General features: G+C 44.6%; 1 protein-coding gene across 5 annotated transcripts; it reads right to left on the bottom strand.

Moving 5' to 3' along the window:
* Positions 1-41,731: 41,731 nt before the first annotated feature.
* Positions 41,732-134,357, bottom strand: ADARB1 (adenosine deaminase RNA specific B1). Of its 5 annotated transcripts, none has more exons than XM_075934164.1 (11): positions 134,158-134,357; positions 91,341-91,469; positions 83,346-83,420; positions 73,569-74,497; positions 61,484-61,598; positions 59,037-59,205; positions 58,358-58,506; positions 55,572-55,740; positions 51,054-51,235; positions 49,827-50,005; positions 41,732-45,479 (listed from the first exon to the last, which is right to left on the bottom strand). In XM_075934164.1, exons 3-11 carry the CDS (start codon positions 83,371-83,373, stop codon positions 45,303-45,305), a joined length of 2,097 nt encoding a protein of 698 aa, XP_075790279.1. In that variant the 5' UTR covers positions 83,374-83,420; positions 91,341-91,469; positions 134,158-134,357; the 3' UTR covers positions 41,732-45,302. The 5 variants fall into 5 exon arrangements, with proteins under 5 accessions (XP_075790279.1, XP_075790278.1, XP_075790277.1 ...); XM_075934163.1 differs by having other exon boundaries at positions 91,341-91,424; XM_075934162.1 differs by lacking the exon at positions 91,341-91,469 and having other exon boundaries at positions 134,158-134,356.
* Between the last annotated feature and the right edge of the window lie 9,822 nt (positions 134,358-144,179).

The raw sequence follows: 144,179 nt of genomic DNA, 5'->3' as shown, positions 1-144,179 counted from the left end.
TTTTTACTGTGCACAGATGGCGGCTTTATATCTGACTAGAGCCAAATTATAAGATCAACACCAGGCTTTAAACAGTGTCATTGGTGTGTTGTATAGAAGAACTGCCAGCTTAGAGTCAAACAGCTGGCATTTGAACGCTAAACTTTAGCGGAAGTTAAACATCTTCATGCCAATCTGCATTTTCTGTGATAGAGGCAGTTCCACCCCCCTAGATAACCAATAGCCACGGGAAACCTTCCAAAGAGTTGCCAACCTAGGCATTGGCAAACTTACCCCTGCCCCTCTGACATGGATGTACTGCAAGGTCTCATTTCCATAATCGAGTGGAACATTGGGCTGTACATCAGTAGAAAGCTGGGGCATAAGGAGGTCTGTCACTGGGCTCACCTGTGAATAGATGCATCGGTGATGGGAAAATTTCAAGAGTTAGGTTCAATTCCAATAAAAACCCAAATTTGTATGCTTATCCAAACCTCTTTGGTCACAGATCCACTGCCTGGCACCTTGTGGAGTCCTCTGTGCAAAGTAGTATCTAGTTAAGATAATAGCATCTGTTTTGCACTCCTGTTATACAGGTGTAAGCGACCGCACACATTGCAGGGCAACAGAAATTCTGGCCCAAGGAGCTCCTTGCACCCACAAAATGGAATGGCTATTTTGGGAGTGTTCTGGCACCTTTGTGACCTTATCATCACTGCATCTGTGCAAGATGGGTGTAAAATGCAGCCCTACAGACTGGGAGGCAGAGGAGAATCAGGTTCTTTCTCACTGGGCTGCAAATGCAGCACCACCAATTCCTTCTGGCACATGAGCAAGCCTGCTCTTGATACCAATACTGTGGGGGAAAGATGGTAAGTGCTATCTGAAAGCTGACTGAACTTTTTGTGAAACTTTTACGGTCTGTTTGGATTTCTTTTCAAGTGGTGGGAAAAGGAGGAGCTCCGTTCTTTTGTCTGAAAGCATTTGGCTGCTCTACTTTGGAATTGCCTTGTGTGGGACCCTTTACTGTTCATGTCCGAGGACTTGGGGAGGGGTTGCAGCGATGTCAGAGGTGCTGTCTGGCAGACTAGGCCCAATGGAGTGGACTTGAAAGTTTGTCCACATGGAAACTGTAAAGTATTGTAAAGCATAAACCCAACCAATGTACAAGAGAAAAAGCCAGAAGAGGTGCACAGGGCTATCTAAATGTGAACATAGATTCAGATGTGTAGGACTGGAAGGGGACTCAGTAGGTCACCTAGTCCAATCAACTGCATTGAAAGCAGGGCTATGTAATAACCATTCCATTGCTGACAGAAGTTTCTCTCACCTCCAATGACATGTGGGTGTACAGTGTCTGCAGAGTGACCCTGTTAAAATAGCTTTGTGGAGCACACAATGGTTCTCTACTTCCAGGTGAGAGACTGTTCCAGGTGCCAGCCCTGCACATGACCCCGGGCATCTTCCCTTCTTAGATGTGCTCTCCAGCAACTAGGTTTCTGCAGTCAGTCCTTTGCCTGTAGGGACTTGCTGCGCAGCCCTGTGCACCTCTTCTGGCCTTTTCTCTACTGCCTTGGCTGGTTTCTGCCCTACAATACATCAGTTTCCATGCTGACAAACTTTCAAGCCCATTCCACTGGGCCTTGTCTGTGAGACAGCCCCTGTGAAATTGCCATGACCCCTCCTCAAGTCCTTCTACATCAATAGTAAAGGGTAAGTTTTTAATGTTAGGCTTGCGCTTACAATGACCAAAGCTGATAGCACCATCTTCTGAGCCACAATGACATAGCATCTGAATACCGGGGCTTCAAAAAAGCATGCAGCTCATCTCTGCTCCTCAAATACACCTAGAGCAGGTGGACTCACCCTCTGTCAACAGCTTGGAGAGAACACAAGGTCTTACAATGCAGCTGCATCTTACAGAAAGTTCTGCAGGGGTTGCATACTATTTAGGTGCTCCCGTCCCTCTCAGTTTTGTGGAGACCACAGCATCCTTAATTGGACATGTCAGACTCCAATCTGATTTTTTGACTTTCTTTTATCTGTCAAGAGCTGAGTCTACTTTTGGGGCAAGGATACAGATATCGATTACCAAAGCAAAACCAGGATAAAAGCTCCACGTACCCCCATACACAGAGGTCTTTTTCCTTTTCTTAAGAAAACATCTTCCTATTCATGTTGACAAGGTCAGGGCAGTGAACCAAGATTCCTGTCATCCAGATTGCTGTCAGCACATCAGACATCTCTTCCAATTACATGCAGGTTGACATGAAGAAGACGCAGGGAGCTGCACGGAGTGCTGCTCTGCAGAATGTGCTGTATGAAAGCATTACGTTTCACCTCAGAAAAACAACACATTATTGCTTTTGCCAGCCAAGAACACACAGGACCTGGGGTGAGAGGCAGGAACAGGCTGCCGCACTGAACCAGAGATGGCTCACTATGCAGTGACGAGCTTCCTCTTCTAGGAGCCTGACCTCCATTAGAATCTGGGTATCAATAGAGCTGCATGTAGGACCAAGTGGGCCTCTTTAGCATGGGCTCCCAAAGGCATTGAGCTAGCACCACTGCACAAGTCGACATTAACCTTTTTTATTCTTTCTCCTTCCCCCCATCCCGTTTGAGGAAGGGAACAAAGGAAGGGCCAGTAACAGGAATGTTGAAAGATATTTCCTTTCCTTATATTTTATTGGTATTAAAAACTCTTATTGGCTCTGACCACCTTTCCAAAAGTAGCTGGTGATGGGGGGGTGAGGGGCAGGAGCTTAGATTTGGGGTTTCCTGCTGGAGATGCCTTAGGGGGCCAATTTTCAAAAACTTCTGAAGACCCACCTTCTGAATATCTGGTCCGTTTAAGATTTCTGCAAGTGGACACCCAAAATCAGAAGTCCTATTTTAAACTCTTGTCCTTAAGCCACAACAGTTACCAGCGTCTCAATGTGTGTTATAGAGTCCTAGGTATTCTAGCCAGAATGGAACATTGTGATCCCCTCACAGGCCACAGACCGTAACCCATCCACTCTTCTAATAAACTCCTGACCTCTAATAGAGTTACTGATTACTCAAATCATAGTTTAAAGGTGTCAATTAGCAGAGAATCCAGCACTGATGCTCGTCTAAATCTACAAGTGACCCATGCCTCACACTGCAGAGAAAGGGGGGGAAACTCATGGTGTCTGCATATCCCATCTGGGAGAAAAATCTTTCCTGATCCAAATGGAGAAATCAGCTAGACCCTGAGCATGTGGTCAAGACCCAGCATGGGTGGCACGTATGCTAGTCAGCAGAAGGCACAGCCTTCCCAAACCTCCACACTGGCCCCACCCACACTCCGCCCCCCAGAACACCTCCAGTAGGCGTTCAGAGGGCAGTGTTTTTAACCCCAAAGCTCCCCTTGGAAGATTTTCCAGAACTTCATTGTTATGTTTACAAACAGTCGTTTAAATTGAAGAGTAACGTTGCTGATTGTGATGGGGTGGACCAGCCCCGCACTGTGAAGGCTGAGCCTCATCAGGCCACCTGGCTGAAGAAGCCCTGTGCCCACAACCCTGCTGGGCATGCTCAGACTGTAGCCCAGATTTAAAAGCCTGGAGGGAGGCTCAGTCTGGGCTGACCTCAGAGGGGAGCTCCTGACCAGCAGCAGGCAGCCAATCGGAGGGAAGACAGCAGAGACTCGAGCGCCAGCTGGGACGTCTCCCCTGCAGCCTGCGAGGGAGAAGCAGGAAAGGAGTGGACCCTGCAAGCACGTGGGACGTTATGCCACCGGATCAGGTAGGAAGTGGCCCAGGGAGGGTGCAGGAGCAGCCTCTCCCGCCCTGGAATCCTCCTGCCACTCACAGGGCCCTGGGCTGGGACCCGATGGAGTTGGGTTGCCCGGGTCCCCCTACCAAGGGCGTAGCCCCTACCTGTGACTTGCCATCACAGGTCCATGGATCCTGCCTTAAAGGGCCAGCTCTTGACTGTCTAGTGACTCAGGCCAGTGGGCCAGCGGACCTTGCCATAAAGGGCCAGTTATTGACTTTGTATAGGGACTCAGGCCTGTGGACCACCAAGCCTGGGTTTATAGGGCCAGCAAGCATTCCTATGTAACTAGTTCTGGTTGAGCAGCTGGTCAGCCCCTAGGGTAGAGGCCAGGCTACAGCCTGGGGCGGAGCCGACAGTAGACCTGGGAGGGGGAAAGAGAAGCCTCCCCACAACACTCCTGTCGCTAACTCAAGACTCAAAATGCTTTAACTTGACTGAATATGCAGCGCAGGGAAGTTGGCTGTGGGAAGAACATAACGATGTTCTAACAAGCTCAAAGAGCAACAGAGATGGGTTTCTCAGAGCCAACGCTTTGTGCAGCTCAGGGTTGCTGTGTGGGAGCCAGGTAGTCAACGTGCCCCATGCAGTGTGAGGCTCTGGCAAGAAGCAAGCACTGGCCAGCTCCCAGGGACTCGGCAGGAAGTGAGCACAGCACCTGGGTATCCGAGAAAGCACTCAGGACTCTTATCTTTGACCACAGCAGCTGGGCAACAGGCCCATTATCTGGGCCTGAGACCCAGACCTAGAGTTCTGTGCTCCACTCTGGGCACAAGGATTTGGTTGAAGAGGATAACTGAAGAGCCACTAAACAGGGCAGATCTAGTGGTAGGCCAGGGGAGTTCAGCTGTTTACAGCCTACAGCGCTGACTTGTTCCTATGCCAAAAACGTGCTCCTTAGGTCTAGCGTCAGCTTTCCACCATGGGATCTCATCTTGCCTTTCCCTGGCAGCTGGCAATGCAGTGGCTAAGGGGGCCGGCAGGTCACCCTACACTGGTCCAGTCATTTACTGTGCACTAGCTCATCCCCATCCTCAGCTGAACACCCTCCCACCTCTGCATAGTCTTACCTGAAACATCTTGGAGCCACTTTAATGCCCCCTCCTGGAGCAAGGGACTGTTTTCATATCCCCATGAGCACTAAGAGACCCACAGCAGGCTCTGCTGATATGTCACCTCTCCTGTCGTTTGAGACTCTCTGTCTTTCGATTTCATCTGTTTCTGATACCACAGGTCACAACTGCAAGGCATTCATCAGAAATTACTTTCTCTGGGCTAAATTATGGTTTGACCACAAGATCTGAGCTAGGGGCAGCCTGAACTTCTGCTGCCCCATGAGCTGACCAAGAGCCAGATTGCGAGGTGGGCACGTATACACTGCATTGCCTCTTTAGGCACCCAAGTCCCGTATGTTGGAACCACTGATGTTCCCCACCCCACTCAGCTGTCACCTAACCCAATGCAGGCCCAGGCATTTCCATCTATTGCCAGCGCAGTGGGAGTTAGGCACCTAAATCACTTTGCGTATCTAGGCCTAAGCTCACACAGGCTAGCCCCGGCATCAGGCTGGCTTTTTCTTTCTCAAAACGGGATGAGGAGCCTGGGTACCTCCCATGGGGACATGGCTTACACTCCGTTCAGAACACAGAGGTCAGGCAAGGCAATGGTCAGAGCTGGACACACCCAGCAATTACTGTGCCAGCCCTTTTCGGTAGTGCTGGGCAGTGCTCGGAGAGGCAGAAGGGGAAGCAAGACCCTGCTGTCTCCCTGCAAACCCACATGTGCTGGGGGTTGTGTCCCATGGGCTGCTCGCTACGTGGCCTGCAGTTCACGTAACGAGTGCAGGGGAGTAAAATGCAAATGTCAGAACCACAGGATCCCTGATGCTTCCCTTCCCCTTGCCTTCAAACAGTCTCTTAGAGGTCCCAGAAGTGTATATGGCCCTCCCCCCCAAGGGCTCCCACTTCCCTTGAAGGGCAGGCTAGACAGCTCAGCAGGGCACCAACCCTCCTGCTTCAAGCGTGAGCTCTGCCAACCAAGACAGCTGTCTGATGGAGATTTTTACTCTCTGCAGGGACCAAGCCATCTCAGCAAGGACCTGCGGTAACACCCAGCAGCCGGGTTTCTAATCCCCGGGAATGCTCCCTCAGGAAGCCCTTGGGCCAGCACAGATGCAAGGATAACATACAGACTGTAGTGGATGCTGCCTAAGAACCATCTTGGTTTCCTTTCACACTGTCCCAGGCAAACCCTGTGGCTCAGCTGTTAACCCAACCACCTAACACCTTTTTCCTTTGTTTTCCAGCTTGGGGGCCCCCTTGTTCTGCTTCCCTGCAGAGAGGTGTGTCAGCACATCAGACATGTGTGGGGGGGTGGGAAATCTCCTTCCTGTTACCTCTCAGTCACGATTGGAACATCCCATCTATGGGGCTTTCCATTCTCCATTCCTGAACCTCCATGAATCTATCTAGCTCTTTTTTGAACCCTGTTGAAGTCCTAGCCTTCACTGCATCCTCTGGCAAGGAGTTCCAGAGGTTGATTGTGCTCTAAGAAGAAAAATTTCTTTTTGTTTTAAACCTGCTGCCTATTAATTTCATCTGGTGACCCCTAGTTCTTATATTGTGGGAGTAAGTAAATAACTTTTCCTCATTCACTTTTTCCACACCAGCCATGCTTTTCTAGACTGCTATCATATCCCCCTAGTCTCCTCTTTTCTAAGGTGAAAAGTCCAAGTCTTTCAAATCATTCTTCATACGAGACTCGTTCCAAACCCCTAATAATTTTTGTTGCCCTTCTCTGAACTTTTTCCAATGCCAATATATCTTTTTTGAGATGAGACCACATCTGTACACAGTATTCAAGATGTGAGCGTACCATGGTTTTATATAGAGACAATAATAAATTTTCTGTCTTATCCTAACCTCTTTTTTGGATTCGTGCTCCACTTAGGTGGGTCCCTGAGCATTTACACAAAGAAGGTGGCAAAGCAGCAAACTCCTAAAATAAGCAGATGAGCATCAGTATCTGGATCGCTCCACTGCTACCAACAGCTAGAGCATGTGTTGTGCTAATCTGCATTCAAAGGAGGTTCATGGTTTGATTTTCATTTAAGCAATAATTTTATTGCAGAGTTATGGAGAAGAACCCAACCGAGGCTGGGCTCCTGACTAGAGCTACAAACACAGAGTTGGTAATGGGGTGTATTAAGCAGGCTGCAGGCTGCATTGACATTATCAGTAACAAAACTCCTGTGCTCCCATGTGGCCATGGTGACAGTGGGGAAGGTCACGTTTCTGTGCCTTATAGTCTGCCAGAAAGGTGGAAGAGTCTTGCAGATGCACACGTCCAAAGCTGTAAGAACTTCTGTCCAGTTCTTAGGCTGTCTGACAATCCTGTCATCTCTGGTTTGCAAGTTAGTAGCGAAGGCTGCTGCGTGAGCCTGCCTCAGTGAGATTATCCCTTTCTAGTTTTGTTCCTCTGGGGTTTTGTTCTCTCTATGCACTTTGTGAATATTTTGAAAGCAATTGTTGATAGAATGTTACAGCAACCTGGCAATGCTGCATTAATCAGTATCACAGCTTATTGTGAAATCCTGTTTTTGTGAGGTTGGTCCTGGCCATCCAGGCAATCAAAGGCTTTTAAAATATATTTGTTAAATTTACCTTGCAAGGTGCTGGAATTTGGAGCTGGAAAACTGGGGGAGTGCACCCACCAAATACCTTCGGCAATCCATATTTTTCCTCAAACATAAAAGGCAAGCAGAGACCCAGCTGTGAACTTTGGAGGAGCCTAGCCAAGACTATTTCTGGTGCCAGGGCTCCATGGGTCCAAATAACTTGCATCCTATGCCCAAGTAAACACCAATAGGGCCCCGCTTTTAGCCATTGCCTACTCAGGTGGTATTTGAACCAGTCAGTCCCATGGTCTGCTGGGAGGTTGGAATTTATGCAATAGAGACATAAAACCACTAATAAGGCTGCCTGAGGTGGAACACGTTTATTCCCGGGGGGGAAGGAGAGGGACGACTATAGACGAAACCAGCTAATTTCTCCTTTTCAACCGTTGGCGCTTCCTGTGCTGACATGTTTAAACTGCTCCCCCAGCCCTGGTTCCCCAAAGATATGTGGGAAAATGCTTTGTGGGGGGGGGGAAGGATCTGGATGGTCATGATGCAAATTGGGCCTGTCTAATATTTTGGCTCATGAATAGAGATAGCAGTTTCATGTTCTAATTAGTCTGTCAACTACAAAGGCCACTGGCAGGCTTCAGCAAGGGAAGGGAGGCCTGACCTCTAAGCAGGGGCGGAGGAGAGTTTTGCGCAGCCCAGGGCAGCACAATTTCGCGCATGTGCCACGGCCACAGCCGACAGGAATTAGTGCATGCACGGGGCCTATTGAAGTGCAGGGCCCGGGGCAGCCACCCTGCTCGCCCTGCCCTATATCCCCCACTGCCTCTAAGATAAAGGTTTTCATTTTCCTACAGCTCCTGCAGAGAAAGTTTTGCCTTTCAGCACAAGAGTGTGTCCAACTTAGGGTAGGTAATTAAATTGGGTCATTTGTTCAGGGATAGAATGACACAACCAATTAACTTACAACACACCAGTTTTAAGACGGGTGTATGAGAATAATAATAGTAGCAGGGGCTTTTATTTTTGGAGAATGACCAGAAAAGGCAAAGAATTTAATTTGATATGACTGAATTCATGGTATCTCTCTGTCCCACCTTCCCTGTGACTCTTTTCCAGGCCTTGGGGCACTGATACCATTCATGGCAGCTCTGTGCATCCAACTGAGGCTTGTGCATACTCAGCTGGTAGTGCTAAGAGAAGACTAAATAGAAGGTTCAGCTCAATAACAAAAGGGCACATCTCCCGCTGCCTCCCTATCATAGGGTACCGCAATCCACTGTGCACATGGCACACACTTGCTTTTCCAGCCCTCTTGTGGCCAGTCAGATTCAGACTCAGAGTTGGAAAAGATCTCAGGTCGTCATCCAGTCCAGCCCCCTGCCCAAAGCAGGACCCATCCCAACTAAATCATCCCAGCCAGGGCTTTGTCAAGTCTGGACTTAAACACCTCTAGGGATGGAGACTCCATTGCCTCCCTAGGTAAGCCATTCCAGTACTTAACTGCCCTCCTCCTGCAATAGTTTTTCCCTAATATCCAATCTAGAACTCCCCCACTACAACTTGAGACCATTGCTCGTTCTGACACCCATCACTACTGAAAACAGCCTCACTGTGCCGTCTTTGGAACCCCCTTTCAGGTAGTCAAAGGCTGCTATCAAATCCCCCCTCACTCTTCTGCACAATAAACAAGCCCAAATTCCTCAGCCTCTCCTTTAAGTTACTCCAATGCTCCAGCATTTTTGTTGCCCTCCACTGGATCCTCTCCAATGCTTCCATGTCCTTTTTGTAGTGGGGGGCCTAGAATTGGACACAATACTCCAGATGTGGCCTCATCAGTGCCCGAATAAAGGGGAATAATCACTTCTCTAGATCTGCTGGAAATGCTCCTTCCAATGCACGTTAATATGCCATTAGCCTTCTTGGCTACAAGGACCCACTGTTGACTCAAATCCAGCTTCTCATCCACTGTAATCCCAGGTCCTTTTCTGCAGAACTGCTGCTTAGCCAGTCAGTCCCAGGCCTGTAACAATGCTTGGGATTCTTCCATCCCCAGTGCAGGACTCTGCACTTGTCCTTGTTGAACCTCATTGGATTTCTTTTGGCCCAATCCTCCAATTTGTCTAGGTAACTCTAGACCCGATCCCTGCCTTCCAACATATCTCTCTCCCCCTAGCTTACTGTCATTTGTGAACTTGCTGAGGGTGCAATCCATCCCCTCATCCAGGTCATTAATAAAGATTCTGAACAAAACTGGCCCTAGAATCAATCGTTGGGGCCCTCTGCTTGAAACCAACCTCCAACCAGACATTGAGCCATTGATCACTACCCGTTGAGCCTGACAATCTAGCCAGCTTTTTATCCACCGTACAGTCCATTTATCCAATCTATGCTTCCTTAACTTGCTGGCTAGAATATTGTGGGAGACCGTATCAAAAGCTTTGCTGAAGTCAAGGTACATCATGTCCACCGCTTTTCCCCATATCCACAGAGCCACTTACATGGTCATAGAAGGCAATAAGGCTCGTCAGGCATGGCCAACCTTCTTGAATCCGTGTTGACTATTCCTAATCACTTTCCTCTCTTCCAAGTGCTTCAAAATTGATTCCTTGAAGATCCCCTGCATGATTTTTCTGGGGACTGAGCTGATGCTGACTGGTTCATAGTTCCTTAGATTGTCCTTCCTCCCTTTTTTAAAGATGGGCACTACATTTTTTCCCCCAATTGTCCGGGACCTCCTCTGAGCATCACAAGTTTTCAAAGACAATAGCCAATATATCTGCAATCACATCTACCAACTCCCTCAGTGCCCTCGGATGCATTAGACCCGGTCCCATGGGTCTGTGTCTGTTCCACTATTCTAAATAGTTCTTAAAGTTTTTTTTCTTCACCGAGGACTGCCAACCTCCTTCCCATACTGTGTTGTTTAGGGCAGTAGTCTGGAAGCTGACCTTGTCTCTGAAGACAGAGGCAAAAAAGCACTGAGTACAAATTTTCCCACATCATCTGTCACTAGTTTACTTCCCTCATCCAATAAGGGCCCCGCACCTTTCCTGACCATCCTCTTATTGCTAACATGCCCATAGAAACCTTTCACTACCCTTCATATCCTTTGCCAGCTGCAATTCCAATTGTGCTTTCACCTTCTGTTTACTACTCTGCATAGTTGAGCAATATATTTATACTCCTCCCTTGTCATCTGTCCAAGTTTCCTCTTCTTGTAAGCTTCCTTTTTGTGTTTAAGTTCACCAAGGATATCACTGCTAAGCCAAGCTGGTAGCCTGTCATATTTGCTTTTCTTACTGTGCATTGGGATGGTTTGTTCCTGTGCCTTGAATAAGGCTTCTTTAAAATACTGCCAGCTCTCCTGGACTCCTTTCCCCTTCATGATAGCATCACAGGGGATCCTGCCCATCTGTTCTCTGAGGGAGTCAGTCTGCTTGTCTGAAGTCCAGGGTTTGTATTTTGCTGCTCTACTTTCTTTCTTTTGGTCAGGATCCTGAAATAGACCAACTCTTGATCACTGCTGCCCAGGTTGACACCCACATCTACCTTCCCCTACTAATTCCTCCTTGTGAGCAGCAGGTCAAGCTGCACATGGCCCCTGATGTCGGGGTGATTAAAGACCCCCATGAGAAACTGGGCCTGTGATCTGGAAGCTTCTGTTAGTTGTCTGAAGAAAGCTTCATCTACCTCCTCCACCTCATCTGGTGGTCTATGGCAGACACTGACCACCACATAACCCCTGTTGCTCCTACCTCTAAGCTGAACCCAAAGACTCTCAACAGACTTTTCCTGTCACGTTATCCTGAAGCTCTGAGCAATCATGCTGCTCTCTGACATACTGTGCAACTCCACCACCTTTTCTTCCCCGCGTGTCCTTCCTCAACAGTACTTCCTATATTCTTCTATGTCAGTGCTCCAGTCACATGGGTCATCTCTGTTATTCCTATCAAATCAGAATTTTGACTGTGCCAGGATTTCTTATTCTTTCTACTTGTTTCCCAGGCTTCTAGCATTTGTGTACAGACACCTTAGATAACGAGCTGATTGGAACAGAAGGTAGGGCAATCAGGGGTCCTCCTCTGCTGTACCTTCTTCTTTGGGTTTTTCCTGGTATCCCACATCCCCATTTAACCCAGCACTTACCTTACCATCGCCCAGCGAACATAGTTTGAAGCTCTCCCCTCAGCGCTGATCTGAACTGCAGCATTCCAAGTACAGAACCATAGTACCATAAAAACCAGGCACGGGCTGAATCCCTGGTCACTGGTTTGCTGCAGCACTGGGGCACTTGGAGGCTTCACTGAAGCTAATTAGTCCGTTAGGGATCACTGCACATGGGTGCAGTTGTGGGCTAAGAAGGTGATTGGCTTAGTAACTGGGAGGCAGGACTGGGCCGTAAAAGGGGGCTCAAAGAAAGCAAGGGGGAGCAGTAAGAAAGCTGTGGGAAGTCTCCTGCTGTGTTCTGTCTGATCCGCTCTGGGGATATTCAAGGCACACAATGAAAGGGAAAGAGCCTGGGTGTGCATGTGGCTAAGCAACCACATGAAGAAGCCACGTTGGGCTCACAGGGGGGTGCCAGGATACCTTTAACCGTGGGTAAGTATCAGGGAACGAGACCAGCTACTGAAGGGAATGGAAACATTAGCACAAGAACAAATGGGCATTACCTGGCCATGAACAAATTCTGGCTGGAAATGAGAAAGAGGTTTCTAATCACCACAGGTGGGAAAGGCTGGAATAGTCCCCTGAGGAGCTGTTGAGGCAAATCATTTCATTAGTTGGATGAGTACGATGGACAGAGTTGTGAACATGCTTGTCCGATGAGGCCTCTTGTGAGCGTGGGGGGCTCTGCAGCCTGGAGCTCACTTCTGGATCATTTAAAATTCATGTGTTAAGAAGGTATTTCCTTCCCCTCTGTCTCCCATCCAAAGTATTGGGGGAGGGAGGATTTGTTTTTCATCTCCTTCGTCTGCAGCATCTGGGATGGCCATGGATGAAGATGGAACACTGGATAGGGAGGGCCCAGGCTCCGAGGTGGCCCCAAGTTTGCTCTGTCCCATGTGGTGGCTGGTTCTTGCTCAGAGGCTGATAGGTGGGGCTAGGAAGGGATTTCACCATGTCAGATTTGCAGGGGCCTTGCAAAGAAGGTGCCTCCCTCTGCAGCATGTGGGTGACAAGCACAGGTGCACCTCTGCCTGAGACAGAGCACAGGCTACTCACTTGTAGGCTAATTGCTCTTGTTGGGCTCAGTGTGCAAGTAATGTTGTTGGCCTGTGATTTTGTGACTGGGTTCTTAGGGTGCAACCTGGACCGTGGGACTCCGGAGTCCTCCAAAAGCACCAGCATGGGCTGCAACTCACACTGTGGTGCAGTGTCAAGCTACAAACCTCTGGCAGGCACTGCACTTACAGGCACCTGCAGGAAGGGACACACCCGAGTTACAGAAATCATCTCCCAGCGTTGCTCTCAGCACAATTAGCTACTCCCCTCGGGGAGGTGGTTTTCTGACAGTGCTGGGAGAGCTCTCGCCCCGTGCTCACACTGCAACCACACCGCCGTGTTCTGAAGTGCTGCTGCAGCAGAGCTTTCTACTCAGCAAGGGAGACAAAGCCTAAGTTCTAAACTAGGGGTGGAGAACCTTTTTTGGGGCAGGGCCACTGAACCACAGAAAAATCAGTCGGAGGCCACTGGCGTGGCCCCCAATTGAGGAGAAAGACACTCTGCATTCTCCTCCCACACCTGAGTCTAGGGGGTTCAGTCTAGTAGATTTTGTGTACTCCAGCCCCACGGTGGAGCAGTGAAGGGTCTGGCATACCAACACTAGCCCCCAATGGTGGAGGGGGACCTGAGCCTGGATCCAGGCAAGCCAGAGGCTGCATCTGACCCCTGGGCCTGAGGGTCTCCAACCCTGTTCTAAACTAAGCCAGAGTTGAATCAAGCAGTGTCTCACTATCCGATAACATAAAGAGGCAAGTGATAATTGATCTGTACACAGACAGGACCCAGCTTCCAGCCTAGGACCACTCACCCACGGTTCAAAGTCTTTTTCTTCCAGATGTGCTGCCAGATATTGAGGAGTGGCGGGGAGGAGAGAGGCATGTGAGCCTGCTGGGGAAGGTGAGGGTGCCTTATGGAAATTTCCATTTTTCTGCCCAAGGGAAACAATTGGTTGACACCTGGAATGTCATCTTGCAAACTAATACAATGCTGATTCCAGTATTCAGAATACTAAGGGAGACTTCCCACAAGCTTTTCAATAGTGTCAATTGTTCACTAAAAAGTTTTGTTTTTTGAACCAAGAGGACATTTTTTCATGACTAAAATTTCAATCCACTCTGGAGTCATTTCTAACGTTCTGATGTGTCCCAGTCGTGACTGGAAAGCAGAAGACACAGGGCTAGAAAGCGGTAACGCTAGAAAGGAAAGAGGGATCTTTGCTGTCAGCCACCAGCCTCTGTGTTCCCAGTGCACAGCTGTGGCTAGGAGGGCTAATGCATGTCTCAAATATACATGCAAGGGAACAAGCAGTAGCAGGGAAGAGGTGCTGTTACATTGGCTATGGCATTGGTGATGGTTACGGTCTCGGCATAAGCATAGCCAGTTGGGCCTGCACACGTGGGATGTTGAAAAATTGGAATGGTCTCAGAGAAGAGCTACAAGAATGAGTCAGCATCTGAAAACCCTGCCCTACAGTGCAAGGCTCAAGGAGCTCAGCCTAGTTAGTTTCCATTAAGAGAGGACATGACCATGCTCTATAAGAACATGAACAGTGAAAGGGCCCTTTAATCTAGCAGTCAGGAGTTTTACAAGAGCCGGTGTCTGGAAGCTTAAGGCAGCAAAGTTCGAACAGGAAATGGAACAATGAAGATAATAAACCCTTGCAACATCCCACAAAGGGAGGCAGTAGATTCACACCACTGGAGACTTTGAACAAGATCAGATGCTTGCTAGCTCACCCACATGCAGGAAGCTTGGAGCAGGAATCACCAGTGGCCGGGGTCTGTGTCAGGTGGCATGCCAGTGACTCGTCACAGTGGTCATGTCTAGCCTGAAAAACGAATTCAAACCTGCTGACGCTGCCCTGCGGTGAGATTGGAACCCCACAGGTGTGTGGCCCCAGCACTATGCCCCGCAGCAAAGAAGCCAGCTAATGCACCTCATGCCAGGTTTCCAGCTAGCAGCATTGGCATAGCTACACTGATGTTGTAGTGCTACGCAGCAGGTGCAGCCTGCATGTCACAATGTGCAGCAGCCTTCCTAGCAGAAATTTTATCTTCCAGCTGGGCCTTCCCTCTGCTTTTTACCTCTGATTAAAGCATAAAGAACAGCTCAGATCAGTCTGAGCCTAAACTTATTTCAGCAAAACTGTTCTCATTGGCAATTGCAGGGAGGAGGGGGCAGGACTTGCTGCACATCTGGTGACCTTAGGTGCAGCCAAGGGCCACCTGGCTTATCAGTTGAAGCCCAAATGCCCTAGACTGTGCTTGTCAGCGCTGCATATTCTCCAGGCTTTTAACTACCCTGTGTGGCATTTCTTCATTTTCATCAGCCCTCTGCGCCAGGCAGTTTTATAGCTGCGGCCCCTCGTCCATCAGCCGCCACACAAGGTTTGCGGATCCTTTCAGAGTACTGCAGCAGTCAACAGAGCATTAGCTATAGTGGCAATTTTGGCAAAATTCCACCTGGAAAGCTGTCAGCTGTTCGGCCAAGTATGAGGTCAGGCTTGACTAGTCCTGCAGCACACACCTTCCAGTCCAGGCTCTCGGATGGGGCAAGCAGTTGTGCTGAGCCAGCATTTTAATGAGGCGAAAAGACTGGTGCTTTACTCCTGAATTAAGAATGCCAGGTAATAAAGCCTAAGTCCCAGTCAGCGGAAGCTGAGGGTTAACATCAAATCCAACATTTTCTGCAATACAGAACTAAAGTGTTGAGACCGAATGGAAGTATTTGAAGGAGGGACAGTTTCCCAGCTATGCAAGCTCCCTTTCCTGCCCCCATCCTATGTACAAACATCCAACTCTTCTTGCTCTGATTCTAAGGACAAGGACTCCTTACTTCAAAAGTTTGCCATGGCTTTTCTTGCCCCTCATATCCTCTCTCCTTTCTCTCTTGTCTCAGATCAGTTTTTCCTCTCAGCCTGGGCACTATGGTTCTCAACACTCAAAGAAATAAACTGATCTCATGGGCCAGTGATTTATTCTACAGTAAGAAAGAACAAAAATAAAGCCTGTATTAGAAAGCAAATAGTGCATGCATCTCCTCTGACAGCAGCACTGAACTGCATGCGAAATATCAACCAGCAGACTGCTAGATATTTAGAGAGACGTGCTATGGAGAAGATTAACGACATTGCAGCCACATATCTCTTAGATTGCTGATGGGCATCATTATTTCTAGCAGCTGGAATGGCACACACGCTGTGAGCACTGAAACCCAAACCCAGTATCTTCCGTTAGCCGAGTTGTCTGTAGTTTATGTCGTGTTACAACACCACTTGTGTAGTTAAGTTTTTGTAAAAGTTTGAGTAACTAGTCCTGACAGAGGCTGGTCTGCTGTCACCTTGCACTAGAAGACCGTTCATTTCTCCTGTCAGAATGTCGGGCCAAATCACAAGGCATCACTCAGCTGAACAAGTCCAGTGCCTTGCTGAGCTTACCATGGCAGTGAAATACAAGGGCTGCTCTCCCAACGGGCCTGCAATGTCAATGAAGTTGTACCCATTAAGCGAATGATTTGCCCTGACCTAGACATGCACTGAGCCCTGTGTGACCAACATTTGGTCCAAGCCCTAGGTAATGCATTTTGGCTTCAGATATGTTTTCTGCAGGTTTGGTCATTATACTTCATTTTCCAACCTAACTGTCACCTCCGGGTGGTCTATGGCCAGTGTTTGCCAGTAGGGGAGTGACCAAGCTAGTCACAAGGTGCTGTTTCTATTCCTTGGTTGGATAATAGTAACTGTAATACAGTGCAAATGGACAAGCCATTGGATTCTCTTACCGAGGGTCAGGCAGCACAGATGCCACCCTAGCACCGGTGCTAACCACCAGCAGAATTGGCTGGCTCCTGTCTTTGTTGCACTAGGACACAAGCCAGTTGTTTCAGTCTTCATCTTTGACTACACATCAGATTTGCTCACATGTTGGACAATCAGCCTGTTTGATAATATATTTACATCTGCCTTTGATGGTCTAACTTACAACACTTGCGAGCTATAGTGCGGAATTGCTGTGCTTTCCCTTGGACTCCACTATCTAAAAGAGCAGCATATTTCATTAGCCAATCATGCCAGGCCACATTGGAACTGCTCCTAAGTAGAACCAGCTGCATCATACTGTGCATGTGAAGAGGAGGATGCGGCTTAACAGAGGGCTATGCGTCACTTGATGCCTGGTTTAGCTTTGACATTCCATTCTTTGGTCTGCAGCTCCCACTTCCAGCTGAAACCAAGCTATTTGGTAGTGACACGACAAACTGGCCCTGAGCATCTTAGGACTGCTTCCCATAGCTCGTTGGGCTGGTGACAGCTTCTTACAATCACATGGCACATCCAGTTTCCTACACCTGTGATAGAAATGTAGCCGTGTTAGTCTGGTGTAGCTGAAACAAAATACAGGACTATGTAGCACTTTAAAGACTAACAAGATGGTTTATTAGATGATGAGCTTCTTCTTCGGGTAGTCCCCATGGGTGCTCCACGTTTGGTTTGGTGTCAGGCTGGTCCCAGCGCCGCGAATCAGAGCTGGCCAGAGCTGTTATAGACCGGGTCGCGCGTGTGCGAGCAGCTTTTGCGCCTTTGAACAGCTGCGCGCGATCTGGTCCCCGCCAGTTCCTTCTCATCCGCCCCGGTCGCAGACGGAGCTCTCCTCATCTCCTCATTTACCTCACAATAAGTTAAAGAAAGACTTACAGAATAACATCTTACCCTCTGCAGTTTACTACCTTGTTCTTCAAAAGAAAGAGAAAACAAAACAACTCTGATATATATTTAATTTTAAGAGTTACAGTTGGAAGCGCAGCTCTCCGATACTTCTGCCACAGCAGCCCTTAGCCCCGCAGGCTCATCCCTTCAAAAAACAAAAACAAAACAAAACAAAAAAAGACATTTTAATAGCATTAGAAAGTTAAACAGTTACAATTTGTATATAGTTAGTTTTTCTAGCCCTTTGTGGCTACTGTTTGTTACATTTAAGTCCGTTCTTCAAAAAAAAAAAAAAAAAAAAAAAAAAAAAAGAGAGAAACGGGGAACAAGAGAACAACCCAGCATAGAGAGGCGCGAAATAAACCCCTCTCAATCTGTTAAAATGCCGGGTTCCCCTGGCTTCAAGAAATGTTGCATGTGCAGAGAGTATAAGCCGCTCTCTGACGGTCACTCTGCCTGTGTTCACTGCCTCGGGGATGCACATATCCCTCAAAAATGTGCCCATTGTGAGAAGCTTACAACTAGAGCTCGCAAAGAGCGAGAACGGCGACTTAAGGAAATCCTGTTTGATAAGGTACTGATGCCTTCTACTTCAACAGGCTCCTCTGCTTCAGACCCCACTCTGGAAAAACGGAGGGCTCCTTCCCCGACTGCGCCTTAGCAGGAGAGGCTCTCTTCCTCTTTGGGTAAGTCCCTTCCAATAGCCCCACAGTCGCGCAGGAGATAAGCCGGGTGCCTCTGGTTCCAGGGCAGCCCGCGCACCGGTAGCAAAAAAGCCGGCCGGCACATCCAAGCCTCGGCCGCCACCAGCACCGCAAGCACCTGAGGAGCCTCTTAAAGGGCCAGCTCCATCGGCACCTATGCTCCTGGTGCGGACCCCACCAGCCTCTGCAGTCACTCCTCCTCACAAGGAGCTGTCCTCAGCACTGTGCACACCGGGAATGCATGTTACAGAGCAGATGCGTGCCTCATTGCACTCAACAGAGCTTACAACCCTGCAGCCTTCATGCCATGAGCAGCTACCACCACAGCCCCCTAAAGCAGCATCCAGATCGGATGTTCAGGCGCTCTCTCTTTCACCCTCTCCAGAGGCATCCCCTCACCCGTCCACTCATGCTGACCACAGCGCGGGACGCAGAGAGCATTGCAATCGCAATGCATCATCTCGTCATCATTACCATAGGGAGCATAGCTGTTCGCATCACAGGTGCTCCATATCTCAATCGCCTTCCAGACATTCCATGATGCACTCACCACGGCACACGTACTATGTCACGCACAGCAGCGCTAGGTCTTCTAGACACTCGTCACCTACAGCCTCTGACCGACATTACTCGCACTATCATAGTCACTATTATGGCGAATTCTCTCGCTCTAGCCGGTTGCGATCTCGCCGTAGGTCACCATGCTCCTGCCGGTCGATCAGCCCGCGTTCCATACACTCCAGACCGCAAGGGCAGTCCTCACTCAGGCCTGCACTACCTCCACGATCCCCGACCCTTCGATCGCAGCAATCAGACCCGGAGGAGGGACAACTATCTGAGACAGAACCAGACATGTCCCCTAATGCTCACTCCTCCATGCCCTTGCCAGATGAAGCTGTAACTCCGGCCGAAACGTCACTCCCTGATGATCTCAAGGAGTTCCAAGACCTTTTTAGACGGGTAGCACAATCCCAAGAGGTACAATTTACTGAGACCCAGGGGAAGCAATATAAACTGTTCAAAAATTTACACCCGAAGCAGCAGCGAAGATTGCCCTACCGATAGATGAAGCTATTATGGAGGTAGCTGAAGAGATTTGGCAAATGCCAACATCAGTACCACCTACTAACAAAAGAGTGGACAAGAAGTACTTCGTACCATCTAAAGGACTAGACTTTCTTTTTAATCACCCCCAGCCTAACTCGCTGATCATTGACGCAGTCTGCCATAAGGCAAAGACTCCTCACTTCAAGAACTCCCTGCCTGATAGGGATTCTAAGAAGCTAGATTCATTCGGGCGTAAGATCTATTCTTCCTCCGAATTGCCAACTACGCTGCACTCCTATCAAACCATAATTTTGACAACTATTCCAAGCTCCCCGAACTCATGCATCACCTTCCGGACAGCAAGAGACCCCTTCTAAAAGCTGTAGTTCAGGAAGGATTCGCGGTGTGCAGGACATCCCTTCAAATCGCTGCTGATGTAGCGGACACCGCGGGGCGAGCCATGCCAACAGGTGTCGCCATGCGCAGAGCCTCATAGCTGTTGTCGGCAGGAGCTCCTAAGGAACTACAGGCCAAAGTTGAGGATTTGCCCTTCGATTGGCAAAAGCTATTCGCCTCCACGACCGACGAGATTCTTCTCTCAGGGAAGGACTCACGTACTACCCTCAGAACTTTGGGTTTGTACACGCCGCCCTTCAGGCAAAGGAAATACTACCCGTTCCAAAGGAGGTATGATTATTCGTCATATAAGCAACAGCAACACGGACCTGACCAGCCCAAATTTCGACAGCGTCCACAACACAAACGCCAACAACAGAATCGCCCACCAGCCCGGCCTGCTTCTAGGCAGCAGGTTTGACTCCCGTGCCAAGGACTCAAACACGCCTCCAGTGGTCATCACACAAAAGCCTGTTTCCAGCATATTCAATCATCAGCTGAAGCCCTACCTACATCAATGGGCCAGCATTACGTTGGACTAATGGGTCTTAGAGCTGATAGCATCAGGCCTCTCGATTCTGTTTACTTCAGTTCCCCCCACTAACTCTCCCACCCCGGCCCTTGTTGTGGACCCATCTCACAGGACCGTTCTTCGAGAAGAAGTCCTCCACTTTCTAAGCATAGATGCCATAGAACGAGTCCCAAGGGAGTTTCGGGGAAAAGGTTTTTACTTCAGGTACTTTCTGGTTCCCAAAAAGTCGGGGGGCTGGAGGCCGATTCTCGACCTAAGACGTCTAAATCGTTTCATTTGCAAGCAGCACTTCAAAATGACCACGCTGGTCAAGATCATACCAGCACTAAACAAAGGAGACTGGTTCGCAGTCCTAGATTTATAGGACGCATACTTTCATATCTCAATACATGTAGCACACAGGCAATTTCTACGCTTTGTGGTAGGGGACGACCATTTCCAGTTCAAAGTACTCCCATTCGGCCTGGTCTCGGCACCAAGAGTTTTCTCCAAAATGCTGGTGGTCGTAGCGGCCCACCTACGCAGAACAGGAGTCGCAATTTTCCCCTACCTAGACGACTGCCTGATCAAGGGCCACACTCACGCAGACACCTCCCACATGGTGACGGCCACTCGGGCTCTATTCAAATCCCTCGGCCTTGTTGTAAACATGGAAAAATCCCGACTACAACTGACACAAACCCTTACTTTTATAGGAGCTCGGCTGAACTCCCTCGAGGAGCGAGCGCATCTGCCGGTCGAGCGTTTCCAAGCCATAAAAAACTTAGTGAGAACGATCTTGCAGTCCCCAATACTACCAGTCCGTGTATACCTACAGCTCTTGGGTCATATAGCGGCTACTACGATCATCGTGCGGCACGCAAGACTACATTTGCGATGCCACAGCATTGGCTGACCACAGTATACAATCCCATCAGACACAGTATTCGCAAAGCCGTGGCGCTTCCCGCGCGGCTCAAGGAGTCCTTGCACTGGTGGACCGACCCTAGCAACATGCTATCAGGAGTCCTGTTTCACGCGGCGCAACCATTAAGAGAGATAATCACAGACGTGTCTCTCATGGGCTGGGGTGCTCACATGGGCACCGAAAAGGCCCAAGGTCACTGGTCCTTGCTGGAGATGATGTTGCACATTAACCTCCTCGAGCTGCGGGCGGTGTTTCATGCATGCAGGCAGTTCAAGAGGCACATAAAAGGCACAACGACAAGAATCCTCACAGACAACATCGTTACGATGTACTATGTGAATAGTCAAGGCGGTGCTCACTCCCGGTCCCTTTGTGCAGAGGCGGTTCGCTTGTGGAAGTGGTGCATTCAAAACATCTTTCTCGTGGCTTCATATTTACCCGGTGCGAACAACACCATCGCCGATGCGCTGAGCAGACATTTTTATCAAGACCACGAGTGGGTAATTCGCACAGACGTCCTTCTACCTCTTTTTCACTGCTGGGGTCACCCAGGGGTAGATCTCTTTGCCCCGCAAATCAATGTGAAATGCAGAGCTTACTGTTCCAGAGCAGAAGCGGGCACTCACTTCCTGGGAGATGCGTCTCTTCTTCACTGGGGAACATCACTGTTATATGCATTCCCCCTGTTGTGCTCATTCCCAGGGTACTAGAGAAGATTGTCATAGACAAGGCACGAGTACTACTCATAGCCCCTGCTTGGCCCAGGCAGCCGTGGTATTCAACCCTCCTGCAGCTGTCGACGCGTATACCGCACCGATTTCCTCACTTACCGGACCTGCTGTCGCAACAGGACGGCTTCCTTCTTCATCTGAAGCTGGACACCCTACACCTAACAGCCTGGATGGTAGATGGTTCAGCACGTCCAAGATGCTTTGCTCAGACCAGGTAAAGCGCATCTTGCTATATAGCAGGAAAGACTCTACCAGAAAGACCTATCTATCTAAATGGTCGAGATTCACACGCTGGTGCGCTCCTAAGGACCTGGATCCTCTTATCTCACCACTGAATGTCATATTGGAATATATGACTCGGTCCTAACCAAGTGAGTTATAAGATCAAGAATACATATTCCTGTGCATCCAGAAATATAATTTATGCTATCATGTGCCGAATGTGTCCGTCTGCTTTGTATATTGGACAAACGTCTCAGACACTTCACCAAAGGATCAATGCCCACAAAACAGATATTAGACAGGATCACAAAAAACAGTTTCTTGCCATTTCAACCAGAAAGGACACTGTCTCAACGACTTAATTACCTGCATCCTGCTGCAGAAGCCTTTTAAATCTGCACTTGAAAGGGAATCCTCTGAACTGTCATTCATGCTAAAATTCGACACTCTACGCGTCGGTCTAAACAAAGACGCCAACTATCTTACCCATTACAAAGATAGCTTCCCCAATTATCACCTCTAATACCATTAGCTCACAGACATTTACCTTCCCTCCCCCTCCTGCATCCCCCTTCTGTTCTGAAATGTGATTTGTCCTTTTCATGTGTGCATTTTTTAAATTGTATCCTTTGGTATATATGATTGTGACTATTTTCTTCCACTATTTGATCTGAGGAAGTGGGTCTGGCCCACGAAAGCTCATCATCTAATAAACCATCTTGTTAGTCTTTCAAGTGCTACATAGTCCTGTATTTTGTTTTCCTACACCTAATTCACCCCTGTATCCTTAAAAAGGGAGGCACCACCCCAGCAAACTAGGAGGCCTCGGCACAGCACAGAACATAGGGGCACCACATCATACTCCAAGCCACAGCTCACATTGAGGAGAGGAGTCATATGACCAAAGAGCAAGGAAAGGGAAAAACACGCCAGACAATGTCTCCTCCAAGGTTGCACTCATGTCTTCTGCGAGAAAATCCACACAGCAAATTTGTTCAACTAAGTAAAAACTCACCAGTAAGTTCCTGGCCAGACATCATTCTTGCTTCAAGGGATAGCTGAAGATGGTCGTCTCAATACAGTACAGTGTGAAGGTAGTGCCACCCCCTGAGAGGGACATGCACAAGGCCCCCACAGCAATTCTCTGAAAATTACCTGCGTCAAACCTATCCAGGCTCCATTTGCACGCAGCAAGGTGGTGCTGAATGTGTACTGGGCTCTGCCAGCCATCAGAGAGACTGGCTGCCCAGGCAATCCAGAGCACATCTGTCCATTTCAGGGCACTGGCTTGTAACAGACCTCTAGAGGTGAAAGCCCAGCTCCCCCCTTCCATTGAAGTCAATCCTGTATTCCTACCATTTCCTGTAGGAATATAACTGAACCGGGGACTCAGATCCCCACATCACACCCCTGCCCAGGTACTGTGCCAGGGAGCTTCAGAGGACTAGAAAGGCATCACTGACAACCATCGGGCTGCATTCACTATCTGCAGCCTCACTCCTATTCAGGGGTACCCTGGAGCCAAGCTGTGCCCTCCCGCACAGGTGCTGGGCAGCAGCAGCCGTCAGCGAGGCTCCTGCTGAATTTTTACCCAAACCTAGAGCTGCAGCGCCTTTGTGCTCTTGTGCCACTGCTGCCTAATGCCCACTGCGGGCTTCCTACTGCTGGTCCAGAGCTGTCACTGTGAAGCCTGCCTGGGCATTTAGAACTTTCCCTACTGTGCTCATCTACATGGAAAAGGTTTCAAATGTTGCCCAAGGCAGCACAAAATCAATTTACTTCCAAGCCATTATAGCATAAAACTAGCGTGTTGTATTTGATCCACCACCATTATTGCAATGAAGCCACTGATCAGAGGCCAGGGCTGAATAGGAAGTTACTAAAGATGGTGTAGTAGGAACAAAGCCTTCTTCCTGAGTTCAATATGTGGAACAGACGAACAATGAAAGCTTCTCATTTCAGCCTGCAGATTCTCAGTGCCATCATCGTCATCGTTAAAGTTCTGCACTGAGAGGTGAGGAAATGAGCTAATCGATTTTTTTAATTCTCTGATCTGAATTCTCTACAAGAGACTTGACTCACCTCCTTCTTCAGAGATGCATGTACAAGCAGAAGTGCCCCTGTGGACCCATGGAGCGCATGCTGGCAGAGCTAGGTGGGGGATCACAGCAGTCAAGGCATTCTAAGCACAGGAAGAGAGATTCCTCAGGTCTTGGACAGAGTGTTTTAAAACAGAATTGTGATTGGCACAGAGCCAGTCCCTTCCCCCCATTAGAGCAGGGCTCAGCTCTTCCTCTGGGATGGCATTTCCAGAGCTGGAAGAAACCATGGTCAGTTTCCAAAACAGATTCCCAGAATGCCCAACAAGCCTAGATTTGAATATGGATGCCAAGCTGTGGACAATCAGGGGCTTAGCAGACCATCAGCCTGTCAAAAACCATCCAAATCACACAAAACGGGCCATCCTAGAGCAAGGTTCCTCTTGTTATATTGGCACCTGTGACAGATCATGCCAGGGGCCTCACATCAATGTGTGCGCTTGCTTGCTTAGGTTTGTTCACCACACCTGCCAATGCTGTAATCCTGCAGTGAAACCCAGCAGTGCTGTCCTCAGCCTACCAGTGCCTGGGATTTCACAAAGGAAACAGGCAGTGTTACAAGGCAGGTTCTGGTAACGCATCATCTTGTCAAGTACTTTGCTGGAATATACATCGTGCCTGCTTGTTCATGGGTACCAAAGCTCTTCATATCACAATCACCTAGCTCTGTCCATCTTCACTTTCCAACCAGCTACCTTGCACTGCAAAGGCCGTGCAGCCCAAGGGAACCAAATCTGGGACCTCTGGAGCTTAGCGCAGGAGCCTCTACTGCTTGAGCTTCTTAGAAGCCAGCTGGCTTTCAGCTGAGGCTGTAGAGCACACTCAGGGTATGTCTACACTACCCTCCTAATTCGAACTAGGAGGGTAATGTAGACATACCACACTTGCAAATGAAGCCCGGGATTTGAATTTCCCGGGCTTCATTTGAATGAAGCCGGCCGGCACCATTTTTAAATGCCGGCAGTTCGAACCCCGTGCCGCGCGGCTACACGCGGCATGGAGTAGCTAGTTCGGATTAGGCTTCCTAATCCGAACTAGCTGTACTCCTCACATTCCACGAGTTCCGCGAACTGTATGATTGGCGATGTCGGAAGCAAAGTGTGCGCAAGCGTTCCTTACTGCTCTTAATTTGAGAAGGTTGATGTGCAGGAGTGTCTCGTTTGGGGACCACCTGCCCTGAACTTCACGGCTGTCCATATGTGCACCCCAGCCGAGGAGGGAAGCATCCGTGGTAATTTGGATAGTGGGTTCGGTTTGTTGGAATGGGACCCCCACCAGCACATTTGGTGGGATAGTAATTCTCTTGCTTCGAGGATGTCGTGATGGGGTGTAAACGGTCGCCATCCAGAGCTGGAAGCATCGAAAGTGTAGGCGAGCATGGTGGACTACGTAGGTGGTGGAAGCCATGTGTTCCATTAGTCGGAGGCATGTAAGTACTGTGGTAGTAGGCATTGTGAGCATCCCGGTTATAATTTCCTGTATAGTTGCAAAACGTTGCTGAGATAGGTATGCTCGGGCTGTAACAGAGTCCAATCGTGCGCCAATGAACTCTAGATCTTGGACCGGGTGCAGCGTTGATTTGTCTTTGTTGATCAGGAGGCCTAGACGATTGACGAGGGCCGTGGTCGTATGAATCATAGAGGTGGTTTCGGCGTACCACCTTTAGAAGGCAGTCGTCCAGGTAGGGGAATATGGTAACGTTCTGCTGTCTGAGGTATGCAGCTACAACTGCTAGTACCTTCGAGAACACCCTCGGAGCTGATGAGAGGCCGAAGGGAAGAACGTTGTATTGGAAGTGGTCTGGACTGAGCGCAAAGCGTAGGTAGCATCTGTCGGAGGAGTGGATGGTTATATGGAAATAGGCATCTTGGAGGTCGAGGGCTGCGAACCAGTCCCCTTGATCTAGCGCAGGAATGATTGCGGAGAGGGTGACCATCTTGAAACGCTGTTTCTTGAGAAATTTGTTCAGTTTGCGGAGATCCAATATAGGTCTCCAACCCCCAGTTCTTTTCTCAGTCAAGAAATAGTTCGAGTAAAACCCTCTCCCGTGGAACTCTCGGGGTACCCTATCTATAGCTCCAATGACAAGGAGCTGACTGGATTTCTTGTTTTAGAAGGGTTTCGTGAGAGTGGTCCCTGAAAAGGGATGGGATAGGGGGAAGGGTAGGGGAGATAGAAATAATTCGAGTGGGCTATACCATCCCTTTTATTTCTAGGACCCAGCGGTCCGATGTTATGGATTCCCACTGTGGGAGGAAGGCGCGCAAGCGGTGGTTGAATAGATGGCCATGTTGAGGTGGTGTTAGATCGTGAGGGAGGTCTTGCAGGCCCTCGACCAAATGTTCAAATTTGCTGCTTAGATCGTTGGGTAGGCAGTGGGCGGGCTTGGTTGGGTCGCCTTCTGGGACCTCGCTGTCTTGGTCTGGTGTTTTCATAAGGCCTCTGTGGTCGATTGTATTGTCCATACCAGTATCGATTATATGAATTATATGGGGTGTATCGCCTGCGTTTATAGGGTGGCGTGCACATACCTAACGTGCGAAGTGTGGACTTAGAATTTTTGCTGTTGTGGAGCATTTCGTCCGTAGTGGCTGCAAATAACTTTTGCTTGTCAAATGGCAAGACTTCCACTTTGGGCTGGAGTTCGCGGGGAACTCCAGACGACTGGAGCCAAGAAGCTCTACGCATCACTACCGCTGTAGCTGTAACTCGGGCTACAGTGTCGGCTACATCCATTGCCATTTGGAGAGCGGTGCGGGCGATCATATGGCCCTCATGAACTATTGATTTTAAGATGGGTCTTTTGGAGTCGGGGAGGTGTGTCATTAGTTCTCCCAGTTTTGAGTAGTTGTCAAAGTAGTGATTTGCTAAGAAAGCAGAGCAATTTGATATTCTGAGTTGTAGAGTGAAAGAAGTTATTTTCTTGCCAAAGGAGTCCAACTTTTTGTGGTCCTTGTTTGCATTGCCCAATTGTCCTATATTGTGGAAGCTTCGCTTGTTGTTGTGCTGAGTCCACGACTAGTGAGTTAGGTTGTGGGTGAGTGAAGAGAAAGGCATCGTCTTTTGAGGGGACAAAGTACTTTCTGTCAATTTTCCTGTTAGTTGGTTGGATGGATGCAGGCGTCTTCCACAGGTCTTCTGTGGTCTCCATGATTGCCCCGTCTATGGGTAGGGCAATCTTGCCATGTAGTGTCGGATGTAGATTCTTTAGCAGTTGGTATTGTTTCTTCTGCACCTCTTGCAGGGAGACATTCTGGCTTGTCACTACTCTCTTGAATAGTTCTTGGAACTGTTTTAGATCATCAATTGTTCCAGTGTCTGATGGTACTACGGCGTCCTCTGGTTGCGCATCAAGGGCATCAGAGTGTGTGACGTTTACTGACTGAGTATCTGAGTCATTGTCTGAGATTCGTTCCGCCTCGTCCTCCAAAAGACTTGCTGGGGGTAGGGGTTGTGGCCGAGGCTAGCTTCTCCGGGATGCGGTGGAGCGAGGTGGAGAGCGGTGTCCATATGGCTCCCAGTGTTCCCACGGTCCCCATTGCGGTGGATAAGGTGGAGGTGGGTAAGGCCAGTATGGGTGCCATGGGCTATGTTGTGGCAGTGCCCTATAATGGTGGGAGCAAGCCTTTCCAGGTGACGTATGTCATCATCAGGAAGGGGAGCGTCCTGAAGAGACAACGGTGATATTGACCTGGGAGGGGATTGCCTTGATGGAGACCTCCCAGGAGAATAAGAAGTAGAGGTTAGGCACAGATAATGATGCCTGCTGTGTGGATCAGTCTCTTGCTGGGGCTGATCCCTAGCAGCCTTGTCTGGCTGTGGCAGGACCAGCGGAGCATCAGTTGGTGTCAGTGGCTTCGGAGGCTACCCATCCTTTTGCTGCGGTGCCGTGACTTTAAGAGGCACTGCAGCTTTAAGCCGTGCTGTAGCTTTCGGCGCCGCAGAGGTTTGAAGCGGCGCCGGAGCTGGAAGCGGTGCTGCGCTTTCAAGCGGCACCACGGTTTGAAGCGGCACCGGCTTTTCCTGCCTTGCCGGCTGCTTAGAGCGCTCCAGGGGCCGCTCACAGCTGTTGCACGCCCTGATGCCTGTGTGGAGTGGGAGGATCGCCCCGAAGCCTTAGTGGCAGGGGACTTCCCAGCCTCGTGTGCCTCTTCTCTGTGATTGGGAGAGGAAGAGGCTGGAAGGGAGCGGGATGGAGAGGGTCTCGCTCTCAGGATATTCCTGGAAGGCGGGGGAGGCTCTTGCCGCGCTATAGATTGTTCCCCCGCAGGCTGTAAAGCTTTTTCAAATAAAATCATTCTGAGGCGGAGCTCACAGTCTTTTCTGGCTCTTGCCATTAGGGAATTAAAATGGGTACAGTTGTGGGGAGAGTGAGTCTCCCCCAAACAGCATATGCAGTCCGAGTGACCATCTGAAGCCGGCATTAGGTCCTGGCGTTGACCACATTTTTTAAACCCTGAGGAGCCGGACATGGCGAACTCTCTCTTCCTTCAGATTATTATATTTATCTTCTATACTGTTATTGTAGTATATGTTTGTGTGGTTTTTCTTCTTTTTTTTTTTAAATGTCTTTGTCACTTGCTTTGACAGCTGGGAGAACGCTGGTTCACCGGAGTCCCGGTTTGAGGTGAGTTCAAGCCCCGAGTGGGGATTTTAATTAAGTCTATTTTTCCTATTTCTAGTGTTTTTTTAAGAAAACAAGGAGAGACTAACTTGGATAGAACAGGGGAAGGTAACTATGCCTAAATAACTAAAGGGAAAGTAGTCAGTCTGACAGGGAGCTCCTGGCTGCTCCATCCGCTGACGAGGGCGGTTAAAGAGGAACAGGGAACACCTAGAGTGGAGGGGGTTGAGCCGCAATCCTCAGGAGGCGGGAAAGGCTCGAGATGCCTCCTGGGCATGCGTGGCTCAACAGGGGAAACTGCAATACAAAGCTCCGATCTGCGGCTCAGGGCGACCCTTCACCTAGAGTGGAGCACCTATGGGGACACTACTCGAAGAAGAACTGCCAGTTAAGAGGTTTATTTAAAATAGTAAATATTTCCACAAGAGAAGCCAGACTAGCTCCTCTGCCTCAGTGGGGTGATTAGCAGGCAATGTGCAGAGAAAGCTCTAGGCTGACATTCTAGTACAAGCTTCCTGGGGAGATGTTGCAGGGCCAGATGGACCCAACAGGTCAGTGTTCACAGGACCTCCTGGGAGCTGGATGGAGTTCTTGAAAAATTTCAGATTTACTGACTTAATTATAAACCACAACAAAAAGCGAAACGCAGCCTAATCTAATATCTGGTTAGTGAAATGTGAAGCCTTCACAGCATGAGCCAGACGTCCCTTGAACAGTGCTAGAGACTACACAGCTGAAAGTCCAGGGCAGAGCTGGCTATCAGTACTGTAACAAACAAACATTTGCTGAGCCTCAGAATGTCAGTTGCTAACATCAAAGCAGCTACATGTTTTGTTCACTGTGACCCCAATCCTGTGGAGTCTGCATGGTCTTCGTGGAACCCAAGCTGCCATAGAAACTACAATTTTCTCTGACTCATAAGAGTCAGTTTGAGGGGTTTTTCTGGACCTCTGATCACCCATTGAATTGCTCCCATTTGCATATAGCTTCCTGTGTGACACTGTTGTCAAGGGAAAGTGTGAAGAGGTGGGGATTTTTTCGTCATACTTTGGCGCCTCTAGGTACCTTTGGTTCCCCTAGCAGGAGAAAAAGGGAGTAGGTTTACCTGCAAGGCAGACTTTCCCGGTAGGCAGGACGGTAGCTGTTACCTAATTCAGCACCAGACTCCCATGCCAGGAACCTGGCCCAAGCAGGAACTTTCCACTCACTCTCCTTTGTGTGTCATACCTGTGGGTCACCTCCAGCTCCTGAAATTGTGCCCTTCAGGACTTTGCCCCGCCTCTTTTCCCTTGTCTGTTCCATTTGATAGAGAAATTATATTTTAATCCTTCCCAACATCTGTCTAGAGCCCCTTCTCCTAGAAACATGCCTGAAATCAGACACAGACCAAACTAAAAAGTTTGATTATTTGGTCCAGTCCAAAGTCTGAGAAAATTAACATAGCGACAATGTAGGGCCAAATGCTACCCTCTCTTATGCTGGAGTAACCCTGCACTCACACTGGTATTCCTGGAGCAGCATCTGGCCCTGCACAAAGGGGAAATTCAATCAGGGAACAGCTGGAGTGCATCATTTCATGCGTGTCAGCACCAGGGAAGCCCTGCAATTGGGTTCGAGTAGAAAACAGACAGCAAGTGGCCACGACTACAGGCAGCATTGGAAGGGCAGCTAGGTGACACTCGCATTTATCCAGCTGTTTCCAGCCCTGCGAGGTCTGGTGGAGGGCCACGGAGTTCCCTGCCAAAGAAGAGCAGGTAAGAAGCGGGTTTGAGGCGGCACATGAGGGAGTTGTTGGGGAAGTTGGAGCCTCTCCTCTGGGCAGGGGAGCACAACAGGAAATGATAGGCTGGGAAGCGCTGGACCTCGGAGATGAGACTAAGAGCTGCGCAAGAACTGCAGGAAAGAAAGCTGCACAGTGTGGCCAGGGAACAGTAGCCCAGCCAAAGCTGATCTCAAAAGGCGAGTCACTTCTCCTGTGTGACGTGCCTTGGCTATCTGCTGCTGAGCAGGTAGCTGCTGTTTGGTAGCACAGGAGAAGCGCAGAGCTGGTCATGTGCTCAGCCTGAGACCACCTAACCCTGGTATTAGTTTGGCCCAGGTGGTGTAGTCCTGAGCCTCTCTGTATGCACAGAGAAAAGAATAACATGAAAATTTCAAACGTTGAGAAAACAATTAAAAATGAAAAACCATTCCTGTGAAATGGAAACAGCGTCAACTGAGGATGTTAAGGACTACTCGAGTAGTAAGTTAACTGATATTTAACATCCTTAGTGTCAACACTGTGACTTTTCCCCACAGTTCTTTTCCCTTTTCTGACCAGTCTGACCCTTTCTGTGTGTGTGTGGGGGGGGAGATAATCTCTTTTGCCATAGCAATTCCTTCCTTTTTAGATCGTTAATTGTGGCTTCTCTTCTGGAAATCTCTGAAGTTGTTCCAGATGATGAAAACAAAACAAAACAATAAGCGAGTCACCTCCCTTTCCTCCCACTATGTTGTGACTTACCTCTCCCAGGACCCCCCAGTTGTGTCTAGATTGCATCCCGTTTCCGTAAAAGGGATGCAAATTAGACACATCGCAATTGCAAATGAAGCGGGGATTTAAATCTTCCCCGCTTCATTTGCATAAACATGGCTGCCGCTTTTTTCCGGCTCGGGGTTTTTACAGCAAAAAGCGCCAGTCTAGACGGGGATCTTTCGGAAAATAAAGCCGTTTCCGAAAGATCCCCGTCTAGACTGGCGCTTTTTGCCGGCAAAGCCCCGAGCCGGAAAAAAAGCGGCAGCCATGTTTATGCAAATGAAGCGGGGAAGATTTAAATCCCCGCTTCATTTGCAATTGCGATGTGTCTAATTTGCATCCCTTTTACGGAAACGGGATGCAATCTAGACACAGCCCCCATGTTACTATTTCCCAAGTCTTTTCCATGGCAAGCTGTGTGCATAGCTGTGTGAGAGCATTACATCTCACGGCACTCAGGGGCCTAAGGTGGGGGATTGTTCTGGATACTTGAAATCAAAACTGTACCTTTAAGGGCTAGATCTCTAACTGCTTTTTCCAAAACACAGCTGGGGAAATGGAAGGATAAACATGAAAGCCATGGAACACGGGAGTGAATGCGTCAGAGAGCCAGGGTTCTTTTATTTAGCAGAACATTGCTATGGTATCATTTGCACTAGATTCTGAATAATGCAGGGCAGTTGTGTTTGCTGAGGGCAGCAGCTAGAATGTAGAAGAAAAAGTTACACTAAAAGCTAATGAAATCCATGTCTGAGAAATTTTTTGACAGGCTAGTAAATTCAAGTCTCCTGTTTGAAAAAAGAAATAACTAAAAAGCACAATTGTGGAACTGGTCCTACCCCTTCATATTTATGCTAAGATAATAAAATACCCATCTGTTTTCACAGAGGCCAGTCCATTACGTCTCACCTCCAAATTAACTAGCTAATGAACTTTGGATACTGAAAGAAACTGTGACAAATTTCATCTCCTGTTTCTATTCAGGGCTACTGAAGAATGAACCAGTATGGCTCCACCTCCCATCTGTTTGCCAAGTCCCTCCAAAATATGCTGCTAGATTATTGTTTTAAAAACAATAATTTCCTATTCATCCTGCGCAGAGACTCAATTATGACATAAGACGCAGGGTTTCTCTGTGTGCAGGAATTTCACTTGAAATAGCCTCCAAACTCTTGTTTGTTTTATATGCATTAATAAAGGCCAAAGCAATGGAGGGAAAATAACTAAGCCACTTCCCTGCCTTGATCAATTAAACTGACTGACAAAACTATTCTTGTGCCAGCCAAAGTCAGATGTGCTGGAAATCCGATGCTGTGCATGCAAAGTTTTTCCTATCAGCCCCAGGATTAGCAACCCCAGCCCTTCCAAATTTGAGGTCTACCCACAGAAAAAATGAGTTTCTCTCATGTAACTTTCTTCCATATTTTTCTTGGTTATCAATTTTCTTATTTTGGACCTGATCAAGCATGCTGTCAGAACCTCTTTATGACTAGGGGCAGCGTAATGGGGAAACAACTTGTTTGGCATGATGTATACATTTCACAATAAACTGCCACAAATTCTTTATACTGCCTCTACCATGTGTGTTTATATCACCACCAGTGTCAAATATTTCCTATTACCACCCTATTTTCAGTGAAGTACAATTTTGTCAAACTTCAATTGTGTAGGATGACATTTTCCATGCTTGTTCTCTGCCACAAATTGGCACTGTAGTTTGTACAAGAGCCATACAGCCTTTTGTGAGATCAGGTTAGAGAAAAAACAGGATGTTCTCTGTACAGTGGCAATATAATCTCTCTTTTTGTGAATGCCTCAGGAGTTTGGAGCAGAAGCATGAAATCTGGCGGAGGAGACAGTCCTGGGGTCAAGGAGGTGCCTTTTACTGGTCTTATCAGCATTTGTTCAAGTTATAAGACACAAGGACCTGCCACCATTTTCACATACTCAGTAAAACTTCTTAGCTACATGCTCAAAGTCTCTGAAAATTCCAATTGCATGTTGAATGCTCTCAAACCTCATGGACCTGCTGATTTTGCCGCCAAACAGCTGTACAGAATTATAGCCCCATAGGGCTGTACACCCTCTGGCCTGTGGGAAAAGGCACTGAGCTGAGAGTCTGCTAGGGAAAAAGCATCTAATAAACATTTTAATATAATTTCATATTTTTTTAAACCAGACCATTAGATATAATGCCCCAGGAGCTATCAGCTTGTGGCACCAACACAGTATGATAGCTTCACCAGTAGATTTTCTACCCTCCCTCTGAACAATCCACCACACACTAGCTAACAGCACAGAGCATCTATATTTCTGTTATCCTGAGCTAGTGACAGTTCCTACTGCAAAAGCTCAATAAACCATTATCAAATACGCCTCAACTGATTAAATCCAAACCCTATTTTTCTACCCAAGCAGAGGGGCCACTCATTCTCATGGGCTAGATTTCAAATTCCAAGGTTTGGTGAGAGCAGTTTCTAGGGGAAAAAGCATGGACTTGGAAACATTTCAAATCTGAGAAGTACATTTATGTTTGTTACTTTCCCCTAACAAAATACTGAGCAGCCTTTTGCCTTTTCCTTCTGGTTTAAGGTTGCTCAGCATTACACACAGCAAGCCTGCCTATTCTAGCAGCTTGCTCCTACCCACTCATGTAGGTCAAAAAATGCCATAACTTTTGTCCTTAATCTGCAAAACTATTTCCGCTCTCGATTCAATATAAACAAACTGTCAGTTTAAATGAATTCTGGCAGCAGAGGAGCTTAGTTAAATGATGTGTCTCAGCTAATCCAGTTTGCTCCACTCCCTGCACAATACCTCTGAGCCATTTCAGAATGTTTCACTTTTTTGAAAGGGAGGGAAAAAAGAACAGACAGTACAAATATGGAGAGGAAAAGTGACCAAAAGAATTTTCTTAGTTGGCTTCTTCTCTACATACTTGTCGACTCACTATTAATAAGCACTAGCTTAAATTACATTCTTTGTCACACAGAACAATCATTTATTCATGACGTTTTTGCCAGTCTCCAATATACATACAGACAGGTAATCCTGGAGAGATTACTTTCTGTCTCATTTATGTAGCACAGGTGCCTGGTGCTGATATGACACAGAGTCATTTCCCCCAACGTGCCAAGTGTCGATTGCCATGTGGATGGAGCAGATAAGAATTATTAAGGTGCTGGGGAACATAGTAGATGGCCGTTGACAATATCCAACTTCTAATCAACAGTTCTCCTCAGAAATATTCCAAATATTCTAATTTTGATGGTGTTTGCTTTTGCATGGTTTGAAACCTGGCACGTGCCTGGCCTTAGATTTCCCTGTATTAACGCTGCCTGTTTGAGAGGAAGGCTCAGAGTGACAGTAAGGGCCTCTCATAAAAAGTCTATTTTTAAAGGTGCATTACCAATACAGAGATCCCCTATCTCTCTTTTTCATCCAGCCAAGAGCTAAGATGATTAGCTTCCAGTCTGAAGGAAAAACAAACAGTGGATTGAAGCTCATCTTTCTCCAGCTTTGGTTAAATGTGACTGTCAACTCTCTAAATGTCATCATCTCCCTCTGCTTGGAGCTATTCTTCACCTCTTTTGTCATCAACATAAAAACCATCAACTTCAGTTAAAATCCTGACCCTTTATGGAACATGCCCCATTCAGGAAGGTGAAACGCATATCTGCATCCTTAAAAACCAGACATGGCAACAAAGTGAACCCTTTCATTGCACATCATCTTCACTGATGTCTCTTCATCTAGGTCACCTCATAGGCCTGATCAGGAGCCTTAGGCAACTGATCTAGCATGGTAGCAGGCAGAATCTGCCAGTCCCAGAACAACCAGAGAGGGTAACAAAGGTAGCTATCTGGTCTCTGGAGCTTCCCTGTTGACTGCCCCAGAGGCACTTGAGGCTGCTGTCCAGTGTGGCTGCTAAGCACCTTATGCACGTGCTAAGGCTTTTTACGAAGCTAGATATATGAAGTTGTCGTGTGTGGAGCAGGTAAGGTGCACCTGTGCAAAGACAAGTGAGAAAGAGAGCTACGATATCCACCTGGATCTCCTGACACCCCTGAAGCCTCATTTTGTCTCCTGGCACTCTGGACATAGGTGTGGTACAGACACCAATTCTCACATATTTGACTCGGTGACCTTCCTGGCACTGCACTTCCTGGATCCCTCTCTGCCCTTTGGGAAGGCCTAACCTCCATGCAATTGTTTACCCTCAGCCCTCTAGCTAGTGCACAAGCGGACTCTTCCTGGGCTTGTAGAGTGTTAATAGAGATGTAGCTGTGTTAGTCTGATCTTGCTCAAACAAGAGAGGACTATGCAGCACTTTAAAGACTAACAAGATGGTTTATTAGGTGATGAGGAAGTGGGCTGGCCCATGAAAGCTCATCACTTAATAAAGCATCTTGTTAGTCTTTACAGTGCTGCATAGTCCTCTCTCTTGTTTCTTCCCGGGCATGTACTCTCTGGCAAGGAAGAGAAGGAACCTCTCAGCAGGGGATCCAGCTTAGGGGAGAGGCATCAGTCAAAACAATACAGGCCGACACCTCCAAGAGGTGGCTGAGGGAGGGAATGCATTGTACCTCTTCAGGAGCCCCAGATGCTTTCACTGCTCAAGTCAAGCATCTAAGAGAAAACCTGGAAATACTAATAAGGACTGGCCAGTAGCAGAACTATGCCATGCTGTGTGAAGACTCGGTCTCCTGCCTCCCCCTCCATGAGCTGTGAGTGGAGCAGAGACTGTGAATCCAGCTTCTGGGGGAACTATAAGACCCATCACAAGCAGAACTCAAAGTTAGCAAAAAAGCTTTGCCCAGTCCTGAGAAAAGAAAGACCATTGTGATACCTGCAGGAAGTGGCCTACGCAAAGCAAGTGCATCTCATCCATCCTAGAAGATTAGGCCTTTGTTTGCAGCTTATTGGGAGGAAAATAGAGTTAAGAGCAATAACCTGCCTGCTCATATTTGGGTTTGAAGCATCAGAGGAGAAACCTGACTCTGCTCTAGGAAGCTAGTTCATACACTATCCCTCTCTAACAGTAAAACAGAAGAGAGGTGAGGCTTTGCGGAGTCTAGGACTGGGGCAAAGAACAATCAGTGATAGGAAATCCTTAGACACAAAAAACAGTGTCACAATTCTGTGTTGTTTAAACCTTGGCTTAAACCCATAATGTAGCTCCGAGCAGGCATCTTGCAGAGCTCCATGAAGATGTTTATGTGAGAAGGAAAGCTCCCACAGGGCCTATGGAGTCATGAAATGTGTGTGGACGCAGCAATAGCTGGCCAGCCAGCAGAAAGAAAAGAAAAGGAAAGGAAAAGAGAAAATAAAGAAAAACAAGCAGAGAAGCCACAGGGATCATTCCCATGCAGGACAACTCTCCTTCCCACATGATTGCATGTTGATCAATTAATTTCTGGTCTCTTAGGGTGCATCTCCACTACAGCGTTTTTTCGAAAAAAAAGTGGCCTTTTTTCGAAAAAAAATTGCCCTGCATCTAGATTGCCACCACATTCTTTCAAAATTAAATCGAAAGAATGCAGCAGTTTTTTCGTCCACGGCAAACCTCATTTTATAAGGAACAACACTTATTTCAAAAGTGTTCTTAAGAAAAAAGGTGTTCTTGAATGCAAACAGGGCTTTTTCGAAAGAGAGCATCCCAACTGCCTGGGTGCTCTCTCTTGAAAAAGCGTGCGGTTTTTCGAAAGAAGTGACTGCAGTCTAGACGCTCTCTTTTGAAAAAGCCTCTTTCAAAAGAGGCTTGTAGTCTAGACGTACCTTTAGTGGATTGTTCTAGTCTGAAATACTCCTGTTATTTAATATTTGCATTGTGGAAGTGCCCCAGCTGAGTGTGATCCAGTCAAAACGCAAGGAGTCATGTCTCTGACACACCTTATTATATAAGGAGAGAACACAGACATGGGGTACACTCAGCTGTCTTATCAGGCCCTCACAAGATGTTGTGCTGGAGGGTATGGACCAGGGCAGTGTGTAGATTAACTATTCTGAAGTAGATAATAGTACCTCTGCTCTGAGATCAATCCCGGGTTCCCAGCACTCAGGTCCCGAGACAGGTATCCTGTCCACTTCTCTCTGCTCAGCTTATGTCCGTGGAACTGGCAGGAAAATGGGGGGATGTTTGAGTACAGTAGAGGTGTGGGCTGCACTGCACATCTGAATAATCAGTAGCACCGCTTTTCTCTTGGACAAAGGGGTGGCTCGTAGGGCCCTGAGGGATTGTAGGGTGCTCTTTGGGATTGACTGCTTCTGAAACATCTTTGTTCAGGGTGACCCCTAGCTGGACTCCCTGAGTTTCACAGCAATGGTATATTGCCTGCAAAGATGTGCGGTCCCATCCAGGAAAGAGTGTACCTGCTAGGGTGCTAGCCAAAATTCCTACCAGCCAGTATCACTGGTGCCTGAAAAACAAAGGAAGTGTACATACAAATAACGGTAGCAGTAGCCCCCTGAATTCTATGACTTGTGGTGCCAACCTCAGTTCCCAGTGTAAGTTGACTATGGAACAAGCAGTAAGTCCCAAGGACCAGACAGTATCAAGCAAGAGTTCTGGAGAAACTGAAATATGGCCCAACGCCTGATTGATAGGTAACCTGTCAGCTAAATCAACCTACAGACCAGGTGATTGATCAATAGATAGTAAGAGAATAAATTTAATAATACCATAATATAAATCCATGACACACCCACCACACCATGCAGTTCTGGTGGTGCCATCTCAAAAATATCATATTCAAATTGGAAAAATAACAGAGAAGGGCAACAAAAATGAGTAAGGGAATGGAACAACTTCCATATGAGGCAAAGATTAGAAAAACTGAGGCTGTTTATTTTAGACAACAAACAACTAAGGGGAGAACAGAGATCTCTAAAATCATGAATGATGTTGAGAAAGTAAATAAGGAAGTGTTTTCTACTTCTCTACATAATGTAAGAACAAGGGGTAACCCAATGAGATTAACAGAAAGACGTAAAACAATAAAAATGAAATATTTCTACACACAATGCACAGTCAACCTGTGGAATTTGTTGCCAGGGGATGTTGTGAATGCAAAAAAATATACATCTGGACTTAGAACTAGATAAATGAATAGGTGATAGGTCCATCAATAACTATTACCCTGGATCATTTCAAATATGACTCCATGCTCTAGATATGTGGGTGCCCAGAGAAGAGCAATAAAAATGATTACAAGTTTAGAGAACATGACTGATGAGGGAAGACTGAAAGAACTGCATTTGTTTAGTTTGGAAAAGAGAAGACCGAGAGGGGACATGATAGCAGTTTTCAAATACCTAAAAGGGTGTTACAAGAGGAGTGAGAAAAATTGTTCTCCTTAACTTCTGATGATAGGACAAGGAGCAATGGGTTTAAACTGTAGCAAGGGAGGGTTTGGCTGGATATTAGGAAAAACTTCCTAATTCTCAGGGTGGTGAAACACTGGAATAAATTGCTTAGAGAGGTTGTGGAATCTCCATCATTGGACATACTTAAGAGCAGGTTAGATAGACATCTAGCAGGGATGATCTAGATGGTGCTTGGTCCTGCTGTGGGACTTTATGACATCTCAAAGACCTTTCCAGTTATAGTATTCTATGATTCTATGTCACTAAGTCTCTGACTGCCAGATGCTGAGACTGGGTGACAGTTACTCTGTTCTGTTCTGTTCATTGCCATGTTGGAAGACAGGCTACTGGGCTAGATGTGCAGATCTGTGTGTGAGTTTCTCCCTCTCTCAGAAATGCTGATAACTTATCTTCTTGTAATAAGGCATTTTGTGTCAGCATGCCATTTGGGTGCAGGGGCAGTTCACACTTCTTACAGCTATTGCTTAAGTTCTCTACAGATTATGGCTGTATAAATCAAGGATACTGGTGTGTACCTGGTTCACATTTTCTGCTGTTCCTTGAAATCAGGTAAGAGACATAGGGGTTATCCACATTTGAAAATTAACTGAAGTAGCACTATGAGGACACACTGATTTTGGACTAAGAGTGCCCATTTCTCGTGTAGTGATGGATTTGGACTTGGTTTAATATAAATCAGAAAAAAGGCACTCTTACTCCAGAATTATGGGGCGCTGCTCTGGCATAAATATTTCAGTACATTTCCAACTTTAAATATTCCCGTACTGTTTAGGGGATTTTGTTGTTGTTGTTGTTGTTGTAAATGATAGCTGAGATTACAGAGACCAAGATGGTACCCTCAAAAAAAAGTATCATGAGCCAGACTAACTTGCACCCTTGAATTGATATGGAGTATTTATTCTTCATGATGTACCTAACATGAAAAATAGGCATTGGAAGGACGTACACAATGATAAGACACACAGCTCCCTAAGATAGATATATGTTTATAATATTGATTATTCTGATGTAACAATAATAATTCTTAGTATTTATATAACTTCATATTTTCAAATCTCTAGAGCATTAAAGAAAGCAAGGTTGTAGGCAAAGTAATTCATTAGGATAATCAGTAGCAGTAGGGGTGGAGTGGGGAGGGTTTGTGCCCCAAGGAAAATAACATTTCTAGAGACACTGTTAGGGTGAATGTTCTAAGAAGGTATTAGGAAGGATGGAGAGGACAACCAAAAATAAACAGTATCATGAAAATATTTGACAGTGCTCTTTTAATATGCTCTTTATCAGTTTGTCAAGGTAGGTGTATTGTCTTTACATGTGAACGTCAGAAATAGGGAAAGAGTAACTGCTTCATGCAAATAATGTACAGCAATTTATGTACAATGTATTTTAATCTGCTAAACGCACATCTACTGACTCAACTACACTGGTTTAGTAATAATATTCAAAACATTTTAAAAAGCAACGTGATGACATTTTGAGCCTCCTAGACTCAAGACTGTCGCTCAAAGATAAAAATTCTTTAAAATGTCACTTCTGCGGTCTCCAAATGGGTTAGACTGTTATGTACATATATAATGTTCCTTATATTTTTAATAGTTTCAGTAAAGAAAACAAAAACAAAACATGACCACTCACAAAAGCCTTCTGCTATATTATTTGCATGATTACCAGAAAGAGGACAAAAACGTCAGTATAGGGATTTCAAAATCAGTGCAACTTTTGGTATTTAAATGATTTTGTTTTGCTTCATTAAAAAATTATTGATATTTAAATGTATAGAATGAAATCCTCGACTCATTGAACTCAGTGGGAGTCCTGCCATTAAATTAATTGCTCACCCACCAATTTCCTCTAGTTCACAGTGTTGTTAGTACAGGTTAGTCAGCCATTACATAAGCAGTGGAGGGGGGAAATTTTACACAATTTATAAAAGACATAGGGCCAGATTTTAAAAAGAAATGTTTTACATTAACAACACTTGTTTCCTTGGATTCATTTTGGAAGCTGCAAGTGCATGCAGGAATGGAATGTCACATCCCAGAGGACGATTTGTGCTTCTTCCATTAGGAAGAAACACAAGGGCTACGTCTACACTGGCCCCTTTTCCGGAAGGGGCATGTTAATTTCAGCTATTGTAGTAGGGAAATCCGCGGGGGATTTAAATATCCCCCACGGCATTTAAATAAAAATGTCCGCCGCTTTTTTCCGGCTTTTAGAAAAGCCGGAAAAGAGCGTCTACACTGGCCCCGATCCTCCGGAAAAAGCGCCCTTTTCCGGAGGCTCTTATTCCTACTTTGAAGCTGAAATTCCCTACTACGATAGCTGAAATTAACATGCCCCTTCCGGAAAAGGGGCCAGTGTAGACGAGCCCAAGAAGTTCCTTTTATTTTGTCTGTTTCAGCCAGAAAGTGACTGCGCAACAAATCTAGCGTTTGAAATTGAAACACCTTTCTCTAACAGTCTTTGCACTTGTCAAAAAAAGACTTCTGCCCAATGATAATCTGGTCTAATGCAATATCAATTCTATGCAGAAGCTTAAAATGACAACTTATTTTAAATTATTACATTCTTAAAAGTATATGGTAAAACTGTGTAATATAATTGTACAAAATAAGCCCACGGGGCCATCCAAATATAAACATGCCTGGCATATAACTATGAAACCACCTCTGGTTCCTTTTGGGTGGAAGCCTGCTGAGATGCGTGCTATAATATTAAGATGAGTGACACAGAAGGCTCAATTTCTATTTCGGACAAATTAATTCCAAAATCAAGTTCCAGAGTTCTAATCTCTGTTTTGTGGCTTCTGAACTCCCAGAAGCATAGGACACAGGCACTACAGGCTGGGTCCATCTAGTCCAGTATCCTGTCTCAGACAATGGGGAGTACTAGGAAGGTGTAAGAACCCTGAATAGCTCATATGGGGTAATCTGCCCCCTGAGCATTTTAGGATTCACCCTAATCTGTAATTGGTTTACGATCTGAAGGATGAGATTTGATATCCCTGTCAAAACTGCTTCATTAATTATGACAATTCTGGATATTCTTAATGTGTATATAAATAATAATCATACCATACTCTTACACAGCACTTTTCATCACGTCCAGTGTCTATTTGATTGGAACTGTAGTCAAGTATTACTGTAAACTGCACCAAACACTCTCAGTTCAACTGATATCATATGGTATTTTATAAGGCTGCCTAGCTTTAACAAAACAAAACCAACACACAGCAATTTAGAGACAGGATAATATATTTTATACATTTTGTATACATTTTATTTCTGTTGGCTCACTTTCATTTTAAGTAACTTTAAACATTTTGATTCCCATAACATACCTGAATCTCAGCTCACCTTTCCATTTGAAAAGCTTCAGGATGATTTTCATAACAGACACTTGATTAAGATAAAAATGCAAAGACTTGAAAGTATCCCCTCTGAGTGGAAAAGCTTGCTTTAGCAAAAGGCAAAAAGATAATTTTCAATATATGGAGAACCTTTAGCATATCATTTTTTTAAAAAAGTTCCACTTCAGTTATGTGGCAACCTCAACACAAAATGTCCAAGACTCAAATATTTTTCCCTAGTGAAAAAAATTATTGCTAGTTGTCTTTGGGAGAGATGGGAAAGAAAACAGGTTTCATGATGTCACCTTTACTCTTTCATTATGGACATACAAATTGAGTGCACAACACCGTATGAGCTGGGATCAGCAGCCTACAGCTAATAATTTTACTCCCTCTTCAACAGAAAGTATTATTATCTGTACATGCAAGGTATCTAGTTGAAAGACTGTTTATATTTTTGGTGAATAAAATACTTAAAAACAAAGATGCATACTGATAAAAAATACCAGTGATGCAGCTCTATGGTGCCTGAAATTTCAGCTGCGAGTTGTTCTAGATTTTAAATGTGGACACGGGAGTGGCACCATATAAATATCTAATGGTTTTTTTTCACCCATTAACTATTTTCTACCCTACAACAGTGTGATCTATACTATCTAGCATGAGGAAGATAATGAAACTATCACCTGTGCAAAGAGCCCATTGTTGTACATGTGTTAACTGTACACTGTTTAACCATCATAATTCTTATAACTAGCTGTACTAAAGTTTTGGGAACCCTGTCAGGGGCTAGGAAAAGCTAGCATATTAATGTGAAGACAGTTTTTAACTTAAAGAACTCTGTATTGTATGATTCATCAGCAAGTGGCAGCAAACGGTCTATGGTTATTAAATCCTGAGCATAGATATAAACAAATGATTCAAGTTTCACCTCTACGTCCAAGTTCCTTTCCATATTCCTACAGAATATTTTTTTAAATTCCTACATTTACAATGTTCTGTTTTACTAACCTATTATCTTTTATTACAGCTAGAATGTCATTGGAAAAAATCTTAAATTATATTTCTTCAAGTATTTATTAACTTTAAAGTTGTTACTCATTTAAATTTTGTAAAGAACCTGAGATACATACTTATTATCAACTTTAAAAAAAAGAATTTCCGGGATCCCATTACAAATCCTTGGTAAGATTAGCAACTACCACTTTGTACTAAACTGCACAATGAAGATATTCAAAAAGATCACTGAACTTTCAAAACAAATGCCAAGCTAAATGCACATTAGAGAAAGGTCAATCCCAAAGTTTAACAGCTGTTGGAAGCCATATTGTCTTTATCTTCTGTACTCATTTAAGTAAATGCATAAAAAGTCATCCATGCTTGATGACTGTGATATATAAAGAATACAGGAGTATTATGAAGAATACAAACGGACACAAGATAACAAAAAAGGGACATGGCTGAAGTTAGCAGAATATGACAATCTTTTAAAGGAACATTTTTTCTACAACTTCTGATTTTCACATATTATGGAACAAAAATAAGAAGCTGTGCAGAAAGCCATTGGCTCCCAGATCACAGATACTAGTTGCACATGATCCTGGAGAACAATTTTTAAACCCTACAACTATGAGAAGTCATTCCTCATATCAACTAAATGTTACTCTTTTATCAAAAAGAATTCTGTAGGTACTCTCACTTACAGTTTCCATATATTCATAGTAAATTAGAATGTCTTAACATTTATGCCTACAATAATACATAAATATATTACATTCAGGACTTCACCCCCAAAAAATTAATCTAATAACTCCCTGAACTTAAAATAAAATCTCAGGAGCGCTCAACTTCTAAATGAGAAATTTAAAGATAGGTAAAAACAGGTTAAGTTTGCAAAGTGAAATTATTTATCAGTAGACAGAGTCCCTCAACAGAGAATTAGCTTAGTAGTAATACTAATTCCAAGATAATCCACCCAGTTAGACCTACTAGAACGTTCACAAGTTATTCTAATTTATTGCTTGCCACATTTTGGCTTCCATCCTGCAAATTTATGCACACAGTTGATTTTGAGCAGTTCCATAGATCTAGTTGTGCTTAACTGTAAGCAACTGCAATACTGTTTGTGGGGGCAGGGCCAAAGATATATATACTGTAATATAAATATTTTGTTTTGAAAGAGCATGTTCTTTACTTGCTTTCACACATTCTGAATGTTTTTTCCCTACAAGAGTTTATTTTACACATGAATGTACTAAAGACTCTAATTAGGAGGTTTAATAAAATCTTCAGGCAACTTCTAGTCTTGATAACTTTTTTCATTTTGATTTGTAATTGAGCAATAATGATTGCCAGGACAGATCATTTCCAGCACATTCATAACCGGCCGGAAATATTTTTTTTCCATCACTTGCCGTAACACACATGGAGTTACTCCTCCCCAGGAAATGTCCTGTGCTGAGGTAGTTACTGCTATTCTAAACTAATTGAAAAAACAGGACTTAAGTGTCTGAAAACCACAAGAACGAAGTCTTACAGTTCCTTCATTCTTAGTAGGCTTCATTTCTTTGAAAATTTTTTAATTAATATTCTATTAATAGGTTATTTTGGACAAATCAGAATTAATTCCCCAAAATTAAAAACTGTTTTTTTGAAGTTGCCACATTACTGTTAATGTATGATAGTGTTCACATGAGCTCCTGGGATATACAAATTGCCTACTTCTAAATAGGTTTGTGCACTACAGACTACATTTCTTAACTTACTAATACTTATTTTTTTCCAGTTTCCAGAGGTAAAAAAACGATGACTTTACAGTGTAAATGGGAGGTAAAGGTATTTTTAAAAACAGAATAAAAAGCTATATGTTAAAAACCAGGTCACAGACTAATAAATACATACATCAAAGACATGAAGTTTTCAGCAGCTGGTTTTAAAGAGAAGGAAGGAAAAAGCTAGCTGTCCAAAATCCATTCTGGCTTTGTCACCCATATGCTCTGCAATTAAACCTCTGCAAATAAAAGAAACAAAACAAGCTAACAGAAAAGCAGAAATTAAATTTTTAGCTTTTTAAAAATTAAGCTACTAAGAAAAATGCAGTGTAAAACCCAATGCAATCTACATCGTTTTCATGCACTTGCTTACATTGCATAAAAAAGGGAATTATTTCTAGCCCAGAAAAATGAGTTCTGGTACTGTTAAATAAAGCCTTCCTGAATTTTTTCTACAGTAAAAGGATTTTCTAGAGAAGTAAACCAAAACAATGTTTATAACAAAATATAGAATTATTGTTGCAACTTATCATCAACTTCCAATATTTGAGCAAAACAAAACATCAATTTGCTAGTTAGTCTCAAAATGTTAAAAAGATGCTTTGGCAGCTAATGCCAGAAAATGATGCCGGAAGCCAGGATTTCCAGAACGACCCCCCGTTCCAAAGTGATGTTCAGTCCATGAATTAGACAGAGAGAGAAAACTGATCCTGCTCTATTGGTTTCTCCACCCAGGCTCCAAGCCCTGCCTTCAGGAATGCTTTAAACAAACACTCTTTGGCAGTTTGATACTTAGTGGCCACCTGCTTAGTGTCATGGTACAGGTTCGGTTTGAGGATCTTTGAGCGCAGGCTAGAGGAAAGCTGCACAAATAAAAAGAGAAAGAAAACAAACTATTATACAAGCAATTCCAGGAACCAGAATAAAGAAAAATGAGAGCATGAGGGCTGCAATTTGAAAGAATGACAAACACTGTATTCTATCCTTTCCGGATAGAACGATACAGTTGATTTGTATCCAACTATATATCACTTCACAGCTCACAGCAGAATTACTGGTCCATTGGAACACTGAGGATCTACTCATTTCCCCAGATACTTTGAAGGTGACATTGAAACCACCAACATATTGTTTGATAGCCACTAGCTGGAATTTTCTTTGCAATCCATCCTTCTGCTCTTCATGGGATAGTGCTCACACACCTGTGTGGTTACAAAGGCTCCCCTGACAGCAGACGAGAGGGTGATGGGTATGAAGTAGTATTCCAGTCCTTAAGTAGGAGATACACACACCCTATGTATAACCTCCTGCTATCCTCCCTGCCCCCTTAAAGGAGGATGGATTGCAGCAGTATGATGGAATCATCTCTCAACTTTACAGGACAGATTAATATGCAGACTACTGCACTGAAGCTCCCAAAGCCATGTAGAATTTCTGCAGAAATGGAACTTCAGTTAGTGTCATCTCAGGGAAATTCTCTAGTATTTGGTGAATCTGGAGTATCTCCAACTGTTGCTCAGAAAAAATCAAAGTTGTAATAATCTCAGGGAGTTTTAGATCAGAAGGGACCACGAGATCATCCTAATCTGCTCAGTCTTTCTGAAACCTCTGTCAATGGCCCTCATACACTGATGCATCTCTGTAGCTCTTCACTGTATAAAATAGCTGGCTGCAATGCAGACTTCCGGAGAATGCTCCCCTGGGGATGCTAGCGTGCCAATCCTCCTCCTTCAAACAAGTAACTACAAAGCTGATGATGGTTACAGGAACTTTTTCCCTTACACACTCTTCTTTAGGTCTGTTCATTATTACGTCTCTCTCAAAGAGGTTTAAGTAGTTCTTTGAAAACTTGTGCATCTGATATTGGCGATAACTGGACCTGAGAGTCTCTACATTTTTTCATTTTATTTTTATTACTATGAGAGACAATGGCAACTCTTTTCTGCACTACAGGATGATATCTGCAGCAGTTTGGAAAAGGTATTCTGCATTTTTTTCCCCCTCGTTGTAGAATTAATACCATTAAAGCATGGATAAGGAAGCATTTTCCCCTGAATTGATGCTGGAAGCTATCAGTTTGTTTCTCATGTTCAACCAACTAACCCATCTTTCATGAATGTCTTTTTGTTTTCCCTTTAATTTTTTTGTGTTTCTTCACTTGCGTCATGCAGCTGTGAATTCACGAGAATTTGTTTTTCATTTGGAAGAGAACATTGAGACACCAATGTTCTACAGAACCATAGAAGCACAGGAACGGACGGAACTTTGAGAAATCATCTAATCCAGTTCCCTGCACTCATGGGAGGACTAAGTTTTATCTAGCTTACCCAACAGGCGTTTGTCTAACCTGCTCTTAAACCTCTCCAAAGATGTAAGATTGTATAATTTCCCTCAGCAATTTATTCCAGTGCTTAACCACCATGACAAGAAGTTTTTCCTAATGTCCAACCCTTGCTGCAATTGAAGCCCATTATTTCTTGTCCTATTCTTAGAGGTTACAAAGAACATTTGCTCTCCCTCTCCCTACATTTTGTAGGATTCTTTTTTGAATTTTAGGTAATAGAAGATCTTCTGGTTAAGCCAGGACAGTCTCTTGCCATACTTCTAGCCAGGGTGACGTGTTTTAATCATTTCTTAAGCTGTTCATGTTCTATTACACCCAAGGTTAAGCTATGAGCGTAAATGAAGGTTGCAACTTTCTTAACAAGCCCAAAACTTCATTTCTTTCAGTTGTTCTATAGCAAATCCACTTTGCTATAGTTTACTTTGGGATATGCTGTGAGCTAATCTTCTGTGATTCTATGACAGAGATTACAGCTGAACAAGACTTATATTAAAAAGCTGCCAAAAACATTGCAAGGTATATTTAAATTATCAGTAAGACTATGTGTAGATGGTGATGATATCAGATTTCATACCTGTACAATCAGTGAACTCATACATGTTATGCTATTTTAAAATATTTGCCTTCAAAGACACATTTAATCCTAAAGAATCCAGAGAAAACTATTTTTTGCATTGTCTGAGATAAGCACAAATCCTTTTTACCTTGCTATTTTATACATTTGGCAATGTTTACCTTTTACTTTGGAAGAATTATGTTTATTCAATTGCTTGTTTCCTACCATTTCCCTCAGCATTTAAATTACTGTACTGAAGTTTACTGATCTCTAAATACTAATCAGCCCTTTGCAGTACTGACATTTAGAACTTTCACATTTACTACAGTATGATGGAGAAACAGTTAGCTAGGCAGTTCAGCACTTTGAAGACTGAAAGCTAAGATGTTATTAGGGATCCTGACTATCTACCAGAAGATTCTAGATTCTGGTGTACTAATACCACATAATGTTGCAAAACTTCTCCCAATCTACTCTCACCAACACCAAATCATAGTGGAGTCGACCCACCAAGAAGCACCCTGTTGTCAAGCCATCAGTGACCCCACTATTCTACAGTTTTACAGCTTTCTTATTGTTTCCTAATAGGTATAAACAAAAAACATGATGTATTCGTGACCCCTTTCACTTTTTAAAGCCACTTATAGATTGAAATTAGAACATCTACATCAAAAGCGTTCATGTACTGGTATATTCATGAAAATATTTCAGAGTGAAATGTTAATTAAGTTGGGGGAAGGGAAGAAGAAAAATATTTAAAACTAATTGGTTATTTTTCTGAATAAATCTTAGTTTCTTTTACACAGCCCTGCCTGTTCTGCTGCCTTAAAAAGACAGAGATGTCTTCCTTTCACATATGCTTGTGAGAAGCGTCTCTGAACAATGACAGAGGACTAAGAAGATGCCAGGGGGCGAAAGTGAACGACAAGTTCAAGTCACAATCTCAGCACCCAGCTGTCTATACAGCTGTACTTCAATGCCTTGCTGCACTGTAATGAGAAAGGGACTGCTGTAGGAATACTGATTCTGCTGAAATAGCTGGCTCAAGTTGCTATCGATCCAACTGCTTTGGATAGAGGACTCTGAAAATCTGAAGGATTGCCATCTACTGCTGGTACCTTTCAGCTTTTCCAGAGTATCATCTATCATAAGGCAAAGCTATCCAAACTCTCAAAAACAATTCTTTGACTTTTACCTCCACTTCCTCGGGAAGACCAGGGGAGCCCAAGCGCAGCGACTACCTTTAACCTCAGTAGGGGTAGGATTTTACCTCACACATTCTCAAATAGGAACGCCTCATTACACTAAACTACAGACTCCCCCCAGGGGGTGGCTTCTTTGTCATAGGTTGGCTCGGGGTATGATCTGGCAAATCTTAGTCATCCTGATGTGTAACCTCAGTATTCCACATGCTAGGCTCCAGAGGAGCTACCACTGGTTGAACCTTTCTAGTCCAGCACCTTCAGGAGCTACCCAGTGCCAAACCAGAGAAACTGCCAAACCATGGGAGTTCAGTATTGTAACAAGTGGGTCTCTCTTTACTTATATTCTGCCAAGGTAAAGAAACAGAACATTTCTTGAAATGTTACTTTATATATAACTGTACTGATACTCCCTACATAAGCCCACGCCCAGGCAAGGCTTATCAGCTCTCTCCATAACTATGTTTTAGTATTATAAAATGTTATTGTACTGGCACAAGGATATAAGTAGCAGAAAACACAAGCTTACACTTAGCAGCATTACTAACACTTCGAATGCTCTTGGGCTATTAAGAGACATTTGGGGTAAATTAGAGCTAAATAACAGCACAGAACATTGAGAGCCAGGACTGGTGGTTGTAAACAAACTTTACGGGACAGTGGGAAAGTTGGCCACACCCACAATAAGTGGCCATTCAGGTAACTAAAATCATGCTTGACTATGGATGTTGCTGAACTAGAATGGTTCAACCTGAAAAAGTCCAGCACCTTGCAATTATTAGCAAAGCTTAAAGGGGTTATCATTTTTACTTTACTTATTTTAGAGGCAGTTAATTAGCTCATCACAAACATTTATGCCAGAAATGAGCATATTAAAGAAAATGTGGAATGAAGACATCTCTCCCCCATTTTTATCTATAGTTCAGTAACACACAAATTAGGAACTTCAAAAACATTTTAGAAAAGGCTTTTTATATCCACGCAACTGCTACAACACAGGAAGCCAGCATAACTTATTAGAAAGGTGGTTATTAGACTGAGCAAAACAGAAACCCAGCACTAAAAAATGAACACAGACAGACAGCTCCTTCTATCCTTAGATACATACCTTTGCATGAATACGCATCCAGCGACTGTACAAAGCGTGCTTACAAAGGCGAGATGCACGACCCATCTCATCCTTTCCAGTTGTGGCATTAATAATTTCAAGAGCAGTATCGCCTACTGTCCAGTTTACACTGAAATTAGGTGCTTTTCCTGGTTGTCGGGCTTCTGCATTGCTAATACCTGAAAGGGAAGAGATACACAATAAAAATGTGCAATTCTTATAAAGTTGTCAACAGATGAAGGCGTGATTGGACAGCCGACACATATCATTTCATTAGGTATTTTTATAGCTGTGGCTCTAAAATACCTTCATGATTTTCAACTGCTACTTGAGGCTTTAGCCATGTACATTCCATTACTATTTATGAGGACTGTGCAGCTAAGGTGTACTCTCCTGTTATCACTCTCACTACTGCATATCTGCTTTATGAGAAATCTGAAAATACACACTTGTGCTGGTGACTGTAGGCAAGGTAAAAAGATTATAGAGCTCTGTAACAAGGATCACATCAAACAGTACTACTGGAGCATCACAGTATACATCACATCTTGGGTTGATCTTAGGTTAGCTCATAAACTAACCAACAGCTTAATACAGAAATGCCCAGGTTCCCTAGTCTTGTTAGTAGCCCTGCACTATATGTGTCTAAGTACTCTTAAGTAGAAATAGTGCCCTTAATCAGTTCTCACTCATGGTACAAAGAATATAAAAATAGCACATACATACAGCCACATGAAATGGCTCAGAGAAGATTTCACAAAAACTCCGGCTAGAGTCTCGTAATACAGAAAAGGGATCTATCTATAATAGCTGGTAATAGCTTAATGTCAGGTTTAGGACAACTTCCTTGCTGTAGTCACAAACAACTTGCTTACAGTACATAGTTTGCAAACGTTTGAGAACTTCAAAATTATGTCAAGTATCAGAGAACATCAAAATTATGTCAAGTATTCGTGTTAGTCCGAATCTACAAAAGCAAAAGCGGCGAGGAGTCCTGTGGCACCTTATAGACTAACTGAAGTGTTGGAGCATAAGCTTTCGTGGGCAAAGACCCACTTCGTCAGACGCATCTGACGAAGTGGGTCTTTGCCCACGAAAGCTTATGCTCCAACACTTCAGTTAGTCTATAAGGTGCCACAGGACTCCTCGCCGCTTTTGCTTTTTCAAAGTTATGTTACTGTTGGAACACATTCAGTTACTATGCAGCCTTCTCCATTAGATACTTGCCACTAAGTAAAGGTCTGTTGAGCGTATACAGAGGAGGTAGATCTTCTATCTCTGCTATCCGCTGGTATACTGCTCTGGACAGATGGTCCCCATGATATAAACTCCCCAAGATGATACTAGAGAAGTAAATTGGCTCCACAAAGAGGCTAAGTAAGGATCCTTGAATACCCAACACATTCCACCTAGGGAGAAGAGGAAAAAAAATCTTTTTAACAGAATAAAAGGAGACCATCTCAATGGACTAGAGATTCAGACTCTTCTATTGTCCAGAGTCTGACCTTATTATAGCCAATTATCCAGCCAGAGGCTCACAGCACAGCTCTTCACCATGCCCGGGGCACACACATTGTAACCCTGAATGTCAAAAGGTGCCGCCAATCTGCCACGTGGCAGCCAAACCACCATTTCAGAGGCAAAGTCCATGACTCTAGCTCCCAACTGCCATAACTGGTGAGGCCTATTCAAATATCTTAGTGTATGGAGAGGGATGAAATCTTGCCAGCTGAAGGAATGCCAGTCACTCTTTAGCATGAAGGGGACACTCATGACTTCAAAAGAGATCCAGTCAGGGAGAAAGTCCCTTTCCTAGGGTCAGAATGCAGGAGACAGGGAATTTCCAAAGATTGTCCACCTCCCCCTAAGAAACAATCTTGTCCCCTTCACCCACAAGTTGCCTTGCCCCTCTTACTACTTCATATGGAAAAGTGCAACTCTATAGCTACTGCGGTATCTATGGCTCTGCATAGGGCAACATTTACATCCATGTTCAAAAGCATCAGGATTAAGATGACTGCCAAGCATTTAAAAGACTTTAAAAACCACAATCCCCATGCTGGGGTATTTGAACCAGTCTCTGTCTTGCAGTATTCTGCAGGGACACTTTGGCTGAATTCCTGTATCAAATGCAACCATAATGGTGTCCAAGTGAATGAAAAAACAGGGGAGGTACAATTAGGTTTCCTCTGGTGCCCTTGCATAGCAACTAACTACAATTGCAGTTTTTGTGCTCCTCTGAGCATAGGGCTTGTGGTACCACTCTTAGTAAGGTGCCAGGAACAACTGAGACAGCCAAGAGAAGCACAGACTGGAGGTACAGTACTACTTTGAGCTCCTGAGGGGTGGCACAGCTCCATCAGCACAGACCAGAGGCTATCAGGTAGAACTTAAGACATGGCTAAAAAGTGCAAAAGAAATAATCAACTCTATAAGAGCTTTGTAAAATTATTAAAAGCTCAAAGCAACTATTTACTCTCATAACCTTACTATCATGAGGATGGAAATGAAATCACCATATATTAGTTTACCTACCTGTCATTAAAAATGTTTGTCCCAGGTTATGGGGAGAGCAAGTAGTATATTGCAGTAATGCAAAACATGCAAGGGAAAGATTAAGGCACATTTTATATTATACTATCATTAGATTTGCCAATAAAATATTGCAATATAAAAATAAAGAAGTTGTAAGAAAATCTATTTCATTCGTTTTAAAGCTATACAAGGATTACTCCACACATATGTAAAAGACTATATTGATGATCATCTTTATATGTGAGAAGCCAGTAACAATTTTAGAATCAGACCCACTGAGAACATTTGTAGACTTTACCAGAAGGAGCAAGCAGATATTTATATGGCATTTTAAAGCAGCAGCACATGTGGAGCCCGGGTTCAGCTGGACCCCAGGCTCCATGAGGGTGCTTCCTCTTTGAAATGCACAAGAGCGCCTGCTGGGGCACTCCCGCCAAGATGGCACACCCGCGTGCAGCCCAGAGTCAGTGGGACTTCCCACTGGCCCCGGGCTGCACATGATGTTCCGCATTCCTCCTTTGAAATGTGAGAGAGCCCCAACGGGGGCTCTTGTACATTTCAAAGGAGGAATGCAGAAGTGTATATTGACTAGTCGAGTAATGGATGGAAATTCCATCGACTCCTCAACTAGTAAATTAATCGTTAGTTAACATCCCTAGCCTGGGGATTATAGTGGATGAGAAACTGAATACGAGTCAACTTCTCGTAGTTGCATTAAGAGGAGCACTAAAGTGACTGTTCCTATCTATTCAGCACTGGGGAGGCCACATCTGTAGACATGTGTCCACTTTTTGGGGCCCTCTAAAAAAAAAAAAAGTTGTTGACAAATTGGAGCAAGCCCAGCGGAGGGCAACAAAAATTATTAGGATGCTGGGGCGCATGACTTATGAGGTGAGGCTGAGGGAACCACTCTTATTTAGTCTGCAGAAAAATGAGGGGGGGGGAGAGATTGATAGCCGCCTTCAACTACTTTAAGTGGGGGGTCCAAAGAGGATGGAGAGAGGCTGTTCTCAGTGCTGACAGATGACAGAACAAGAAGCAGTTGTCTCAAGTTGGAGTGTGGGAGGTCTAGATAAGATATTAAAAAAAACTATTTCACTAAGAGGGTGCTGAAGCACTGGAATGGCTTACCTAGGGAAGTGGTGGAATCTCCGTCCTTAGAGGTTTTTAAAGGCCTGGACTGAGAAAGCCCTGGCTGAGATGATTTAGTTGGGTATGATCTCTCTTTGAGCAAGGGGTTGGACTAGCTGACCTCCTATGGTGTCTTCCAACCCTAATTTTCTATGACTCCCTATCACCACTCCCATTAAGATTTTATCATTGTTCATCTCATTATTATGTTTATTCGCTACTGCTGCTTCTCTGAGAAAATATAAACACAAATGATGCCATTTTATTTAGAATTTCATATAGATACTGAATAGATCCAACAATTATGAGTTTGCATGCACAAGGCATAGATTACGGTAATTTGCTGGTGTGATTCAAGCTTGTAAATTAGCTTTTAAAACTACAGAAAGGCTGATCCTACAATTCCTAGTGATGCAAGCAGGCCCACTGATTAACTGGGCTACTTCAACTGAACAAGGAAATGCCAGATTAGATTTTAGATCCAGTGATTAGTTCTGGTCTATCATAGGACATACACCTTTATTATTAATGAAGTCCCATCAACACTGTAATGCAGTTTTTCACCTTTAATATCAGCTTTCCTGACAACTTGGGCTGGTTGAAAATTTTTCATAATTTTTCTGTTTTTCTCCCCTCATTCTCTCACCCCTTCACACTCTCTCTCTCTCACACACACACAGATAGGCTTTTTTTCTGTTACAAGGAACTTATTTTTAAATGTCTTTTCTGCTATGCAACATTATGATGTTCCATCAAAAATCCTCTAAACTGATTTAGAAATGCTACTGCAGAAGGTCATGAAAGTTTTAGTTTAGGTGCCTCATGTCTCTAGACTGAGTTCTCCAGCTGAACTGGCCTCTGAAAATCAGTCTCTCATTCAAAGTGTGCAAAAGAGTGCTGGCTGGCTCTTTCTTGCTACAGAGTACCCGTCTCACTGCCTCGGAAATGACTGTTCTATGTTTCAGTCATTTTCTTAGCCCATAAAACAATTCCTAGTACAAAATCTCTCTCCGTTATTATATAATTTAACCTCAACCCACACTGATTGTTGCTGTCTGTGTAGTTGTTTCAGGGATTTTATCCAACTAGCAGTTAATGCGCATACACACACACACACACACACACAAATTAATTTTTAAAAAATTCTAATATTTATTCAGTTCTCTCTATAACACATTAGGTGAACTTTGTAAAATTATCATGTATGTTTCTTTTCCCTTTATTCAGTGTGCACTTTTTAATCTCTGCTACTAACAGCCTCAGTGATACACACTTTTTTTGTACTTCTTCGTTTTTCCTATTTTCTTTTTCACACTTAATATATGACAGAAGGGAAGCCGCAGAGCCACATCACAATCTTTTAAATAGGTAGAGTCATGGTTTCCCTGCTATGCTGTCAAACATCCACCTCAAACTAACATATGCCCTTGGCCAAGTATGCTGCAAACACTTGATATTTCTGAATTTATTATTCAAACCAATTTCATTTCCGTATACATGAGAGAGAGATATATATGCCTAATTCTACATCAATATAGCAGCACAGACTTTGCCAGCATACTTGTTGCTGTAATAATGGGAATTTGTGCTGCAAGTTTTAAAAATTCATTGCATAGGAGTTTTCAAACTTCATTGCACTGCAACCTCCCTCCTAACAATGAAAATTACTACACAACCCCAGAACATTCAGGAGGCCTGTAACCTGAGTCCCAACATGCAGGGCTGAAACACTCAGGCTTTGGCCTCTGGTGTTGGGGCTTGGGCATCAGGCCAGAGGCCCAACTTGCACAAAGTCTAAGCCAGACCCATTAAAATGGCATCACAACCCACTTGGCGGTTCTGATCCACAGTTTGAGAACCGCTGGTATCAGAAACATATTTACAGTACTCTGGAGCAACAATAGGAATGAGGGTGTGTAAGTATAGAATTTCCATTCATCCAGATATTCAGGATATGCAAAAAGTAGATATTAAGAACACCTTTCAGTGATGTATGTTTTAGGATGCTAAAGGTAACCAGGGTCCTAATTTCAGAATAAAACCAGAATAGGGAAGAATACCGAACACTTAATATCTTACCTAGCTATCTTGTCACTGCAAGACATGGTAAGTAGTCTTTCTCCCTGTAATACTCCATCCCATGTCTGGATTGTGGTAGTAGATCTGACAGGAATTGTCCCTTCTCCAGATTCTATTTTTGTCCGGAGCTGTCCTCTTGCTTTACGATTTGGATGTCTGTCTCCCTGATCTAAGTGACAAAAATTGTTTTAAGTCAATTAAGAAACAACTGTATAGAAGGTGTTGATTATGACATGAGAGAAGGCAATGCATTTTTATGCTGTTAACCATCTTGGAAAAGGACACAAAGATGGATACCAATTTCTATTACTCATATTGCTTCACCATCAAAGCTCATTCTCGTATAAAATATTCTCCACAATAGGTATGTCATTAAATGAAGCTCTTCAAGAAAGAATATCTTAGATAAAGCATTTAGTTCTGAAGTTCAGATGTGTGCATTTCGATGCTAGAATGAAATTAACAAGCCAGTGTAGTTGTAGCCATGTTGGTCTCATTATATTCTAGAGACGAGGTGGATGAAGTATTCTCTATTAGCGAACCAATGCTTTCACCAACAGTGGTTGCTCATATAAAAGGTATTACTTCACTCACTTTGTCTCATTAACAAATCAGAAATTCAGAGAAAACCAACAAAAATTAATAAAAGGCAGCAATAATGAGGAAACACCCAATGAGTTACATAAAGACACATAGGGTATGTCTACACTACAATGTTAGTTCGAACTAACGGATGTTAGTTCGAACTAACATTCATAGGCGCTACACTAGCGCTCCGCTAGTTCGAATTTAAATCGAACTAGCGGAGCGCTTAGTTCGAACTAGGAAAACCTCATTTTACAAGGACTAAGCCTAGTTCGAACTTACTAGTTTGAATTAAGGGGTGTGTAGCCCCTTAATTCGAACTAGTGGGAGGCTAGCCCTCCCCAGGTTTCCCTGGTGACCACTCTGGCCAACACCAGGGAAACTCTATTGCCCCCCTCCCGGCCCCGGACCCCTTAAAGGGGCACGGGCTGGCTACGGTGCCCGTGCCAGGTGCAAGCCTGCCAGCAGACCCTGCACCTGGAACGGCACAGAGCCACCCACCCGATGCCCCCCAGCCCTCCTCCTCTTCCCGGGACCAGGCTGGCGGCTCCCGGGAGCTTGCCCGGGACCACAAGAGGCGGGCACCTTCCTGGGCTAGTGCAGAAATCGTGGACCTCGTCCACTATCTCCGCACTAGGCACAGGAAAGTGGCCGTCTAGGGCAGGAGAGCTGCCAGCCTGGCCACCCAGGAGCAGGTGTGCATGAAAATCAAGGGGGTCCACTGAGACCCCCAACCCTGAGCGCTGAGCTTACAATGGCTGTACTGGGTCACACCAAAGGTCCATCTAGCCCAGTAGCCTGTCTGCCGACAGCGGCCAACACTAGGGACCCTGGAGGGGATGGACCGAAGACAGTGACCAAGCCATTTGTCTCGTGCCATCCCTCTCCAGCCTTCCACAAACTTTGGGCAGGGACAGCACTCCTACCCCCTGGCTAAGACTACTCCATGGACCCAACCTCCGTGACTTGATCTCACTTCCCTTTAAACTCTGTTCTAGTTGTAGCCTTCACAGCCTCCTGCAGCAAGGAGTTCCACAGGTTAACTATTTGCTTCGTGAAGAACAACTTTCTCTTACTAGTTTGAAGCCTGCTACCCATTCCTTTCCTTTGGTGTCCTCTAGTCCTTCTTTATGGGAACTCATGAAGAACTTTTCTGAATGCACCCTCTCCACCCAACCCCTGCTTTTAGAGACATCTATCCTGTCCCCACTCCATCTCCTCTTTTCTAAGCTGAACAGTCCCAGTCTCTGTAGCCTCTCTTCATCTGGGACCTGTTCCCAACCCCTGATCATGTTAGTTGCCCTCCTCTCTCCCAGCCTTTCTCTTCCCCTCTCCCACCTCCTTTTCCCAGTCTCCCCCAGTTTTGTTCAATAAAGACAGAGTCAATGTTGGAAGAAACGTTATCTTTATTTTGTACATCAGGAAGGGGGGCTAGGGAAGGGTAAGTGGAAGGAGGTGAGGGAGGAATGGGGTACGAGCCCCCGATGGGGAGGACTGGGCTGGCTCTGCGGGCTTCTGGGGGTGGAAGCTCTCCTGCAGTCCCCCAATTACCCCCTCTCGCCAGATGGCAGCCTGCGGCAAGTGCAGCCGGTCTGATGGCCGAGTGCTGTGATGTGCCCAGTGTGGGCACTCCGGGCACTCCAAGACAGGACTGGTTTTCAAGCGGGGCACCCCTGAGAACTGTCTGTCCGGGGTCGGGGTCGGGTCCCTTTAAGTGCAGCCCTCGGCTAGCCTGAGAGAGCATCTCCACGCTCTAAGTCCTCCTCTGATGCCCTGCCAGCCATCCTTAAGCGCTGTTCAGGGTCCACTCAATGTGGACATGCTAGTTCGAATTAGCAAAACGCTAATTTGAACTAGTTTTTAGTTCTAGATGCGTTAGTTAGAATTAGCTTAGTTCGAATTAACTAATTCGAACTAAGTTAGTTCGAACTAACTCTGTAGTGTAGACATACCCTCAGTGAGTTACTGACTTACCCTAACAGAATCCAGGATGTTCCCTGGCTCTAGTCTCTAAAGCAAATGGCCAGTGTCCATTTATATTTTAAGTAAATGGTCCACATTTTCAAGAGGAGGTCTTTCTTTAAAAAAAAAATAAATCCATATACAGAAGGCCAGAAGTAAAAAGACTATTTACTTCTAATGCTGACATTCATCTGTAATCAAATATACTGTGAGCAATTCCTTTATAATTACTATCATACCCTCTTGTGCTGCTTCATGTGGTGAGAAAATCCTAGCATCTCCACATGGGGAGGTACTGATATACAAATGAAATTGGACATTTTCTTTCAGTTTAAATCCTCCTCGTTCAGACTTGATAAAGATGGATTTTTGTTGATCTTCTTTATTACTGAAATAGGAAGAGAAACAAGTCTAGTAGGTTAAGCACAATCTAACTTACTATACATTAACATTATTAAAGTATGGCCTCAAATGTGGTACCTAAAAGTTATTAGAAGCCATACAGAATGAAAAGAAGCTAGAAACAAAAAATAAAGAGGACTTGACATTGCCCAGTGAATGTATAAAGCACCATTAGTAAATGAAAAAAAATTATACAATTGCTGGTCCATTGGCTGGCATTTAAATTTTACTTCCACAAATTCGAAGAACAGCTGCATAACTAAAATGTGTTTATACTATTTATGAACTATAATAAACATGTGAGAATATAATACTCTTATGGATGCTCCTTAAAATGAGTATTTTTGTGTGAACTAACACTTCACGACGGAGGCCAGAGTTCTCAATTTAAAATTTCAGCAACTTCTGCTATTTTATAATTTTTTTCAATGGGACTACTCAGCTTTTGGTTACATTTCAAATAATCATAAGATAGCCACATAATATTCGTAACACAATTCATGTCCTTAAGCTTACCTTACGAACAGCTCAAGTTGCGTATAAAGAAATTTAAGCAGGCACCTTCGAGATATAATTTCTGCATGACAATCGTTTAATGCAAGACCACGGTCACTCATGTACTCTCCATTTATGCATTTTGTCCCTGTGGAAACACTTATAACCTGGGCATCCTTCACATCTGTACCTGGGAAACAAATTTCAGAAAAAAAATGTAATGACCAAAACATTAATAAATGACTATTTTTTGGAATCCACTCTCTGGGAGCCCCCTGCAATCTCATGCTGCTTTCTCTGATTCAGAGGCAGCAATATAATGTGACAGCAGCCCCAACCTCCCTGCAGACCGAGATTACTCTGGCATCACACAGAGCAGCCTCTGTCCATGGCAAACCCAGGACCTCTGCCTGATACAGAGCCAGCACCAGCTGGGAAGGTGGCTCGGCTGAGTCAGTGCTTGTGGGGAGCCGGTTCCCACCTGTCCCCAACTTGCTATCTCTGTGGAAGGCAGCAAGGGAGGAGTGCAGACAGCTCTGCAGAACTAGCACACACAGAAAGAGTGGCTTTTAAAGGAAGCTTTAAATGACATCATGGTACTAGAACTACAGGCAGTCCCCGACTTACGCGGATCCCACTTACGTCGGATCCGCACTTACGAACGGAGCTTTCTCGCCCCGGAAGTCGGGGCGAGAAAGCCCCGTTCGTAAGCTGCTCCGGTGCCCCTGGTCTGCTGGAGACCGTCTCCAGCAGACCAGGGGCACCGGGCGGGTTCCCGCGCTTCTGAGGCTTTGCCAGAGCAAAGCCTCAGAAGCGCGGGAACCGCTGCTGCTGCCCCTTGAGACCCGGTGCCTGTGGTCTGCTGGGGACGGTCCCCAGCAGACCACAGGCACCCGGACTGAAGCCGCAGCCGCAGGGGGTCCCGCGCCTCTGAGGGGACCCGGCAGCAGCGGCAAAAGCCTCAGAGGCGCGGGACCCCCCCGCGGCTGCGGCTTCAGTCAGGGTGCCTGTGGTCTGCTGGGGACCGTCCCCAGCAGACCACAGGCACCCAGACTGGAGCGGCAGCAGCGGCGGTTCCCCGCGCCTCTGAGGCTTTGCTCTGGCAAAGCCTCAGAGGCGCGGGACCCCCCCCGCGGCTGCGGCTTCAGTCCGGGTGCCTGTGGTCTGCTGGGGGCCGTCCCCAGCAGACCACAGGCACCCAGACTGAAGCCGCAGCCGTGGCGGGGTCCCTCGCCTCTGAGGCTTTGCCAGAGCAAAGCCTCAGAGGCGCGGCACCCCGCTGCCGCTGCGGCTCTGCTCCCCGTGTCCCTGGTCTGCTGGGGGGGGGGGGGGCGCAGCTAGTGTGCTCCCCCCCCCCCCCAGCAGACCAGGCTTTTGTTTTGGACTCTGGGGCAGAGCAGCTGGGGCGCTGCCGATTGGTCCTGCAGCGCCCGTGGGCACTACTGGACCAACCCGGCAGCACCCCAGCTGCTCTGCCCCAGGTCCTGATTCAGCCGCTGCTGGTCAGTTTCAGCAGCAGCTGAATCAGGACGTCTGGGGCAGAGCAGATGGGGTGCTGCTGGGTTGGTCCAGTAGCACCCCAGCTGCTCTGCCCCAGGCGTCCCCAAGTCAGCTTCTGCTGAAACTGACCAGCGCTGACTACAGGAAGCCCGAGGCAGAGTTGCTCTGCCCCGTGCTTCCTGGAATCAGCTGCTGATCAGTTTCAGCAGCAGCTGACTTGGGGACGCCTGGGGTTCTTAAGTTGATTCTGTATGTAAGTCAGAACTGGCGGTCAGTTTCAGCAGTGTCTGAATCTGGACGCCAGTTCCGACTTACATACAGATTCAACTTAAGAACAAACCTACAGTCCCTATCTTGTACGTAACCCGGGGACTGCCTGTACTCACATTCTCAACAATACAAGTTCTAGGATATCCAATCCCCAGGATATTTTTTGGTTAACAAAACTTATTAGTAGGAGACCCAGCATTTCTGCTTCTTGTCAGAACACACAGTCTTACTATGCACAGCTCTTGGTACCACAGATGCAGGAGCACTTGCTGTATCCCTCAAGGGTCAGAGTGACCAGGATCCAGAGGTAGAGGCACTAAAAGTGCTTGGAAATCGATGTACAGGGTGATTCTTGGAGCCTAGGTTGATGGCTAGTCTTGCTCCTTCATTAACAATTTACATTTTATTTTTATGAGATCTAATTTTTAAGAAGCAGTTTTTATATTTGGCTCGTATATGCATGGATGTCTTCCTAACAATGGAGGCATGAAGAGTGCTTGTCACTGACTAGGATAGCTTCCCAGCAGGAAAGAAAACGCTCCAAGCCTGGGAATCCTGGCATATCCCAGAACAAGCTCTGAAATGGGGAAAGAACTCCATCATGATTATGCACTGAATATGTACCAGAACTGGTATTTATATTGTGTCTATCACCATGGCATCTCAGCACTTAAAAGTAGTACCGATTTTCTTTTTACCTGTTGTCATAACAATTCCAGCAAGAACTTTTCTACGTGCATGGGGAGATGTGAAATTATCAGTCAAATCACTGAATTTATCCACAACCAAACGTGCAACAGCATCAGCTAAAACCTGCAGAATCACAGAAATACATGTTAGAAAGAGTCAAACAAAAAACAACTATGCCAACATTTAATGTGATGGATTTAAAAAAAAATCACCACATTGTTAATTTTTTATTCTCCTCTGATATTCGTTAAACAAAATTTCCCGGTATCCACTACCTCTAGGTGTCCCCTGCAGATATCTAGCATCTGATTTTCCAGAGTACTGAGCACTCTCACCTCCTAAATGCCTCAACTGGAGTTTTGGTTCTTGGTCCTCAAACTGAAAACCTAAAAACTCAAGGACCTAAAATTAGGGACAATTTTGAAAAACTGGGCCTGGGTGAAGAAATGAATGAATGGCAGAATGATTCAGTGCTTTTATTTCAACATACATTATTTCGAAGTCCTCAACATGAATCATTGCTTTTATCCTTTTGTGTCAAAAATATTTCATTCCTATGACTTAAATACTTATCCCACCTGCTCCACTGACCCTATCCTACCCCACCTCCTGGCTTAACATTTCCTCCCTCACTGTTTTCCACTTCTTCCTCTTTTCTGGGTGATTTCCCTCTCAATATAAGCATTCTTGAGTCCTCACCACCTTAAAATACCACTCACCCATGACACAATTTCTCTCTCCAATTATCATTCCATCTCCCTTCTTCTCTTCCTCTCTAAGATCACTGTAAATGTTACCAGAATTTCTACGTGGAATTTCTTGGCTTCAATTTCTTCCTAGATTCTTTCCAATTTGGTATTCACTTTCTGTGCTTCACGGACACCAGCATCACCAAAATCTATACCGGCCTTCCATGGCCATATTTCAAAATCCCTTGACTGTCAGGTACCTTTGATACAGTTGTGCTCTTTTCCAAATCTTGTTCTACTTCAACTTTGATGACTCAGTCTTTTCATTTTCCTCTTACCTCTCTGTCTGATGTAGAAAAAGCTTAAATACTCAATACTATTTTTGCCTCAGCCTTCACAGACAAGGTCCGCTCTCAGATTGCTGCACTGGACAGCAAAGTGTGGGGAGGACATGAGCAGTCCTTAGTGGTGAAAGAACACATTAAAGACTGTTTAGAAAAGCTCGGCATGCACATGTTTGTGGGGCAAGATTTTATGCATCCAAGGATGCTGACAAAGATTGCAGCTGCCTGATTTAACTGCAGAGCTGTTGGCCGTTACTTTTGAAAGCTTATGGCGATCAGGTAAAGTCCTAGATGACTGAGATGACAGAGTCCTAGATGAGTATACAAATATAGTGCCTAGCTTTAAAAAAAGAGAAGAAGGAAAATCCAGAGAACTGCAGACCGGTCAGCCTCACCTCAGTTCCTGGAAAAAGCATGGAATGGGTCCTCAAATAATGCTTTCTGAAACAGCTGGAGGAGAGGAAGGTCATTAGGAACAGTCAACATGGATTCACCAAGGGTTGCCTGACCAACCTGATTGCCCTCTATGACAAGATAACTAGCTCTGTGGAGAGGGGGAAAGCGGTGGACGTGATATACCTTGACTTCAGCAAAGCTTTTGATATGGTCTCCCATAGCATTCTCACCTGCAACTTAAGGAAGTATGATTTGAATGAATGGACCATATATAAAGCAGACAGAAAGCTGGCTAGATAGTCAGGCTCAACAGGTAGCGATCAATGGCTTGATGTCTAGTTGGCAGTCGGTATCAAACAGAGTGCCCCAGGGATTCATCCTGAGGCTGATTTTGTTCAACATCTTAATTTATTATCTGGATGATGGGATACTACTCTCAACAAGTTCATGGATGACACTAAGCTAGAGGGAGATGTAGATAGGCTGGAGGATAATGACAGGTTCAGAGTGACAAATTGGGCTAAAAGAAATCTGATTAGGTTCAACAAGGACAAGTGCAACGTCCTGCATTTAGAATGCAAGAATCCTATGCATTGCTAAAGGCTGGGGACAGGCTAACTAAGCAGAAATTCTGCAGAACAGGACCTGGGAATTACAATGGATGAGAAGCTGGATAGGAGTCAACAGTGAGTCCTTGTTGCCAAGAAGGTTAATTGATACTGGATTGCATTAATAGGAATGTTGCTAGCAGATTGAGAAAAGTCACTATTCCCCTCTATTCAGTACTCCTGAGGCCATGTCTGGAGTATTCCATCCAGTTTTGGACCCCCCCCCCCCCCCTACAAAAAAAAAGATAAGGATGAATTGGAGAAAGTCCAGTGGAAGGCAATGAAAATAATTAGGGCAGTGGTCACCAACCAGTAGATCGGCATCTACCAGTAGATCCTAGAACCTCTGACATGTGATCCTGAATGGCTTGGCCAGGAAGCTATCAAGTACTGGCACTTCAGCTGCCCCTCCACCCACTGTCATGCAGTTTCTGTCCTCTGTCTTGGAGCTGCACCCCCCGCTTCTCCTGGGTGCAGATGCAGGTGTGGTAGGGAGAAAAGGAGGAGCTGATGTCAGGGTGTCCCTCCTCCTGCAACTTCTGTACCCTATCTCCACACAGAGAGAAGGGGATGGAGGACGGTTGGCAATGCAAATCTGTCACACTCACCCACTGTTTGTCATGCTCACAAACACACACTCCTTCACTTGCATCTCCCAACCCAAAACGTATATGGCGGGGGGTGGTTGTTACTTCTGTTACTGCTTGCAAAGTGGGCTATTCTTGGTTTTTGACTGGTCTGTGCATTTCATAATTTTCATTTCTCTTATGCTTAAATTTAAGTCTTTGAGCAGTGAATTCAAAACGCCCAACACGTCATGGCTGGAGTAATTAGCCTTGTAGTAATTGCTGCCCCGGGGAAGGGGCTGGCATGTCCCTGCAGCCCCTGAGAAAGGCAGAGCAGGGTGTCTCCATATGCTGACCTTGCCTGCAGACACCACTCCTTCAGCTCCCATTGATCAGTAATGGGGAACCTTGTCCAATACAAGCTGTGTGCTCAATGCCTGTAGATGAAGGGTAGTACATGGCACCATGGAGCTATTGCTGTACATGCCAGCTGCTTTCAGGCTTGGTTCAGGGCCAGGGCAGGAGTAAGCCTGCCTAAACCCCACGGCCCCACCACACGGAAGCTGGCTCAGTAAAACAGTGGCCAGCCAGAGCCTGAATCATGAACCCCTGTCCTAAACCTGAGCCTCATCCTGCACCCAACCTCCTGCCTCAGACATGAGTCCTGATGCACCCAAACTCCATCCCAGAGTTTGCACCAGCTGAATGAGATGGGATTTCCCTGTTGACTGTCTTGCCCCACATGGCAGGGTACAGGGCATTTGCCCCACTCCACGACCGGGACTTCCCTCCTGGCCCCACTCTCTGGGGGAGACTTAGGGGGGTCCTGTGGTTCTCTGCCTGCAGCCCAGATGTGTCATATGCACCACAGGTTGAGAACCACTACTCTGGTCAGAGGAATGAGACTTTTCCACTCCTATCTGGTCAGCCCTCTGAATGGCTGACATTTACAAACAAAAAAATTTCATTTCACTGCTTCATGAACTGTTCAGTTCCAATAAGCCTAGGTCTTGGTGCTAAAACACATTCATTTCTCAAATATCAGATACCAAAACATATGCTCACAATTTTCAAATATCTAATAATGTTAGATTCTGCATTTTGACAACAAAGATTTGACATTTTTGCCTTCTGAGGTAATAACGTATTAATCACACATCTTAGAACTATAGAGCTCTTCTCTATTCAATTCTCTTCAATTTCAGTGGCTTGTCATTTCTACAGATTTATGATAAGCCATGAACTTTAAAGCTTCAAAGCTACTAATATCAACCTAAAGAAGCTGAAATCTGTGTATTTTCTGACACGGAAATCAAGGTAATTTCAACTACAAACGATCTAAAGTTCTTAATATTTTATACATTTTGGCCTATTGCTAATATAAGGGGCAATCTTAAAACAGCTGATTTTTTTCCCAATTTTCCAAATTTAGATCTTGCCCAGAAAAGTGTCCACTGACTGGAATGACTTGATTTATTCTCTGATAACATTGCCAAACTGTTAGGGGAGAAACATAAAAGGCCTGATTTTCAAAACTGGCCTCTCCCCCTCAATCACAGAAGCAATTTTACACCTGGAAATTGCCAACATATTTGAACCCACAATAAAATGTAGCATTTGAATGTCTAATTATGATAATATTCCTGCATTCACTGCACCTGGAAGTATGCTAGAATCATTACTTGTGGGCATAAATCTGTGTCCGGAAAAAATGGAGACCGGGTTGTAGGTAGCAGAAAATAGTTAATTTGCACCCATGTCATCTTAGTCAAATTTAGGGTGTTCTGAGAAACTGAGATATTTGACTTTCAAGGGACTTACCAAAATGAAGATGAAAATAGCTTGTTTTTGTTTGCTCAACAACAGAATAAATTTGGTATTACCTCCACAGAAAGAGATATGGAGCAATCATTTAATCTCCAAAATATTATCAGTGTGGTCCTGAAATCCTTCCTTGATATTGATACAGAAAGTGGTTTGAAATGCCACATCACAAAAATATTAATTCATGTGTTAAAATGCAAAACATTACATTTAACTCCTCTTATACAAAATAAAATACAAGAAAGGCATAGTGCGCTCTCTCCTTTATGGCAATATTTTGAATCCTGTCTTCTGATCAGTGGTTTGTGTTAGCTGAGTTACAGTTTAAAGTCAAATTCCTAGTGTACAGATTGTCTTCATCATTAACAGCAATAAATTAAACCCTTATTGCCAGGTATACGTAAAGTTACATTTACACTACAAGCTAGGGCTGTGATTACCTTGTTCATACACACTTACCGGGAGCTCGCATTCAGGATGTCACTGAGAGGCTTACCAAGCTGATCAAACCTTCGGATCGCTACCCCTTCCTGCTTCTCCACGTGGGAACTAATGATACGGCCAAGAATGATCTTGAGCGTGTTACTGCAGATTATGTAGCGCTAGGAAGAAGGATCCAAGAATTTGGAACGCAAGTGGTATTCTCCTCCATCCTCCCTGTTGAAGGGAAAGGACTGAGCAGGGATTGTCGAATTGAGGACGTAAATGCGTGGTTGCGCAGATGGTGTCGCAGAGAGGGCTTTGGTTTCTTTGACCATGGGACTCTGTTCCGGGCGTAAGGATTGTTAGGAAGAGACGGCATCCACCTAACGAAGAGAGGAAGGAGCATCTTCGCGGGCAGGCTTGCAAACCTAGTGAGGAGGGCTTTAAACTAGGTTCGTCGGGGTACGGTGACCAAAACCCTGAGGGGAGTGGGAAAGTCCGATACCGGGAAGAAATGCAGAGAGGAAGGGGCAAGAAAAGAGGACCCATGTTTCGAATGGAGAAGATAGGACGATCAACTGGTTACCTGAAGTGTTTGTACACTAATGCGAGAAGCCTGGGCAACAAACAGGAAGAACTGGAGGCCCTGGCCAAGACCAAGAAATATGATTTAATTGGGATAACAGAGACTTGGTGGGATGACTCGCATGACTGGAGCGCTGTCATGGAAGGGTATAGACTGTTCTGGAACAACAGGCAGGGGAGAAAAGGAGGAGGAGTTGCACTATACGTAAGAGAGCACTACGATTGCTCTGAACTCCAGTATAAAGAGGAAGAAAAACCTGTTGAGAGTCTATGGGTTAAGTTTAAAGGAGCGAACAACAGCATTGATGTTGTGGTTGGTGTTTGCTACAGGCCACCGAATCAGGTGGATGAGGTAGATGAGGCTTTCTTTGGACAATTGAGCGAAGCTTCCAGATCGCAGGCCCTGGTTCTCGTGGGGGACTTTAATCGCCCTGACATCTGCTGGGAAACCAATACGGCAGTACACAGGCAATCCAGGAAGTTTTTGGAGAATGTTGGGGATAACTTCTTGACACAGGTGCTGAAGGATCCGACCAGGGGCCGTGCGCAGCTTGACCTTCTGCTCACAAACAGGGAGGAACTAATAGGGGAAGTGGAGGTGAGTGACAACCTGGGAAGCAGTGATCATGAGATGGTAGATTTCAGGATCCTGACCAAAGGAAGAAAAGAGAGTAGTAAAATACACACCTTGGACTTCAAAAAAGCAGATTTTGACTCCCTCCGAGATCTGATGGGCAGAATCTCCTGGGATGTTAACATGAAAGGAAAAGGAGTCCAGGACAGCTGGCAGTATTTTAAAGAAGCCTTATTGAAGGCACAGAAAGAAACCATCCCGACGCGTAGCAAGAGAGGTAAACATGGTAGGAGACCGGACTGGCTTACAGGGGAAATCCTTGGTGAACTTAAGCACAAAAAGGAAGCTTACAAAGAGTGGAAACTTGGACAAATGACCAGGGAGGAGTTTAAAGGTATAGCTCGAGAATGCCGGGGGGTTATCAGGAAGGCGAAAGCGCAAATGGAATTGCGACTGGCTAAGGATGTGAAGGATAACAAGAAAGGTTTCTAAGGCATGTTAACAAGATGAAGGTGATCAGAGAGGGTGTGCAGCCCCTAATGGATGAAGGAGGTAACCTAGTGACAGATGATGTGGGGAAAGCTGAAGTACTCAATGCTTTCTTTGCCTCTGTATTCACGGACAAGGTCGGCTCCTGGACTTCTGCGCCAAGTGACGCAAGATGGGATGAAGATGGACAGCCCGTGGTGGGTAAAGAACAGGTTAGGAACTATTTAGAAAAGCTAAACGTACATAAATCCATGGGTCCGGACTTAGTGCATCCGAGGGTACTGAGGGAGTTGGCAAATGTCATTGTGGAGCCTTTGGCTATTATCTTTGAAAAGTCGTGGAGATCGGGAGAAATCCCGGATGACTGGAAAAAGGCAAATGTAGTGCCCATCTTCAAAAAAGGGAAGAAGGATGATCCAAGGAACTATAGGCCGGTCAGTCTTACCTCGGTTCCTGGAAAAATCATGGAAGGGATCCTTAAGGAATCCATATTGAGGCACTTGGATGAGAGGAAAGTGATTAGGAATAGTCAGCATGGATTCACAAAGGGCAAGTCGTGCCTGACCAATCTGATTAGCTTCTATGAGGTGGTAACTGGCTCGGTGGACATGGGGAAGTCAGTGGATGTTATATACCTTGACTTTAGCAAGGCTTTTGATACGGTCTCCCACAATATTCTTGCCAGCAAGTTAAGGGATTGTGGATTGGATAAATGGACGGTAAGATGGATAGAAAGATGGCTAGAAGGCCGGGGCCAGCGGGTAGTGATCAATGGCTCGATGTCAGGATGGTGGTCGGTTTCTAGCGGAGTGCCCCAAGGTTCGGTTCTAGGACCAGTTTTGTTCAATATCTTTATTAATGATCTGGATGAGGGGATGGATTGCACCCTCAGCAAGTTTGCAGATGACACTAAGCTGGGGGGAGAGGTAGATACGCTTAAGGGCAGAGATAGGGTACAGAATGACAGACAAATTGGAGGATTGGGCCATAAGAAATCTGATGAGGTTCAACAAGGACAAGTGTAAAGTCCTGCACTTGGGACGGAAGAATCCCAAGCATAGTTACAAGCTGGGGACCAACCGGTTAAGTAGTAGTTCTGCAGAAAAGGACCTGGGGGTTACAGTGGATGAGAAGCTATATATGAGTCAACAGTGTGCCCTTGTAGCCAAGAAGGCTAATGGCATATTAGGTTGCATTAAGAGGAGCATTGCCAGCAGATCCAGAGATGTCATCATTCCCCTTTATTCGGCTTTGGTGAGGCTGCATCTGGAGTATTGTGTCCAGTTCTGGGCCCCCCACTACAAAAAGGATGTGGACGCATTGGAGAGGGTCCAGCGGAGGGCAACCAAAATGATTAGGGGGCTGGAGCATATGACTTATGAGGAGAGGCTGAGGGACTTGGGTCTGTTTAGTCTGCAGAAGCGAAGAGTGAGGGGGGATTTGATAGCAGCCTTCAACTTCCTGAAGGGAGGTTCCAAAGAGGATGGAGAGAGGCTGTTCTCAGTAGTGACAGATGGCAGAACAAGGAGCAATGGTCTCAAGTTGTGGTGGGAGAGGTCCAGGTTGGATATTAGGAAAAACTATTTCACTACGAGGGTGGTGAAGCACTGGAATGGGTTACCTAGGGAAGTAGTGGAGTCTCCATCCCTAGAGGTGTTTAAGTCTCGGCTTGACAAAGCCCTGGCCGGGTTGATTTAGTTGGAATTGGTCCTGCCTAGAGCAGGGGGCTGGACTTGATGACCTTCTGAGGTCTCTTCCAGTTCTATGATTCTATACTTGTACTCTCTCTCATTTATAGTGGTCAGCTACACGAAACACATGAAACCGAAGGGTATGCACTAAGCACAGTTCAACCACCCCCCTCCACTGCTGCCATGTGTGGCACCACAGCTACTCTGCTTCGTATATATGTACTAGCTTGTTGAGAGCTAGCAGGGGCAAAAGTAGAAAAGCAGGGGAGTCACACACCTAGTATGTAGCGTAGACATGTCCAAAAAGAGGACAAGGATGGAATGAAAAACTCGCTTTGGATAGTTCTGTTTTAAATACTTCAAGAAACAGGACTTGTATCACATTCCTTAGGGAATTATGCCACAGCCCAATGGATCACACAGTTGGCAGGTTTTTTAAATGTATTCAACATACATTTTTCTTCTCTCACTTTCATTTGATAACATCAAGTTATTGGCTCTTGTCTTACCCTAATTCTTTTCCTCATCAGTGTACATATACTCCAGATTTCCTGAATTTTGTATTTCCCTTAAACACTGCTTCACCAAGAAATACGTATTTAATATTTAATATTTCCTCATAAGCAGCTCCTCTGGCTCTGTCATAATTTTCTTCTCTTTTCTAGATTATTTTCACTGGGTCGTTTGTTATTTTCACAACCGCAATATTGTTCAATGAGTAAGTAGATACTTATACGACTGTTATTTTTGTAGCTACCAAATGTTACTGAACTACTTTTGGTATGCTCAATACTTAGGATAGTGCTTGCCAACCACTGGGCTATGGCCTGCAGACGTCTGACTGCCTAGCCGCGATGGCTCTGGGGGCCGGGGCTAGGGTACACCACTCTCACCGCAGTTGTTAGGAGAGGCATGGTTGTGTCCCGCCTCTCAGCCAACCAGCACCGGGGCAGGAGCAAGGCTTCCTCCTGGCTGCAGAAGAGCTCTTCCCTGTGTGGCAGGAGGGTCGCACCAAGCCTCTCTCGCCACTCAGTGAAGCGCTCTTCCCCAGCCAGAGGAGACCCCCCGCCCCTGCCCAGTGCTAGTTGGGTGAGAGGCAGGGCAGGACACACCTCTTCTAACAGCCACAGTGGGGGAGGAGGCACAGGACCATGTACCCCAGCCCTGGCCCTCAGAACCACCACAACGTGGGCAGCAGTGCAGGGCTAGGTAAGGGGAGCGAGGCAGCCACTGGAGGCACTCCAGGGGTGGGCGGCTCTGAAGACCGAGCTAGTAGTGAGGAGGCTATGGAGGCAGGGCTGGCACTGGGAGGCTCTGGGGATGGGGCTAATATTGTCAGCTGGCACTGGGAGGGACTCTGGGGGGTGGTGCATTGGGGCTCTAGAAACAGGAGATTGGTACTAGGGGGGTACGGTGGGGAGCTTAAGGGGCAGGGGGCTGGGACTGAGGCCTTTGGGATGGGGCTGGCACTGGAGGGGGCTCTGAGGGTGGGAGGCTAGCACGAGGCTTGGGTGCAGAGGACACTGGGTGTCAGTGACTGGCACTGGGGGGGCTAGTGAAGGGCTCTAGGAGTTAGGGCTGGCACTAGGGGCTCTAGGGTCTGGGCTTTTGGTGGACAGGTAATGTTTTATTGGCATATTTATCACTAGCTGGACTTACCCGGCATTGCCCGGGAAACCGGAGGAACCAAGTTTAGAAAAACAAGCTGGTCCTGACAGCCTCCAGCCACACTGCAGGTGCCAGCGCCTGACATTTGTCCATTATGGCAGAGCCCCATGCTTTTCTACTGCTGCATAAAGCAAAATCTCTGACTCAAAAAAAAAAAAAAAAAGGAGGCATTGCAATGTTGAGAATCAGAGCTATTAGACTTGGCAAACTTAGATACAAAAGTCACAAAAGAAACTGTCTCTCTGTTTTCTTCCCATGTCATGAGCCATTAAAAGCACAGTGGAAAGGAGAGTCCCAAAATCACTATGGATTGTTTCCCACCTTTGTTGGAAGCATATGGAGGCCCCTCTTCAATAGTGCAATGTTTTGCTTCCTATCAGACAGTATTTTTGCTAATTATCCTTGTAGAAACTAATTTTCTTTGGCAGGGAAGTAGGGGATAGGCATGCTGGGTCTGCAAATTCTCATCCAAGAGCTGAGTAGAAGGATGCATCAATCAATGGGGCTGGCCCTACTGAACCTGAGAGATTTCAAGGTGACATCTCAAACTCTTCTCCCATCTTTTTTGATGAAACTATGAGTCAAGTACCAGAGCCTGCTGGCACCTCTATAGTCCCTCCTCCAGCACCACCTCCTTGACCAGCTGCCCCTCCCATGGACTGCATCTCTCACCTCCCCCACCCTGGATCATCCAGTATTAAACCCAGGACCAGTGCCAAGATGTGAGGGATTCTCTCCCTCCCCCCCAGCCTTGGATTAATTTCTCACCCATCCAGCATCATCCAGTGTTGCCCCTTGGTCCAGTGCCCCTCAAATGAGACCCCCCCCACCATGGGCTTCATTTCTCACTCACTCCCTGCAAGATTGTCTAGCCCCACTTCCTTCATCCCCCTACAATCCTGCCCTCCCCCCACTCACCCCCAAAGGTCCAGCCCCACCCCCCTAATCCTGCCCTCCCCCACTCGCTCCCAACCATCCAGCCCCACAGACCAGCCAGCCCCCCCCAACGATCCAGCCAGCCCCCCCCAATCCTGCCCTCCCCCCACTCACCCCCAACAGTCCAGCCTTCCTCCCTCCCCCTCCCGCTGCTCTCACGTCTGGTTCCCCAATGCTCCTCCTTCCGGATATTTTTTCTAAGTGGTAGCTGAGCAGTAACACCAGCCCCGCCCGCCACCTAGAGCGAGCCTCGGCAGCAACCCACCCACCCATTGGTCAGCCGCTGGGCCCCGAGCCAATCGCAGTATTGAAGAGGAGCCTCCATATGCTTCTAATAATGGCAGGGAAGCCACTTCTCCCCGCACTACCAAGCTCTGTGCAACACTGGGGAGAGGAGTCCGTCTCTCATTTCCTCCCTCCCACAGTACCTTAAAACCTTCTCCTGGAGGAAAGGTTATCCCATGACAAGTTTGGTTGTGGTAGGTCTTATAGTGTCCAAGTTATTAGAGCACGAACATACAAACATTCTCCTTTATATATTAGATTTGCATAATGAATATGCAAATAAACTGTCAGTGATCCACCAAAAGTTAATGAACAAGGTTTGCCAATATCAAAAAGCTTAGGAACCACTGATTTAGGATATCCTATTAGTTATTTTGTTAAAATATTTATTTTGCACATATTTCTAAGGCAACTGTAAATTTCATTGTAACTGTTATAGTAGATCATTGCACAATTCATTTATGCCATAAATATTTCAAGGTTTCTTTAGTCTTGTGTTGAAAATTTGTCTTATTCAAATGGTTAAAAATAAGTCTCCTGTATTAATTTTATTTTCCCTCATTTTAGCCTCTCTGACTGCCACTATTCAACACCTTTCACTCTCAGAAATTGTTTACAGAGCAAGTCATTTTCTTCTTTGTTAAAAAATTCTCATGTAGTTCAACAATCTAAAGCAATAAATTCTGACAAACTCACAATCCAAGCTTCAAAGCAGCATGAGAAAACACTATTGCTCCAAGATTTTCTTAACACCAACCACCACTATACTAGAATTTCTACTGTATTACTGAGCACACAATAAATATCAACAAAATCAACAAAGTAGCATTTTTTTCTTTCTGACTGAATAAAATTATTCCACACTGGTAAGATTATTAGTGGAGAAATCACATAGTGAAACTAACAGCATTAAATCTAAAAGTATTCTTTGAAATATTTTTAAAATGAGCAGCTGACGCTCCTAGAAAAACTCCTGGATCTAAACCTACTAAAGAAAAATGAATAAATTTCTCACCTGTGGCAAATGTAATTGGAGACCTTCACTGGGAATAGGCTGGTGAGATGGTGTCTGATCAAGCTGCATGTTAAATAAGCATGCAAGAGCTGACTGAGCAGCCCGAGCCTTTGCAAGCTTTTTGTTCCTTCCTGACCCTTCAAAAGTTTGACCATCCACTGCCACTGCCATCACAAAGTTTTTAGCATGGCTTTCTCCACTTTCTGAGAGAAATTCATACTTCAACCCTGGCCGCAGCTCATTCAGAATCATCACAGGGTTCTTTCCGCTGGTGGATGGATACGATGATGGTGTGGGAAGAGGGGACTGGATAAGACTACCAGCCACAGAGGAGGACGACAGACTGTAGTCTATACTGGAGCTATAGGATCCATCTCCATTGGACCCTAAATAAAAGGAATTATCAGTCTGAACTGGTGTTTCAAACCCATTGAAAAGTGTGTCTGGGAAATCTGCTTGGTCAGATGTAAAGTCTGTATTTACCGAGAGTGTTCTCCCCATTGCTAGATGTGCTTCAGAGGCATTTGGAAACTGAACAAAAGATCTCAAAGCCTTCTCAGCAGCATGAAGCTTTGCCTTCTTTTTTGTAGGGCCAGATCCCTCAAACACCTGTCCATTAACTTCAACTGCCATCACAAAAATAGGGGCATGAACTGGTCCTGTTTGGGAGAGAAGCTTGTACTGTAAACCAGGCTTAATTTCATTCAGTTGCATCAGAGCATTCTTTGGCAAAACAGGCCCTGGGGTTTTCTTCCTCTTCTTAGGGCGGAACTTGGAGTGTCCATTGTTACCCTCCTCCAATGGGCGTTTTCTGCTGCTGCTGCCACCATTTGAGAGTTGTGACCCCTCCCCGGTACTTTGTACACTGCTATCCTTAGGTGGAACGTTGTCCATGTTGCGGTTTTCTTTAACATCAGTGCTGCTTGAACCTGTGATGCCCAGAAAGAGTAACTTACAATGCCTTCGTTGCAGGATCTTGTAAATGCAAAATTTATAGATTCCTTTATCTATCTTTGTAACTGGAAGTGATGTATGCTTACAGAGTTATGTCTTTGCAGGACAAACAGAAAACTATAATTTTAATAACCCATGAAATATCAGGTGCCGGTCTGAGTTACAAATTATGCATTTGACCTTTTTATTAATACTAGGATTAAAAATCTGCACCATTTTAATTTTGCACTCAAAGTACTTTCAAGACAAAGACCTATTTTTAAATTATTTTTGTTCTAATATTCTAAACCCAGAAAGATTATTTATACTTTTCATCAGCATTTTGATGCTTATATTTCAAAATCCTTTAATTGATTAACTAATAAAATGAATATTTAAGAAGTACAAGCGAGCTGGAAGTTTTTATATTCATTCAAACCACTTCACTTTTCCTTAAGCTTGTGCTGTGGCTCAAGTAAGGAATCTTACATTTTATTTATTTATTTTTAGAAGATAATTACATAAAACCTGATAAATGTAATTAATTTCAATAAAAATAAACTCCTTTCTAGGGTCCCTGGTTTAAGAGCACATATTTGCTTTTTTATCTCCTTGAAACAATCCTACTTATACATCACCTATGCAGATGTTCCACTGTGTTCATTTTCACAATATTGCTCATTTAAATGACTAATGTCAGGTACCTGGGCACTTATCTAAGATCGTTTATGTTTTCATTCAAGATGACTAACAAGAAGCTAGAGCTTTTCTCCCAACCATGCTGACTTAATAGCCTGAACCAACTCCCAACGAATCCAGTCAGACTCTTCCTTTCTTGACTTCAAAAGTAGTTAGATTGTAAACATGCGCTGGAGAGTAGAATGAATCAAATTCAGTGCGCATATTTATTTTTTATATCAATCCTCAAAAGTTGGTAGTCTATAATTCTCACATTTCATCTCACAGAATTGTGTAAAAAATTCATGCTTAAATTATGCTGTCCCACAAGAATAATATATATAGTACAAGCATCTAACAGGAAATGTTGTATTTGAGTCATTTACATTCTTTATAAGCCTTTGCAAAGCTAAAGCAATTGCTATTATTTTATACAGAGTTCCAGTTCCAAAAATCCCCCTTAAAACATAGCTATCTTACTATGATAGCATTAGAAAGCAAGATTTTTAGTACCTGCTCAAGTTAAGCCTGACAAATTAATAATTTTGTACACTGAAAATTGTTAATGGAACTAATTTGTTTATATAAAACCAATCCAATAATTAAATTACTTAAAATATTTCTGAAATTAGGGTGGATATATCATACTATGAATTAGTTTTAAGAATTGTTCCTGCTAAAGCTTTTAAACCCTACTCTTTGTTATGTGAAGCAATTGTTATAAATTAAAACTATTTGTAGCAATCTATGTAAATTAAAATGCAATTTTAGCATCTTAAGAATTTCCAGCCTTTCAGTTTTAAACTTATCAAATATCTAGCAGTATAATGCACCTACAATGATAACAGATTATACAAATTAATCCAGAATTTAAACAAAATAAAGTGGAAATTTTCCAGAGTATAACTGGTACACACACACCACTTCACCCAGTTTACAAAGCTGATGGAATGGTTACTAAATTTTCATTTATAACATCCTCCAGCAAAAGCTCGATAGGTTACTCCTTTCGGTGCTCGAAAAGAATCAAAGATCAAAAGAAAGAGCCAAAGTAGAAACATACATGCTGTTAAACAGGAATTGAACAATAAAGTTTGGTACAATACTGGCAAATAGAAGTAAAGTAAACATTACGGATGAACATTAATATTCCCAAATTAGTATTAGATTAATCATTAGAATTGCTTTCACAATTCATTTTATCGGTAAAGGATTTCTGAAGTTGAACCTCAAATAGTGTTTTATACAGTACATATACTATTGGATTATAATCAACATAACATATATTCATGAAATTTTGTTACTTTTATAACAGTGTAGTATTGCACTGATGGAATTTAAACAACAATTTAATAAAACTGTAGTAAAACTGAATTTCTTAGTGAAAAATATGATCCTTTGAAAATTCCATTGTCTCTAGAACCATATTTTTGGATCGTTTGGTCTGTACCGTAACATCATGCATTTGCTATCAAATGGTATAATTTGTAAACTAAAGGGAAATGATTAGATATATACCAACATATCATGGCCTCCATCTATATATTTCTTTTCATTTACGAGTTCAAAAACAGAAGCAATAAGGAAAGACCAACTCTTGAAGAAAGATGTGAAGCAAAAAGTGGATCTAACCGTCTTTGATACTATAGTAGAACCTCAGAATTACGTACACCTAGAACCTAGTGGAGTACTGCGGCTTGGGGCTTCAGACCTGTGGCTCCACTTCTGGCTTCTGCCCTGTGTGGGACAGCAGGGATTAGGACTCTCCAAAGCTCTGCTCCTCGTTTCAGCCAGGGATGTGCGCGCACCAGGGCTTTAGCTACAGGGGGATTGCTGAGGCTGAAACTGGCATTCCCCTCAGAGCTAAATTCCTGAGCTCTGGTGCCTCCCCATAGGCTGAAGCCCTGAGCCTAAGTGCTCCTCCAATCTGAAGTCCTGGGCCCTAGTGCTCTCAAGGGCCAGAAGCCCTGAGCCTGGGGTAGGTCCAAAACCCCACCCCTAATGAGTGGTTGTACCTCCACCATCCCATGGCTGAAACCCTGAACTCCATGACTAAAGTCCTGAGGCAGTACAATACAGTACTGACTGGATTCTATTTGTCTCCCCTTCTGCCTGATGTATTACTTCCAGTTTCACAGGGTGTCCAGCTGACAGGTAAAACTAACTCTTGTGTTCACCCTTTCAAGTCCTACTGTAATTTAATCTAGACTGGAAAAGGAATTCACATGAGAATTTAACACCCTGAACCAAGGATTAAAACACATGGGCTACGTCTAGACTGGCATGATTTTCCGCAAATGCTTTTAACGGAAAAGTTTTCCATTAAAAGCATTTGCGGAAAAGAGCGTCTAGATTGGCACAGACACTTTTCCGCAAAAGCATTTTTTGCGGAAAAGCGTCCGTGCCAATCTAGACGCGCTTTTGCGCAAAAAAGCCCCCCGATTGCCATTTTTGCAATCTGGGCTTTTTTGCGCAAAACAAATCTGAGCTGTCTACACTGGCCCTTTTGCGCTAAAGCTTTTGCACAAAAGGACTTTTGCCTGAACGGGAGCAGCATAGTATTTCCGCAAGAAGCACTGACTTCAGACCGTAGGAAGTCAGTGTTCTTGTGGAAATTCAAGCGGTCAATGTAGACAGCTGGCAAGTTTTTCCACAAAAGCACCTGCTTTTGCGGAAAAACTTGCCAGTCTAGACACAGCCATGGAGTAGGTCTCCCATTACAATCGAACCATGGTTGGGAACCGCTGACCTCGGACTAGTACTGGGACACGAATCACTGGCTGCTGGGCATGGTGGCTGCCAGAGCTGAAATAGAGCTCGCAATGGATCTGGGGACTCACCCCGGCCCCGAGCCACTACACAGCAGCCAGCTTCAACTCCAGCAGTCATGGCAGTTGATTTTGCCCAAAGGCAGGACTGGAGCTGAGGCAGCGACAGGAGGTGGTGATGTAAGTGGCAACTCTCTCCCTCCTTGCTCCCACCCAGGTAAGATGGTGGCCTGGCCACACTCCGCCCCTCCCCCCACCTCTACCCACCCACGGGGGTGTGAGATGCAGTCGCAGCATTTCAAATCGGCAGCATCATGTGGAGCCTGGAATCAGCTTGGGACTCCCCTGCTGTCCGTGCGCTCTGTGCGGTGCTGCTTTGAAACACCGTGTTCAACTCCTTGTGGTATTTTAAAGCAGTACCACACAGAGCCCAGGGTCAGCTGGAGTCCCCAGCTGACCCCGGGCTCCATGCACTGCTTTCACCTTTGAAGCGTAGCAACAGCCCTAGAGCTGTTATTACACCTCAAAGGCAGAAACACCCTACTGACTAATCAAATAGTAGATGCAAAATGCATCAATTATTCAAACAGTCAATACTTAATATCCTTATTTTGAACTAGCTATTTTATTTTTAAGGTCAGGCTTGACAAAACCCTGGCTGGGACAACTTAGTTGGGGGTGGTCCAGTTTCGAGCAGGGGGTTGGACTAAACTACCTCCTCAAATCTCTTCCAACCCTTTCTATGATTCTATGAATTACACATATGTGAGCAACCTGTGTGTGACTTCTGTAGGAGGAAAACTTGGAAAAACAGAAAGATCAGTACAGCAGCAACTGGAACCACCAACCTGAATCGGCTGGAATTCAGGGTATACTGCAAGGCCCATTTTTTCTCCCTCCGCCACAAACTGGTGGATAGGTCTAGGAAATGGGATGGATTTTGTGAGGAGAATCAATTTTATGGGGAGGTCAAATAATTTTGGTGTTTTTTGTTGCAGGATTATCTGGTTTTATACTGAGATAATTGATGGGTCTTTTTACCTTTATGAACGTTTTTAAAAGATTACCAAGAAAACTCAGAATTGGATGGACTTATTGTGGAGCAATAAACATTTTAAATCAGTAAATAAATTCTTTGGTTACACTACCTTCTCTGAATCTTGAATGCATAAAAAAAAGGAGTATATCCATTTTCACCTGAAATCTCAAGAAGAGCTTTTTTATTCTCCCCATATTTTTAAAAAATATACTGTAACCATTACAATTTTTCACAAGCAATTTCAGACGAGCTGTAGTCTCTGCAGGTAAAACAGGTATTCTTGAAGGCTGTGATATTGCCTATGTCCACCTTCTTCAGACATCAAGATTTCCCTAAACAGTAGTTCCACAAAATAACATAAGCTTTAATAGCTAGTGTCTGGCTCTGCATGTAGCTGCTCATGCGAGAGGTCAGAAAGACAGTGTAGGCGAATATTTGTAAAATTCAAAAATAAATGGGATGATTTTTTTCTTAAAATATTTGGACTTATATTACCAAATTTATTTAGCATAATTTAACCCTGTTTAGTAAAATACCCTTTCTATGTATGTAATGTACAGGGTACATATGTATCCTAAGTAGACATACAAATGCAAGAGACTCCTCTGTATCACATATAACATTACAATCCAGTTGTCATTGGTTGTATTTAATTTCCGTTAAACCGTCATGATTGTACCACCCTACACCTCATCTATTGTCCTTGGTGAAATTATCTTTTTAATAGCCCAAGATCAAAAGCTTATTGCATTCAACTGAATTCTCTTTTAAATAAAAAGGTGTAGACATGTTAAATATTTTAATAAGGACATTTATAGGACCTCAACATAAAAATAACATTTTCCTTCAACTACAAGGCATTTTTATTTGCATTCAAGCACATTCAGTTAGAACATGCCTACTTAATTAAGTATTTTATTTAAATCACTTGAATTATGACAATTATTTCTCTTAGGGTATGTCTACACTGCGAAGTTAATTTGAACTAACAGCCATTATTTCAAATTAACTTTAATAGCATCTATACATGCAAACCACTATTTCAAAATTAATTCGAAATAGCGGAGCGCTTAATTCAAATTTGGTAAACTTCATTCTACGAGGAGTAACGCCAAATTCGAAATAGCTATTTTGAATTAAGTGCTGGGTAGACACTTAATTCAAAATAAGGGCCTCCAGTCCTTCCCAGGGAGCCCTGGTGGCCACTCTGCGCACAACCAGGAAAACTTACTCTCCTCTCTCCCAGCCCCGGAGCCACTAAAGGGGTAGACCCTGGCCACAGTGCCTGTGCCAGCTCCAAGCCTGCCAGCCCAGAGCCAGCAGTGGCCACCGGGGCCCCTGACCCAGTGGCTCCAAAACATGAGCCAACAAACCACTAGCAGCCAGCCCTCCACCGCTCCCCAGGAGTGGCCTGCCAGCTCACAGGAGTCTGACAGGGGCTGGAGAAGACGGGCGCCTTCCTGGTCCAGGGTGGAGATTATGGACCTTATTCAGGTTTGGGGGGGGGATGCCCCCAACGTCCATGATCTCCACACTAGACGGAGGAACGCGACCGTCTATGGCAGGATAGCTGCCAGCCTGGCCACCAAAGGCCACATGTGAACCCAGGAGCAGGTTTGCATGCAAATCAAGTTGATCTGGCGAGACCCCCAACCCTGGGCCCTGAACTTCCCCTCCCCCTTCTTCCCCTTGCTTCCCCCTCCCCTCTCCCACCCTCTCTTCACCTCTCCCGCCTCCTTTTCCCAGTCTCCCCAGAGGTTCATCCCTCCCCCCCAGTTTTGTTCAATAAACCCAGTTTCTATTTTTGAACATACGTGTCTTTTGTTTGACATCAGGAAGGGGGGTGCTAGGGAGGTGTAAGTGGAAGGACGTGAGAGAGGAATGGGACACGAGCCCCCAATGGGGAGGACTCTGAGCAGTGGACGCTCTACCGGAGGGCCTCCTGGATCCTGACAGTCCCCCAATGGACCCCCCAGATGGAAGCCTGCAGCAAGTGCAGCCGGGCTGATGGCAACGACCCCACGAGAGGCACCGGAGTGCCTAGGGGCAGCTCTGGCTCCATGTGGCTGCGTGCTGTGGTGTCCTGAGTGCAGGCACTCAGGGCACTCCAAGACAGAACTGCTTTGCTGTCCCTCACCGAGATAGACAAGCAAGCGGGGAACCCTGAGAACTGTCTATGCGGGGTGTGGGTAGGGGCCCTTTAAGCACAGAGCTCAGTTAGCCTCAGGCAGCAGCCCCACACACTGAGTCCTAACCTGATGCCCTGCCGGCACTGGTTCCGGCCAGCCTTAACTTCGGTTCAGGGTCCACTCAATGTGGACGCACTATTTCGAAATAGGTTTTGTGTGTAGATGCGTTAATTCGAATTAGCTTAATTTGAATTAACTATTTTGAATTAAGTTAACTCGAATTAACGCTGTAGTGTAGACATAACCTTACTTCTCTTAGTCCTTATGAGGAGAGTGTATTTGGAAATTATTCATCTTATTCTCAACATAGCCTCCAAAGCATTGGCAAGACTTAAAAAAATAAGACAAATCCAACAGGAATGTGTGTCAGCCTCCTTAGTTTCAATGCAACTGTAAGGGACATATGGATATATGGGGGTACACAAATATTTATCTCCACTTACTGAAACTATTTTCCAAAAAAGTTGACAAACTTTAACCATATGGGATTCTATTAGTTCTTACATCAGTGGAAAGGCAAAGGCATCTCTACCATTTCCTATTTGTACTGTCTAAATGAATTTGGGGTAATTCATTTTTTGTTTAAGTTTAGTTGATTCAAGTTGTCTTCCCCACCTTAACATTTTTTGTGTATTTGAGAAAACTTACTTAACTGGCAGAAAACACAGGCCTACCCAAGCTAATACTTTAAAGAAACAGGCCAGCAGAATGAATTTTAGTAAAATGAAGTCATTTTACAAAACCCACGTTCTTGACTCCCCAATAAAAATGCACTTTAACTTCTACATGTAGAACTCTATCTTTCCTATACAAGGCCTTGCTGTACTGTTCGGATGTCATTACCTTTGACAAAGAAAGGGTATCATATGTGTTAGCTTTACAATTCGGGGATAGAATAAGCAAATATTCTTTTCTGAACAAGAGTGAACAGTTTACAGTAAAGCCAGGAAATATCCATTTCACAATATTTAAAAGCAACACATACACAGTATTTTATTATCATTCACAAAAAATAAGTATGGTTAAAAGACCAAATACCTGTAATATGAGATAATTGTATAATAACGTGGTAGCTGTATTTCTTTCTATAAATAGGTCTTAATCCTGCAGGAGGCTGAGCACTTTCACACCAATCCGACAATGAATCTAGACATATGCTTAACTTTAAGCCCTTGTAGCGTTCCACTGAAGCCACGTGACTGCTCATATTAAAAAGTACACACATGCTTAAATACTTTGCTGGACCTGGGCCAAAGCAATACCACCACTGTATAATTTTCTTCCTTTTTTAAATCTTCATTACTTGATTCCTCTCCTAACACATTCTTTTTTGATTCACAAACCCTTATATTTGATCTCCTTTGTCCTGCACTCTCCTTTCTCCTGTACCCTCACAATTCCTATCTCTTTGCCAAGTTTCCTGAACTCTGTTTCTTGCCCCATTGCCCTAGTTTCCCCTTCCCTAGGTATATCCCCCAAAATAATAATCTCAGCCCCCTTCAAACCTCATTCCATTAATAGACGGCTGATACACCAGTAAGTTATTGTACATTTCTGGCACACAAAGTCTCTGATCTTTATTTAAAATAAAATTTCTGTTCAGCCTGTCCTCTGGCTAGAACACTTTAGAGGCAGGAGTTCATTTCTTACTCTAATCCAGATCTTGTATGAGTTTAGCATTATTGTGTAATCTACTTCCAGTTCTACTGTGGGATGGTTTGGGACATGTAGAAATTTTTTTTTGTAGGAGACAGTATGCTACACAGGTACATGCACGCATGTCACATCAGTAGAGTATACCACTTCATATTTCCTCAAATCAAGCCCTAGATGTATTAATCATCATTACTTCACTACAGGTTCAAGGAGAAAACAAGCTGAGAGAGAATAAGCTGTTTTGAAATGCAAGTATCTTTGATTATTAGAAAGCATGGTATGAAGATATCAATCATATGAAGAGTAACTGGATTATATTTTAATCAGATGTATTTGAAAGCTTTCCCAGTACGAAAATTCTACTTTAATGAGCACATGTAAAAAAAGTGAACTATACACACAGAAATTCTCTCATCTGTATTCTCATCATTTCTGTATGCCCATCCAGCTGCAAGGAAAAATGGCTCTTTCAGAAAGTACTATATTTTGTATTATGTATATATACACATCTTACTCATATTTTCTTCATCATCTATATCCATTGTGAAATATTTTTGCTGGTTTCTTGACTGGCGCAGACAGCTTCTATCTAAAAAAAAGAGAGAGAATGTGTTTAAAGCTTATATCATGTAAAACACAGGTGTCCACATGATGAAGGCAAGGAACGAAGCCAGAGGTTGTTTCTCTGGCTCTTTCACCAATGTTCATCTGCAGTGAGGAACAACTCATTCTCCCTGTATGTCTATGCTGTTTCTCTAGCTCAAAGGTGTAGAGCTGTTAAGAACCCTTTAATGTTTACACACATCTTTACATTTCTGATTGCAGATAGTCCAGAAGTGCATGCTGTTTTTCATATGGTGTATTTTTCCTGATTCATGTACTTAAAAGATATGAACTAATCCCTCTCACTGGAAAATATGGTCATTTCCTTGTCTATTTCACCTACTATTTTAAACAATGTGGTGAGTTAAAAGGTCACACCTCACTGCAGCTCTAGAAATGGTTTAGTGGGAGAGATGTTTTTCCTGCAACAAGCCAGAGGAAAAAGGACAAAGTCAAAATACTAACAATCTGATGATGCAGATAACATCAAGAAAGTTCAGGCAATTCTTTTACTGGGTAGAGCAAGTATTACAATTTAAAAGGACAGTTCCCGGAAAGAGAGGTCTTGTGATAACTACCTAAACTTTACCCTACTTACAGAAAATGAAGGGGCTTAATATGATAAGCAAAGGGTGGATAAGGAATTGACTTAAGGGGAGACTGCAATGGGTCATACTGAAAGAAAAACAGTTACTTTGGAGAAGTGTTAGTAGTTAATTTCTTTAGGGATCCATCTTGTGATCAACTGTATTTAATATTTCCATTAATGAACTTGACACAATGTAGGACACTGCTAATAAAATTTGCAAATTACAAAGTTAGGAGGTATTCCTAACAAGGGGGAGCAGAATATTATACAAGATTTGCAGGATCTTGTAAACTGGAGCAACCAACATAGGATGAAATTTAATGGTGCAAGGTCATGTATGTAGGGACTAAAAGCAAGAAATTTTGCTGTAAGCTGGGAATGTATCAGTTGGAAGTGACAGAAGAAAACAAAGACCTGAGTGTCAGTCATAGGGTGGCAATGCAGCCAAGAAAAGGGGCTAATAGAATCCTACTATATATCCAATGAGATATTGCCAAAAGAAATAGCGAAGTGTTATTACTTGAATACAAGACACAGGTGAGATCTCATCTGTAACACTGAGTGCAATCCTGGTCTCCCATGTTTAAGAAAGATGAATTCAAAATGGAACAGGTGCAGAGACAAGCTACAGAGATAACCTGAGAAAAGGAGAAACTACTTCATAAAAGGCAACTTCAGGAGATTGCCTTCTTTAGTTCAACCAAATGAAGGGTGAAGGGGAGATATGTAAATACATCAGAGGGACAAGAGGAGTTATTTAAGTGAAGAGACAGTGTTGGAACAAGAATAAATGGATATCAACTGGCCATCAACAAGTTTAAGTCTGAAATTAGAGGAAGATTTCTAATCCTCAGAGGAGTGATATTCAGGAACAGACTCCTGCAGTGAGCCATGAAGGGAGTGGAAAGGGGAAAGCGAAAAGGGGAACGGAAAGGAAATAAAACAGTTTCTAACCTGGGCTTCGGAAGTTTATGGAAGGGTTGGGATGATGAGATTGCAGATGGGCCACGTGCCAGTGTTGGCATCTGCTATTAGCAAATACTTCAAATGACTGAAGAGCAGACACTAGATGGAATGGGTTTTGAGTTACTTTGGTGAATTCTTTCCCTGGTGACTAGCACAGGGTCTACCTGATCACTATACAGAAGTGTCTCAATTTTTCCAACCTTCACTTATCCGACATGCCGTTTTATCTAACGTGCCGCCCACTGTCAGGTGCCGCACACCGACATGACAAATTGACGAATAAGCACCCAGCGTGTACAACAGCCAATCACAATCTGTGCCGCATACCCACACCACATGCAGGAGTGCAGTCGTGCTTTTGGTTGATGATGCTCAAGTAGATTGACATTTCTTTATTGGCATGGCAAGTGAAACGAAAGGTGAAAGTAGTTGTTTCAATGGAACAAAAACTTGAACCCTTACAAAGACTAGATAGAGGCAAAACTATGCAAAATGTGGCATCAGAATATGGTGTGGGGCATGTTACTGCTGGTGAGTGGAAGAAATAAAAAAGGAACAGGAACAGGGCGAACAGGTAACAGGAGAGTTTGGAGAGGGAGTTTAGAGGGGAGGTTAGAAGGCACCAGTGACTTCTGACCTTCTTTAAAACATAACTCTTAGAATAATCTATATTCCAGAGGTTTAAAAAGAATCCCTGTTTATACTTAAACTTATTCGTTAGAAAAAGGAGACCGAAGCCCAGCAGCAGAGTGGGGGCTATCCTGTTTATTGTGTCGAGTGTACCTGCCCTGTGGGCGGGTGGCGTATGTGTGCACCCGTTGCAAGAAGCTCCTGACCCTCAGAGACTGAGTTTGGGCTTTGGAGGCCAGGGTTGCTGAACTGGAGGAGCTAAGGGAGGCAGAGAGCTATGTTGATGAGACTTTCCGGGACACTGTAGTACTGTCCCACCTCCAGTCTGAGAGCCCCAGTGCTCTTAAGGAAGATGAGTCTCAAGGGAACAGAGCATTCAATGGGAGCAGAGGGAAACCATCCCATTGTTGGGACCCTCCTCCCAGAGGATGCTGCAGTATCCTCTCGCACTGAGGATACCTCTGAGGGGGAGGGAATGCCAGTTAGGAAGAGGCAGGTGTTAGTAGTGGGTGATTCGATCGTTAGAAACATAGATAGTTGGGTTTGTGATGACCGGGAGAACCGTATGGTCACTTGCCTACCTGGTGCGAAGGTTGCGGATCTCTCGAGGCATCTAGATAGACTTATGTGTAGTTCTGGGGAGGAGCCGGCGGTCGTGGTACATGTAGGTACCAATGACATAGGGAAGGGTAGGAGAGATGTCATGGAGGCCAAATTTAGGCTGCTAGGAAAGAGACTGAAATCCAGGACCTCTATGGTGGCATTCTCGGAAATGCTTCCAGTTCCACGCGCAGAGCCAGGTAGGCAGGCAGAGCTTCAGAGTCTCAATGCGTGGAAGAGACGATGGTGTAGGGAAGAGGGGTTTAGATTTATTAGGAACTGGGGACACTTTTGGGAGAGGGGGAGCCTATACAGGAAGGATGGGCTCCACCTAAACCAAGGTGGAACCAGACTGCTGGCACTAAACATTAAAAAGGCCGTAGAGCAGTTTTTAAACTAAGAGATGGGGGAAAGCCGATTGGTGCGGAGATGCACGTAAATCGGAGGGAGACTTCTCTTAGAGGAGAATCTATTGATAAAGATTCTCTAGGCTGTAGTCAGAAAGAGGAGGGGAAAGGGCAAACCATGGGACAGAGCAGACAAACAACCGCATATAAATTAATCCAATGCATCAGGGAAGGGCAGACAAATAAGCAGTGGCAAATTTTTAAAGTGCTTGTACACAAATGCTAGGAGTCGGACTAATAAGATGGGTGAACTAGAGTACCTCGTATTAAATGAGGACATTGACATAATAGGCATCACTGAAACCTGGTGGAATGAGGAAAATCTGTGGGACACAATCATACTGGGATATAAAATATATAGAAAGGATAGAGCAGGCCGGGTGGGTGGTGGAGTGGCACTGTATGTGAAAGATAGTGTAGAATCAAATGAAATAAAAATATTAAGTGAATCAACATGTTCCATAGAATCGCTATGGATAGTAATTCCATGCTCCAATAATAAGAAATTAGCAATAGGGATATATTACCTGACCAGGACAGCGATACTGACATTGAAATGCTGAGGGAGATTAGAGAGGCTACCAAAATAGAGAACTCTATAATAATGGGGGATTTTAATTACCCCCATATTGACTGGATACATAGACTCAAAATCCCACCCACCCCTCCTAGAATAATCCTCTCACCTATATCTCAGATATTGAAGCCTTCAAATACTTTGAAGACCCCAAGATGCAGAGAATCCTCCAGCTGTGATCTGTACCCCATGCTACAGAGGAAGGCGAAAAACCTCCAGGGCCTCTGCCAATCTACCCTGGAGGAAAATTCCTTCCCGACCCCAAATATGGCAATCAGCTAAACCCTGAGCATGTGGGCAAGACTCATCAGCCAGACACCCAGAAAGTTCTCTATAGTAACTCCTATCATCCCTCCATTGACCTATTTCCCACTGATAATGAATGGTCAATTAGGTACCAAGAACATGTCACCTCAGGAAGAGAAAGGGAGATAAAATTTCTCAATAGCTTAAATGACTGCTTCTTGGAGCAGTTGGTGGAGGAACCCACAAGGTGACAGGCAATTCTCGACTTAGTCCTGAGTGGAGTGCAGGATCAGGTCCAGGAAATAACCGTTACCGGACCGCTTGGGAATAGTGACCATCATATAACAACATTCAACATTCCTGTGGTGGGAAGAACACCTCAGCAGTCCAGCACCCTGGCATTTAATTTCAAAAAGGGGAATTACACAAAAATTAGGAGGTTAGTTAAACAGAAATTATAAAGCAAAGTGACTAGAGCCAAATCCCTGAAAGCTGCATGGAAACTTTTCAAAGACACCATAATAGAGGCCCAACTTAAAAAACATAGCAAAAGAGCTAAAAAAGTGTCACCGTACAGATGTGGTCTCCTCACCTCAAAAAAGATATTTTGGCCTTAGAAAGGGTTCAGAAAAGGGCAACTAAAATGATTAGGGGTTTGGAACAGGTCCCATATGAGGAGAGGTTAAAACGACTGGGACTTTTCAGTTTAGAGAAGAGGAGACTGAGGGGGGATATGATAGAGGTCTATAAAATCATAAGTGGTGTGGAGAGGGCCAATAAAGAAAAGTTATTTATTAGTTCCCTAAATAGAAGAACTAGAGGACACCAAATGAAGTTAATGGGTAGCAGGTTTAAAACTAATAAAAGAAAGTTCTTCTTCACACAGCGTGTAGTCAACCTGTGGAACTCCTTGCCAGAGGAGGCTGTGAAGGCTAGGACTATAATAGAGTTTAAAGAGAAGCTGGATAATTTCATGGAGGTTAGGTCCATAAAAAGCTATTAGCCAGGGGATAGAAATGGTGTCCTTGGCCTCTTTTTGTCAGAGGCTGGAGAGAGATGGCAGAAGACAAATCACTTGATTGTGTCTTCGGTCCACCCTCTCTGGGGCACCTGGTGCTGGCCACTGTCGGCAGACAGGATACTGGGCTAGAAGGACCTTTGGTCTGACCCAGTACGGCAGTTCTTATGTTATCATGAAATTGAAAAATGGTGCTCTGATAGAGCTTCAAATGAAGGTCTGAAAAAAAGAATGAATGAAAAAATGCGAGTATGAAAATGTGAATGAAGTTTTATTTTTGTGGTTCACAAAATAGCGAAGACAAAACAGCATGCCAATAACTTGACCAATTCTACACGAAAAAGCGCTGGCATTTCACAACGAATTTAGGAGAAGCTGACTTCACAGCTAGTACAGACTGGCTAGATACAGTAAAACTCCAGTTGTCCGGCATCCAGTGGTCCGGCACGCCTGATAGCCCGACACCACCTGGAACCCGGAAGTGCTCCAGGCAGCTGGACAATTGGTGCTGCTCTGCCCCAGGCTTCCCCAGGTCAACCGCTGGTCAGTTTCAGCAGCGGCTGACTTGGGAAAGTCTGGGGCAGCGCAGCTGAGGTGCTGCCGGGTTGGTCCCACAGTGCCGAGGGGCAGCGCTACGGGACCAACCCAGCAGCACCCCAGCTGCTCTGCCCCAGGCTTCTTGCAAACACTGATACAGGTACCTACCAAATGTGCGTATTGATCAAATCAAAGGGTACACACATTTTCTTACATGGCAGGAAGTAGAAATGCATGAATAAATATGGTTCCTTATCCTTAATCTAGAAAAATTGTGTGTAGCTTTCCACACAATGTTCACAGATTTAAAATAAAAACAGTGCAGGCTGTGAGGGAAAGGAAGAGAAGGAGGGGGTTGGGAAGAGAAGTGAGCTGGCTTTGTAAAAGGGAGAAGAGTCTGAGGAAGTTAGTCTTGGGTAGAGAGGAGACATTAGGCAGAGTGGGAAGAATAAGGTGGTTTGGAAGGAGAGGAATGAGAGACTGGAAGATTTAGGGGAGAAGGACGAAGAATTGACTAATACAATATAACAAACGAAATAAAACAGAAGAAAACTCAAAATGGTAAAATGATTTGGGATGAGAGAGCAAAGACTGGCGAATATGGGGAAAGAGAAGATAAAGGGAGTATGATCAGGGAAAGAGGCTGGGAGGAAAAGAGAAGAGGATAGTAAGAGGCGTTTTGATCGGAAAAAGAGAGAATGAGATAAATCTGAGAAAAAGGGAAAGAGACTAGGGGATGTTCCAGGAGACACTGATGTGGAAGGGAGAAAAACTGAGGGAGGTATGTTGATAGGAAGGGGAGAGCAAATCCTTGGAGGAGTCTGGGATAAATAAAATTAGGATGGGGATGAGGGGAAATTTCACAGAGAACAAAAGCTGGAAAGACAAGTGACTATAGCATTTAGAGCAGAAGTAGGGCTACTCAAAACACGGCTGGCAGGCTGCATGAAGCCTGTGACCCATTTGTTTGCAGCCCATGGTGTAATTTATGTGGGGCTCAACACACTGCCCATGGGTGCGATCCTTTGATCATGGCCTCAACTGAGAACATGCTCCACAATAGGTGGGGTGAGCACTGAAAAATGCAAGCGGACAGGCTTTCTGGAACAGACGGATACAGGGTGTCAGCATTTCTAGCCCCCAGGGAAGGGATGGAGAGGGCCAGAGCGTTGTGGGAAGTGCTTTGTATTCATGCCCATCCGTGTGAAAGAAGTTATTTGCATGTATATGCAACCACACTTAAGCTGCAGCCCTCGGCATGTGCTGCCCCTGTATCATTGTGGCCTCTGGGGCTTCCAAAGTTGAGTAGTCCTGATTTAGAGGACTCATGGTAACTTGGCATGCTTTCCAGAGACTGCTGCAGCACAGGAAAGGAGCCAAACCACAATGGAACATTAGAAGAGAATTGAGAAGCAGACACAGTAAGTGCTGAAGGTCCTTTTTATTTTTAAAAAGGGAATGGAGACAAAGTAATCTGCAGTACTGGAACCTTTTACAGGTGTCATGGGGGGGGGAGAAGAGAGTAGTGGTTTTGCAGGGCCATTCCTCTCAGCATTTCGGACAAAATTTCTTTTCTGGGTGTATATGTGACCGTGTCATCCTCCCTTAGTTGAAGGATGCCTTCTCCCCAACTCCAAAACTGTCATTACATCCCACAGTTGCTAAATAGAGAAGGGTGTATTTAAATTAGCTGCAGTATTACCACTGTATGTGTCAGGCAGCCCCCAAGCAGGTCTATTAAACTTGGGAACAGACAGTGCTAACTCTTATGCACCATCCATCCTCTTAATTGCCGTCTTTATTTAGGTGTCTTAAGTCACATTTTTCACAATCTACAACCTATCCTGAAAAACTATCCCTCCATGGGCAGTTGCTGCAGACCCCCAGCCCCATCCCATCTGCTGAGGCCCCAAGCACCACGGGGAAGAGAGGAGGTGGGGCAGCACGCTGAGCGTGTCATTCCGGGAGGAGGCAGGGCAGTGTGTGGAGCATGCTCCCTTGGGGAGGGGAGCAGGCAGGGCAGCGTGCTGAGCCTGCCTCAGCATCCCTGGAGCATTGGGAAGTAGAAGAGAGGCAAGGGGGGGACGCATACACATGGCACGGCTCCCCCACCTCCCCAGAGCACCAGGGGAGTGGAGGGAGCTATGTGGCATAGCTCCTTGAGCACCAGTGGCTGCAGGAGGGGGGAAAGGGCGCACAGTTCCAGCCTCCCCAGCCAGGAGCACAAGGAGGGCAGGCGCTGGAGGGCAGCAACACTCTGCCCCCAGAACACCTAAAGCAGGCTTTCTGGGGGTGCAGTGTGGGCATGGCCATGGCTTGGGAAGGCAAAGTCTTACCTCATCTAGGCCACAGGATACTTATGGATCCCTCACTCCCACAGGTCTTGGGAAACAGGCCAATCCTCACCTACAGACCACCTCCTAAATCACAGATGGAGAAACTTTTTTGGGTTGCGGGTCACTCATCTACAGAAAAAAAAATTAGTCATGGGCTGCAGACAAGTGAGAAGCAGACACGCCTCCTGCAACAAACCCTGTTGACAACTCAGTCCACATATCTATACAAGCAACGCCATTACAGGACCTAACCACATAAGCCACATCACCACGGGTCATATAACTACACATCCTCTAATGTCGTGTTTCTCCAACTGTGGGTCCTGACACCCCAGGGGGTTGCGAGCAACTTAGAGGGGGGTTGCGGTATCACAAAGTTTGAGAAACCCTGCTCTAACGTAATATATGCCATCAAGTGCCAGCAATGCCCCCGTCATGTATATTGGACAAAGTGGACAGTCTCTGCAACAAAATGAACTCAAACTAGCTACAAAAATAAAGGGAAACAAGAAGACTTTCTATAAATATATTAGAAGCAAGAGGAAGGCCCAGGACAGGGTAAGTCCATTGCTCAGTGAGGAGGGAGAAACAATAATAGCAAACTTGGAAATTACAGATGTGCTTAACAACTTCATTGTTTAGGTCTTCACCAAGAAGTCTGATGATGAAGGAATGCTGAACAAAGTGAATGCGCTAGTGGGAATGGGGTAGGTTTAGAAGACAAAATAAAAAAAGAACAAGTTAAAATCACTTAGAAAATTTAGAGGTCTGCAAGTCACCAGGACCTGATGAAATGCATCCTAGAATATTCAAGGAGCTGATACCTCAAGGTTCAGATACCTCCTCTATCATGTTTGAAAAATCATGGAAGACAAGAGAGATTCCAGAAGACTGGAAGAGGGCCAATGTAGTGCCCATCTAGAAAAAGGGAAACAAGAACAACCCAGGAAACTACAGACCAGTCAATTGAACTTCTGTGCCAGGGAAGATAATGGAGCAAGTAAATTAAGGAATTCATCTGCAAACACCTGGAAGAGAATAAGATGACAAGTAACAGCCGGCATGGGTGCTGGGAACAGCATCACTCAACCCACCCTAACCATGTTTCTGACCAGGGAGGCTGGAACTGTGTGGCCTCCTCTGTACTCTGGGAGCCACGCTGCATGGCCTCCTCCCCCCTCCTCTGATGTTCCAGAGAGGCGGGGGAGCCACACTGCACTTATGTGTCTCCCTTGCCTCTCTTCTCCCCAGTGCTCCAGGGAGGCTAAAGCATGCTGCCCCATCTCTTTTCCCCTCCCTGGTGCTCTGGAGAGGCTGGGGTGCACTTGGCACGCTTTCCTGCCTCCTCCCCTCCCGGTAAGGGGTGAAACCTCAGCACAGGAGGCAGGACTGTAAGTGGGGTTGGCAGCCTACCTCCCCCATCCCCAGCTACACCAACCGCTCATGTCAGCACTTCTGAAAATTAGTCTATTTCTGTAGGTATCTAAATATGGACTACAAAGCCTAACAGTGGGCACTCATTTTTAAAATACGTTGCCCAAGTTTTTCATTATCATTTTTCTAAAATATGATCATGAATGCAAGACTAAAAATGGAAATTATCCTCTGTACAAAACTTCTTGGTATACTTAAATTGCATGTCTACATGCATATACATTATTTCATATGCTCTCATAATTCAAGTTCTCTCTAAAAGTCCCCCCCCCCCACACACACACACAAATTATTGACTATAGCAACACAGTACAGCAACTGCTGGCTGATTAATTGTGCTAAGGTTATTTACAAATTAAGTTAAAAAGACACTGGGTAATGCTGAAAAATCAGGACCACAGAGCATTACCTTTACAGCAAGGCTTTTGCTCAAGCTATAATATCAGTTAATCTTACAGCTGCACATCCGCTGTACTTAATGTAAACCTCAACACCACTGGAAATGGGATTATAAATCACATACTTTCCACAAATTGAACTGTGTAACTATATAAATAGAAAAGGCATATGAAGACCAAAATCAGCATTTTCTTTCTAGGAACAACATTAAGTGTAACCAACACCTAAGCAGGGAATGTGATTCCATCTTTTGTAAATGTGTAGCTAGCATGTTAGTGACCTATTTATAGAATCTCTTATGTAAAATGAAAGCCCTGAAAAATGACTGGAAGAAATCCAGGCAATAATGCTTTTTATTTTTAGAACAAGGTGACTTAGACCTCGTCTATTTGCCAAGAACATATGTGAAATATCTTAAAATGGCAACTTAACTTCAAGGAAAGCTCAGATATCAGAAAGAACTCTCATCTATGCCCTCATTCCCATGCATGTTGATTAATGCAAAGTTCTCTTCTCTAGCATTGAAGAAACCTCAGATTGTCCCATTTCTATTTATGCAAAATGCTGCTGGAAAGACTTTATTCTGACCCATCACCTCAACACTGTCTCTCACACATCCCTTTTGCTTTCCTACTTTGGCCCCCCGCACTCCCCTGCATCAATCAAAAAACTGCTTGTCTTTCTTTCAAAGGTTTTTCATGGCCTATCCACACAATTATATCATTTCAACTTCATAGAGTCGCTGGCATTTGCTCTCTTTGTGCCACAAATGGTCTTGATTGTTCCTTTATATATTTTTTTCCCCGACAAACCACCAAATCCTCCCACTTTATTCTCCTCTGGCACGATGTGATGTTCAGCAACAGCCTAACCACCCTCAGAACTTGATAAGTTGTTGTGGAGTGAGATTCCACAATTAGGATCCTACAGATCTCTTACTGTTTGTTTCCAGGGGTCGGGAAGGATCTTAGTTACAGACCTTTTAACTATCATGTTCAAGATTGCTTAAGTAAAAGCTTGGAAGAAGTACTAATTGCACAGTCTCCTGCATTGGCAAAACAAAACAATTTTTAAATTTTTAAAGGAAATGTGTCTATGATTAAGCTTGGGATTTATGAGAATTTCTCGGTTGTACTGCTGGCTGTCTCTACCAGCGATGTAGGCAAAATTTAAATTTTACATGCATCAGTTTTCCCAAATGTAATAGGAGATAATACTACCTAATTACGTCACAAGGTGTTGTGGCAATTAATATTTGTGAATATTTCCTACAATAAATATGTACTGGTATTTTTTAGGTTTACTTTTTAAACTAAACTGAACGAGCAAACAGCAATGAGTTAAAAAACATTGCAAGGGGACCAAGATGGTTTTTAGTTGAATATGTAGTAGCTGGTCATGCAGTATATTATGAGCTAAACAGAAATCAGAGATGCTTGCCCTGCTGTATTATTTCTGGTATACACAAAGCAAATGCGCACAGTGGATTGTCACTTTTGTGCTCAGGGAAACTAGCAGTAAGTGCTCCCTGCCTACTGTGAAGTGAAGAAATCGTCTGTGGGTGGGATGGATGGTGATATAAAAGTAGGCATCTTGAAGATCAAGAGCTGCAAACCAATCCTTGTCATCTAATGCCGATATTATCTATGCAAGAGTTACCATTTTGAACCATTTTTTTGGAGATAACAGTTGAGCTATCGAAGATCGAGTATGGGTCTCCACCCTCCTGTTTCCTTTTGGGTGAGGAAAGAGCAGGAATGGAATCCTTCCCTTGAACTCATCCGGTATTTTCTCTACAGTTCCGATGGAGAAGAGACAATGAACCTCTTGTTTTAGCAAGTTCTCATGAGAAGGGGCCCCGAAGAGACACGTGGTAGGTATGGTGGTTGGAGGCAGAGAAAGGAAAGGGATGGTGTAGCCAGATGACTATCTTCAGAACCCAGCCATCGGACTTGATGGTGGATCATTGATAGTAAAATGGTCACAGATGGTGGTGAAATATGGGTGAGGCATGACCACTTGGATTGACAATGGCAGGTGTTTGCAAGCCCAACTGAGAAGTCAAATCTGTTTGATTGGGGGTTCGGCTGGTCTGATTGTGCCTTCTTTGGGGTCTCTGCCTTGTTCATGGCTAGTCAAAACCATGTTGCTGTTGTCTGTTGTATGTTGTATGAATAGTTGTGGCACCTCTGATAAGGCATGTAACGCCTGCATCTGTATGGAGGCATATACATACCGAGAGTACGGAGAGTGGTGCATGCATCTTTGCTCTAATGTAGGACTCCATCTGTTTTCTCGGCAAAGAGCTTCTGTTTGTCAAACAGGAGGTCCTCGACCTTATTTAGTAGTTCTCTTGGGACTCCAGCCATTTGTAACCAGCAAGCCCTCCTCATCACAATTGCGGTAGCCGTCAAACGGGCGGCTGTTCCCGCGACATATAGCGCAATCTGGAGACCTGTCCTGGTGGAGGCATAGCCTTCCTGGACAATGGATTTTAGGATCAGTTTCTTGGAGTCCGGCAGGTGTTCCATAAGCGTTTTAAGTTTTGTGTAATTTGTCCAATCAAGATTTTGACAGAGTGCAGCATAGTTAGCAATACAGACTAATAGTGTCGCCGAAGAGTACACTTTGTTCCCAAATATGTCCATTCTTTTGCTGTCCTCCTCAGTTACAGAATTCTTATACTGAGGGGCCTTGGGCCTCTTTTGCACAGCATCTATAACCAAAGAATTGGTCTGGGGATGAATAAATAACAATTCCATCCCTTTCAATGGGACAAAGTATTTCTTGCCTACCCTTTTGTTTGTCGGCTTATTTGTTCTTGTGTTTGATCAACAGACTTTCAACATTAGAATTAAAACTTATGAGGCATTTGCCAAGGAACCAATAAAACCAAGGTCTCTGTAGGAAAAATTATGAACCTTTGTAACACTGTTTCATGTTGGAGCATGACATATTTTGTATCACCCTTTAACTCTTGATCTCGAAAATTAATATAATAGGACTGTAGAGAGCATGGTTTAGCAAAATATGCATGACTATAGTTCTACTTTTGCTCTCCTGCTCCCAACAATGTCAATGGGAGTTTCTCTGCAGGCTTTAAGTTGAAACAGGATTGGGCAGCAAGGGTCAAATTTTCATGATGGCTGCCAATGACAGAAATATCTGGCTTGTGCCATAGACATTAGGAATTCTGGGTTACAGATTTCAGAAACAGAAGCATAAAATTAAGCGGTACATCACCCCAAATCAGCTCCACTTGTGAACAAGCCCAAACGTAATCAATTTTCTAACTAATGGCAAATTTGATTCAGATTACATTCTGAAGAAAGAATAATGTTTTGATTTATCATGCCTTCTAGTCAATCACATTACTTAAAACAATTCACTATTTTGTAACAATCTTCTAAAATATAAAAATGCACCAGTAATTGAATTTGCCATGCAAAAGATTTCAATCTAAAGTACTGTTCATTGGAGATGTAAGACCAAAAAACTGTCACCTTGATAAATACCCATTTCCTCTTCAATGGTGTCAAAAGTAAACAAATGTTCAAGAACAAAATAAAATCATTATACCGGCATATGAAGAATTACATACAGAACCAAAACACATGTTTAGAGAAATCAGAGTCCCAATGAAGTTAATGACAAACATCCACTAAATTCACTGGCATCGGGATTTGACTCTTTAAAAACCCTATACAATAAACCAAGTCTTACTAGAAGGATTTCTAAACTCCTTTAGATATTCCACATTTGTTTGTTTGGGTTTTTTAAGTTAAGTGTTCATTGCTTTGATAAAAAATATTTTTGTTGAATCCTTAACTACTCTATCTTCATTAGCACTTTATACATTGCTTTATTTCTTCACCCCTGTACAATTATTCAGAGAGCTTCTATATTCCTTCCATACACTTACAGGTTGGCTAAAACAGATGCATTATTTTACACGATTTTTCTATCAGTGATCAGACTACTTGGATCAAAAACAAAAGAAAAACATGAACAGGACTTGATTGGACTTTCCTGTGAAATATTCATATTTTAAAGATTCTATAATAAAAAGTCATTTCAGGATCACTTTGAATATATGTGTAATAAGAAATATGCACTTCATGCAATACTATTATGCCAAAGAGCTTTCAGAACCTGAAAGATGGGTAACAATCGGTGATTTTAGTGAAATCTGGCAGGTGACAATGCACAGAATTCTAACCAGATTCAAGTTGTCTTGATAGATCATCATTATCTTCTTTTTCTATAGGCATGATACAAATTCCAGTGAAGCTTTCTGGACGTGGTCCTTTGATTTTTCCCTTCATTTTTTCCCCACCACAACCTATTCTAAAATATAATCCAATACTGATCTTTGAAAGCACTGTGAAAAAAATTACTTTCTAACAGAAGATAGAAGTAAAAGAAAAAAATATGTAAATGTTACTGGCTTAGCAGGGATTTGCAGTAGGGTACAGGTACCATAAGATATAGCCAACATGCCCAGCTCTTGATATACTCAGCTTTATTAGTGATTTGGGTTGAGTTACTAATTTTTTTATACAAATTCACGATTACTTATGAAATCTAAAAGTTGAAAAACCTAATTCCAGTTTGAAAGCCATTGTTCTTCTCTATACTGCTTCAATTAGTACAGTCTTACGCTGTATTTTTCAGATATAAATGTGATCTCTCTATTAGGGTCATTATAGTTATTGTAGTTAATTTCTTCTGCATAGGGTTGTATCTGTTGCAATAGTCTATAATACAAATAGCATTTGACAACAATGGTGGTAATTCTAAATGCATTACATGCCAGCCATATTGATCAACCAGATAAAAAAATGACATCCAGAAGAGTTACATACAGATTGTGACAGACAGAAACAGAATCAGAAAAATAATATTAACAGGAGTAAAATTACAGCTTTCATTTATATGTGCATGTGTGTGCACTATTATATATTATGTGTGTGTGCACTATATATGAAATGTTCTTTTTTTCCAAATCTTATTCCCCAGAGATAATTCACTATTTTCCAATTGTACATAGATAGAAACAGTACAAAATACTTAAAAAATGATAACGAAGCTATAACATGGGTCTCATTAATGCACAGTTCTCATTAATTCACTTTGTTTTCAAGAGATGTGAAGCTAGTTGGCAGATTTTAAGGAATAAAAAGAATTCCTACTTTATCTAATCTGAATATATTAACTGGCATAAGTGTATTTAGGTGAAAATCAATGCAATCTAAAGAGATTTCAATAACTTGGATACTTTGCATATTTTCATACAAATTTAGTCAAAAGAGAAAGGAGACTTAATAGCTCTTTGTACTTGTTCAAGGTAGGCTAATTTTAAGACAGAAAAAGCTCATTTTTAACTGATTAATGAATATCCATTGACAAGACTGATAGCCTACCATCAGACACATGAAACTATACATTAGGCATGTAAAATAATAGTAAAATACAAAAAGCTGTGTAACTTAAAGACTTTTGCATATTTGTCTAAAAATAATTATTTTGAATTTTGAAAGCCTGAAAGCAAAGTGAAATATATAATACTGGAAAACGGATTTCCATTTAAAGCTCATTGCTTTTGGTGTTCAATACTCAAACAAAAAAAGAAAATCTGTAACACTTTTTAAAGCTATAGATGCAAAATTTTAGTTTTTAGTACTGACGTTTCAGTATAATCTAAGAACATTTTTACATTGTATTTTCTAGTTATAAAAGCTCACCAATATTCTGTTTTGAAAGTACAAAAATTCATACAATACCTTTCCTCTCAGAACGTTTCTTACGCCTCCTTTTATAGCGACGTCTTACAATGCTTAAGAAGGTTCCCATATTCAAAGTCCCAGTTAGAAGAGATGCCATGCAGGCTAAGTGCTACAATCCACTGACAGTTCAGGTTGTCAGAGCACTAAATCTCACTCACTCTCAATAAGTCATTATTAATACAGTGATTATTTCACTAAGTCATGGTAGCAAGGATAACAGTTAACTCTGTTGACATGTCAGGACTACAAACTACAAACTGCAGGATTAACTGCACAGTACACTAAAGGCTGCAATTCATTCCTACTATCCGCAAGAGGCACATGTGACAATTAACCCTTAAATATTGTTTGGAAAATGAGAGCGCAGAAGATTTCCAGAGAGGGGACACCCAACACACACCAACTAGTTACAGTTTGTCTTCTTTTAGCATTATAAAATGTAGATACCCTGTATCACTGTTGCAGTAAAAGTGAACAATCATACAGAAGGTTCCAAGAGCAAGATTAACTCAGAGGATACCTCTTCCTTTATGGGGACAATATATTCGAGGTATAATGTGGCAAGAACAACAAAAACACTACATCATAAGCACAAACAATATATTAATATTCCTGCAAGAATCTTTATTTTGGCTTCTGCTGACTAATTTTAATAGTTCCAGCTTAATGAAGCATTAGTATAGATTTAGCTTTCAATTTTTTATATATATGCGCTTATATTTTACACAGGTAAATATGCAGTGAGAGAGAGAGAGAGTGTATTTATATAATGATAGCAGAAGGCCCAGCCCTAGCTCAGGACGGGGCAGCAAGAAAGCAGTCAAAACAACCTATACAACTGGGCTTCCTTACTCAGGAGGGTTGCAGGCAGCTCGCCGGCAAAGGTGGAGAGGGGGAGGCTACCACTGAAGCAGTGGGTGGCAGGGGGGGCACAGGCCCGTCCACTCCACCATGCCCCGGCCCAGGGCTTTAGAGGCAGCAGTTTACTGCTGCTTGATAAGCATGGGCTCTAGCCCAAAACACGCTGATCTGGGCATGTCTATGCCCATGATGTCCCCTGGGCTGCTTCCCTCCTCCCCCCTCAGCGCGTACCTGGCAGTCATGTAGGTCTCCCATGGAGTCACAGGGATACAGGTCCATTGGACACTCCTTAGGGGCTTGCAGGGTGTTTGGGAAGTCTGGGGAAGTCTGCTGTTGTTCCGGGCTGCTGGGCAGCACATAAGAATGTAAGAACAGCCGTACTGGGCCAGACCAAAGGTCCATTCAGCCCAGTAGCCTGTCTGCCCACAGTGGCCAGCACCAGGTGCCCCAGAGAGGGTGGACCAAAGACAATGATCAAGGGATTTGTCTCCTGCCATCCTTCTCCAGCCTCTGACAAACAGAGGTCAGGGACACCATTTCTATCCCCTGGCTAATAGCCTTTTATGGACCTAACCTCCATGAAATTATCTAGCTTCTCTTTAAACTCTGTTATAGTGCTAGCTTTCACAGCCTCCTCTGGCAAGGAGTTCCACAGGTTGACTATGAGATGGTGACTGAGTTGGTGGTCTCACAGCAGGGGCCCTGGTGGTCCTCACTAGCTCACCACCTCCCCAGGCATTTGCTCTGCTCCGTGGGATGGAGAAGAGCCCTCTTGAGCACTTCTGTTTCTTCAGGCTGCTGTGTAGCAGGAGGCCTGGTAGCCCACGCCAGCTCTTCACCTCAGCATGCCTCAGCTCCCTTCCTCAAGGTATAGGGGAGCCCTCTGGCCTCTTCAGTGGTCTGTGCCTGGCGGGCAGGCTTTTTACCTCTCTGGCTCCGCCCCTTGGCTTCTAGCCAGGTGGCTCATTAGGGCCAGGTGTAGCCCACCAAGACTCTGGGAGGGGTGCTTCCCCTTTGGGGAGTTAGATGGTGGTCTCACTACCCTTGATTCTTGGATATCACAGAACTACCATGGTTTCTGCCAAGATCACTACCCTCTCTCTCAGGAGTCAGTGGTAAATGCCCACACAAATCTGTTCAATGTAACAGGCTGGAAATTGAGTAAAGTTACTTGATAGTAGAAGATATTCTCCTATGATATTAAATCTTTCTTGTTTAAGTACTGTCTGTATTAGCAGAAAGTGGCATACAAATAATAGACTCTCATTTGCTTTACAGTTGCACTAATTAGGGATTTAATTAGGGCTATCCGATAAGCATAAGTTTATTGGACAGCCAACTAGTGACGCGACTAGTCGCTTCCCCTCACTTGCTGCCTCTATCAGAGAGAGATAGCAAGGGGAAGAGGAGCAGGAGCCATTGGTCAGGGGAACTGGCTTAAGAGGGCAGGGGAGGCAGGGGAACAACAGTAAAGGGCGCAAGTGGGGACTGACGCAGTCTCCGCTCACGCTGCTTCTGTTGCGATTCTGCTTTTGAAATGTACGACTGCCCCAGTGGGGTTCTTGTACATTTCAAAGGCTCAGGCACTGGTGAGCGGGCCAGTAAAGAAGATTTTATGCTCAGAAAGAGGGTGTTTGATTATAAAAACATCAGGGAAGGTTCAGTGCTTACTGTGTTGGAAAATAAATCTAGGGCTGAAGATCAAACAAGAAAATTAACTAGAAGCTAGAACACTGAATAGAAATTCATCCTCACTAAGTTTTCACAATGAAGATGAGAGTAGACAGAAGGAAGAAAAGATAAATATTGAAATCAGTGGGAAGATTAGAGGTATGAAATTATTGGATATTACTTACAGTCCCACTGAATGGTTTAATTTTGAGGCAGGTTGGGTTCAAATTTATATCCTGATAATTCTCAAAACCAATAATCACCTATTTTCTTAAGAGCTTCAGGCGGTAGCCGAGTTTGTTACAGAAAAAAAACAACAAATAAAGTGCTACCAGACCATTTATTATTTTCTTAAATGAGGTATGGAATAACTAGATCAAAACAGAGAATTAGGTACAATGTCAAGATAAAATTGGAAACAAATGTAGCAAAAGGCTCTCACTTCATTTTACATTTGCCCTCCAACATAACTCCACAAATCAGTAAAAATGATAGTCTGTTTCACTGTCACTTGCAGGTTCAGTCACTATTAACTCGCGTCTACTCACTTCAGCCCACGTTAAACCAACTATGATAAAGGGAACACTGTCAAAGGGACCATTTTATTCCAATTTGTTCTATTCCTTTTGCACAACAGAATAAAGGGAAATTATTTCAAATGTTTCATTACACTACCTTCCTGCTATTCTAAATAGCCAGCCAGCTCAAATGACTCTAAATCTAAGCTGTGTTACTACACTAAATTAATACAATTGCTGAACATTGCAATAAGCCAAATACCATTTTCATTGTATAACAAATGTTTTCATGTCACTCATGTAGAATACCTAACAATACAGTAAAACACTGATTTAGTACACTAAATAATTGACTACAGACAAGTTTTGTTAAAATCCTGAAATATAGATGTAAAATCCAACAGCACCCTCTGCTGTTACAAACTATATTCCAGCTGTAATTCTCCACTGAGTGACAAAAGCACTAAAATAGTAATTTTTATTTTAAAAATGTCTTTAACTTGTTATAGTAATAATGTCCAGAAAAACCTTAATCTGGAAAGAGTGGTTCAGGCTAGGGACGTTAGCGTATAGTCATTTAAACGATTAACCAATAAGCCTGGGCCAGTGCCCATGAGGAGCTAGCTTTTAAGCTGGCTCCCCGCCCATGCTGCTTCCTGTGAAGCCGCTTGCCCTCCCCTGCTGCCTCCTACGGAGGGAGCAGTGTGTGTCCACGGGGGGGGGGGGGGGGGCGGGGGTGAGGACCATTGGCAGGGAGCTGCTGCTGCTGCACAGCCTCTGTCGGTGGGGAGCTCGGGCCCCCCACGGACAGGGGTTGCTACAGTCCCACGCTGCTACCTCTGATACAGAGGCAGCAGTGCACGTGGCAGAGGACTCCCTGGCAGTAGGAATAGGGGCTCCCTGGGAGTAGGCCCTGCCCCCGGGGAGTATTTTAGTAACTATGCAACCAACAGACATTTTTGCAGCTACAAGATTACTAAATTAAACATTATCTAATATCCCTACTTCTAGCTGAAATGGCTCTTAAATGGAAGACAAAATAGATATTAAAAAGGACAATAAACACTATTGCCAGGATTCCACTTTTAAAAACTATGTTAAAGCATTAACATTACAAAATTAACCACACAAATAAGGAATGCTAAAGTTAAGGTTACGGTCAACCATGTTCCCGTCTCTCTGAAATTACCAGATAGCCGTTAGCCCCCCAATATGCTTCCAGATTTAAAAAAATAGAGATGTAGGGCTTGGTACTAAGCAGGACCATTGAGGGAACAGGGGGCTGGGAGCAGTTGCCCCAAGGCCTAACAATCTAAAAGGGCCTGGGAATCCCAGCTGCTGCTACCAAGGCAGTGGAAGCGGCAGAAGTTCCAAGCCCTTTAAATCACCATTGGAGCTCTGGGCAGGTGGACCAGGCAGTGCTGAAGGGCTGGCTGGGAGAGACTAGCCCCAGCTCCACCCATTCTGCCTGAAGTCCCCACCCTTTCTGGGGGTCCAGAGCCAGCCCCCAGATATACATCTTAGGCAGAGGCTTGGCAATTCTGTTAACTGTCCTGGTACCAGGAAAGTGACATTTTGAAAGTGTGCTGCTATAGCCAAGGACGAGATACCATTTCAGTTGGAAAACTACAATACTCTGGATCTTTGCGTGAGTATTAGGGATGTTCAAGTGTAACTGTACACCATTAACAGATGAGCCTGGGCTTTACTGCCACCCTGTGTATAACAGTAACAACTGAAATTTTAGCTCTTACATGGTTACTTATTTAAATGCATTTTTACATCCCTGGTGAGTATTGTTGGCATTCTATTGTACTTTGGGAAAAAGTATAAGCTAGCTACAATCAAGTATTGTTCTGTAAAAAAGGTTAGTTTATTTCATTTGAATTAAATATCTGAGTCGATACTTGAACTGTGGGATGGACTGTCAAATAATAGTGGTTGATTACAGGCAAGGTATGGAAAACTGTGGGAAAATAATAATGGACTGTATTATTTGCAGTAATTTGGAAAACAGAGTGGGGCTCCCGCTGTTGGCCACCTGGTGCTGATAAAGGGGGCTCCAACTGTCAAAACCATAACAGAAGCCTACCGTATATACCGGCGTACAAGACGACTTTTGATGTTAAAAAACATCCCCCAAAAATTGGGGGTCATCTTATACGCCGGTTATACAGGCGGTGGGGCATCCCAGGCGCGCCTGGGCTGCCCTGCCGCCCGAGCCCCTCCGCGGCTTTGCAAAGCCTCGGGGGAAGCCAGTGGCGGGGCATCCCAGGCACGCCTGGGATGCCCCGCCGCCGGCTTCCCCCGAGGCTTTGCAAAGCCGCGGAGGGGCTCCGGCGGGGGGGGGGGGGGCAGCCAGGCGCGCCTGGGATGCCCCGCCGCCGGCTTCCCCTGAGGCTTTGCAAAGCCACGGAGGGGCTCCGGCGGGGGGGGGGCAGCCAGGCGCGCCTGGGATGCCCCGCCGCCGGCTTCCCCCGCGGCTTTGCAAAGCCGCGGAGGGGCTCCGGCGGGGGGGGGGGGGGGCAGCCAGGCGCGCCTGGGATGCCCCCCCGCCGGCTTCCCCCGAGGCTTTGCAAAGAGAATCCTGTTGGAGGGCCAGCAGTAAGGATCCCTGCGGGGGCAGCAAGGCAGTGGACCGGCACAGGGAGCTGATGGCAGGACCGCCACACATGCAGGGTTGCCCAGGGAGCCCCAATGCATGGCATATGCAGCTGCCTGGAGCCCCAAAGCCGGCTCCCCAACAGAGCCACAGAAGTGATGGCTACCCAGTGGGTCAGCAGGGCAGCGTGGCCAGCAGAAAAAGCATGTCCCACTGCCTGGTCTATGCCAAGCCCCCTAGTTATCTAAGGGGTAGCTAAAAGCCCTCTCTGGGAATGAGGCAGATGCCCTCCCCAACTTAGACTCTTCTCATGTGTCCTGATCTGACCCCCGTGGGAAAGCACGCAGCCAGTAGGGGTGTGAGATGAATGGTTTTCAAGGTTCATGTCCTGCCTGAGGAGGTTTTCCCAGGAGACCCTTAAAAGTCTGTTGGGGGGGGGGGTGAGGGAGAGAAAGTCATTACCCTCCCCAGATTTCTACGCCCCTCGGCGTCTTTTTCCTCTGCATCCTTGTCCTCTTTCCTCATCGGGGCCCTGTTCTGGCACCCCCTAGGAAGGTGCAGAGCCGGTAAGAGTGTAAAGTGGAAGGTGTCCCTGGCCATGTCCCATCCCAGGGAGCATTCCCAAAAGTGCCCCAAGATTCCCATTGTGGGAGAGACTAATGCTCTCCTCAGTCTTCTGCATCCCTCAGCGTCCTCTTCCTCTGCGCCCTCGTCCTCTTTCCTTGCAGAGCACCAGTCCTGCCCTCCAAAGGGAAAGCACCAAGATCACAAGGGAGTGACCTGGAGGGTGCCCCAGGCCATGTGCCACCCTGGGGGGCATTCCCACAAGACCCCTGAGTCTCCCTTTATGGGACAGACCAATGCTCTCCCCAGTCTTCTGCGTCCCTCAGCATCTTCTTCTGTTGCATCTTCATCCACTTTAGTCTTTTCTGCACCTCCTGTGGGGCACACAGCTTTCTGAGGAGTGGATAGTGGATTACCCCTTGACACCCCCTGAGTATAGCCCCCCAGTGGGTGGTGAAGTTCAGGTCAGTGTGTGGGGATAAAGGAGAAGAAGAGAGAAAGCCAATTGCCCCATGTAGTTCAGTCTCTGTTGAGTGGGGAAGTTATTGTTGGTGGGATGGTGTGTGTGGGGGAAAGGTGGTGGCAGTTCTGGGGGGGGGGGCACTCCTTGGCAACTCCAGCTACTCCCCGCTTGAAAAGGAATGAAAACAGGTGTTCAGTGTAAATGTCACGGGTCCACCGGCTGATATCTAAGTCCATCAGCTGTCTCAAGAGATAGGCGTATCTTTTGCCTATGCCACAGACCTCAAGTACTGGCTCGCTGCAGGGGGGGGGTCTCATGGGCCCAGGGACCTGTCCTTCTTGGCAGCTCTAGGTAAAAGAGGTGCTGTCCCCCTGTGGAAGAGCGAAAAGAGAGTATATTGACTGAGGAGTAGAAGAGCCTTGAGACACCTCTTGTCAGAGGAGTGGAGAACGCAGGGTATCAGACAGTGAGGTCTGACAGCTGTGTGAATTCCTGGGAGCAATCTGTGTGCCTGTAAAAACGGAGTTCAGTGGCACCTTACAGATTAACGCATGTATTTAGGCACAAGCTGTTGTCAGTACAAGCCTTTGTTGACCATATTGCTGAGGTGTGAACATAGAAAAGAGTCAGCAGATGGCACCAAAGAGCTTTTTGGAGCCATAATTTTAGTAGGAGTGTGCAACCCCACCAGAGTGTGTGTCAGAGCTTTGAAGCTGTATGCAGCATTGGGGCCAAGTGCTTCACTGGAGTTGGCTGTTTTGCCATTGCCAGAGAGAATACTAACAGCGCACTCTGTGCCAGAAATAGACCTGAAGCCACGAAGGAAGTAAATGGCTCGATCCAGTTGCCCACAACAGAGATGGCACCAATAGCTGCCATTTCCCCCGGCACACTCTTTAGATTTATGCTCAGGAGCTGCAATAGTCTAGAAGCAGTTTTGCACCTCTTTGTCAGAGGCTGTTAGCACCACTGATCTAGCTGGGGATGGCATTCTTGCAGTTTGTACCTGAAAGCTGAGCAAAAAGCCACTCTCTTCTTAGGGTACGTCTATACTACCAAGTTTTTTTTTGAGAAAATTTATATTGACACAAAAAAATGACCAAAAAAATATCACCAGAGGGTGTTCATGCTTGCTCTGTCTATCGACAGATCCTGTCTACGTTGGGGGTACCACCATCAACAGTGTGAGCAATGCACTGTGAGTACGTATATCACAATGTAGTGTTGTGAGAAGACAAAGCTGATCCTTGCACATCATGGGACTCCCTCCAACTTCTCCCACAGCATCCTCAGCTGCTGGGAGCAGCATTCTGAGTAGCTGTGTGAGCTCTCCTTGCTGAGCCATGTCAAAGCAGCACAATCCCTCTTCTCCTGGAGCAGCCGTCTGTCTGCTGCTGTGTTCCTAGCCCACGGCAGAACAAGAGCTTTCCAATGATTTGTTCTTTGTTACCCCAAAAGAGCAGCCAGATCACTCAGTTGTCAGATACTTCCTAAAACTTTGAAGGGAGAGACACATGTTTGCAGGGTAGCCAAGATCCAAGCATTGAGCAGAGCCATCAGGGCATGCATTGTGGGATACCGGCCAAAGTCAGTTCTGCAGACCCAAAAACAGCAGAGTATACACTGGCTCTATGTAAAATGGAAGGGAATAGAAAACAAGTCTCGTAGGGGTGAAAGTTTTTTTCCCCCACCGAGACTGGGTGTTATCCACAGAGAAAGGCCCCACTCACACACCACTTAAATCCAGAGAAATAAGGGTGAGGGAGCAGCTTTCCTTGATAGAAACTAGTAAAAGCAAAAAACTAATTTTTTAAGGATGGAGGAGAAAAGAAAATGAAGGAGCTAACTGCCCAAAAGAGGGATAAACAAGTAAGAGACTATCAAAATACTCAAGGGGACTCTGGTAATTGTTCTGTTCTAGACCACAGGTGGTAGAGAAGAAATTGAGAGCTGACTACACCATGCTATTTTTACTACATATGAACAGCAACAGGGGAGGAGAGGTGTCCATATGTGGTCCAATGGGCACAGCTGTTGAAAAATCTCCAACTTCAGATGCAAAAGCACCACCATACCTACAGAAGAACACCCACAGGGACATCATTCGAAGAGCTGGAGGTTCTTTGAGATGTATAGGCACTATCTGGATTCCAAAAAATGGGTATGAATATATACCATGTGCCAGAGCCAGAACTGTTCAAAATAGTGTCCACTGACCACACGTGCATCGACCGCATATGAGGTTTTAAGAGGTGGTGCAGCTCAACAACACTCCAGTTGCCTTCTATCAAGAAGCAGAGGAATCCATAGCAGCAGAGATGGAGAATGGGACTGGAATACAGAAAGGGATCACACATTTCAAAGAACCTCCACAGGCTTTTATAAGCTGTTGTACAAAAGAATAAGGTAAGTAAGAAAGAGGAAGAATAACAGTAAGTTAAGCAGGAAAGATAGAAAGTATGGTGAGAGACCACTCTGGCTTAACCATAAGATCCTACATGATCTAAAAAACAAAAAGGAGTCATATAAAAAGTGGAAACTAGCTCAAATTACAAAGCATGACTATAAGCAAACAACACAAGTATGCAGGGACGAGATTAGAAAAGCCACGGCACAAAACGAGCTCAATCTATCTAAAGCAGTGTTTCTTAAACTTTTTAAGACCAAGGAACATGAAGCAATATTTTTTATGGGGAACACCAAGGGGTTTGTTTGGTTTTTTTGAGCCAAAAAAAAAAAAATTCGGCAGAAAGTTATTGAAGAAAAAAGTCGCCTGCCCCTTTAATGGCAGCCATTTTGAATTCTGTTCTCCATAGCACACCTCCAACTGTCTCACGGTACACCCGTGTGCCACAGAACACAGTTTAAGAAACACCATAGAGCAGTGGTCCCCAACGCGGTGCCCAGAGGCACTATGGCACCCGCCAGGGCATTTATGTGCGGCATGCGCCCAGCATGTGGGTGGCCCTGCCCCCGGGCGCCCAGCAACCCCAAAAGGTTGAGGACCACTGCCCTTGAGACATAACGGGTAGCAATACCACATTCTACAAATATATTAGAAACAAGAGGAAGACTTAGGACAGGGTAGGCCCATTGCTCAGTGAAGAAAGAGAAACAACAGGAAATTTGGGAGTGGGAAGAAAACTGTAACACCTCAGTTGGAGTACTGTGTCCAGTTCTGGGCACCACATTTCAAAAAAGCTATAGAAAAATTGGATAAGGTCAAGAAAAGAGCAACAAGAATGATTAAAGGTCTAGAAAACATAAGCTATGAGGGAAAACTAAAGAACTGGGCTTGTTTAGTTTAGAAAAGACAACACTGAGAGGGGACATGATAGCAGTTTTCAAGTATCTAAAAGGGTGTCACAAGAAGGGAAACAAATTGTTCTCCTTAGCCTCTGATGATAGGACAAGAAACAATGGGCTTAAACTGCAGCAAGAGAAGATGTAGGTTGGACATTAGGAAAAACTTCCTTCCTGTCAGGGTGGTTAAACATTGGAATAAATTGCCTAGGGAGATTGTGGAATCTCCATTACTGGAAATAATAAAGAGCAGTTTGGATAGACATCTATCAGGGATGATCTAGACCAGAGATGTGGAACCTCAGGCACAGGGGCGGGATGTGGCCCCTGGCTTGCATGAATCTGGACCAAAGACTCATGCCCCTCCCAGCATTAGAGAGCTTGCATGGATGCTCCAGCCTCCCTGCTACCCCACTGTAGGGCTGGAACATGCAAAATCTACTAAGATGGGGTCCCCAAGGCTTTGGTGTGAAAGAGGAATATGGGGAGTATCTTTCTCCTTCGGAGTCAGGGGCCATCAGTGAGGGTGTGGCTTTTTCTCGTCTTCTCAATTGTGTGTAGTCCCCAACTGTTTTTTCTGTGGCTCAGCAGTCCCTGACTCCAAAAAGTTCCCCACCCCTGATCTCAATGGTGCTTGGTCCGGTCATGAGAGCAGGGGCCTGAACTTGATGATATCTCAAGGTCCCTTCCAGTTCTAATATTTTATGAGTCTATGAAGTTCATTTCCTATTGCTTCCTCTTCCGTTTCTGTTCAATTACCAAAACAAATCTTTGAAGTAAGAAGGGGGTTCAAGGTGTACTAGTAGTTCGGAATAGGAATCCTAGTCCGAACTACCTAGTTCGAGCCCCGTGTAGCCACGCTACACGGGGTTCGAACAAGCGGGGATTTAAAAATGGCGGCTCCCCGCTTATGCAAATGAAGCCCGGGAAATTCAAATCCCGGGCTTCATTTGCAAGTGCGGTATGCCTACATTACCCTCCTAGTTCGAACTAGGAGGGTAGTGTAGACATACCCTCAGAGAGGAGATTGACAGTCCTGATGCTTTAAGGTCCAGAATGTAGTCTAGGATGGTATTTAGTGGTGAGGCACGGAGCTCCACTTGGGCTCGATAACACCAGTGACAGAAACATGTCCATTTCTGTTGGTAAGTTTTCCAAGTAGACTGTCTCCTGCTATGGAGGAGGACGTCTTTTACTCACTGGGAGCAGCGCTCTTCTACCTCCGAGAACCAGAGAGAAGCCATGCGTGAAGATGCAGGGTATTGAGTTGTGGGTGCAGTATCCTGCCGTCATCCTGAGATAGTAGGTCTATCCGGTATGGTAGTGGGTGGAGAGGCTGGACCGCTAGCCTGTGAAGGTATGGGTACCAGGTTTGGCGAGACCATGATGGCACAATCAGGGTGACTAGGGCTTTGTCTCTCAGGATCTTGCGCAGAACTCTTGGGATGAGCAGTATGGGAGGAAAGGCGTAGTGTAGGGGGGCTGTCCATTTGATTAGGAAGGCATCCCCCAGAAAGTATTTGCCAAGTCCCGCACGTGAGCAGAATTGGGGACATTTGGTGTTCTGGGTAGAAGCAAAGAGGTGTATCAATGGCCATCCTCACTGGTGGAAAATTGAGTTCGCCACCTCCGTATGTAACTCCCATTCGTGGTCTGCGGTGAAGTTTCGGCTGAGGGAGTCCGCTTTGATATTGTTCACTCCGGGCAGGTAGGATGCTATAAGGGTGACTTGGTTGCGGATGCACGCGTTCCACAGGTGAATAGCCTCCGCGCATAAAGAGCGGGAGCGGGCTCCACCCTGTCTGTTTATGTATAACATCACGCAGATGTTGTCCGTTAGGATGCGGACTGTGTGATTGGCGATGTCAGATGCAAAGTGTGCACAGGCATTTCTTACTGTCCTCAATTCAAGGAGATTCATGTGTAAGAGTGTCTCGTTTGGGGACCACATGCCTTGAACTTTGTGACAGTCCATAGGTGCCCCCCAGCCGAGCAGGGAAGCATCTGTGGTGATTTGAATAGTGGGTTTGATTTGTTGGAACAGAACCCCCGCCAGAAGATTGTTTGGCACTGTCCACCATCGTAAGGATGCGAGCACGTCTGGTGGGATAGTAACCGTTTTGTTTCAAGGGTGTCGTGATGGAATATAAACGGTTGCAATCCAGAGCTGAAAACATCGAAAGTGCAGACGAGCATGGTGGACTACGTAGGTGGAAGCCATGTGTCCCATTAGTTGAAGGCATGTAAGTACTGTGGTGGTAGGAACTGTGAGCATCCCGTTTATAATTTCTTGCATGGTTGCAAAGCGTTGCTGAGGTAGGTATGCCCGGGCTGTAACTGAGTCCAGGCGTGCGCCACTGAACTCTATATCTTGAACCGGGTGCAGAACTGATTTGGTTACACAGAAATAGGCATCTTGGAGGTCGAGGGCAGCGAACCAGTCCCCTCAATCTAGCGCAAGAATGATAGTGGAAAGAGTGACCATCTTGAAACGTTGTCTCTTGAGAAATCTGTTCAGTTTGCGGATATCCAATATAGGTCTCCAACCCCCTGTTCTTTTCTCGGTCAGGAAATAGTTCGAGTAAAACCCTCTCCCGTGGAACTCTCGGGGTACCCTTTCCATAGCCCCAATGACAAGGAGCCAATTGACTTCTTGTTTTAGAAGGGTTTCTTGAGAGTGGTCCCTGAAAAGAGATGGGGTAGGGGGAAGGGTAGGGGGGAAAAAAATAAAAGGGATGGTATAGCCCACTCGAATTATCTCTAGGACCCAGCGGTCCGATGTTATGGATTCCCACTGTGGGAGGAAGGCGCGCAAACAGTGGTTGTATAGATGGCCATGTTGAGGTGGTGTTAGATCGTGAGGGAGGTCTTGCAGGCCCTCGACCAAATGTTCAAATTTGCTGCTTAGATGGTTGGTTAGCTAGCGGGCGGGCTTGGTTGGGTCGCCTTCTGGGACCTCGCTGTCTTGGTATGTCGTCTTCATAAGGCCTCTGTGGTAGATTGTATTGTCCATACCGATATCGATTATATGAATTATATGGGGTGTATCGCCTGCGTTTATAGGGTGGCGTGCACATACCTAGCGTGCGAAGCGTGGACTTAGAATTTTTGCTGTTGTGGAGCATTTCGTCCGTAGTGTGTGACATGTACTGACTAAGTATCTGAGTCATTGTCTGAGATTTGTCCCACCTCGTCCTCCGAAAAACTTGCTGGAGGTAGGGGTTGTGGCCAAGGCAAACTTCTCCGGGATACAGTGGAACGAGGTGGGGAGCAGTGTCCATATGGATCCCAGTGTTCCCACGGTCCCCATTGCGGTGGATAAGGTGGAGGTGGATAAGGACAGTATGGGTGCCATGGGCCACGTTGTGGCCGAGCCCTATAATGGTGGGAGCGAGCCTTCCCAGGTGACGGATGTCGCGAGGAATAGACCGTGTGGTGGTCATCATCAGGAAGGGGAGTGTCGTGAAGAGACAACGGTGATATCGACCTGGGAGGGGATTTCCTTGATGGAGACCCCTCAGGAGAGTAAGAGGTAGAGGGCAGGCACAGATAGTGATGCCTGCTGTATGGATCAGTCTCTTGTTGGGGCTGATCCCTAGGAGCCTCATCTGGTTGCTTGTCTGGCTGTGGGAGGACCAGAGGAGCATCAGTTGGTGTCAGTGGCTTCAGAGCATGCCCATCCTTTTGCTGCGGTGCCGTGACTTTAAGAGGCACCGCAGCTTTAAGCCGTGGTGTAGCTTTCGGCACTGCAGAGGCTTGAAGCGGCGCCAGGGCTGGAAGCGGCACCGCGCTCTGAAGCGGCACCGCGCTCTGAAGCGGCACTGGCTTTTCATGCCGTGCCGGCTGCTTAGAGCGCTCCCGGGACGCTGCAGAGGCTTGAAGCGGTGCCGGTGCTGGAAGCGGTGCCGCGCTTGCAAGCGGCACCGCGGTTTGAATCGGCACTGGCTTTTCATGCCGTGCCAGCTGCTTAGAGCGCTTCCGGGGCTGCTCAGCCGTTGAGCACCCCGATCCCAGTGCAGAGTGGGAGGCCTTAGTGGCAGGGGACTTCATAGCCTGGTGTGCCTCTCCTCTGTGTTTGGGAGAGGAAGAGGCTGGAAGAGAGGATGGAGAGGGTCTCGCTCTCGGGGCATTACTGGAAGGCGGCGGCGGCTCTTGCCGCGGTGCAGATTGTTCTCCTGCAGGCTGTAGAGCTTTTTCAAATAAAATCATCCTGAGGCGGAGCTCACGGTCTTTTCTGGCTCTCACCGTCAGGGAATTGCAGTGGGTACAATTGTGGGGAGAGTGGGTCTCCCCCAAACACCGCATGCAGTCCGAGTGGCCATCTGAAGCTGGCATTGGGTCCCGGCATTGACTGCACTTTTTAAAACCTGAGGAGGCGGACATTGCAGGCTCTCTCCCTCTTGAAATTATTATATTTATCTTCTATACTGTTATAGTTTATGTGGTTTTGCTGCTGCTTCTTTTTTTTTTTTTTTTTTTTTTTTTAAGTCTTTATGTGTTTCTTGTTTTGACAGACGGGAGAAAGCCGGTTCACCGGAGTCCCGGTCTGAGGTAAGTTCAAGCCCCCTGAGGGGGGGGATTTAATTAAGTCTATTTTTCCTATTTCTAGGGGGGGTTTTTTGTTTTTTTATAAAGAAACAAGGAAAGAGTAACTAGGATAAAACAGGGGAAGCTCGCTATGCCTAAATAACTAAGGGAAAAGCAGTCAGATAGTCTGACAGGGAGCTCCTGGCTGCTCCGTCCGCTGAGGAGGGCGGTTAAAGAGGAACTGAAAGGGAAGGGGTTGAGTCACGCTCCTCAGGAGGCAGGAAGGGCTCGAGACGCCTCCTGGGCATGCATGGCTCAACAGGGGAAACTGCTATACAAAGCTCCGATCTGCGGCTCAGGGCAACCCTTCACCTACAGTGGAGCACCCACAGGGACACTACTCGAAGAAGAGGTATTCTACAATGCCTTAAATGATTCTAAAAGTGAGTACCCTACATATCTTACAACACATACTTAAACATTTAAGTAACAATGAATAGTCCTGTAGCACCTTAGGGACTAACAAAAAATGTAGATGGTATCATGAGCGTTCATATGCACAACTCATTTCTTCAGATGAATGGAGTTAAGGAGTCCAGGGTACCATCCCTGAACTCCATTCATCTAAACAAGTGGGTTGTGCCCACAAAAGGTCATGATACCATCCACATTTTTGGTTGGTCTCTAAGGTGCTGCAGGACTATTCATTGTTTTGCTTTGTTTTCAGCTACAAACTAAACACAGCTACCCCTCTGAAAAAAATGTACTTATTAATTCAGTCAACTGGATTTCAGCACTGTTCTAAAAACCTTTGATCAAAGTATAAAGTTCAAGTTGTAGTTATTTGTCATTACACAAATTGGACTATTTTCATTTTAACATTTGCCAGTTTTTAATTTTCTAATACTAGGATTGAAATATATCTACTCTTCCCAGGCTACCATGGAGAGCTCCTACAACCTTTATTCTGCCTCCTTTGTGCCCTCCTTTCCCCCCCTCCCCCACTCCACAGTCTGTCAACTTCTCTTACCACCACCAGCTGGCCTGACCTGTTCAAACAGTTTTGTCCTAACCATCACAGCTATTCTGGCACCCTCTGCCTGGTCTCTTTACAATGGCTATTACCTTTGTTCCAACTGCTTACCAAGTTATTTTCAATTTGTATAATGCCTGAGCATTCTAACAGAATATCAACTAAACGTCCTCTTGGCTGTAGCATGTAATTAGTGTATAATTAACAGTTAGTCCCTTATTGTTATTTCAGACAGCTATAGTAAGATGTCACAGTTTGAATACATCTAAATTTTACATTACACATCAGCACACTAAGTTGCATATCCACAGCCCAGACACCAAACCCAAACAAGCCAAGGGACTGTAGACAGAGGAATTTGAGAGGGAGAGACCCCTGCTGAATGAATAAGGTGCAAGTACTATTATTTAGGTGAATGAGTTTGGCTGTTTGTGTTTTCTTTTTCTCTTTCTCTTTCAGTTATAGGGTCATTTGGGATTGTGAGAGCCTCTGAACCGTCTATCATCCTCCATCAGCCTCAATCAGACTTTTGACCACTCAACAGAAACACAACCAATCTTCTGTCTGGAGAGGGGAGGGTTAAATGGTGTCTAGGAATTTTAAAAACGAGTAGTCCTATGGCACCTTGGAGACTAACAAAGATGTACAGTACCATGAGCTTTCGTATTCACAAGTGTAGTTGATATTACTAAAAAAAAGTTAGTGAGATTAACCATCCTGCTGCAGAGGAGACATTAAATACTAAATTATGAGTTAGAAATTTCCTTTGAAGAAATATTAATTTTTAGTCATGACAAATGTACTTCTGCATGTTCTCATGATGTACATAAATGCATATTCATTTTTCCCCCATCATGGTGATAACTTGACCTTCATGTTACCTTGTGACAAACTCAGCATGGATGAAAACTTGTCAAGTCTTTCAAACTGCACTGAAAGTCTCCTTGTCCTCTTTAAAAGAGAAAAATAAATTATAGGGCTCAATTTATCTTCTTCATAACAGTCAATGCTTGGGTGAGCTGAGGGTTTTAATAAACCGTTTTCTCAGAAAAATTAAAAAATTTCCTCTTAACAAAGATGACTCTCCATGTGTCTAATCATTTTAGTTCCTTTTTTTCCTGATATATCTTTTAAATTGCAACCAGAACTACTAATAGTATTTCAAGTGAGGACACGACATAATTTATAATGCATTATAATTTCCTTGTTATTCAGTTCTCTGTGTCCCCTACTGCACAGTGAACAGTGCTTATCCAGGTCTTTTCTGATAAGCTATTATGAGACATTACAAAATACATAAATAATTTGCATTAGTCCTTTCAGTGTGAAGTACCTTATATCTGTCATCAATAAGTTCAGCATCTGCCATGATGCTGTGAATTCACTTAGCTTCAGTAGCTCCCTCCAGTTCCTCACAAATCACAAATGAGGTCATCTGTAGAATCTGCAACTTTATACTCACTCCCTTTTCATGATTAAGAAATACATTCAAATTCCAAAGTTTGTTCAGAACCTTAGCAAAATGTCAAATGTAGTCTTTTCTATGTTAACATATGACCATTTATTCTATCCCCGCTTTCTCTTTCAGCCAATTTCTAATCCATGATAGTACTTTGTCTCTTACATAAAAGTAGTTAAGCTTCCTTAATGTCCCTTTGATGAATGGTCAAAAAGTTTTTGAAAAATCCAAGTTTTATCTGCTGGTTCTCCTTTCCCTACTATTTTGGGGACAAAATTCTAGTAAACCATGTTTAGCTTGACTATCAACTCCTGATCATCTAAGCATTTTATAAGCCTACTTTTAGATTCACATCAATCAAAAATGGAGCTGGATGGAGAACAGAATACCAAGAATTATCAGCCTCCCAAAGAAGAATAGTTAACTGGCCCCTAACGCTTCAAAACTATTTATCTTGATACTTTTGGGGGGGGGGGGAGAGAAGGGGAGAGTCTGTCTGTTTTTCAGCTGTTCTCAGTTTCAGAATCAGAGGTGACTTTACAGAGAAGGATATTTGAGAAAGAGGATCAAGACATGTATCTGACTACGTGGGTTTTTGCCCACAAAAGCTTAAGCCCCAATACATCTGTTAGTCTATAAGGTGCCACATGACTCCTGGTCGCTTTTGCAGGATCAAGAAAGCAAGCTTGGGTTTGAGATACCAAGATCAATAAAGACTGGGCATTAGAGCTAAGCCCCCTCAAAGAACCAGCTAACTCCCCCAACCTACTGTGGCATACTGGAGGTTCCCATATTTCATTTGTGTGTTTCCTCTAGTTCTGAAGCACCAGAGGGTGAGGGAGGGGAGAGACACACTGGAAAATGCCTGATGCCAGAGAGGAGTGATTTAGACTACATCTACGCTACCACTTATGTTATCAAAACTTACGTTGCACAAGGTGTAAATATTCTGCCCCTCCCCCAAGTGAATTAAGGTAGGATGATACAAATGGTAGCATGCATAGCTGTAGCGACAGGAAAGCTTCTCTCATCAGCACAGAGTGACTGAACAAGAGATCTTAGAGTGGCACAGCTGCATCATTAGAGCTGCACCACTGTAAGCTTTCTGCTACTGCAAGAGGCAACATATAGGGAAACTGTGGGTATGGGCAATACTTCCATTGCTGGATCATCACGCAGAAGCTGGAGGAAGGGACAGAGGCACATCCATGTTTGAAATATGAGGATGAATAATATCGGCTTGATCTATAGAAAGTTGTATCTTTAAATAAAGGTGTGAGTTTACACCAATGTAGTTAGATTTGTGATGAAACAGTGTTTCCATGTCAGTAAATTTACAAGTGCAAGTTAAACCAATAAAACCAATTTTGAAAGACAGAAGGACCCAAACAAATGGTAAAATCAGCTTAGTTTAACATATGCAAATTAAACCACCACAACTTGTATGTAGACAAGCACCCAATCAAACTGCAGTATGGAGGAGCAAGGAGTCAACTTCAACCATTAGAAGACATAGAGCAACTGATGTGGAGAGATCATAATCCCATGATTGCAAAACCTTCCTCTTCTCCCTAGTGGAGCAGCTGCCGCCATCCAGCAAGAAATTGGATGCCAGTGACTTGGGGTCTCTACAACAGGAAAGATGAAACCTGACTCAATTGTGACTAGATGATTCCTTAGGAGACCAAGAGAAAGGAGGTCCATATTGATGAATACCTCAGGAACTGGTCCTAAGATATCCAAGTCAACATGGGAATAGTAAAATTTTAGCAGCAGTCCTAGCAGTTACCAACAGATGGCTCACTACAGGACGTCCCCACTGTAAGTCAGCCCAGTATACATCTGTTTTGCACTGAAGTCATTGACTCTTATAGAAACTGATGCATTATAAGTCTTCCCATTCCCCACTCTTAAGTTGCCCAAAAAACCAAACAAACCCAACAATTTGTGCAAATACAAGTAAACCGTGGGGATAAAATTCCTCGCTTTAAATTTTCACTTTGAATCTAATTTTTTTGGAACGTATCTTAGACTTATAGTGAGGACAACCTGTACACCACATGCTTATGCTGATCACAAACAAGACCTCTTCCAGTCAGCCCATATACAAGCAATAATTGCTAATGCATGAGCTAGACCCATACAGTTAAGAGTGCACTCCATAACTACTTTCTCCTTGGGTGAAAACAGCATTTTTGCCATGCTCTGCAAACTAAGGCTCAATATGGTAGCTCTTAAAAGGGATTAAAGGACATCAGCACTAATCTTAGGAGTTTTTTCAAGAAATGAATGGTGCAAAGAAATTGCATTACTGCACAAAATAGAGAAGTGCGAGCATTTAGGGACCAATTTCATTCTCCAATACACAGAATACTTGGTAAAAAAACCGCTGAGAATGTTTTTAACAGCTATATTCCATTACCGCTGCAAAATCCTACCTCAACGCCTAATCGTGGCGCAGCAGTGACCCTGGCCGTCTGACAGCTCTGGTAGTGGGGTATATGCCCTGATAGGTCTAACTATGCTACAAAGGTGTCAGACTATCCAATCCAAGGAGGGGATTGCTCTCTCAGTTTTTCCCTCTCCTTAGAGGTTGAAGGCTAGCTAAGTTTGAGGAGGTACGCATGCCTGCCGACCTAGCTAGTGGGATGGCTTGAAGTCGATGGCTAAAACAACACGAGTACATGGGTTTTAGTCCCCTGAATGTCATCAAACTGTTCTACAGTGGGGGAGTGGAAATTGAGCGATTAAAGGCCTACAAAAATGTCAGGTGCTAGGCCAACATGGAAAAGGACAATCCTCCCTACGTGTACTTACAATTGTACGTCGCTGGCAAGGGAGGAAACGTTAAACCATCTGACGGAGGAAAAGAAAAGGATAAGATGCAACATCCTTGGTGTCTGCGAAACCCGACGAAAGAAGGAGTTGGAACGGCTCACGGACAATAGGTGGACCGCAATTATTGCTAAGTGGTACCCACAAGAACAGAAAAGATCACCCAGTCAGCCTCCAAGAAGATAGGAAGATGACATTGTTAAACGTTTTGGACGAACGTGGAGAAGAAAGGCAAGAGTGCGAGAAGAATGGTGAACGTGTTGTGATCAGCGCAGTCTTAACAATAGCTGAAGACCGATTAATCCAGGTGATATTCCATTATACACAGAAGATTCCAAACATGCATTCCTTTCCACTCTATTGATGAGAACTGTTCAGTCAAAATAATAAGAATGCACTTATTATTAAGTCTTATATCGCACATGGATTAAAAGGATGTCAGGTTTTTAAAAGTATTTACTTCTTTATTTTACTAATAATTTTTAATCTATGAAACTTTAAATCTTAGTTTTATTACTTTTCACTACTCTTAGAAATGTGAAAGTAAATACTATTAGCTTGCACAATGAAACCAAACTAATCAATTTAACTTTTGTTCTCTTAGTTCACTTGTTGATTCTCACAGTAGTCATGTAATCTTTTTAGTTTGAACAAATAACTTTCCTTGCAGTTTTGCAGAAGACATTTTCAAAAGCATTTTTTAATCATGAAAACAGTTCCTTTTTGTAAAATCTTATGTTTTTACCAAGGTTAAATGCAGACCCAATATTATTTTTATATGTGGTTCTGGAAAATTCATAATGAAAATCATCCACTCTACATGATAATTTTAATCTTGTGAGTAGCTTCTAAATTAGCAGAACCCTTCAGCCAACAACAAATGAGCCAACTTGGCTGAATAACTCTTGGAGTTAAAGATTATACAAGATATAATCAGCAGTACAGCAAAAAGATTGTCTTTAAATATTAAACCCTAGAAACTCAATACTTCAGAGAAAGAAGAAATATTTCATTACAGAAAAATGCAAATTAAACAGAATTGACAAAAACTACATTTTGGGCCAGACAAAAAGCTTTTACAAAACAAAGTGAAATGTCACAGATTTAAAAAAAATCATGAGAAGTTTTGATGTCAGTAATCATTTCCCTTCAATCTGCAAACCAAACACTGCTGCATTTTGCCAGCAGAGAACACCAATAAAGTCTACTACAAGCTGACAAAAATTTTCATGTGTAAAGTTGGGACTTGGACTATTTGATTCTGTAAAACCTCAAAGAAACAAACACTAGACTTACCAATCTATTGGACACTCTGAAACCAGAAATCCTTGGCCAGGCAGCAACATAAATTTTTAAAAAAAGCACAATACCATGCTGCCTTGGGGCTTCAGCAACTACAAGAGCAAAGGGAGAGCAGCTTGGGGCTTCTGATCCTTGGGGAGTGCTGGGATTCTGGGTTTTCGACTGGAGGGAATGCTGGGGCCCATAGCTCCGCTCCTGGTTCCAGCCTGGGTGTACAGTAGCTCTGAGACACAGAGCTTTAGCTAAGAGTGCTCATTTCAGCTACAGCACTCCTTCCCCCTCCCATAGCTCATGTTCTGGTCCCCCAATGCTCCTACCCCATGCTCAGCCTGAGAATGGAGCTGCAGGGCTAAAGATCTGATCCCTGGCACTTCTCCTCCCTGATGAAACCAGGAATGCAACTGAAGCCCAAAGCCCCAGCACTCTACCCCAAGTTTAAAGCCCTGAGCCTTCTGCTGAGAGCCCTAGCAGCATCTATCATCAGAAGCCCTGACCCCCACCGCCAATCTGTGGCTGCAGCCCTAAATTCACCTGTGGCTGAAGTCCATAACTTATCATTCAGAGTTATAGACTATTTCAGAAATACAAACAACTTCCATTCCCAAGCAGTCTCTAACTCAGAGATTCTATTGTACCTGAAAGCAGCCACATTTTGAGCTGATGCAGATCTAACTGAATTCAACACTAATGGGAGCTGCTGACTCACAGCACCTCACACACTTTGACTGCCTAAAAACTTAACATTTTAAATTCATTTTCACTGCTTATGACTGTCTAACTGCGCAGGCAACAAGTTTCCACGTTTGGGATCTGCCTCAGGTTAATTTTTTTTTTAGGACTTTACAGTATGCTATAAATGTAATTTGAATGCTAAATTGAAAAGAGCCTCTACAACCAAGTATAAGAGGGATAGCAAGGTCTGTTTTTGTGGATACTGACAAAGTAGGATTTTTGCTCATGAAAGCTTATGCCCAAATAAATCTGTTAGACTTTAAGTTGTCATAGAACTCCTCATTGATTTTAGAACCAAATATAAACTAAAACCAAATGTAGTAATTGGTGCCTAACCTTAGGCAACAAAATCCATATTTGAGCACCATGCACACACTGGCATCAGCAGAAGTTGTGGAAGCAGCAGATACTCACTCTGTACTTGTGCATAGCAGGCCACCTGTGTGCCCAAGAATTTTTTCTTGAATTTATTACTGTTGGTACCAAATGCCTTGGGATATCATACAGAGATGTGCTACAGTATACAGCCACACTCACACACACTGGGGATGTTACATATCAGTTAACTGAATAATCAATCTCATGAACTCTTATCAGTTACTCAACTATTCTGTAGTCCCCAGGAGCGGGATCAGCAGCCAGTGCTCTCCGACCCCACTCCTGAGGAGCCCCCTGCCACTCTGTGTTGCTGACTCTGTATCAGTAAAGGAGGCCAGGCAGATGATAGCAGGCTCAGAGGAGGGGGGAGGCAGGGTCTCAGCTCCGGCCCGCCTGGCTCCAAATACATTTTAAATGCAGAGCCAGGTCCTGAACCCAGCACAAGCTGGAACTGGGCTGGGCTCCTGGCCAGCCTTCTAAACAATTTACTGGCGGGGGGGGGAGGGGAAATGTGTGTAGTCTATAGAATTAACCAATAAGCTTTTGCTTATTGGTTAATCGACTATACTATTACATCCCTAGAACACACTCAATATTTATAATTCCAAAACTTCCAAATCATGTCAGATCCCAAAAACGAGATTTTTTTTAAAGACTTTTGGACAAAAACTACATGATATTTAACTTTGTACATTAACCATTTTATCTTGGACTCTCTATGAAGGAGCGTTCACTACATGCTGTGAAGGCCAACACTAACAGGGTTCAGAAAAGAACTAGATAATTACGGGAGGACAGGTCCATCAATGACAATTAGTCAGGATGAGCAGGGATGATGTTCCTAGACTTTGTTTGCCAGACGTAGGGAATGGATAACACAGATGGATAGCTTGAATACTACAGAGGTTAGCATGTAGTCAATTACACTATTAATCGATAAGTCTGGGCTTATCGGTTAATCATATCAACTACGTGCAACCTCCCCAACTTTGTTGCCTTTCAGAACCAACAGCACAAAGAGGGCTTCCGCCTGCCCTTCCCATGCTGTTACCTTTGTGGGAGACAGACGGCTCATGGAGCCAGCTCCCCACACATCTGCTCCTTTCTGCCCTCTCTACGCCATGCTGCTGCCTCTTCAAAGCCATGTCTCCATGTGTATCTGCTCCATGGAGCCAACTACCCTCCCTCACCTCCCACCGAGGCAACAGAGTGGGTGGGAGCTGTGGGAGCCAGCTTTCAAGCCAGCCCTCTCCAGGTATCAGCTCCCGCAGAGCCACCACTGCCTCTTCCCTCCCCCCTGCTGCTACCTCTTTTTCAGAGGCAACAGGAGGAGCCAGAGCTTGTGGGGTGCCTGCCCCCCCCCCACAGTCATGTAAACATGTAACTGCTAGAATTTCCAGTGGTGACATGTTTAAACAAATAAACAATAGTTAACATCCCTATTGAATACTACCTATTCTGTTCAGTCCCTTGGAAACACCTGGCATTGGCCAATGTCAGAATATATAAAAACGGCCATGCTGGGTCAGATCAAAGGTCTATTTAGCCCAGTATCTATCTAGATACTGGGCTAGAAGGACTTTTGGTCTAAGCCAGCATGGTCCTTCTTATGTAGGCACTCTGGCCAGCTTACAGACCCCATTTCGTTAGGCACTGTACAAACACATAAGAGACTATTCCTGCCCTTCAGAGCATAGAATCTAGTGCAGAGTATAATTTGTTATGTGGGAGTTAGACATAGGAAAAACTCATTTCACGTACAGGCTACCAAAATCCCATTTTGGTAGCCAGTACAAATAATTCTGACTAAAGTGAGCAGGATTCAAAACTAGTAAACATACAGGCAAAAGCCTCTACAGCAGGGAAGGGATGTAATAATGTAGTCGATTAACTGATAAGCAAGAAACCTTTAGGTTAGTGCTATAGACGACATGCATTACCTCCCACCTCCCAGTAAATTTTTTAGCAGGCTGGCCAGCAGTGGCCAGGCTCACATTGGGTCCTGTACCTACACCCACTGCGGCTCTGCATTTAAAGTGTATTAGGAACCAGGCAGGTAGGCAGCCCAGTTTAATTCCAGCTCATGCCATGTCCGGGAGCTCAACCCCCTCCCCTATACGGGGGCTGCTGCTATCCTGTGCTGCTGCCTCTGTATCAGAAGCGGCAGCACAGGGTGACAGGACGCCAGTCCACAAGCCAGGTTTTTAAACTGGCTTCCCTTGCAGACCAACTCCTGCCTGGCACCCCACGCTGCTGCCTCTGATATAGTTAACTAACCAATAAGAATTCATGAGGTTAATCAACTATTCAATTAACCAATATTTAACATCCCTACAGCATGGGTGGGGAACCTTCGGCCTGGGGAACCGACATGGCCCTCGGCTTGCCTGCATTCAGCCCCTGAAGCTCAGCCCCACTCCCAGCATTGGAGAGGCCGCACTGGTGCTACAGCCCCCCCCCCTTGCTGCCACCCTAGGGTCTGGAGCTCACAAAATATACTAGGCTGGGCCCTCCTAGGCTCTGGTGTATGAAGGAAATGTGGGGAGTGTTTTTCTCCCCTTTAGTCGGGGGCCACAAAGAGGGGGGGGGTTCTGCTTCTCATTTGTATGCTGCCACCAACTGATTTTTTGGTAGGTCAGTGCCCTCAACTCAAAAAAGGTTCCCTAACCCTGTTCTACAGCAAAGCTTTAAGACAGTTTTTCTTAAACTGTGTTCCATGGCACATTGGTGTCAAAGGTGTGCCATGGAGAACAGAATTCCAATGGCCACCTTTAAAAGGGCAGGCAACCTTCACCCCTTCCCCTTCCAAACCAAATATCTTTGGTGCTCCTCATAAAAAAAAATTGTTTGGTGTTCCTCAGCCTTAAAAGTTTAAGAAACACTGCTTTAAGACATTCCACTCTCCAAAATTGTTTAAGTTTCATCTTTAATCTTTTTATTGCTGATCTTGGCACCAAAAGTGGAAGTGTCCTAATAAAATTTGCAGATGACACAAAGTTGGGAGCTATTGCCAATTCAGAAAAGGATCGGGATATCATACAGGAAGATCTGGATGATCTTGTAAATTGGAGTGATAGCAATAGGATGAAATTTAATAGTGAGAAGTGTAAGGTTATGCATTTAGGGATTAATAACAAGAATTTTAGTTATAAGCTGGGGACACATCAGTTGGAAGTAACGGAGGAGGAGAAGGACCTCGGAGTCCTGGTTGATTATAGAATGACTATGAGCCGCCATTGTGACATGGCCGTGAAAAAGGCTAATACGATCTTGGGATGTATTAGGCGAGGTATTTCCAGTAGGTATAAGGAGGTGTTAGTCCCATTATACAAGGCATTGGTGAGACCCCATTTGGAATACTGTGTGCAGTTCTGTCTCCCATGTTTAAGAAGGATGAATTCAAACTGGAACAGGTACAAAGAAGGGCCACTAGGATGATCCGAGGAATGGAAAACCTGTCTTATGAAAGGAGTCTCAAGGAGCGTGGCTTGTTTACTTTAACCAAAAGAAGGCTGAGGGGGGACATGATTGCACTTTTTAAATATATTAGAGGGATAAATACCAGGGAGGGAGAGGAATTATTTAAGTTTAATACCAATGTGGACACAAGAACAAATGGATATAAGCTGGCTAGTAGGAAGTTTAGACTTGAGATTAGACGAAGGTTTCTAACCATTAGAGGAGTGAAGTTCTGGAACGGCCTTCCAAGGGAAGTAGTGGGGGCAAAAGATCTATCTGGTTTCAAGATTAAACTAGATGGGTTTATGAAGGGGATGGTTTGATGAGATAACATGATCTTGGTAACTAATTGACCATTCATTATCAGTGGGAAATAGGTCAATGGAGGGATGATAGGAGTTACTATAGAGAACTTTTTGGGTGTCTGGCTGATGAGTCTTGTCCACATGCGCAGGGTTTAGCTGATCGCCATATTTGGGGTCGGGAAGGAATTTTCCTCCAGGGTAGATTGGCAGAGGCCCTGGAGGTTTTTCGCCTTCCTCTGTAGCATGGGGTACAGATCACAGCTAGAGGATTCTCTGCATCTTGGGGTCTTCAAAGTATTTGAAGGCTTCAATATCTGAGATATAGGTGAGAGGATTATTCTAGGAGGGGTGGGTGAGATTTTGTGGCCTGCACTGTGCAGGGGGGTCAGACTAGATGATCATAATGGTCCCTTCTGACCTTAAAGTCTATGAGTCTATGAGTTTAAGAGTGAGGCTTGTTTTTGGAAAGATAAGCTTACCAAACCGAGTTCTCCCCTTACTCTAGAAACAGACAGTGGTCTTGTAGTTACAGATAGCAATACTAAATGTAACAATATACCTATTTGGATCATCTCTGGGGAACAAATCCAAGGCCTATGGATATAAAAGCATGAGCCTCTACCACTTGACCTGAAGAACCTGATCTTTTGTCTGAGATAACGAAACGTTTACATAGTAATGACAGTGCCACACTGCGTTAGCATGGGTTACAGATTTCCCTAGTTTCAAAGACTGTGCTGTAAAGTTAAGAAGCATTCGCTCTATTAGAAACTGGCTGTAGGGGCCTGTGCAAAAGCTCTCAGTTACATCTGAAATAGGTAAATTACAGTTACATTCTCATGACAGCAGTTTAAGGTATATTTTTGTATACCTTATGAGAATATTAGTGTCAGTCCATGGAAGAACCAGGACTACAAGTCACGATTTCTAGGCTTGCAGAGAATTGTCTCTCCAATCTGGTTTTGTTTCCTCAAAACTGTGATGGCCAGAGCATCTTATCATGGTAAGACTGTCTGCAGCAGAGGCTACATCATATTACTCATCATAAAAAAAAACCCACAAAAGTTTGCAATAATGCATAAGCACATACTCTTGGAATGTTAAGATACCAATTGTCATTCAAGACATAACTGTTTACATAAGAGATTCATTACAAAGGAAGGGCTGCATATTTTTAGAGGTAGCTAGCACTACAAGTGAAGGCTAGATAAAATAAACAATTCATTTTTAAAAGTTATTCACTTACTAATTATTCTAAACATGACATGCACTCCAAATATTGGTCTGCTTCCATCCTCAGAAGTGTAGCCAGCTCCTATATTGACAATACAGCCGGCACCTGACATTTTAACATCTACTGTAGAAACTTAGCATTACGAACACCTCAGGAACAGAGATTGTTCAGGACTCTGAAATGTTCATAAATGAATCTAAACAAAACGTTACGGTTGTTTTTCAAAAGTTTAGAACTGCACAAGGACTTCATGCAGCTTTGAAACTTTACTACACAGAAGAAAAACGCAACTTTTAAATATCTTAATTTATATTAGCATAGAAACGGTTTCCTCTCTCAATTTTTTTAAAACAAATCCCTTTTTTTAGTAGCTTACATTTAACAGAGTACTGTATTTGCCTTTTGGGGTAGACGGGAGTACGTGGAGCGTCGACTACTCCCAGATTGCATACTTCTGGTTCCAAATGAAGCATTTGGTTGGTAAGTCAGTTTGTAACTGTGGCAATCATAATGCTGAGGTTCTACTACATTAAGGATGTTGAATAACCAATAATTTACTAGTCAAGTAGTTGATGGAATTTCCATCAATTTTTCAACTAGTCAATAGGCACTTCCAGATTCCTCCTCTGAAATATACAAGAGCCCTAGTGACAGTTCTTGTGCATTTCGAAATTGGAACTCCGTGTGCAGTCTCACAGCAGCGGGAAGTCCCACTGACTCAGGGCTCCATAAGGGCTTTTCCACTTTGAAATGCTCAAGAGCCCGAGGACTCTTGTGCATTTCGAAACGGAAGCACCTGTGTGGAACCTGGAGTCAGTGGGACTTCCTGCTGGCCCCAGGCTGCAAGCAGCGTGCCATCGTTGAAATGTACAAGAGTCCCCAGTGCGGGCTCTTGTGCATTTCAAAGCAGAAGTATCTGCATGGACTCAGAATCCCCCGCTGACCCTGGGCTCCATGCAGCGCTGCCACTTTGAAATGCCAAGTGGAACATAGGACCAGCTGGGGACTCCCCAGCTGACCCTGGACTCTATGCACTTTGAAATGCTGCACTTTGCACTTTGAAATGCTGAGGCGTTTCAAAGGGGCAGCGTTGCATGGAGCCCAAAGTACAGGCTCCATGTGGTGCTGCTGCTTTCAAGTACTCCCTCTTCTGTCCCCCTTTGCTGCCTTGATTTGATAGAGGCAGCAAGGGGGAGGGGGGGAAATCGACTAGTCAACTTGACTATCCAACAAGCATTTGCTTATCGGATAGTTGACTAGTCCTTAACATCTTTATACTGCACTAAGGATCTAAGCAACTAGTCGACTATCCAATTATCCAATAAGATTTTGCTTGTCGACTAGTCGCTCCCTCCCTTGCTGCCTCTGTCAGAAAGAGGCAGCAACGGGGGGGGGGGGGGGGGGCAAGGAAGAGGAGGAGATGCTGGGGAGAACTGACTTAAAGCCAGTTCCCCCCTAGCTCCAGCTCTATGAAAGGGGGCAGGGGCACAGCGGCAGCATTCCACCTTTGAAATATACAAGCGCCCCTGCTGGGGCTCTTGCACATTTTAAAGCAGAAGCGCCCCATGGACCCTGTGGCCAGCATGGGAGTCAGAGTCACCTGCTGGCCCCAGGCTCCACACAGCGTTTCAATCTTTGAAATGCATAAAAGCCCGTGCTGGGGCTCTTGTACATTTCAAAGGCAGAATGCCATGCAGCACTTCCGCCTTTGAAATGTAGCATCAGTCAGGCGGGCTCTTGATACATTTCAAAGCAGAAGTGACCTTATTGACTAATTGATTAGTTAATGGAAATTCAATCAACTATTCTATTAGTTGATTAATCTAATTTTAACATAGCTATACTGAACCACAGTCTCCTCACAGAACAAGAAGCAAGGTTATAGGGGATCACAAATAGCATGGTAAATTGTTACTGTGTTTTCAAGCAAGCAACATTACACTACCTACTTGCTTTCAAACTATTAGGCCCTGTTTACACTATGAAAAATTAGATCATTTAAGTCACAATTTGTAAAACTCAACCGGGGTAGCACTAGACAGAGGCATTTTTACCAGTATATTATCTACTCCTGCTTAGGGAACGTCCTGTCCTTCAAGCCTCAGCAGCCTCAAAGCTAATGGGGAAATTCCCACATGTTGGGTCCACCACACTGGTTGTGGCGTTAGTTGATCCTTGTAAGTTCTTTTCTTAGAAAAATAAAGACTAGCTCTCGTCTGCCTGGAATGTCTTATCTTTGCTATTTTGCACCTAGCTGAAGACCTAACGCAAAGCACAGCTTAAAACAACTATTTAGCTTTTAAAAATTACATCCAAATTTATAACTTAACATTGCTCAAAATGACACACCTATTTAATGTTTTTGACAAGTTTGAGATTACAAGATTCTTTTGCTTATAGCACTCGAATGAAATATTCTTAAGCACTGTTCCGTCCAAACTCCAAAGGGGTTGAGTAGAAATGCACAAGAAGGGAGGAACTACAGCTAGCAACAACCACTCTTCTACCACCACCCAAACTCTCACACTCAGGTCCCACCCAGCATTCTCTTTCAATGTTGGGAAAAATATCACCACATAATTAAATGATCAAAAATTAGCAGCAGCCATGTACAAAAGAGTGTGGGAGACATACAGCTACCAAGTACAGTAAACTTCTGATAATCCGGCACCTTTAGGCCCCAGAGGGTGTCGGATTATCAAATATGCCGGACCATTGGAAGGGGGCGCTATGAGGGGCCTGGGGTGGAGTGGGGAGGATGCGCTCCTCAGTGCTGTGGGACCAACCCGGCAGCACCCCAGCTGCTCTGCCCCAGACTTCCCCAAGTCAGCCGCTGCTGAAACTGACCAGCGGCTGACTCCGGGAAGCCCAGGGCAGAGCAGCTAGGGCTTCCCGGAGTCAGCCGATGGTCAGTTTCAGCAGCGGCCGGAGCACTTCCGGGTTCCAGATGGTGCTGGACCATCAGGAGTGCCGGACCGTTGGATGCTGGACCACTGGAGTTTTACTGTACTGTGTGATTTGGAACCTTTAAACAAACAGCAGCTCTTTTGGCAGCTGTACATACAAAAAAAGATTGAAAAACCCTTATATATTTTAATGGTGTTCTTGTCATATGATTTAAAAAAAATCAAGAAATGCTCAGATATGGAAACAGAAGAAGGTCAAATATAAGTATTTATGATGAAGTGTTAATATGAGGTCCTGAGATAAGCTACATGTATGCCCTTACCCCAATAGAAATTGATTTGTTTTTAATTACATACATTTAAACACCATAAGGAAAAACAAAATAAATTGTTTTGATTCAGTAGCTGATACCATTACAATAGCAGTTTTGACTTGAAACCTTTAAAACATTTCCTATCATCTAAAATTGGTGTGGAGGAAAAGCAGCCTCCAACAAATTAGTTTTCATCTGCAACAATAACTAAGTTGAGAAAGAACTGAAAAGTCAAGTAAGTATACTGTTTATGTTAACTTACTGTAGCTACGCTTCAAAAAATTATAAATACAATAACCTTTTAACAAACAGACTTTACCCAAACTAAAGTGTAAAGCTTGGTCAGAAAAAAGAAAACACTGTGAAGTCCCTTTAAAATCCAACTAGACCCAAACAAATACTCCAAAAATAATAAAACTTGAGTTTACATAGGCCAGAGAAACAGATGTCAAATCCATGCTAGGAAAATCAAAATAGCTTCTTTTAACTAATTAAGCAAAAAAGCAAGATGCCATTCTACCTCAAAGAGCACAATGCTCTTTATTCTACAGTAGTTATTTGATAAATACATAGACTTCTCCTCTCCAAAATAAACCAATACCAAACAGGAGTCAATATTAAAAATAAAATTTATAAGGCAGAAATTAGTATTAAAAATTGATATAGCGATTTAAAAGCTTTCTAGCAACAGCTCTCTTTCTAGCAGTAAATCTGAAAAAACTGACAGGGAGATCTCAAACAACAGCTAACTCCAAAAAGTGCATGGTTTGAAGTGAATAGTTCAAAGATCAGCAATTATTCATAGAACTCTGCATTTATAGGTCAGCAGGAGTTCAAATCCAGAGGAGACCCATAATTAAAAGTTATATAATCAACAGGATAAAGTAACAAAAATGACTTTAAAAAGGATTCAGTTAAGTGAGGCTGAAACTCTTATAAACTAATTTTTAATTAGTTAAGTGTACAAAGACATATTACTGAGCATATATCTTATTTGAATTTATTAAGCTACTGCAATCAACAACAAAATAACCAATATTTACAACTCAAATCCTGCTCCTGCAAACATTTAAGCAGATATACAATTTTACTCACATGAATAGTACTACTGATTTCAGTGAAACTATCAATGTGCCTAAAGAAAGTAACAGCATAGCATTCAATGCATAACAGGCAAAATTGTGTTTTCAAATAAAAAAAAACCTTAGTGACATAGTATCTTTGTCACATCAAAATAAAAACACATTAGTGCTAACAATGAGAATTTTAATTTTTCATACATCAACAATTATTGTGAACTACTTCTTGTAAACAGGCCAACTTAGAAAAAAAACCCAGACTATTTAGGCACCTAAAGGGAGACTTGTCCAAAGAACCTGCATAACTAGTAACACAAGGCCCATGACTTCAACCTGTATGAAGCATAGCTTTCTTGATTAGTGAAGGCTGATATTAGCAAATGATGCTGACTAGGGATGCGAATGACTCTTCAACCATCCAATAAGCAAATGCTTATCGGATAGTCGATACACTAGTCCACTAGTTGCTTCCCCCCCCCCCCTTGCTGCCTCCGTCAGTAAGAGGAAGCAAGGTGGGGGAAAGAGGAAGCAAGATTGGGGGGAAGATAAAGGGGTGCTTCAAAGCGGCAGCGCCACGTGGAGCCCAGTGCCAGACACTGGGCTCTACACGGCACTGCCGCTTTTAAATGCCACATGCATCCTGGCGTCAGCTGCCCAGCTGCTCCCAGGCTCCATGCAGCGCTGCCACTTTGAAACGCCACAGGAAGCTTAGCATCAGGCTCCACATGGCGATTCAAAGTGGCAGTGCCACATGGAGCCCAGGAACAGCTGGGGACTCCGGGCTCACTGTGGCACTGCTGCTTTGAAACACAGCGGGAAGCCTGACACCAGGCTCACCACTGTGTTTCAAAGCAGTAGCATGCCACTTTGAAACACCACAGGAAGCACGGGGCCAACAGGGGACTACTGGCCCCGTGTTCCCTGCAGTGCTTTTGCCTTTGAAGTGTATCAACAGCCCTGGGGCTGTTGCTACAATTCTAAGGCAGAATCGCCCGTATCGACTAATCCAACAGTCAATGTAAATTGTATTGACTATTTAATTAGCCAATTAATCTAAATGTAACATCTCTAATGCTGACTGAAAACACAGTATGGACTATTTTCTTATCCATTTTGCAACTGTTCTCAGAATAATTATGTTAATGAGGTCCTGGACTTTTCTTTTCCAGCATATATGAGCATTTTCAATTTAAAAAAGTGGGGTGTTTTAAAAATCTTTTATCTACACAGACTGGTATTTATTGAACACTAGAAGATTTAGCTGGTGTTGCTCGGGTCCTTAATTAAAAGAAGCTTTGTTTTTCTTCATTTTATACTATGTAGGACTACAAATACCCCTCATTATAACCTTCTTTTGTAACTGAACATTTGAAAAAGTATTTATCACTAACATGGTAATATTCTAGAATAATTCATTTTTAAATGATATTTCAGAAATTAAATTTAAAAAATTAATAACCTGATGCTAGTTAAAATAGATGTTATTCCTTTTTTTTTTTTTTTAAATAAGGGATGTCCTTGCAGGTACAAATGCTGGTTCATAAATCTACAAGGCCAGTCTATGCAGCTGGCAACCAACATGCAGCAGCCTGCTGGTGGCACACTTCAGTTATCCTCAGGCATCTCCAATTGAGAGCACCAATGTGACAATGAATTCCCAAGAGTTATAAAAAACATACTTAACGATAATAAAGCAATATAGGAAGGATTTACAATAAAAAGGACTTTCTTTTTTACCTTTACACTGTAAGTACTAAACCAGAAACTATACAAAAATGCTGAAATCTTAGATACATATAATAGAATGTACAACTGATGTTGTTGCCACATATTCCATTTGTCACCATGGCACTATGTTGGATTATTTAATTGTCTCCAAAGACGTTTGAAATTTTCTCACATCCACTGACTTTGATACAAGTTCAAGGTTTGCTATGTGGTATGACTGAACTATTTTAGAATTGTAAGATTACAGAACTGGGAAAACAGATACATCTGGGTTCTTTGGCCATTAGATTGCACAAGTGTAATTAAGCGTTTAGTGACGACAACTCTGTAACGAGATCATATACTTGTGAATAATTAATATCTGCTGTGATGCTTCTCTCACTTTTGGGCTACTCCCCGCCCCCCCCAAAAAAAGTCTACACCCCCCAATGAAATTCTGAAATTACAAGTAATTTAAGGGATAATTTAGTTGAGATTGGTCCTGCTATAGCAGGGGGTTGGACTTGATGACCTCTATCAGACTATGAATTTATTTCATTTAGCCCAACGCTCAAATGCCTTAATCCCATTTCAAATTGCACTGCATAAAGGTTTTTGGTAGTCACTCTTTTTAGTTCTTTAACCAGTTAAACCACATGCTAACCCACAGGGGCAATGTACATATCTTTACATCACTACGGTCTGCTGGATGAGATGTTTGCTTGTGCCTGCATTTTCTTCCATCAGCCCCTCATCCCACGCTAACTGTTGCTATTTACAAAGGACCCCTCACTTCTGTTAGTTGTTTGTACTTGAGTTTGTAAGAGTAACAACGCTCTGAGCAATTAGTGCCTATGCATAAAGAACCATTAGGGAATCAAAGAGTGTACTGCTGAAAAAACACATTTTGAAGTCAAAGCCCCTTATCTTATTCGCTCCCTAACATCACTACACAGTGGAAGATTAAACATGAAAATATTGTACTCACACATCAATTAACTACACTTACAGATTGGATTATCCTGGTCAGTTTTTCAAATTTTTTTAATCAACTTTTTTTTTTTAAAGGATAAGATTTAAAAAGTAATTTTAGTGGACATGGAATACTTTTTAAACCCATGTTGATCCTTTGTATTTGAGTCAGTGTTGTAAGTATGAATGAATTATACTATTTTCTAACCCTAAAAGAGAGCCACTGGTACTTTTGCATGTTAGATTCCTAAACTGTATCTTATTTAAAGTCATCAAGAAACCAAATCCTTAGTTACCAATATGGGTAGAAGAGAAAAATGAGTATACTGACAGGACTGCTTTTCAAGGCAATTACCTAAGATACAACTTGCCAGAGTTGAGCCAGCATAGCACAAGCCAAAAATGAGGAGCTTTTAGGTAGATGGAAACAGACCCTTTTACCAGTCGCCAATGCAAGGCAAGCACCCAACCCCGCGCCGTTATTTCCCACGTAGTGACTGGAAACCGTCAGCTGCCTTCACAGGCCTAGGGCCATCGATCCGGTCCGACCAGCTTGCTGCAGGAATGCACTAACCAGCCGGCTCCAGCCCCCGGGGCCAGCCCGCCCGGCCGCACGCTTCGGCCAAGTCGCCCTGCGCCTCGGGCAATTCGCCGCCTCGCCTCCCCTGAGAGCCCGGGCGGCGGGCCCCGCTCGTGCGAGCGCAGCGCCCCTGCCAGCCAGCCCCACCAGGCGCCACGGGGATGGGCGCGGCGCTCAGCCTCCGGCCGCCCGCGGGGCTGCGACAGGCCAGAGCCCCCGCCCGGCGGCTCCGGGGCTGCCACCAGCCGCGACCCTCGAGCGCCGCCCGGCCCCGGCGCAGCGCCCCGCACCTGCCGCCCCTCAGCGCCCGCGCACGAGCGTCAGGACCTGGACAGGTCCCGCGGGGCCCCGCCCGGCGCAGAGCAGCGGCGAGCCCCGCCCGGGCCGCCCTCACCTGGCCGCGGCTCCTCCGGCCCCCGCTCCCCTCAGCCGACGCGGAGCCCAGGCGGCGGCGGCGGCTGCTCGGACGCTCCTCGGCTCTGGCCGGCCGGCCCCGCGCGCACGCGCGCTGCTCTAGCGCCCTGCCGGCGCGAGCCCGCCAACGCGCCAGCCGGCACGTTCCCGCGCCTCTCGCGCCAGCCTCAGCCTGCGTGCGCCGCCCGCGGCCGCGAGCTCGGGGGCGGGGAGGACACTGGCGCGCGGCCGGAGGGGCGGAGTCCGAAGAACAAGCCCGGCCGCTGATTGGTGAGAGGCGCGGGGCCGTGCACGCGCCCCCCCACTCGCCAGCCTTCGCTGCGGGGCTCTGCAGAGCGGCCGGGAGCGCGGCGCGAGGGCCCAGCGGGTGGGCGGCAGGTGCAGCTCGCGCCCGGCCCCTGCTCCAGGCGCTCCGCAGGGAGGCAGCGCTGCCCAGCTCAGCGGAGCTCCCCGGCTCCCCGCTGCAGCGCACGTTGACCCCCCCCCCCCCGTGGGACAAAGCCCCCCGGTGACCCCTTGTGCCCGGCAGACCTCGTGCGTGCAACGCGCCGGAGCGCGCTCGGGGCCTCCCACCCCGGCGCTTGCGGCTGCTCCCGAGCAAGGGAGGAAGGACAAGAGCGGCGGGGATGGAGAAGGCCCCTCCTGCTCGCGGAGGCCGCTCTTCTAGCCACCCATGACAAAGTGGAGGGCGCTCCCGGCTCGCGCAGCCCTGCCCTCCGTCACGGCAAGCAGTGACATCGCACATGCCCTGCATACATGATGTGTCACCCTCTCTCAAATCTCATTGTTTGCCCGCCGACGGGAATGAACCCTCATCCTGCCCGATGCATCGTTCCTGCTAGCACCATTCTTTCCCAAACAACACCCTTCCATGCAATAACTTTGAGGAGACCGTGCTCTGTTCTAGCATACACCGGTGTCTGTCGAGGTAGTTGCTCTAGGTAACTTCAGATCCACGTCGTTCATGCTAGGTCTAGAAGCAAAATGCAGGACAATGTAGCACTTTAAAGATTAACAAGATGGTTTATTAGATGATGAGCTTTCGTGGGCCAGACCCACTTCCTCAGATCAAATAGTGGAAGAAAGTAGTCACAACCATATATACCAAAGGATACAATTAAAAAAATGAACAAATATGAAAAGGACAAATCACATTGCAGAACAGAAGGGGGATGCGGGGGGGGGGGGGGGAAGGGGGAGGAAGGAAGGTAAGTGTCTGTGAATTGATGATATTAAAGGTAGGGGGAGTGGGATGTTTGTGAGTTAATGGTATTACAGGTGATAATTGGGGAAACTGTCTTGGTAATGGGTGAGATAGTTCGCTAGGTCTAGACTGTGCGTGCATTGCCAGTGTAGCTATATTGGTATAGGGTACCTGCATCAGCAATACCAGGTTTAGCCATAGCCTGCACTGCTCCTACAATGGGACCAGCTTTGCAGGTACAACTGTGGGTGTGTCTAGAGTACAGGGTTTTTTTTAAAAAAAAGTGGCCTTTCTTCGGAAAAAAGTTCCCCTGCATCTAGACTGCTGCCACATTCTTTCAAAAGTAAATTGAAAGAAAATGGCGCTTTTTTTGACCATGGTAAACCTCATTTTACGAGGAAGAACACCTTTTTTCGAAAGTGCTCTTTCGAAAAAAGGCATTCTTGAATGCCAACAGGGCTTTCTCGAAAGAAAGCATCTCGACTGCCTGGGTGCTCTCTGTCGAAAAAGACGCTTCCTTTTTCAAAAGAAGTGGTTGCAGTCTAGACGCTCTTTCAAAAAAGGCTTTTTCAAAAAAGTCTTTCGAAAGAGGCTTGTAGTGTAGACGTAGCCTGTACGCATACTTTCGGCTTTTGCTGCCACAGCTACATTGATCACAATCACACCTCCTTGTACCCTGAACCACAAAAGCCCCCGTGAGCAAGAATTCCTAGTGGACACCTGGCCTTTTTGTCAATCTATCGCAACATGTTCAATAGTCTCAGATGGGAGCTAGTTTCCTGTAAAGAAAATGTGTCTTTTCCTATGACATTCTTGCAAAGATAACTGAAGTTTTGAAATGACTTTGTCTAGGAGCTTTCAGTCTGTCTCATGCTTCCCTAGGAATGTACATAGGAAGGATTTTATGCTCCACGGACTTACCTAACCACAAGCTGTATCCTTTCACAATAATTCAAGGATACACTCAATCCTGAGTGTGGGTGCAGTTATACTGGTAGAAAAATTGCTTTACAGGCATATTTCTTCCTCTGTTCTATATAGTCCAATTGCTGCAGGTGCTGATCTTGTCACAGTTCTCATATAGGATGTGCATGGGACTCCTGCTGCACGGTGTTGGTAGTACTGGGGGTAGGGGAAGTCTGTATTATTGTGACCTGTTGATAAGCTAGATGCGTTTTTCATGTACAACCTGGAGCAAGTTTTGTTAATTCCACTCAAGCTTGGCACAGGGTGATCTTATCAGAGACCATCTGCAAGTCTTTTTTTGGGACGCTTGTTCAGGATTGATGCATGTCCACTGGCGACTGCTCCTCAGATGATCGTGGAAGCTCTTATATAGATGATGGTTCTTTGTTTTGCCCTGACTCCACTCGAACAAGATCTGTTTTGGGAGATGGTGGTCATCTCTTTTGAGGACATACCCACTACCCCTAAATGGTGCTCTGAAAAACATTTCTTCACTGCTGGATATGTTTGCTCTTTCTCACAGTCTTTAACATTGGTCACTCGGTCCTGGTAGCAAATGCTCATTATTAACATCACTCTTAAGTGATGCTTACGGGTTCAGGTGAACCAGTGGGGATTGGAACAGTTCCCTGACCAACCAAAAAGAGCCACCATGGATAGCATTTCCTAAGGGGAGGAAGATGCTGTCTGGGAATGAGCACTGTACCCTCATATTTCTGAGGATAGAGAGGAGTTAACCCCCCCCCCCCTCCACACACACCATCTTTCTAGGGCAGGGTTATTCAGCACGCAGCCCGGGGGCCACATGCAGCCCCTGGCCCACTAGTTGGTGGCCTGTGGGTAGGAGTTAAAACAAAAAAGCAGATAATATAACGGTCTTGTTGATATACATTTTAGTAGTTAAATTCCTGGACTGTCATGGCTCATTAAAAGTGCTGACATATGGGTAAAAATGGGGTAAATATTTGCATATTATTAATGGCCGCAGAACTGACTTCAATGGGGCTTGTGTGTTGTGTAGTCTTGCCTTAATTTTTGTATTCATGCCCTTCAGTGTGAAAGAAGCAAATTGCATATATATTTGCATGTATATACAACCACACTTAAGTTGCAGCCCTCGTCCTGTGCTGCAAGTATCATTGTGGCCCCTGTGGCTTCCAAAGTTGAGTAGCCGTGTTCTAGTGCCTCTTCAATTTGGGACAGCACAAGGGGTTTCCAGTCTAGAACCACACTGCTTCTATCCCACCTTCTCCCCGTCCTGGATAAAAATGTCAGACACAGACAAAGCAAACCTACATCCAGGCATGGAGAGGTGTCTTCTCCAGGCAGCAGCAGAAATTCCCATTTTCAGTTTGTGCTTTTGGAAATTGGGGGAGCTGTCCTCTCTCCTTTTCATTCTTGAATCCTACTTTCTGTTGTCACGGAAACCATGATGTGGGAAACCAAGACCACAGGGGGCCCCTGTTGGATTGTGAGTAGTCTGTTCCTCCCCTCACAAACTCATTTTTGGAATTGAACAGTTTCCAGAAAAGTGTGTACTCTGCTAGCATTCCAGCACTATACCCCACCAAGCACATACAAAACTTTGCTGCTTTTCAAATAATGCTGCTTCTCTTTTGTTAGATTCCATGGCCAGAAGAGACTGTTTTGGTCATCTAATCAGAACATAGCTAATAGACCTCTGCTGAAGTACTTCTTAGGAAAGATCGGTTAGAAAAATGTCCATTCTTGATTAATAAATGGTCACTGATGCATCAGCCAATACCCTTGGCAAGTTGTTCCCATTACTCACCGTTAAAAATATACATCTTATTTTCAGTCTGAATGTATCTAGCTTCAGCTTCCAGCCCGTGCTAATGTTATTTCCTTTCTCCATTAGATTTGAAAAGCTCCTTATTAAGCATTTGTTCCCCATGTAGGTACTTGTAGACTAATCAAGTCACCCCTTAAACAGATTCATCTCCTTTAGTTTATCATTGTAAAGCAGCTTTTCTTATCCCTTGTTCTCTTTGGTCTTCTCTGAACCCTCTCCAATTTTGCAATATTCTTCTCCAACATTGGTCATCATAATGAGATACACAGGATACCTCAAGTGATTACATCAGAGCTGAAGACAGAGGTGAAAGAACCTCTCTCCTCCTAGCCAAGGATTCCTTTGTTTCTGCAACCGGAGATGGCATTATTCTTTTGGCCTACACCATAATGTTCAGGTGATTATCCACCATGATGCCACAGTCCTTTTCACAGTCACTGTTTTGAGGATAAAATATCCCATTCTCGAAGTAGGGCCTATGTTTTTTGTTCCTAGATGTATACATTAAAATGCATATTCTTTTCTTGTTGCTAGTTTACCCAGGGATCCAGACCATTGTAGGTCAATGACCCGCCGTTATTTACCACTCCTCTGATTTTCAGGTTACCTGCAAAACTTTATGGCTGCGTCTAGACTGGCATGATTTTGCACAAATACTTCTAATGGAAAAGTTTTTCCGTTAAAAGTATTTGCATAAGAGAGCATCTATACTGGCATGGATGCTTTTGCGCAAAAGCCATCTTTTGCACAAAAGCATCCGTGCCAGTGTAGACACTCTGTTGCGCAAGAAAGCCCAATGGCTAAAATGGCCATTGGAGCTCTCTTGCACAAGAAATTAACTTGCCTGTCTCCACTGGCCCTCTTGCGCAAGAAGGCTTATCCCTGAGCGGGAGCGTCAAAGTATTTGCGCAAGAACCACTGATTTTGTACAGTACAACATCAGTGTTCTTGCGCAAATACTCGCGGCCAGTATGGACAGGTGGAAAGATTTTGCGCAAAATCTTGCCAGTCTAGATGCACCCTATCAGTAATGATTTTTATGTTTTCTTCCGAGTCATTGATAAAAATGACATTACCTTCCTTTAGCTTTTTATTAATTGAACCTCATATTGACCACTTCATTAACTTGCCCAGGACCAATGTCAGACTAATAGGCTTGAAATTACAAGAATCATTCCATTTGTCCCTTTTGAAATATTGGCACAATGCTTACTTTGTTTCAGCCAGTTTTGAAGCACCATGGATGTTCCAGAAGCCTTGGAAGAATCAGCATTAATAGTACTGAGTGCCTCAGCTCTCCCCTCTAAAACTCTCAGATGCATGAGCTCCAGAAAAGCTTATTTTTAAAAAAAAGTGTAGGTTTCGTAGCTGCTTTTTAATGTCCTCCAAAAAAAAAAGTGTTATGTTATTTACCCTTATGACTAATTTACTTTTTCTGTAGAATTTAAGAAAAACTTTTTCCCTCATTTGTTTTACTTTAAAGATGAAGGACTTTAAAAACATATTCAATTTTTCTCCTAACAAAGATAAAGTTGTCTATTTAACTAGCTTCTCCTGGAGCCCATTCATGCAAACTTTAAACGTTTGGGACCAAATTCATCCTTGGTGCAACATCAGTGACTTTGCTAGGTAAATTTGGCCCAAGCCATCTGTTGGCAACTAGCTATTTCATGGCCAGGAAGTTTGAGCTTTGGAAAATTTAAATTGCACAAATTTAAAGAAGCTTCAGAGTAAATAATTGGTATTTTGAAATTAACACGAAATAAGTTACTATGTAGCTCAAATTGCATAGCTTATTTTAAGCTCTGGGTGCAGTGTAGATGCAGATTTTTATCTAACTTCTGTTGCCGCAGAGATGAGAAGCTGGGTTTCAAAATTACCGGACAAGTCTATATATTTTGCTAGAACATAATGCTTTAAGTTATGCTGGATTGTGGATCCTTGCTCCACTGGAACTTTAGGCAATTACTGCACCATAAGCTTAGATGTGTTGCAAACTGCAGCCTAGTATTCTGATGTCATAGGAAATAAAAGGAGGCCTAGGAAGTGGTTAGACCACCTCATCTGTCTCAGCAGTGGCCGGATCACATAATGTTTTTTGTGAAGTATCTGTTATTTCTTTTTCTTGACGGGGGTTGTTATGTACTCTTACTGTCACCCTTGATCAACCATTCCATAGCATCTACTTTATGGAAAAGTTCCACTTGCCTTCCCCCCCCCGCCCCCCAGGAGGTTCTATTTCCTTATTTTCAGCTCAGATCTTTGCATCTTGGACTCTCTTTTGTTAATATAGCTCATTTAGATCAACCCTTGCTAATTCCTGAAGCCTTCAAAATGCTTCACTCACATCCTTATTTAACCTTTATTGCAAGCGCTATTACTCCAGCGAGCGTAGTCAGTCCTACTCTCTCTAGCCTTTCTGCATCAGTGACCTCAGCCCCTGGGCGCAAACTAGTGTGGCCAATGTCTCTGCCAGTACAGTGAATTCAACAGCAAGCATGTCACCAGGAAGGAGCATTTGAGGTTCAGATCATATTGGCATTTTGCTTGAACACAGCAGTCACTGACCCTAATTCCTGCTGAGGCTGGGCACAGAGTGTCATAGTTTTAAAGAGTTTTTAAGCAGAAGAAAATTAAGCTTGCATTTTTGTGATCTGCAATGCAAACAGTACAGGCCACAGCACAAAACAGAAAAGCAATATATAAAGAAAATGGACCCTGGAAGAAATCTGGTAAAATGCATATTTTAAACTGACAAATAATTCTTAGCGTAAATAAAATAGGAGCAGGAAGGAATCTGAAAGAATTATAGCATTAATATACATTTTAAAATAGTGTCCACCTCCCTTTAATGAAATAGGCAACTTGATTTGCACTTGAACCTCTTTAATCCGGCAACCCTGGGAAACAGAATATGCCAGATTAAACATTTTGTTGTGCCAGGGAGGGCACCAGCTGGGGAGGGTGTGGGGGAGTGGGAGCGGCAGTGCACAGAGCCCCTTCCCCCTCCCTCCCACGCATTAGAGACACCCGGTGTACAGAGGTTTAGTTGTATATTGCTACATTACCTGAAACTACTTTGTAATTGCCATTCATGCCAGTTTTTTTGATATTATAGTTGCATTGTTAAATTCTTATCTGTACCCCTGTTGCTGTATCAGAATTAATCATAGGACTTGAGCTCTGCATTTCAGCACTGTCCTGCCATATTTGGGATGGGGGGTTGCCCTTCTCTGAAAATATCTATAAGAGGGGCCCCCCACAGGACACCTGAGGAGAAGCTCCTATCCCCAATAGCTAAGAGCCCATCTTACATGATTATAGTCAATCGGGAGTCCCACGTAGGCCTTATAGATTAGGCCCAATGTTTTTCACTTCCACTGGCACTTCTGACCCTCTTACTGAAAGCTGACAGTGAGCGAGGGTCTAGATTTTCAGATGTCAGTAGGTGCCTACAGACAAAGCCTGGCTCCCTACAGGAGGCATGGGCAGCACTATGTGCCTGAGACTAGGATGTGCAGAAGCAGCAAGTTAAGTGTGGAGCCACCTAACCTAGCCAGGTGTGAAACGCAGCAAGGCTGTGGCCTAACTCACATCCCTCCCAGGAAGGCAGGTACGAAGATCCATTTTACTTTGAGAGACAAGCCCTACAGAGCTTGAGCACATCCAGCTGTTAGGACACTCACCTGAGAGAACAATGCAAAATGCAGGACAATGTAGCACTTTAAAGACTAACAAGATGGTTTATTAGATGATGAGCTTTCGTGGGCCAGACCCACTTCCTCAGATCAAATAGTGGAAGAAAATAGTCACAACCATATATACCAAAGGATACAATTTAAAAAATGAACACATATGAAAAGGACAAATCACATTTCAGAACAGGAGGGGGATGCGGGGAGGGGGAGGAAGGAAGGTAAGTGTCTGTGAATTGACGATATTAGAGGTGGGGAGAGTGGGATGTTTGTGAGTTAATGGTGTTAGAGGTGATAATTGGGAAAGCTATCTTGATAATGTGTAAGATAGTTCAAGTGTTTGTTCAATCCTCTTTGGAGAGTGTCGAATTTTAACATGAATGACAGTTCAGAGGATTCCCTTTCAAGTGCAGATGTAAAAGGTCTTTGTAGCAGAATGCAGGTGGTTAAGTCATTGAGAGAGTGTCCTTTCTGGTTAAAATGGCAAGAAACTGTTTTTTCTTTGTGATCTTGTCTGATATCTGTTTTGTGGGCATTAATCCTTTGGCGAAGTGTCTGAGATGTTTGTCCAATGTACATAGCAGACGGACACTTTCGGCACATGATAGCATAGATTATATTTCTGGATGCGCAGGAATATGTGTTCTTGATCTTATAACTCACTTGGTTAGGTCCAATAATGGTATCGGTGGGTAATCCACTAATTGTGTTGTCCACAACATTTTTTATCAGCGACACTATTAGTCAAAAAAGAAAGTCTTCCTCAGTCCCGGCTCACGCCAGGTTCAGGAGCTACTTCCGTTGCAGCTCTGCAGTTTACAGGTAGTAAGAGCTGGGGCTGCCGTGGGCCAAGACTGCTTTGTGGCAGCCTCCTCTGTTCCCCTCCCCACGCTGCTGCCTCTCAGAGGCAGCAGCATGGGGAGGGGGCAGGCAGCACCGCAGAGACTTTGCTGGAGGAGGAACTGGCTTTTTAGCTGGCTCCCCCCCAGCACTAGCTCCTGGTTGTCCCCCTCCCTCTTGCTGCCTCTGATACTGAGGGAGCAAGGGTGGGGGAGGGAAAGTGAGTAGCCAACTCTCTTACTTCCCTACTGGAGACCCACATTCCGGTTCGCTGCTTATGTATTTTATGCAAATGGCAAACAGCCTCAACAGGCTTCTAGCTCCCACCTCTGCATGTCATCCTGGCTAGTTCAGGCAGCTCCCCACTCAGTGTGCTAGTTTGTGACACCCACTGTTTGGTCCTTAACTGGTGATGCATATCGGGTAATTGTGAACCATTACCTGGGAGCAGCGCCCTGCCCGCCGTGGGCAGAAGACTGCTCCAGCCCCACATGCCTGCCAGCTCCCAGCCCGTGCAGGCTAGGAGTCGGCAGCCTTGCACAGGGCTGGAAGTGGCAGCAGGGACGGGAGGGAGCTGCTGACTCCCAGCCTGCACAGGATTGCAAGCAGCCAGGCTGAAGTGCCTGCTCAGCCTATTTAGTTAAACAGTTAATTAAACAGGATTTTGTATCTGCACATTGAAGGCTATCATCAAATCCTCCCCCCCACAAAAAAAACCCAAACGCTTCTGCAGACTAAACCAACACAGTTCCACCAGCTTCCATGTGCCCCAGCCTCCTAATCATTTTCATTGCCTTCCTCTGGACTCTCCAGTTTGTCTGCGTCCCTTCTGTAGTATCGACTAATTGGGAATATTGATGTTTGTGAGGTCACTGTGTGCCTTATGGAGAAGCGTGACCTGATTGTTCACTGCCTGGCACACTGTACACTCATTTACAGCATTTACAGCCACGTACTCTGCCCTCTGCATATGCATCTGCACCCTGCCTCGCTGCTGGACCAGCTTGGGGTCAGGGCAGTGACCTGTGGCCAAGGAGACCTGGGAGATCCCGAGCAAGTCCATTCATTCTTGGTGCCTTGCTTGTCCATTTAGACTAATATTTTGGGGCACAGACTCTTGCCTTGTGCAGATAGTGCCCAGTGCAGTGGGTCTCCAAACCCAGCTAGGCCTTTTAGGAGCTTCTGCTCTTGCAGGAAGTGAGATATCAGACAGCAGAACAGTCTGGTGATATCCCTGTCTGGTGCAGTCAGACATCTGGCAGACACCAGCCCATGCACTCTTGAGCGCAGTCTTGCAGCAGCTGCAGGGCTATGGACTGACTCCTCTAGTGGGTCTCGTCCATTTCTAATGCAGCCGTTCTATGATCAGTGCTTTCCGCAAGAGCTAGTTCCATGGATTGTTGTGGGGCTTTGGATCCATCCCCAGGGGCACAGCTCATGCCCAGCAGCATTTGCCTGGCCAGCTTCAGAAGAGCTCAGGCAAC

The sequence above is a fragment of the Pelodiscus sinensis genome, chromosome 7 (genome assembly GCF_049634645.1).
Source record: "Pelodiscus sinensis isolate JC-2024 chromosome 7, ASM4963464v1, whole genome shotgun sequence".
NCBI classification, from domain to species: domain Eukaryota; kingdom Metazoa; phylum Chordata; order Testudines; family Trionychidae; genus Pelodiscus; species Pelodiscus sinensis.
This window is presented reverse-complemented; position numbering and strand designations above follow the sequence as displayed.

Bases quoted from the DNA above. Each gene is read 5' to 3' on its own strand.
- ADARB1 (XM_025179867.2), bottom strand. From the start codon at position 99,056: ATGGCATCTCTTCTAACTGGGACTTTGAATATGGGAACCTTCTTAAGC. The intron at 83,421-98,956 runs GTATTGTATGAA...TCTTTTTTTTAG, and splicing joins GAAACGTTCTGAGAGGAAAG to ATAGAAGCTGTCTGCGCCAG. The intron at 58,507-59,036 runs GTAAGCTTAAGG...TTCCTATTTCAG, and splicing joins CAACTTGAGCTGTTCGTAAG to TAATAAAGAAGATCAACAAA.